At 37.9% G+C, this 144,179-nt stretch overlaps 3 protein-coding genes across 4 annotated transcripts; all 3 read right to left on the reverse strand.

Moving 5' to 3' along the window:
* Positions 1-14,984: 14,984 nt before the first annotated feature.
* IRAK2 (interleukin 1 receptor associated kinase 2) lies at positions 14,985-94,594 on the reverse strand. Its single transcript, XM_053720773.1, has 14 exons — positions 94,518-94,594; positions 81,315-81,460; positions 70,725-70,904; positions 68,622-68,750; positions 68,441-68,544; positions 64,467-64,655; positions 64,310-64,374; positions 48,563-48,674; positions 47,148-47,257; positions 44,372-44,564; positions 30,419-30,481; positions 27,246-27,461; positions 23,106-23,496; positions 14,985-16,390 (listed from the first exon to the last, which is right to left on the reverse strand). Exons 2-14 carry the CDS (start codon positions 81,421-81,423, stop codon positions 16,272-16,274), a joined length of 1,980 nt encoding a protein of 659 aa, XP_053576748.1. The 5' UTR covers positions 81,424-81,460; positions 94,518-94,594; the 3' UTR covers positions 14,985-16,271.
* A 10,115-nt stretch (positions 94,595-104,709) lies between these two features.
* On the reverse strand, positions 104,710-109,262 carry VHL (von Hippel-Lindau tumor suppressor). Its single transcript, XM_053688965.1, has 3 exons — positions 108,989-109,262; positions 108,274-108,396; positions 104,710-107,170 (listed from the first exon to the last, which is right to left on the reverse strand). Exons 1-3 carry the CDS (start codon positions 109,179-109,181, stop codon positions 106,989-106,991), a joined length of 498 nt encoding a protein of 165 aa, XP_053544940.1. The 5' UTR covers positions 109,182-109,262; the 3' UTR covers positions 104,710-106,988.
* Positions 109,263-122,044: 12,782 nt separating this feature from the next.
* On the reverse strand, positions 122,045-141,303 carry THUMPD3 (THUMP domain containing 3). 2 transcript variants are annotated; one of them, XM_053720774.1, is made up of 10 exons: positions 141,171-141,303; positions 138,578-138,854; positions 134,932-135,009; positions 134,205-134,840; positions 132,085-132,215; positions 131,272-131,341; positions 128,700-128,815; positions 124,662-124,769; positions 123,651-123,774; positions 122,045-123,062 (listed from the first exon to the last, which is right to left on the reverse strand). In XM_053720774.1, exons 2-10 carry the CDS (start codon positions 138,815-138,817, stop codon positions 122,889-122,891), a joined length of 1,677 nt encoding a protein of 558 aa, XP_053576749.1. In that variant the 5' UTR covers positions 138,818-138,854; positions 141,171-141,303; the 3' UTR covers positions 122,045-122,888. The 2 variants fall into 2 exon arrangements, with proteins under 2 accessions (XP_053576749.1, XP_053576750.1); XM_053720775.1 differs by having other exon boundaries at positions 141,152-141,282.
* Between the last annotated feature and the right edge of the window lie 2,876 nt (positions 141,304-144,179).

Below are 144,179 nucleotides of genomic sequence, written 5' to 3' on the forward strand. Positions count from 1 at the left end.
ATGCAGTTATATGAAAATTGGTGTATACAGTCCCTTTATTAGTTTTTTTTTGTCAATTAACAAAATGAAAAGTCAGTGAATAGAAGAAAAATCAATATTTGCTGTGACCTCCCTTTGCCTTCAGAACAGCACCAATTCTTCTAGGTACAAAACAATCATACCAAACAGGTGCTAACGATCATTAATTTAATATGTAAGTTAAAACACAATCATTAAAGTAATGGTAAATCGTAGCGTTTCAAAAACGCTACGATTTACCATCAGTAAAAATAAAGGCCACCTTCATTCATCAGTTTAAAAAAAAAAAGCTGATGAAAAGGTGCCTTTATTTCACCATGGCTTTACTGCTTAATAAAGCGTCTCTAATGGCCCACTGCAATGCTCATTTTTCAAGGACGTGAGGTTTCCACATCTTAGCCAATAGCAGTGCAGGCCTACAGGATAATGCCGTTCACTTTGGCAATTTCAGTGCTTCCATGAGAGCCAATGGGCTTTGTACCTATATGCCTATCAAGTAAGAGCTCTTTTAAAGGGACACTGAACCCAAAATTTTTCTTTTGTGATTCAAATAGAGCAGCAATTTTAATCAACTTTATAATTTACTCCTATTATCAAATTTTCTTCATTCTCTTGGTATCTTTATTTGAAAAGCAAGAATGTAAGTTTAGATGCCGGTGTTCTAAAATTAGTCTCGGAATGTGGGACCTGCATCACTTCCGGTGATGTGACATCAGCTGTTGGAGGTGTGTGGCGCAAGTGGCCCAGTCTCTCAAAATCAGCTGTTTCGGTAGCAGCAAAGGGTCGAGTAGTTATATAGAGATTAGCCTTTATTGCGCATGCGCTCCCGACACACTGCATGCTTGCGCACGCATCAGAGGGTCCAGGATTTATACAGGCGAGTTGGCTTCAGTTCGCATGCACGCGGTGACGTACAATGGGGGTGGGGGAAAAAAAACATACAATTTAAAATAATATTAAAAAATATGTGAATCCCAAATGATCAACACTTAAAGTATAGGGCGAATTCCATTAAAAAAAATTAATGTACAGTGTCACGTGGCCCCACAAAATCTAACGGTTGTGTCTGCATAGAGTGATCGGATCTAAGGTTTATGGAATGAACCATTTACAGATTTAAATAAATTAATGTATTTGCAAAAGTATGTCTTGGAAGAACACAGTTTTGCTCCTGCCAACTCCAACATTCTTATTTAATATATAGGTTTTTTAGAACACCGGCCCATTTTTGGTGAACAACCTGGGTTGTTCTTGCTGATTGGTGGATAAATTCACCCACCAATAAAAAAGTGCTGTCCAGAGGTCTGAATCAAAAATTGGCTGGCAACTTAGCTTAGATGCCTTCTTTTTCAAATAAAGATAGCAAGAAAATGAAGAAAAATTGATAATAGGACTAAATTAGAAGGTTGCTTTAAATTGCATGCTTTATTTGAATCACAAAAGAAAAAAAATTTGGGTTCAGTGTCCCTTTTTTTTAAATTCTTTTTTTTTTATTGGAGGATAGAAAGCTTACACAAAAGAGGAAAACACAAAACTCAAGAATTATACATGTATTATCATACATAACTTTTGTGTACAGTGTCCATATTTCAGAGCTTCTAATATTTGAGTGTTCTCTATAGCTTTACATTAATCTCACTTATATATTTCCAGAGTTATTACATGGACAAAGACATTATCGAACTTATATTGCATTTGATATATACCAACAAAATTTCTAAAATGTTCTCTAAATATCATTTTTCTATCCTCACTATAGTTTGAATAGATTAACATATATTGTTATGCTGCTATACAATAGGATGCAATCTAACTTTAATTATTATGCCTTAGAAGTCTGTTAACATAATTAGAGTTTGTGAAGGGGTTAAGGAATTGTGCTTGGGTATTTTTCTCATAAGTTTTAATCAGGCTGAACCATTTCTTACCATATTTCCTAAGATCTTCTTAGAGCATAATGTAGCGTCAAACTGTTCTATTATTGCCTGCTTTTGTAACAGATTAATACGGTTATGAATAGAGGGTTCTTTATAATTCTTCCAATTCTTAAGAATAAGAGATCTCCCACCCAGAATAGTAGTGTTAATAAAAATGGTATTGACCTGACTATTAGTAGGGGGTTCATATAGCAAAAAAAAAAAAGATGTTTTTCAAGCTTAAATTTGTAAGACAAGATCTTACTTAGCCAGAAACTTACATATGACCAAAACTTCTGGATCTTTGGGCAATTCCAGAACATATGCATCAAATCAGCATTCGGGCCGTACAGTGAGGACATACATTCTGAGTGTTAGAGTACCATTTGTGAATGACAGCTGGTGTAATGTAGGTTTGATTTATTAATTTAAAATGACTTTCTCGCCAGGCTGCAGACAGAGTAGCTTATTCTACCCTGTGTATACTACGGATAAGTGTCCGATTATCTATGTCTATTAGATTAGGGCACCATTTTAAAGTTAGACAATGTATATTTTGCTCTCCAGAGTAGCTAAGTATTAGTTTGTACCAATAATTGATGGAATGGTTGCCAGATTTAAACAGGGAGAGCCCCATCTAAATCTTTGAATGTCTCCACGAGAAGTCAAAACCTCTAGTAAGCTAAAAAAAATAATGACGTACCTGAAGATATGCGTTGAAATCAGAATTTGGGAGATTAAACTCAGATGTTAGGGCTTCAAAACTTAAGACTCTTGTTGACCCTATTTCATTTAATTGGCTAATATATTTGAGCCCTTTATCTGCCCATAATCTGAATAGCTTATTATGTAAACCTTCTGTAAAGCAAGGATTCCCTTCAATTGGTAAGCGGTTAGAGATATATGGTTTACTTTCTAAAGTAGAACAGATAAATTGCCATGCCTTATTAACTTGGTAAAAAGTAGGGAGTCTCTTCACTTTGGCCGGCATGTCCTTCTTGGAACAATGGATTAAAGTGATAATGGATAAACCATTCTTTCTTCTGCCTCCCAAAAGGCAATACAGTTCCCTTCTGTCAACCAGTCCAGAGCAATTTTCCCCAGGCAACTGTTATTGTAGATCTGAAGAGATGGAAATGAGAGACCACCATTTTGTTTGAGCTGAACTAATTTATTCAAGGCTATAGCTTTCCTGCCTAAGCCCCAAAGGAAAGATCTAAAAGCACTGTTTAACGTAGCAATATCTTTCTTAGGCATAATGAAAGGTATATTATGCATTAGGTATAGAAATTTAGGGAATAGGATAATTTTAATTTAATTAGTCTTGGCCGACAGAGAGGTAGGCGTAACCAATTATTAATATCTTGTTTAACTTTTGATATTAGTGGGGAATAATTATTTCAATAGCATTCTGACCTGTTCTACAGACTTCACTATTATTGCCTCCTCTTATGAGGAGCTGTTTTCTGGGCAACGCAGATTCCACCCACTGTTCCTGTTCTGCCTGCACCTGATTCCCATGTGGGATTGTTCAGACTGATATCCTTATCCTTTACTTAATTTTTGTTTTTATGCACTATTCTCTTTATTGTTGATATTCTTGGGGGGTTTCAGATGTGCTGTCCAAGCCCTTTTGAAGAAGCACAAAGAAATCAGAAACGCTGAGGACTGTAAACGCAGTGGTCAGCCAAGAAAACTTATTGGAGCAGATAAGACACATCATGCTTACTACCCTTCTCAATCAGATGTTCAACAGTGCAATCAGTCTGTCCTAAAGTGGCCAAAAAGTCATACCTCAAACAAAGAAACAAGGCCAAGCGACTCAACTATGCATGCTCCAGCAACGTGCTCCTGCATGTGGATTGCCGAAGCCCGACTTTTGTGCTTGTTGTGCTAATTTAAAGGGGCAATGCCTAATTTTAGGAACTCCCACATAAATGGGCATGTGTAGCCACCAATCAGCAAGCGTTACCCTGGTGCTAAACCATGGTAACCTATGCTTATATTCCTGCTTTTTCAAATAAAAATAACAAGAGAACGAAGAAAATGTATAATAGGTGTAAATAAGAAAGTTGCTTAAAAATCTGATTCATTAAAGAAATAAAAAATGGGTTTTGTGTCCCTTTAAGATTGTGACCCCTTGTTTTGGCATGTTTTTTTTGTGAAAAATGCTTTCAGCTTCCACTTTATTAAGTCCTTTCATATATTTGAAGGTTTCTATTATTTATTTTTTTCATTTTTCCTGTAATTTAAATCTCACAGATGGAATTTCAAAGTCGTAGAGCCCAGTATACATCCCAGTCGATATAACTACATTCTTTGTTAGCGCCTCTCATTTACCTGGTTGTCTCCAATATGTCAGGTTTTTGTGTGTAATTTTCAGACCTTTATAATTACTGTAAAATTACATGAAACACTTTGAGATTGTAATATTAAATGTATAATAGCTCCCTTTTGCTGTAATTTTTTTTCTGAAAATTGAGTTTTCCAATACTGGAAAATGGAAGTGCACACTACAGACTTCAAAGGCCGGACAACTGCTACATATCTGTCCCTAAATGACCTAAGCCTTAAGGTGATAAGATACTGCAAAACAATACATGTTTTGCTAAAAAACAAAAGGGCAGTGGAAACTCTTGCCTACCACGGTAACAAATCTGGATTGGCTCCTCCGATTAAGACAAGCAGCAAAAAAAGGTGTTAATGAATTCAGTGGCGTGTTCGGAAACAGAAGTTATGAAGCAGTGGTCTAAAGACCGCTGCTCCATAACCTGTCCGTCTGCTCTGAGGTGGCGGACAGAAATCAACCTGATCGCATACGATTGGGTTGATTGACACCCTCTGATAGCGGCTGATTGGCTGCAAATTTGCAGGGGCGGCATTGCACCAGCAGTTCACAAGAACTACTGGTGCAATGATAAATGCCGACAGCGTATGCTGTCGGCATTTATCGATGTGCAGCGGACATGATACGCTACATCATATCATGTCCGCTCGCACTTTAATAAATTGACCCCAGAAGGTTTTCCCACTCTTCTGATATGTTTTTTTTTTTTTTTTAATGTAAGAAAAGTAATGTAATGTGTTTTTAAATATGTTAATATGCTGGTGGCTTGCCTAGTGGGTTTAACTTACCTGTTGTCACACTCCTCTTCAGGCCATCCCAGTTTATTAATGACCCCACTATTTAAAGTAATGGTAAACTTTCCCATTTGTATAAACAGATCCGGAATGTTAGTGGTATTTTAGATGGCAATTAATTAATCAGTTGTAATGAAGATATGCTATAACTTATTTTAATGTATGCTAAAATTCAAATACCCTGTGAGTAGTATAACTATGAAGGTTATGTCAAACTCATTTTGACAGGTGGGCACGCCACGCCCCTTTCTCCTCCCACTTTTACACCCCTTTTTGATATGAATTTCATATAAAATTTATATAAAAAGGGATTTTGATACAAGTTTAAAATATAAAATTGATATAATAAGTGATTTTGATACAAATTTTATATAATTTGATCTAAAAAAAGATATAACAAATGTTTATAGCCCTTGAGTGTTAATTTTACTTTAGAACAAACCTTGTTACACTAAGAATACAAAGTAGTGTTATGCAATCATTATAAACACATTCCTATTCATCATCCCACTTTCGACATGAGAGGTACCCCAAGCCATTAATACAGTGCCAAATTTTTTATTTCTACTGTTTAAATATTGAAATATTCTTCCTCTCCCTCCCTCTTTACCCCCTCCTGTTTAACCACATATTTGAAAACCTTTGACATATTATAAACTAAAACTGTTGTTTATTTTACAACTTGTATTTGTATAACTTAAAGGGACACAACACAAATTTTTTCTTTCGTGATTCAGATAGAGCATGCAATTTTAAGCAACTTTATAATTTACTCCTATTATCAAATTCTCTTGGCATCTTTATTTAAAATGCAAGAATGTAAGTTTAGATTCCGGCCCATTTTTGGTGAACACACTGTGTTGTTCTTGCTGATTGGTGGATAAATTCACCCACCAATAAACAAGTGCTTTCCATGGTTCTGAACCAAAAAAACATAATTTATGCTTACCTGATGAATTTATTTCTCATGTGATGTATCGAGTCCATGGATTCATCCATACTTGTGGGATATTCTCCTTCCCTACAGGAAGTGGCAAAGAGAGCACCCACAGCAGAGCTGTCTATATAGCTCCTCCCTTAGCTCCACCCCCCAGTCATTCGACCGAAGGCTAGGAAGAAAAAGGAGAAACTATAGGGTGCAGTGGTGACTGAAGTTTTTTTAAATAAAAATATATTGCCTGTCTTAATAAACAGGGCGGGCCATGGACTCGATACATCACAAGAGAAATAAATTTATCAGGTAAGCATAAATTATGTTTTCTCTTGTAAGATGTATCGAGTCCACGGATTCATCCATACTTGTGGGATACCAATACCAAAGCTTTAGGACACGGATGAAGGGAGGGACAAGACAGGGACCTTAAACGGAAGGCACCACTGCTTGTAGAACCTTTCTCCCAAAAATAGCATCCGAAGAAGCAAAAGTATAGAATTTGTATAATTTGGAAAAAGTATGAAGCGAAGACCAAGTCGCCGCCTTACAAATCTGTTCAACAGAAGCCTCATTTTTAAAAGCCAATGTGGAAGCCACTGCTCTAGTAGAATGAGCAGTAATTCTTTCAGGAGGCTGCTGTCCAGCAGTCTCATAAGCCAAAAGGAAAGAGAGGTAGCTGTAGCCTTTTGACCTCTCTGTTTACCAGAATAAACAACAAACAATGAAGATGTTTGACGGAAATCTTTAGTTGCTTGTAAGTAGAACTTTAAAGCACGAACCACATCAAGATTGTGCAACAGACGTTCCTTCTTTGAGGAAGGATTAGGACACAGTGAAGGAACAACAATCTCCTGATTGATATTCCTATTAGAAAAAACCTTAGGAAGAAACCCAGGTTTGGTACGCAAAACCACCTTATCTGCATGGAAAACAAGGTAAGGTGAATCACACTGTAAAGCAGATAACTCAGAAACTCTTCGAGCCGAAGAGATAGCTACTAAAAACAAAACTTTCCAAGATAGAAGCTTAATATCTATGGAATGCATAGGTTCAAACGGAACCCCTTGAAAATTTTAAGAACTAAGTTTAGGCTCCATGGTGGAGCAACAGGTTTAAATACAGGCTTGATCCTGACCAAGGCCTGACTAAATGCTTGAACGTCTCGAACATCTGCCAGACGTTTGTGTAAAAGAATAGACAAAGCAGATATTTGTCCTTTTAACGAACTAGCTGATAATCCCTTCTCCAATCCTTCTTGGAGAAAAGACAATATTCTAGGAATCCTAATCTTACTCCATGAGTAACCCTTGGATTCACACCAATAAAAATATTTGCGCCAAATCTTATGATAAATCTTCCTGGTGACAGGCTTTCTAGCTTGAATCAGGGTATCAATGACCGACTCAGAGAAACCACGCTTTGATAGAATCAGGCGTTCAATCTCCAAGCAGTCAGACGCAGAGAAATTAGATTTGGATGTGTGAATGGACCTTGGATTAGAAGGTCCTGCCTCATTGGCAGAGACCACGGTGGAACTGATGACATGTCCACTAGGTCTGCATACCAAGTCCTGCGTGGCCACGCAGGTGCTATCAGAATCACTAAAGCCCTCTCCTGCTTGATTCTGGAAACCAGACGTGGAAGGAGAGGAAATGGTGGAAATACATAGGCCAGATTGAAGGACCAGGGCACTACTATAGCATCTATCAGTACCGCCTGGGGATCCCGGGACCTGGACCGTAACGAGGAAGTTTGGCATTCTGTCGGACGCCATCAGATCCAATTCTGGTGTGCCCCATAGCTGAGTCAGCTGGGAAAATACCTCCAGATGGAGCTCCCACTCCCCCGGATGAAAAGTCTGACGACTTAGGAAATCCGCCTCCCAGTTCTCTACTCCTGGAATATGGATTGCTAAGAGATGGCAAGAGTGATCCTCCGCCCATTGGATTATTTTGGTTACCTCCATCATCGCTAGAGAATTCCGTGTTCCTCCTTGATGATTGATATAAGCTACAGTCGTGATGTTGTCCGCAAGCTGAGGCCACGCCTGAAGCGCATTGAATATCACTCTCAGTTCTAGAATGTTTATCAGGAGGAGAGTTTCCTCCTGAGACCATAAGCCCTGTGCTTTCAGGGAGTTCCAGACTGCACCCCAGCCTAGTAGGCTGGCATCTGTCGTTACTATGAGCCACTCTGGCCTGCGGAAACACATTCCCTGAGACAGGTGGTTCTGAGACAACCACCAGAGAAGAGAATATCTGGTCTCCTGGTCCAGATTTATTTGAGGAGATAAATCTGCATAATCCCCATTTCACTTTTTGAGCATGCATAGTTGCAGTGGTCTGAGGTGTAGGCGGGCAAAAGGAACTATGTCCATTGCCGCTACCATGAGTCCGATTACCTCCATGCACTGAGCCACTGATGGCCGAGGAATGGAATGAAGAGCTTGGCAAGTGGTTAAGAGTTTTGATTTTCTGACCTCCGTCAGAAATATTTTCATTTCTACCGAGTCTATAAGAGTCCCTAGGAAGGAAACTCTTGTGAGAGGGAAGAGAGAACTCTTTTTTATGTTCACCTTCCACCCGTGAGATCTCAGAAAAGCCAACACGATGTCCGTGTGAGACTTGGCTAGTTGGAAAGTCGACGCCTGAATTAAGATGTCTAGATAAGGCGCCACTGCTATGCCCTGCGGCCTTAGCACCGCCAAAAGGGACCCTAGCACTTTTGTGAAAATTCTGGGAGCTGTGGTCAACCCGAAGGGAAGGGCCACGAACTGGAAATGCCTGTCCAGAAAGGCAAATCTGAGGAATTGATGATGATCTCTGTGAATAGGGATGTGTAGATATTCATCCTGTAAGTCCACGGTAGTCATATATTGACCCTCCTGGATCATTGGTAGAATGGTCCGAATAGTCTCCATCTTGAATGATGGTACTCTTAGGAATTTGTTTAGAATTTTGAGATCCAAGATTGGTCTGAAAGTTCCCTCTTTTTTGGAAACCACAAACAGGTTTGAGTAAAACCCTAGCCCTTGTTCCTCTTTTGGAACTGGGCGGATCACTCTCATGGTATGTAGGTCTTCTACACAGCGTAGGAACGCCTCTCTCTTTGTCTGGTTTGCAGACAATTGAGAAATGTGAAATCTCCCCCTTGGGGGGGGGAGTCTTTGAAGTACAGAAGATATCCCTGGGACACAATTTCTAAAGTGCAGGAATCGTGAACATCTCTTGCCCAAGCCTGAGTGAAGAGAGAGAGTCTGCCCCCTACTAGATCCGGTCCCGGATCGGGGGCTACCCATTCATGCTGTCTTAGAGGCAGCTGCAGGCTTCTTGGCCTGTTTACCCTTGTTCCAAGCCTGGTTAGGTCTCCAGACTGACTTGGATTGGGCAAAATTCCCCTCTTGCTTTGCAGCAGAAGAAGCTGAAGCGGGACCACCCTTGAAGTTCCGAAAGGAACAAAAATTATTTTGTTTGGTCCTCATTTTATTTGGCATGGCCTTTCCCTCCAGTGATGTCTGAAATAATCTCTTTCAGTTCAGGCCCGAATAGGGTCTTTCCTTTGAAAGGGATGTTCAAAAGTTTCGATTTTGATGACACATCCGCAGACCAGGACTTAAGCCATAACGCTCTGCGTGCTAAAATGGCAAAACCTGAATTCTTTGCCGCTAATTTAGCCAGTTGGAAAGCAGCATCTGTAATGAAACAATTAGCCAATTTAAGAGCCTTAATTCTGTCCATAATCTCCTCTAATGGAGTCTCCATCTGAAGAGCCTCTTCTAGAGCCTCAAACCAGAAAGCAGCTGCAGTAGTTACAGGAACAATGCACGCAATAGGTTGAAGAAGAAAACCTTGATGAACAAAAATTTTCTTCAGGAGACCCTCTAATTTTTTATCCATAGTATCTTTGAAAGCACAACTGTCTTTGATAGGTATAGTTGTATGCTTAGCCAGAGTAGAAATAGCTCCCTCCACCTTAGGAACTGTCTGCCACGAGTCCTGCATGGTGTCAGATATGGGAAACATTTTCTAAAAAACAGGAGGGGGAGCGAACGGAATACCTGGTCTATTCCACTCCTTAGTAACAATATTCACAATCCTCTTAGGGACTGGAAAAACATCAGTGTAAACAGGAACCTCTAAGTATTTGTCCATTTTACACAATTTCTCTGTGACCACTATAGGGTCACTATCATCTAGAGTCGCTAATACTTCCCTGAGCAATAAGCGGAGGCGTTCAAGCTTAAATTTAAAGGCCGTCATATCAGAATCTGTCTGAGGGAGCGTCTTTCCTGAATCAGAAATTTCTCCCTCAGATAACAAATCACTTAAGGCTGTGACACACTGCAAGCGATGCGGCGCGATGCAAAGCAGCTGCTTTGCTCCGCGTCGCATTGCTTCTGAAGTTCAAATATTTAATCTCTGAGCGCTTAGCTACGTGACCTGATGCAGCAGAGTGCTCAGAGATGAAAAGGCAAGACACACTGAGCGCGCACAGCTGCATCTACACGCTGCGCGTCGCTCTGCTTGCAGTGTGTCACAGCCTTAATCCCTACCTCAAAACATTGTGAGGGTATATCAGATACAGCTACTAAAGCGTCAGATGGCTCAGCATTTGTTCTTAACCCAGAGCTGTCACGCTTTCCTTGCAAACCAGGCAGTTTAGATAAAACCTCAGTGAGGGTTGTATTCATAACTGTGGCCATGTCTTGAACTGTAAATTAATTTGACGCACTAGAGATACTTAGCGTCACTTGTGCGGGCGTTACTGGTTGTGACACTTGGGGAGAGCTAGATGGCAAACCCTCATTCCCTTCTGTCTGAGAATCATCTATGGCATTATTTTTAAGTGCTAAAATATTTTCTTTATAATTTATAGACATATCGGTGCAAGTGGGACACATTCTAAGAGGGGGTTCCACAATGGCTTCTAAACACATTGAACAAGGATTTTCCTTTTTTCCTTGATGTCAGACATGTTAAACAGGCTAGTAATGCAACAAGCAAGCTTGGAGAACACTTTATTCCATGAAAAACAACGGTACTGTGCCTTTAAGAGAAAAAAAACATGTACACTTTCTGCAAAACTGCTTAAAAATGTCACAAATCTTACAAATGTTTTACAGCATATGTAGTAATTCTTAGTAAGGTTGCACCACTAGTAAGAATGAGATTAACCCCTTAGTTACCAAACCGGATTGACAAAAGTCTAAAAATCCAGAAATATACAGTCAGCACCTTGCCACAGCTCTGCTGTGGCGCCTACCTGCCCTTAGGGGTTGAAATTGGGGGAATAAAGCTTTGTTTTGGCTCCAAAACTGCTTCGGGACCTTCCTGTGTTGAAGCTTGCTATCCAGAAGTAAAAACAAATGCGCAACTAAGGCGCGAAATTAGGCCCAGCCCACCTCATACACGATGTCTGAGGGACCTTAAATTAACACCTCAAGTGTTAAAAACATAGCCATGTGGTATAAAAACCTTCCAATATAAGCCAAATGAACCCCTAAATAAAAGTCCCAAAAAAACGTCAAAAACGTCTGTTTTAAACATATAAGTGTCAACCAGCAGTAACTTAGCCCTTATGCAAGCTTATAATACTACCATAAGTGTTTGATTAAAGCTTACCCTTCCCCTCATGGGGATAATGTCAGCCCTTTTCTTGAACTATCCTGTCTTTCTAGAAAAATTGACTGAACATACCAGTAGAGACTGCAAAACTGTTCCTCAGCTGAAGTTTCCTGTACTGTTTCTGCTTGAGAGTAAATAGTACACACCAGTACCATTTAAAATAACAAACTCTTGCTTGAAGAAATAAAAACTAATATTTTGTCACCACAATCTCTTTACCCTTCCATCTTGTTAGAGAATGACTGAGGGGTGGAGCTAAGGGAGGAGCTATATAGACAGCTCTGCTGTGGGTGCACTCTTTGCCACTTCCTGTAGGGAAGGAGAATATCCCACGAGTATGGATGAATCCGTGGACTCGATACATGTTACAAGAGAAATAGCTTAGGTGCCTTCTTTTTCAAATAAAGAAAGCAAGAGAACAAAGAAAAATTGATAATAGGAGTAAATTAGAAAGTTGCTTAAATTTGCATGCTCTATCTGCATCACAAAAGAAAAAATGTGGGTTCAGTGTCCATTTAAGCATTTAATAAAGTTTTGACTTTTAAAAAAAAAAAAGTGTTTTTCTAATTAAAGCAAATTCTCACTTATGTTTTTAAAAACACACACAGGACTTTCTTCTCTTCTAAAGAAAAAGTAAAAAATAAACATTTAGGGCTAGATTACAAGTGGAGTGCTAAATATCGCTTGCATGCAAGTGATGTCAGTGCTCCACTTTGTAATACTAGCGCACGATAATGTGCGCTGGTATTACAAGTTAATCGCAATGCGAAAGTGAGCTCGCGTTCGCATTGCTAGGAAGCATTGCGCTCACAAGAGCACGCTTCCATAGGCTCCTATGGAAGCCTCATTCTGATGCCGTCACAGACGACATCAGAAACACACGCAGCGAAGGAGGTATGCAGCGCAGCGATGGGCAGCATTTTGAAATATATATGAATTTGAATATATACATATATATTTATGTCTTAATATGTATATATACACTTATTAACACATAAATATATGTATATATATATATTCATATATTTACATTGCCGTCTATGGGAACACACAGTTCCTATAGACCGCAATGTAAAGGCACTTTTTTTTTCAAAACAACCCACTCCCACCAACTATAAAGCCCCAAAACTGCCTATTGCAGTTTTTTTTTTTATCAGAAACTACAATGCCCTATTTTGAGGGCATTTGGGGCACTTTTAGGAAATTAACTAGAGATCTAATCGGTTTCAGAGCTCTAATTGCTACCACGAGGTCACGGTAGCAGTAACCATTCACTTGTAAGCGGCAGCGCTGTGGAATCTGTTGGCGCTCTACAAATACCTGATGATAATAATAATAATAATAATAACTTGTAATGGCTGGTTAATTATTGCGCTCCCGCAAACGGGCAACTTTGCCTGTTTGCGGGAGCGCAATAATTTAGTGCTCCACTTGTAATCTAGCCCTTATAAATCACATTTGTATTGTAAACACAGCATTGTTACCACCCTAATCTTACAGATAGCAAGCATAGCATATGATGCAAACACATCTTAATAAAATTATTAACTCCGCATTCAATTCAAGTATATTGCTTACAAATAGATACGCCGCCTCTTATAGAAATTATTTTCTTACCCACCAGAGATGTGAGATTCTGTAACAACTTATTTCCATAACTTCTCATTTTAAACACACGCAGATAATAAAAAAAAAAAAAAAATATATATATATATATATATATATATATATATATATATATATATATATATATACAGGGAGTGCAGAATTATTAGGCAAGTTGTATTTTTTAGGATTAATTCATTAATATCAAAGCTGAATAGTTTTGGAAGTAGTTTTTAGTTTGTTTTTAGTTATAGCTATTTTAGGGGGATATCTGTGTGTGCAGGTGACTATTACTGTGCAAAATTATTAGGCAACTTAACAAAAAACAAATATATACCCATTTCAATTATTTATTTTTACCAGTGAAACCAATATAACATCTCAACATTCACAAATATACATTTCTGACATTCAAAAACAAAACAAAAACAAATCAGTGACCAAATCAGTGGCCACCTTTCTTTGCAAGGACACTCAAAAGCCTGCCATCCATGGATTCTGTCAGTGTTTTGATCTGTTCACCATCAACATTGCGTGCAGCAGCAACCACAGCCTCCCAGACACTGTTCAGAGAGGTGTACTGTTTCCCTCCTTGTAAATCTCACATTTGATGATGGACCACAGGTTCTCAATGGGGTTCAGATCAGGTGAACAAGGAGGCCATGTCATTAGATTTTCTTCTTTTATACCCTTTCTTGCCAGCCACGCTGTGGAGTACTTGGACGCGTGTGATGGAGCATTGTCCTGCATGAAAATCATGTTTTTTTTGAAGGATGCAGACTTCTTCCTGTACCACTGCTTGAAGAAGGTGTCTTCCAGAAACTGGCAGTAGGACTGGGAGTTGAGCTTGACTCCATCCTCAACCCGAAAAGGCCCCACAAGCTCATCTTTGATGATACCAGCCCAAACCAGTACTCCACCTCCACCTTGCTGGCGTCTGAGTCGGACTGGAGCTGTCTGCCCTTTACCAATCCAGCCACGGGCCCATCCATCTGGCCCATCAAGACTCACTCTCATTTCATCAGTCCATAAAACCTTAGAAAAATCAGTCTTGAGATATTTCTTGGCCCAGTCTTGACGTTTCAGCTTGTGTGTCTTGTTCAGTGGTGGTCGTCTTTCAGCGTTTCTTACCTTGGCCATGTCTCTGAGTATTGCACACCTTGTGCTTTTGGGCACTCCAGTGATGTTGCAGCTCTGAAATATGGCCAAACTGGTGGCAAGTGGCATCTTGGCAGCTGCACGCTTGACTTTTCTCAGTTCATGGGCAGTTATTTTGCGCCTTGGTTTTTCCACACGCTTCTTGCGACCCTGTTGACTATTTTGAATGAAACGCTTGATTGTTCGATGATCACGCTTCAGAAGCTTTGCAATTTTAAGAGTGCTGCATCCCTCTGCAAGATATCTCACTATTTTTGACTTTTCTGAGCCTGTCAAGTCCTTCTTTTGCCCCATTTTGCCAAAGGAAAGGAAGTTGCCTAATAATTATGCACACCTGATATAGGGTGTTGATGTCATTAGACCACACCCCTTCTCATTACAGAGATGCACATCACCTAATATGCTTAATTGGTAGTAGGCTTTCGAGCCTATACAGCTTGGAGTAAGACAACATGCATAAAGAGGATGATGTGGTCAAAATACTCATTTGCCTAATAATTCTGCACTCCCTGTATATATATATCTGTTATATATATCTGTACACAGCTGATGAAGCAATTAAATACACATACAGATGCACAAATACAATATTTTTAAAACATTGCATTTACTATCTCTGCCCACATTTCATTTTGTGACAACAAAATATTTTCATAACATCTTATACATGTTATATATATTTTTTAATTTTCTATTCTATACTTTAAAAAAAAACTTCAAATTTTACCACCCCTACTGGTATGACAATACGTGTAACAACAACTCTTTTGTATTATTTAATTCTAGAATAAGGAATGAATGTTAATTTAGATTAAATAAAAATGAGGAAGTATTGGTAGCTAGAGCTCTGATTGGAGAATAGTTCAAACCAAATATTTATAAATTTATAAATGCCTGTCTTATGTGACTTGCTTCATGTGACCAAGGCCTCCTTGAGGGGCCAAAACGTTATGTTTTCTTAACAATTAAATGGTGATATTTGTAATCTCTTGTGCTGGCTGTCATTATTTGGGATGTTGAGGATTGACACTGGATCCTGTCCTACAATACTGTCTACTGTATGTATGTATGTATATATATATAGTCTAAATGTGGGAGGGCAATCGCAGGACTTGTATTGAAACTAAGAACAGTATAATTTTATTTCCAAGTAAATTTCACATTAATTGTAGATGTCGACGTTTCGACCCATTTGTGGGCCTTCTTCAAGACAATATATAATTATTGTAATGCAGCATGCATTACTCTTAGACAAACTCCCAACAGAGCAGATTTCTTAGATAATCTCAACAGAGCAGAGAGGTTTAAATGATCAAGTCCTTAGAAAAAGCACCAGAGAAGGACACGCTAAAGTAAAGATGACAGATAGGAGAACCAACCAATTCAATTAAAAGACTTAAAAATGGATAGAGCAGAGAACGTTAGAGTATCAAAAGCAAGTGAGAAGTCCAGCATAGGAACTAAACAGGTTTGTCTATTAGACTTGGCTGCAAGATGGTCATTGTAAGGGATTGTAGAGACTTGAAGTCAGACTGGAATTATTCATATATTTCAATTACAATTACAGACAAATCTCACAAGCAGCTTGGAGGTGTATATGACAAGAAAAGGGGGATAGTATTTGGAAGAAGAAGCACAGTCAAGTGAGTATTTCTTTAGAACAGGTGTGTTTAAATCATGTTTAGAAGAGGGAGTATATCTAAAGAAATGACAAAACAATGATGAGAGAAAACAAGAGGGTATTGAAGCAGATGGATTAGAAGATGACAGAAATGTATATAAAAACAAACAAATGTGTACACTCTGGGGAAAAAAGAGTCACATGAGGTAGTGTGCACTATATAGATTTTCTGCCAGGTGAAATTTGTATCTCTGTCAGGTAGAATCAAACAAGACAGAACTATCCAGCTTCTCGTCTTCATACAGAGAAATATTCAGCATCAGCTGACGCTTTTGTTCATTCACTTGAATTCCCCATGAAACTGATTCACTGTCTGCAAAAAGGAAACAGTAATTAGTAATAATTCTGTATCAGATATGTGGTTCTTATTAACAAATGTTATATTTGTAAGACACATAAATACTGCAGATTCAGAATCTATTAAAGTGATAGTAAACGTTCCTCTTTATCTAAAGGGATCTGGAATGTTAGCGATATTTTAGAGGGAGTTTAAATGACCACTAATGAAAAATAATTTTGCAATGAAAACTGCAGCTTAATTTTATCAAATGAGTATATTGTTTTATGTTTGTTAATTTCACTGATTTCACTGTCCCCCAGAACAAAATAATTCTTGCTATCCAACTACAAACTAATATTCAGATATAGCACAAACTGTATGCTCATGTGCAGTTGAGGGAGACTGGAGAAGCCTGCCCTTATCATTTCCCTTAAAGGGACAGTTTACTCAAAATGTTTCTCCCCTATAATTTGTTCCCAATTATCCACTTTATCTGCTGGAGTTTATTAAATTGGTTACAAGTATTTCCTTGACATTTATATTGGCATTTGAAATAGTTGATTTAGCCTGTGGTATCCCTGCCTATTCTGAAAGTTTCTGGCCTTAGGTCCAAGCTATAGATAAGATGTGTAAACACAACCAGCAGAAAAAATGACACTCCCAGTGGGGTATAGAAGAGATAAGTGAATAAAATGTTAATTTTCCATTGTTATCTCCAAAGTATTACTCTTTGGTTTATGGACAGATATAAGATAAAGAAGCATGCATATGTACAAAATGTGATAAAGTAATGAGATCTGATTATACCTACAAGCTCAATCCATTTTATTAGGTTGTGGCTTCAAAACACAAAACCAGCTAATTCATATAAACAAATAAACCTTAAAAAGCAAATTCTCATACATTTTAATATTATGCAATTGATAAAAGAGTACTGTAATTGAAACGCATTAAGTGAAAAACAATTTTACAGTATACTGTCCCTTTAAGGGGGTTTAGCAGTGATTCAACTTAGTTACTATTGCAAAGAATTCTTCCCCTATTATAATGATGCAAAACTGATATTCCACCTTTTACAAATGTGACTGCTGTGAATCTTAGGGGGGTATGTGAAGAAAACAAAAGCTTACATTAATTGCCTAAAAAGTATTTAACCCAAACCTCCCTGGGAGAAAGTAAAGCAAGCACAATTTTTAGATGCATTTTACAAGCAAAATAAATAATGAATGTATATTGCAATAATGTTTTACTTACAATAATGAAACAGTTTACACATTGTTAAAATGTCAAGTTTAATGGTCCTTTAAGTATCCCTAACAGGCCAGATTTTCATGATATCTTAACTAGAGCACATGTGTAGTAATCGACTAAGCAGTAACCGTGGTTATTAACCCCCTTTCACCCATCAGCTGATTATTTCACCTGTGCTCTAGTTAAGATATCATGAAAACCTGGACTGTTAGGAGTACTTGAATTAAATTAAAGGGACAGTCTAGTCTAAAATAAACTTTCATGATTCAGATAGAGAATGTCATTTTAAACAACTGTCTAAGGCCTAGATTTAGAGTTCGGCGGTAGCCGTCAAAACCAGCGTTAGAGGCTCCTAACGCTGGTTTTGGCCGCCCGCTGGTATTTGGAGTCAGTGATTAAAGGGTCTAACGCTCACTTTACAGCCGCGACTTTTCCATACCGCAGATCCCCCTACGCCATTTGCGTAGCCTATCTTTTCAATGGGATCTTTCTAACGCTGGTATTTAGAGTCGTTTCTGCAGTGAGCGTTAGAGCTCTAACGACAAGATTCCAGCCGCCTGAAAAAAGCAGGAGTTAAGAGCTTTCTGGCTAACGCCGGTTCATAAAGCTCTTAACTACTGTACCCTAAACTACACTAACACCCATAAACTACCTATGTACCCCTAAACCGAGGTCCCCCCACATCGCCGCCACTCGATTAAAATTTTTAACCCCTAATCTGCCGACCGCCACCTACGTTATACTTATGTACCCCTAATCTGCTGCCCCTAACCCCGCCGACCCCTATATTATATTTATTAACCCCTAACTTGCCCCACACAACGTCGCCGCAAGCTACTTAAAATAATTAACCCCTAATCTTCCGACCGCAAATCGCCGCCACCTACGTTATCCCTATGTACCCCTAATCTTCTGCCCCTAACATCGCCGACCCCTATGTTATATTTATTAACCCCTAACCTGCCCCCCACAACGTCGCCGACACCTACCTACACTTATTAACCCCTAATCTGCCGAGCGGACCTGAGCGCTACTATAATAAAGTTATTAACCCCTAATCCGCCTCACTAACCCTATCATAAATAGTATTAACCCCTAATCTGCCCTCCCTAACATCGCCGACACCTAACTTCAATTATTAACCCCTAATCTGCCGACCGGAGCTCACCGCTATTCTAATAAATGTATTAACCCCTAAAGCTAAGTCTAACCCTAACACTAACACCCCCCTAAGTTAAATATAATTTTTATCTAACGAAATAAATTAACTCTTATTAAATAAATGATTCCTATTTAAAGCTAAATACTTACCTGTAAAATAAATCCTAATATAGCTACAATATAAATTACATTTATATTATAGCTATTTTAGGATTAATATTTATTTTACAGGTAACTTTGTATTTATTTTAACCAGGTACAATAGCTATTAAATAGTTAAGAACTATTTAATAGTTACCTAGTTAAAATAATTACAAATTTACCTGTAAAATAAATCCTAACCTAAGATATAATTAAACCTAACACTACCCTATCAATAAAATAATTAAATAAACTACCTACAATTACCTACAATTAACCTAACACTACACTATCAATAAATTAATTAAACACAATTGCTACAAATAAATACAATTAAATAAACTATCTAAAGTACAAAAAATAAAAAAGAACTAAGTTACAGAAAATAAAAAAATATTTACAAACATAAGAAAAATATTACAACAATTTTAAACTAATTACACCTACTCTAAGCCCCCTAATAAAATAACAAAGACCCCCAAAATAAAAAATTCCCTACCCTATTCTAAATTTAAAAAGTTACAAGCTCTTTTACCTTACCAGCCCTGAACAGGGCCCTTTGCGGGGCATGCCCCAAGAAGTTCAGCTCTTTTGCCTGTAAAAGAAAACATACAATACCCCCCCCCCAACATTACAACCCACCACCCACATACCCCTAATCTAACCCAAACCCCCCTTAAATAAACCTAACACTAAGCCCCTGATGATCTTCCTACCTTGTCTTCACCATGCCAGGTTCACCGATCCGTCCTGGCTCCAAGATCTTCATCCAACCCAAGCGGGGGTTGGCGATCCATAATCCGGTGCTCCAAAGTCTTCCTCCTATCCGGCAAGAAGAGGACATCCGGACCGGCAAACATCTTCTCCAAGCGGCATCTTCTATGTTCTTCCATCCGATGACGACCGGCTCCATCTTGAAGACCTCCAGCGCAGATCCATCCTCTTCTTCCGACGACTAGACGACGAATGACGGTTCCTTTAAGGGACGTCATCCAAGATGGCGTCCCTCGAATTCCGATTGGCTGATAGGATTCTATCAGCCAATCGGAATTAAGGTAGGAATTTTCTGATTGGCTGATGGAATCAGCCAATCAGAATCAAGTTCAATCCGATTGGCTGATCCAATCAGCCAATCAGATTGAGCTCGCATTCTATTGGCTGTTCCGATCAGCCAATAGAATGCGAGCTCAATCTGATTGGCTGATTGGATCAGCCAATCGGATTGAACTTGATTCTGATTGGCTGATTCCATCAGCCAATCAGAAAATTCCTACCTTAATTCCGATTGGCTGATAGAATCCTATCAGCCAATCGGAATTCGAGGGACGCCATCTTGGATGACGTCCCTTAAAGGAACCGTCATTCGTCGTCTAGTCGTCGGAAGAAGAGGATGGATCCGCGCTGGAGGTCTTCAAGATGGAGCCGGTCGTCATCGGATGGAAGAACATAGAAGATGCCGCTTGGAGAAGATGTTTGCCGGTCCGGATGTCCTCTTCTTGCCGGATAGGAGGAAGACTTTGGAGCACCGGATTATGGATCGCCAACCCCCGCTTGGGTTGGATGAAGATCTTGGAGCCAGGACGGATCGGTGAACCTGGCATGGTGAAGACAAGGTAGGAAGATCATCAGGGGCTTAGTGTTAGGTTTATTTAAGGGGGGTTTGGGTTAGATTAGGGGTATGTGGGTGGTGGGTTGTAATGTTGGGGGGGGGGGTATTGTATGTTTTCTTTTACAGGCAAAAGAGCTGAACTTCTTGGGGCATGCCCCGCAAAGGGCCCTGTTCAGGGCTGGTAAGGTAAAAGAGCTTGTAACTTTTTAAATTTAGAATAGGGTAGGGAATTTTTTATTTTGGGGGTCTTTGTTATTTTATTAGGGGGCTTAGAGTAGGTGTAATTAGTTTAAAATTGTTGTAATATTTTTCTTATGTTTGTAAATATTTTTTTATTTTCTGTAACTTAGTTCTTTTTTATTTTTTGTACTTTAGATAGTTTATTTAATTGTATTTATTTGTAGCAATTGTGTTTAATTAATTTATTGATAGTGTAGTGTTAGGTTAATTGTAGGTAATTGTAGGTAGTTTATTTAATTATTTTATTGATAGGGTAGTGTTAGGTTTAATTATATCTTAGGTTAGGATTTATTTTACAGGTAAATTTGTAATTATTTTAACTAGGTAACTATTAAATAGTTCTTAACTATTTAATAGCTATTGTACCTGGTTAAAATAAATACAAAGTTACCTGTAAAATAAATATTAATCCTAAAATAGCTATAATATAAATGTAATTTATATTGTAGCTATATTAGGATTTATTTTACAGGTAAGTATTTAGCTTTAAATAGGAATCATTTATTTAATAAGAGTTAATTTATTTCGTTAGATAAAAATTATATTTAACTTAGGGGGGTGTTAGTGTTAGGGTTAGACTTAGCTTTAGGGGTTAATACATTTATTAGAATAGCGGTGAGCTCCAGTCGGCAGATTAGGGGTTAATGTTTGAAGGTAGGTGTCGGCGATGTTAGGGAGGGCAGATTAGGGGTTAATACTATTTATGATAGGGTTAGTGAGGCGGATTAGGGGTTAATAACTTTATTATAGTAGCGCTCAGGTCCGGTCGGCAGATTAGGGGTTAATAAGTGTAGGCAGGTGTCGGCGACGTTGTGGGGGGCAGATTAGGGGTTAATAAATATAACATAGGGGTCGGCGATGTTAGGGCAGCAGATTAGGGGTACATAGGGATAACGTAGGTGGCGGCGGTTTACGGAGCGGCAGATTAGGGGTTAAAAGTGTAATGCAGGGGTCAGCGATAGCGGGGGCGGCAGATTAGGGGTTAATAAGTGTAAGGCTAGGGGTGTTTAGACTCGGGGTACATGTTAGAGTGTTAGGTGCAGACGTAGGAAGTGTTTCCCCATAGGAAACAATGGGGCTGCGTTAGGAGCTGAACGCTGCTTTTTTGCAGGTGTTAGGTTTTTTTTCAGCTCAAACAGCCCCATTGTTTCCTATGGGAGAATCGTGCACGAGCACGTTTTTGAGGCCGGCCGCGTCCGTAAGCAACTCTGGTATCGAGAGTTGTATTTGCGGTAAAAATGCTCTACGCTCCTTTTTTGGAGCCTAACGCAGCATTTGTTTGAACTCTCGATACCAGAGTTAAATTTATGGTGCGGCCAGAAAAAAACCCGCGGATCGTTAACAGCCCTTTTACCGCCAAACTCTAAATCTAGCCGTAATTTACTTCTATCACCAATTTTGCTTTGTTCTCTTGGTATTCTTAGTTGAAAGCTAAACCTAGGAGCTTCATATGCTAATTTCTAAGCCCTTGAAGGCCGCCTCTTCTCTCAGGGCATTTTGACTATGTTTAACCACTAGAGGGTGTTAGTTCATGTGTGTCATATAGATAACACTGTGCTCATGCACGTGGAGTTTCAGTGAGCCAGCTCTGATTGGCTAAATCGGATGTCTGTCAAAAGCACTGAAATAAGGGGGCAGTTTACTTAGGCTTAGATACAAGGTAATCACAGAGGTAAAAAGTGTATTTATATAACTGTGTTGGTTGTGCAAAACTAGGGAATGGGTACTAAAGGGATTATCTATCTTTTTAAACAATAACAATTCTGGTGTAGACTGTCCCTTTAAGGCTGTGGTTTCTGATTTACTGTCCAGTGATCCTCATCAAATCTTTGGTAAACATCAGTTTTCTAAATTTACAACCAAATTTTGACTACAGTATACGTCTCACATGCAAGTACTATTTTTAACTCTATACAAGTTATCGAAAGGAGTTTGAACAAGAGATACCAAGGGAAAGAGGTAAATTTAACCCCTTAACAACTCAGATGTACCCTTTGAGTGTCTTTCAGTGGTTTTGGGCCTGTAATAGCATGAGTGTCACCAAAAGCACAGAGACACACTATTACAACATGCCTCCCTCCTGAAGGCATCGGGCTATAGCGTGGCTTTGCCACTACCAGCGAGACCTGTGCTATTTAACTCCTTCAAAGATAAAGTGTTTAGAGGTTAACAGTAGAGTTAAACTGCAACATAAAATTGTACACTCTATATGAATCATGAAAGTTTAATTTTAACCTCCTGGCCCCATTTTGCTACCAAATAAAAGTTTTAATATTTTGTGGGCTTTTTAATTTGCAGTTTCTCAGTAGGTATAACATGTATTTCATTGATTTCCTTGTTGTTTACCTGTATCAGGAGTGGAATTCTCAGAATTCTCACAAGCCTTGTGCTGTTCATGATGCTGTTGGTTTTTGATACCTCTGTTTGCTTGATCCCATGTAGCCTGTGCTTCATGGACATAGCAACTTCCAAATTCACATGGAATAGATTCTGGGTCTCTGCAGGCTGCCTCGGTATTCCTGACCTTTGGAATAACAGAATGTTTGAATTGAGATTCATCAGAAACACTGGCGGGCACGTTTGAAATGGCTCCTTCTGTACAAATAGAAAATGATGAACCGTCATCACTTTCTTCTGGGACATTTGTAGATAACTCCTTCTGGAACCCTTTATGTTGTTCTCGTCCCTCACGCCACTCTCTGTAATGGTGATTGGCTCGCTCTATCATTCTACACACCTAGAAATGAGACACATTGTAACATTTTTCTTATCTGCATAAAAAAGACAATACATAGAATACATATACTGTACACAAACAAGCAATAGTGGTGTCACTGCCTGACATACCAAAGGCAATCACAAGCATTAATACATGTTGTTAAAGGGACAGGGAAGTCAAACCTTTATACTTTAAACAGAACATTCAATTTTAAACAACTTTATTATTTACTAGCTTTGGTATCTTGGTATCCGTTGTTGAAAAGCAAACATAGGTAGGCTCAGGAGTAGCTGTGCACTACTGGGAGCTAGGTGGTGATTGGTGACTGCATTTGCTAACCAGATGTGTTCAGCTAGCTCCAAGTAAAGCATTCCTGCTCCTGAGCCTACCTCAAAGGATACTAAGAGAAAGAAGCAAATGTGATAATAGAAGTAAATTGGAAACATTTTAAAATTGCATGTGCTATCTGAATCATTCACATTTTATGTTGACTTTATTTCCCCCCTTAAAGGGACATGAAGCCCCAAATTTTCTTTCATGATAAAGATAGAGCATACATTTTAAACAACTTTACAATTTTGCTTAATTCTCTTAGTATCCTTTGTTAAAAGAGCAGCAATGCACTAATGGGAACTAGCTGAAAGAGCCATATGTCTCCAGCCACCAATCAGCATCTAGCTCCCAGCTCATGAACCTACCTAGTGGTAAATTGTAAAATTGTTTAAAATTGTATACTCTTTCTGAATCATGAAGGGAAATAATTTGAGTATCATATAATATATGGACATGATGTATCAGCAAATGAGCAATATATTGAAAAGGAGTTGCATACAAAATACATTTTTAATTTTGTTAGCACAAGTTTAATTTGTTTTGGCTTAAAGGGACAGTAAGGTCCAAATTACAGTTTTTCACAGCTATTTACAGTTATTTAAGAGTCAGCATTAAAGGGATATTAAACCCATATTTTTTCTTTCATGGTTTAGAAAGAGCATGCAATTTTCAACAACTATCTAATTTACTTCTATAATCTAATATGCTTCATTCTCTTGATATCCTTGGCTGAAAAGCATATCCAGATAGGCACAGTAGCTGTTGATTGGTGGCTGCACATAGATGCCTCGTGTGATTGGCTCACCCATGTGGATTGATATTTCTTCAACAAAGTATATCTGAAAAATGAAGCAAATTAGATAATAGAAGTAAATTTTAAAGTTGTTTAAAATTGTATTTTCTATCTGAATCATGAAAGAAAAATTTTGGGTTTAATGTCCCTTTAATTGCCTGAAATGCAAGTCTGTCAAAAGATCTGAGATAAGGAGGCCGTCTGCAGAGGCTTAAATACAAGGTAATTACAGAGGTAAAAAGTATATTTCTATAACAGTGTTGGTTGTGTAAAACTGGGGAATGGTAAATAAAAGGATTATATATCTTTTTAAACAATAACATTTTTGGTGTTTAATGTCCCTTTAAAGGGACACTGAACCCATTTTTTTTTCTTTCATGATTCAGATAGAGCATGAAATTTTAAGCAACTTTCTAATTTACTCCTATTATCAAATTTCTTTTTTCTCTTGCTATCTTTAATTTAAAAGCAGGAATGTAAATATTAGCAGCCAGCCCATTTTAGGTTCAGCACCATGGATAGTGCTTGCTTATTGGAGGCTGACATTTACCCACCAATAAGCAAGCATAACCCAGGTTCTCAACCAAAAATGGGCCGGCTCCTATGCATCACATTCCTGCTTTTTAAATAAAGATAGCAAGAGAACTCAGAAAAATTGATAATAGGAGTAAATTAGAAAGTTGCTTAAAATTGCTGCTTTATATGAATTATGGGGAAAAAAAATGGGTTTAGTGTCCCTTTAAGTATTTTGATCTTTTAGAGTATTTTTCCAGCCAGACCAAATGCTGTTGCCAGTTAGAGACAGACACTCTGGCACATATTTAAAAACAAAAACAAAACACAAGTTAATTTACAGAGAAAGCTGGTAAAATAAAGAATGAGTGTACATTCCAAACTATTTGTTTACTATTCTGATTGGAGTTGCAGCCATTTAAAAGCTATACCACCCACCCCACAAAGAAACGGCAGGGGGCATTCCTGCATCTCTGCTTTAGAAGTATGTATGTGACAGGATGAGCAATAGTTCCAGAGCTTGCTTTGCTGTCCCTTTATTTGGTGATAAGTTTGTTTCCACCTCCTGCCCACAAGAAAAAAAAAAAGGAATGGGCAGGAGTAACCAAGCACCGAAAGTTGTGCTTAAGGTGTATTTATAGATTAATGAGCATTTAGATGGGAACACGCTATGAAATTTGATTAAAGGGACAGGAAAAAATATAATTCATGATTCGGATAGATCATACAATTTTAAACAACTTTCAAATTTACTTTTGTTATTAAATATGTTTCACTATCTTTGCTGAAGGAGCAGCATTACACTACTGGCAGCTTGCTGAACACATCTAGTTAGCCACTCACAAGAGACAAATGTGTGCAGGCACCAATCACCAGCTAGCTCCCACTAGAGTAGGATATGTGCGTTTTCTTTTCCAACAAGGGATACTAAAGGAACAAAGCACATTTGAACGTTCAAAATAAACTTTCATGATTCAGATGAGGCATATCATTTTAAACAACTTTCCAATTTACTTTTATCATCAATTTTACTTTGTTCTCTTGGTATTCTTAGTTGAAAGCTAAACCTAGGAGGTTCATATGCCAATTTCTTAAACCTTGAAGTCAGCCTCTTATCTGAATGCATTTTGACAGTTTTTTTTACCACTAAAGGGCATTAGTTCATGTGTGTCATATAGATAACATTGTGCTCACGCACATGGAGCTACTTAGGAGTCAGCAGTGATTGGTTAAAATGCAAGTCTGTCAAAAGAACTGAAATAAGGGGGCAGTCTACAGAGGCGTAGCTAAAAGGTAATCACAGAGGTAAAAAGTATATTAAAGTGAAGGTAAAGTTAGCTTGTGTTGATGCTTGCAAATGTAAATAGCATTAAAAATAATGGTAGTTTAAGTCATCAATTTTCGTATTTCTCAATATTTACCTATTTATCCGCTTTTCTAATCTTGAAAATATTCGTTGTGTAATCTGCCCGTTTTTTTTTTTTTTTTTCGGAGCCAGGTCACGTTTTTCTAGTACCCAATCATATGTCTGGCCGTTAGGCGGCCGTCATTTGACGTCACTGCATTAGTATAAATTGTGCGCATGCGTTAGTTTCACTTCCTATGTCTTGTGAGCCGTGCTCGTTCCAGCTTAGCGCATGCGCAAATCGCAGTCAATCAAGCTACTCGCCTGAACGCAGTGTGTTTACACACATTTGGCAACAGTGCGCATGCGCAAACATTCAGAGAATCGAGAACGCTCAAAGACAGTACGTATAGAGCGGGTGGTAACGCTCTATACGTAATACAGAAGAAAAACCAGGAACTAGATGGAGGGAGGAGCTATAAGCAGCCGAACAAGGAGAAAAAAAGTATTTATTTTATATTGATATGTATACAAAAATGAGTTAAAAAATTAGCGATCTTGGTATATATCAACTAATTAACAAACTACTGCTTTCACTTGCGCTAAACTTTACCTTCACTTTAATATAACTGTGTTGGTTGTGCAAAACTAGGGAATGGGTAATAAAAGGATTATCTATCTTTTTAAATAACAAACATTCTGGTGTTGACTGTCCCTTTAAATCTTGATATTAAACACAGGCTAAAAGTTGCTTCTTGAGTTATTAATTAAATGTACAATTACCTCTAATAGCAATGGCTTTTTCTTAGTCAAACACAAATTGACAGCAGTGGCAAAACAAAACGCAGCGTTTTCTGGAATTTTGCCAGCTCTATGATCTAAGTATTTCTGGCTTAATCTCTGTACACATTGGAGTTCTTTGTTTTTTTCTTCAGACCATTTCTCACTGCATTCTACAGCACTTTTCCCCATCTCAGATTCTTCCATAATTAAATCTTTCTGTTGAGGAGAAATAGGGACATAAACAATTTGCTTTTGTGTTACAAGATAAAGAAATTAATAAAAACATTATATAAAAAACTTCAGAGTAAGTATTTTTTTTTTTTTAAATATATGTTTTATTTTTCAAATTTGAAAGGTGAAGAGAGAATAGCACTAAAACAACTGCAGGATGACACTGAACTTGTCATCAAGAATGCGGACAAGGGGGGTCAGTAGTAGTCTTGGACAGGGATGTCTATGTGAAAGAGGCATTGAGACAATTAAGCAATGAAAGAAACTACATCACACTGCTAAGGGACCCCACTGAGACCTTTAAGAGAGAATTACGCCACTTATTGGACGATGGGATGGAACAGGGGTGCATTGATTTGAAAACCATGGAATTCTTAATGGTAGATAACCTAAGAATACCCCTGGTCCATCACCTACCTAAAGTCCATAAGTCGCTTAATGATATACAAGGTCGTCCCATAGTAAGTGGAATAGGGTCTCTTTTAGAACACCTTTCCCAGTGGTTAGACACTATACTTCAACCTTTTGTCAAATCACTTCCATCATATATTAAGGACACAAAGCATGTTCTCAGCATGATGGAAACACAAATTTGGGATCATGACTATCATTGGATAACAGTAGATACTGTGTCCCTATACTCCTCGATCCCTCATGAGGAAGGCCTACGGGCTATAAAATTCTTTCTTAGAAATTATTCAGAGTTTTCAAGAGAATTTCAGGACTTTGTATTGAAAGTGACCAGGTATCTTTTGACCCACAATTTCTTCCAGTTTCAAGACGTTTTCTATCTCCAAAGATGTGGAACAGCGATGGGGGCCAAGTTTGCCCCATCTTACGCCAACCTATTTTTAGGTTGGTGGGAATTTTTCCACATCTTTGGAGATAGAAACGTCTATAAGAATCGAATCGTCATGTATGGGAGGTATATTGACGATCTCCTGTTTATCTGGAAAGGGGATCCCATAGACATCGTGGGTTTTGTGGAAAGCCTAAATGACAATGATGTGGGTATGAGTTTCACTTATGAACACAATCCCACAACGATCAACTATTTGGATCTAGTATTGATGGGCACTAGAGAAAATAAGGTCACCACTAAAGTATACAGAAAGCCTATTAGTGGCAACAAACTACTACATGGCATACGGCAGTAGCAAAGGGCGAATTTATTCGCCTTAAGAGGAATTGCTCAAATGATGGAGATTACCATCAGGAGGCAGCTGCCTTGGAACATAGACTGAAAGAGAGAGTTTACTCTCATAAAGTAATTAGAAAAGCCCGAATGCAGGTAGAGCCCAGGACGAGAGAGAATTTCCTTGGAGGGAGACGGAAACAAAAAGAGGACTATAAAGGAGTGACATTTGTCACAAGTTATAGCGCTCAGTTTCCACAGGTTACAAGTATAATACGGGAAACATTTACCCATTTTGGCCGCTGACGATAAACTTATCAAGGTGGTCAAGAGGGGTGTAAGGTGTAGCTCGAGGAAGTGTCCCACGTTGGGGTCACTATTATCACCTACAAAACTAAAGTCACAGACCAAAACACAAAGCACTTGGATGACCAGCAGGGGTATGTACAACTGCGGTCACAAAAAATGCAAACCATGTGAGTACCTGGATAAAACCAAGTCATTTAAGTCCCAGGTGACAGGAGAGGTTTTTCAGATTAAAACTTGTATGAACTGCACGACTATGAGTGTGATATATATGCTCACATGTCATGTGTGCAAAGTGCAATACATAGGTCTTACCTCAAGGGACATTAAGACACAGATAAGGGAGCATATATCCACCATCACGAGAGGCAAATCACAAACACCCCTAGTGCGGCACTTTACTGAAAACCAAAATGGTGAAATCGGTACACTTAAATGGTGTGCCATTGAGGAAGTAAAGTTTCCCAAAAGGGGAGGTGATTTAGATAAACTCTTGGCGAGAAGGGAGATGTTCTGGATACTAGAGTCCCAGAAGGTCTGAATTCCAGATACGATATTATAAACTATTGGGAATAAGATAATTCCACCTCCATACATCTAATACACGCATGGATGTATGTATATTGTGTACATACGTGTGCACGTTAGCATACATACATGTACGTTATAGGTGTGTACAGATGTTTGTGTATACACTATAGTCTGAACCTATATTCTCTGTTAGCACTAAATATCATCAATTCTCCCAGAGTCATCCAACTAATTAACTACTAATGTTAAAGGCAGGTATGGGGAACACCAAAAATTGGCCCTTTGCATAACAGTAAGTTCAGCAATAATTCCTAGAAAAACATCCCTAGTCCAGTTAGCTTAACATTTTGAAATTGCACATTTTCGTATCTGGTTTTATATATCCCAAACATTACTAACACAAATATCAAAACTATAGTTATCATGTGTCTCAATTCTCCAAATTTTTATAATAAAACTTGTTCAGGAAAGCATTTTTTACAAACATGTTATATCCTATTATCATGTATATATATACAGGAGATATTGAGTACACAAATGGTTAACTACAAGTTGCAGGTATTCCTAAAGTGCTCTTTATTAGAGGGAGGGATAAGCAAATTTTTTATCCTATCAGCATGGTTTTAGGTGTTCTTAAAGGTAAGGAGGATAGATACACACCAGGCTACGATTACGGCAATCTGCCGAAACGCGTAAGCCCGTGTGCTGCGCTTTCTCTCCATACATGTGGCAGGCTGTCACTATTCTTTGTAACCCAAAGTTTTAACCATTTTTTTAATAAAAGGTGTATTTTATTTTTACGGAGTGTGGTACTGCATTTTTTCTTCCTGATTATTTTTCAAATGAACATACAAAAACAGAAAGTGATAGTCATGACATTGATATATTAGCGTAAATGTGGATACGATGGTACAAAAACAGATCTAAATAAAGTCAAGAGATTCAAACTGCTATTTAAGCACATAGTTACCAGATAAACAGGCGTTCTGCCTTCCTCGCAGGCCCTCAAACCAGTCAGTAACTCTGCTAGGACCTAGGAGAAAGCTACATATTAGGCAGATATAACCACACACTGTATCAGTTAAAGGGACAGTCAAGTTAAAAAAAAACTTTCATGTTTCAAATAGGGCAAGTAATTTTAAACAACTTTCCAATTTACTTTTATCACCAATTTTGCTTTGTTCTTTTGGTATTCTTAGTTGAAAGCTAGACCTAGGAAGGCTCATATGATAATTTCTAAGCCCTTGAAGGCCGCCTCTAATCACATGCTTTTGTATTTGCTTTTCACAGCAGGGGAGAGCTAGTTCAGGTAAACCCTATAGATAACATTGTGAGCACGCCCGTGGATTGTGGCAGATACTGCACTAATTGGCTAAAATGAAAGTCAATAGATAATAAATAAAATGTCATGTGATCAGGGGGCTGTCAGAAGACAGAAGATGATTAGATACAAGGTAATCACAGAGGTAAAAAGTGTATTATTATAACTGTGTTGGTTATGCAAAACTGGGGAATGGGTAATAAAGGGATTATCTAGCTTTTAAAACAACAAAAATTCTGGTGTTGACTGTCCCTTTAATGTAAAGAAAAAACACTATCAGACATCTACAAACTTGGCCGCCCAGAGGTTTTGAAACTACATTTCCCATGATGCTCAGCCAGCTGATATGCTGGCTGAGCATTATGGGAAATGTAGTTCCAAAACCTCTGGAGGGCCATGATTGAGGATGTCTGCACAAACTTATCAGGAATGCAAAGAATCAGAGTAGGATAAGGTTGCCAGGTATCCAATATTAAACAGGACAGTCCAGTATGTCAGCAGGCTTTACAAAAATACTTTATTAAATCTCCATTTTTTTTAAAGGGACATAATACTCATATGCTAAATCTGATGCAGCATAACTGTAAAAAGCTGACAGGAAAATATCACCTGAGCATCTCTATGTAAAAAAGGAAGATATTTTACCTCACAATCTCCTCAGCTCAGCAGAGTAAGTTCTGTGTAAAAAGTTATACTCAGCTGCTCCCAGCTGCAGGTAAAAAATAAAATAAAAATGAAGAAATGAACAGCAGCCAATCAGCATCAGCAGTGCTGAGGTCATGAACTCTTTTACTGTGATCTCATGAGATTTGACTTAACTCTCATGAGATTTCATTGTTACACTGAATAGGGAAATAACATGAGAGTGCATGAGACTCATCCTTTCAGCTGTCCCAGGACAGACATACTAATATGCTGCTTAGAAATCCTTTACAATGGGAAGTGGCTACTGAGGAACTTTTGAGGTAAAATATCTTTCTTTTTTACATAGAGATGTTCAGGTGATATTTTCTAGTCAGCTTTTTACAGCTATGCTGCATCACTTTCAAGTGTTTATACATTTGGGTATTATGGCCCTTTAACTCTCATGAGATTTCATAGTAAACTTCCTTAAACTGAATAGGGAAATAACATGAGTGCACGAGGCTCAATCCCTTAGCTGTCCCCGGGACAGACATACTGATTTGCTGCTTAGAAGTCCTTTACAATAGGATGTGGCTACTGAGAAACTTTTTAGGTAAAATATCTTTCTTTTTTACATAGAGATGTTCAGGTGATATTTTCTAGTCAGCTTTTTACAGCTATGCTGCATCACTTTCAAGTGTTTCAACATTTGGGTATTATGGCCCTTTAAGTCTCCGAAGTGGCAGCTAGATTTTAAAGGCATTCTATGCATAATAAATATAGCCAAAAAGTTATACTGTGCATTTACTGCTCTTTGTATTGTTGGCAGACAAGGAGTTAAACACTGCTATGTGTGTTACATAGAGCAACTGGGGATACATTCTTTTCTCTGTGTTTTTACTGTTTACCATATGGGTGTAAAGCATTGCTCTGTGTGCTCTACTGGTAGTCAAAGGGGGGTCAAATCACTGCTGTGTATGTGTTACTAACAGCCAAAGAGGTAAAATAATTTATATGTGTGTTACTGGCAGCCAAGTGGATATAATAAGTGCTCAATTGTGAAACATATATATGGTGCGTCCTAAAGTAGAGGTTTGGAGTTGGGACATTGTGTGACCACACCTACAACCCATGCCAGTCACCTACAGTTTGTCCAGTATTTTTGTGTAGAACAGCTGGCAACCCTAGTGGGATAGGGAAATTGGTCAAATAAAAAAACGTCCATTAGGAAGAACCTTCATCACAGAAAGAAAAAAAATAAAAGACTATTTTTACAAAAAGAGAGAACAGAAAAGGGACAGAATAGATCAGAGGAAGTAACAGATTTATATAGGGCAATAAATCCCCAATGTTACAAAATAATATAGCAATCACATGCTTAAAGGTTTTAATTTATCCCTTTATATTAATTTGTATACAGTGGGGTCACCAGGGGAGGCACTAACGCCACTAGCATAATGGCTTGCCCCCTATGTGTCTCACAAACTGTGACCCCCCCCCCCCCGGGTTTCCCACATCCACTTTTCCAAGAACCTCCACAGCTCCTATACATTTGCCCACACACTGCCCTGCCCACAACCTGCCTAAACCGCACACAGCATACCTGTCCCCACCCTCCCATTGTGGCCTCCCCCACAAAATGCTATTGGGCTTTCAAGAAGTGCCCCCCCCCCCACACAAGTATTTTCTGGCGAAGGTTTTGGGCTATCTGGCTTGGCGCCGGCTGGCCCGCACGTCAATTTGCTGAGATATGGAAACGTAACCTCTCAGCTAAATAGAGTTCTGCCGTGGGCTGCCTGAGCAGCTCAGTGTGGCGAACGCTTCAGACAAATAAAGGAACTTTGACTTACATTCTAAAGGAAATACACGGGAGAGTTAAGAGGATGAAGGTGGCGTCACAAGCTACAGATACAATTCAAAAAGGAGAAAAGAAGCATCCCCCTAAGCACATAAATGGGGTACTACAGTATATACCCAAGCCACCCACAATTCAGAAAATAAGTGTGTGAGCAAATAAAGGATATGAAACCCAAATTGTTCTTTTTCATGATTCAGATAGAGCAGTAATTTTATACAACTTTCTAATTTACTGCTATTATCAATTTCTCTTCGTTCTCTTGATATCTTTATTTGAAAAAGCAGGAATGTAAGCTAAGGAGCCGGCCCATTTTGGTTCAGCACCCTGGATAGCGCTTGCTGATTGGTGGCTACATTTAGGTGCTGAACCAAAAATGGGCTGGCTCCTAAGTTTACATTCTTGCTTTTTCAAATAAGGATAGCAAGAGAATGAAAACAAATTGATAATAGGAGTAAATTAGAAAGTTGCTTAAAATTACTGGCATAAGAGGAAAGGCCAGAACACACCTACAATTCCCAAGGACACAACAATAAAACATTAATGTCTTGAGAAAAGATTATGCAAAAACAGATATTGTTCTGATGGGGCACACCAAAATCATGCAATGTTAACCCCTTAACGACACGCGTCGTACAGGGTACGTCTTGCACAAACTGGTCTTTAAAGACCAGCGGCGTACCCTGTACGACGTTGGGGTTGAAAGCGGCTGGAAGCGATCCTGATCGCTTCGAACCGCTTTCCGGTTATTGTAGTGATGCCTCAATATCGAGGCATCACTGCAATAACATTTTACCCCATCCGATGCAGAGAGAGCCACTCTGTGGCCCTCTCTGCACCGGACATCGATGCCGCGATGGTTGGTGGGTGGGAGCAGACGTGGGAGGCGGGTTGGCGGCGATCGATGGCTTACCGGTGGGCGGGATCGTGGGCGGGATTGCTGGGGAGGCACGCACGCACGGGCGCGCGCTTGCACACGGGAGACGGGCGGGCGCGTGCACGGTGAGGGAGCGGGTGGGAACCGTTACACTATGGAACAGTGTGGTTTCTTGTAATTAGAGGGAGAGAGGGGGAATAAATATGTTAATCAAAGTGATCTGGGAGGGGGTGGGGGTTTAGTCTTGGGGGGGGGAAGCTACACTACAGAAAAGTGGGGAAAAAATAAAAAAATATACATTTTATTTTTGTAAACTGGGTACTGGCAGACAGCTACCAGTACCCAAGATGGCTCCCAATAATGTAGAGGGGGAGGGTTAGAGAGCTGTTTGGGGGGGATCAGGGAGGTTTGGGGCTAAGAGGGATCCTACACAGCAGCATATGTAAATATGCTAAAAAAAAAAAAGATACCTTTTATTTTAGTACTGGCAGACTTTCTGCCAGTACTTAAGATGGCGGGGACAATTGTGGGGTGGGGGAGGGAAGAGAGCTGTTTGGGAGGGATCAGGGGGTCTGATGTGTAAGGTGGGAGGCTGATCTCTACACTAAAGCTAAAATTAACCCTGCAAGCTCCCTACAAGATCCCTAATTAACCCCTTCACTGCTAGACATAATACAGGTGTGCTGTGCAGCGGCATTTAGCAGCCTTCTAATTACCAAAAAGCATTGCCAAAGCCATATATGTCTGCTATTTCTGAACAAAGGGGATACCAGAGAAGCATTTACAACCATTTGTGCCATAATTGCACAAGCTGTTTGTAAATAATTTCAGTGAGAAACCTAAAATTGCAAAAAAAATTACGTTTTTTTTTAAAATTTGATCGCATTTGGCGGTGAAATGGTGGCATTAAATATACCAAAATGGGCCTAGATCAATACTTTTGGTTGTCTACTACACTACACTAAAGCTAAAATTAACTCTACAAGCTCCCTACATGCTCCCTAATTAACCCCTTCACTGCTGGGCATAAAACACGTGTGGTGCGCAGTGGCATTTAGCAGCCTTCTAATTACCAAAAAGCAACGCCAAAGCCATATAAGTCTGCTATTTCTGAACAAAGGGGATCCCAGAGAAGCACTTACAACCATTTATGCCATAATTGCACAAGTTGTTTGTAAATAATTTCTGTGAGAAAAGTTTGTGAAAAAATTTGTGAAAAAGTGAACTTTTTTTTTTATTTGATCGCATTTGGCGGTGAAATGGTGGCATGAAATATACCAAAATGGGCATAGATCAATACTTTGGGATGTCTTCTAAAAAAAATATATATACATGTCAAGGGATATTTAGGTATTCCTGACAGATATCAGTGTTCCAATGTAACTAGCGCTCATTTTGAAAAAAAGTGGTTTTGAAATAGCAAAGTGCTACTTGTATTTATTGCCCTATAACTTGCAAATAAAGCAAAGAACATGTTAACATTGGGTATTTCTAAACTCAGGACAAATTTTAGAAACTATTTAGCATGGTTGTTTTTTTGGTGGTTGTAGATGTGTAACAGATTTTGGGGGTCAAAGTTAGAAAAAGTGTGTTTTTTTTCCATTTTTTCCTCATATTTTATAATATTTTTAATAGTAAATTATAAGATATGATGAAAATAATGGTATCTTTAGAAAGTCCATTTAGTGGCGAGAAAAACGGTATATAAAATGTGTGGGTACAGTACATGAGTAAGAGGAAAATTACAGCTAAACACAAACACCGCAGAAATGTAAAAATAGCCCTGGTCCTTAAGGGAAAGAAATTGAAAAATGGCATTGGTCCTTAAGGGGTTAAAGGGACATTAAACTTAAAATTATATCCCCTGAAAAATGCTTAAAGGGATATGAAACCCAAAATTTTTCTCTCATGATTCAGATAAAGCATATAATTTTAAACAACTTTCTAATTTACTTATATTATTCATTTACTTCTTTCTCTTGATATTGTTTGTTGAAAAACATAATTTATGTAAGAACTTACCTGATAAATTCATTTCTTTCATATTAGCAAGAGTCCATGAGCTAGTGACGTATGGGATATACATTCCTACCAGGAGGGGCAAAGTTTCCCAAACCTTACATGAAAGAAAGCAGGGACGTTTGCTTAAGAGATCGCCCATTCTTGGAGCACTATGTGACAGCAGTCTGCTTTTTATCTCTAAAATGGATTTGTTCCCTTTAACATACTTTATACCTAAATATTCTGTAGTTTGTCTAACCCTTGCTGCACGCATTGATTACTTAGATTAGTGTAAGAGCTCATTTAAAGGGACAGTATACACCATTTTTCATATAATTGCATGTAAAGAATAATCTGCACAGATACTGATATAAAAACCAGTATAAAACCGTTTTAAAAAACTGTGTTAAAAAGGTAGCTAGAACACCCACTGAAAGTGGGAAATAACAGACACTCCCCCTCCCCCTTCCTCTGCATATGAAAAGACTCTTGTTACAAACAGGAGCAAGCTGGAGTAGGTATACATCAGTATTCTCCTAAAACTGTTGGGCTTGGTTAGGAGTCTGGAAATCAGCAAAATGTTATTTAAAAATAAGAAAAACTATAATTTAACTATTTAGCATGGTTGTTTTTTTGGTGGTTGTAGATGTGTAACAGATTTTGGGGGTCAAAGTTAGAAAAAGTGTGTTTTTTTCCATTTTTTCCTCATATTTTATAATATTTTTAATAGTAAATTATAAGATATGATGAAAATAATGGTATCTTTAGAAAGTCCATTTAGTGGCGAGAAAAAACGGTATATAAAATGTGTGGGTACAGTACATGAGTAAGAGGAAAATTACAGCTAAACACAAACACCACAGAAATGTAAAAATAGCCCTGGTCCTTAAGGGAAAGAAATTGAAAAATGGCATTGGTCCTTAAGGGGTTAAAGGGACATTAAACTTAAAATTATATCCCCTGAAAAATGCTTAAAGGGATATGAAACCCAAAATTTTTCTCTCATGATTCAGATAAAGCATATCATTTTAAAAAACTTTCTAATTTACTTATATTATTCATTTACTTCTTTCTCTTGATATAGTTTGTTGAAAAACATAATTTATGTAAGAACTTACCTGATAAATTCATTTCTTTCATATTAGCAAGAGTCCATGAGCTAGTGACGTATGGGATATACATTCCTACCAGGAGGGGCAAAGTTTCCCAAACCTTACATGAAAGAAAGCAGGGACGTTTGCTTAAGAGATCGCCCATTCTTGGAGCACTATGTGACAGCAGTCTGCTTTTTATCTCTAAAATGGATTTGTTCCCTTTAACATACTTTATACCTAAATATTCTGTAGTTTGTCTAACCCTTGCTGCACGCATTGATTACTTAGATTAGTGTAAGAGCTCATTTAAAGGGACAGTATACACCATTTTTCATATAATTGCATGTAAAGAATAATCTGCACAGATACTGATATAAAAACCAGTATAAAACCGTTTTAAAAAACTGTGTTAAAAAGGTAGCTAGAACACCCACTGAAAGTGGGAAATAACAGACACCCCCCCTCCCCCTTCCTCTGCATATGAAAAGACTCTTGTTACAAACAGGAGCAAGCTGGAGTAGGTATACATCAGTATTCTCCTAAAACTGTTGGGCTTGGTTAGGAGTCTGGAAATCAGCAAAATGTTATTTAAAAATAAGAAAAAATATAATTTAAAAAAAGAAAAAAACCTGTATGGGCTATATAAATGGATCATCTACAAAAGATTTATGCAAAGAAAAATCAAGTGTATAATGTCCCTTTAAATCTGATCTCTAATTGGACACAGCCAAAGGGACCAGGAAAAATATTCAAGAGAGTTTTCAGCAGATGCTCTGGATTTGCAAAACCCTGCACATTTTGCTAACAAAATGACAGAGGTTAAACTTCTGAACACTACTAAATTAGTGGAGTTACTACTAAGCCATTCTCTTATTTTAACACCTTACTGGTGCTTGTTAGTAGAGCTCCATATCTACAAAATGGGCTCTGCCATCTTGGATCTTGCATACTCTTGCAGTATTTGACAGAAGCAGTGCACAATTAAAACCAGTGACACTTGTATATTTGACAACTCAGTTTGGTGTACACAATGCAGAGGTGGAACTGTACATTTTTGCAGTGGTTGTATTTCTCGCTATTATTGCTTTTTTATATTTGTTAAACTGTGTGAAAATGCAAAGAAACTAAATGTATGCCTACCTGATAAATGTATTTATTTCTTGACAAGGTGAGTCCACGGATCATCATCAATTACTGTTGGGAATATCATTCCTGGCCAGCAGGAGGAGGCAAAGAGCACCACAGCAGAGCTGTTAAGTATCACTTCCCTTCCCACAACCCCCAGTCATTCGACCGAAGGAAAAGAGAGATAGGAAATAACACAAGGTGCAGAGGTGCCAGAAGTTTATATAAACAAAAACCTGTCTGAAAAAAACAGGGAGGACCGTGGACTCACCGTGTCAAGAAAGAAAGAAATTTATCAGGTAAGCATAAATTTAGTTTTCTTCTAATGACACAGTGAGTCCACGGATCATCATCAATTACTGTTGGGAATCAATACCCAAGCTAGAGGACACAGATGATACGGGAGGGACAAGACAGGAAACCTAAACAGAAGGCACCAATGCTTGAAGACCCTTTCTCACAAAGAAAAACCTCAGCCGAGGCAAAAGTACAACATTTATAGACTGTAGAAAAAAATTAACAAGGAAGGCCAGTCGCCGCCTTACAAATCTGATCTACAGAGGCCTCTTTCTTGAAGGTCCAAGAAGAAAACACTGCTCTAGAGGAGAGCTGTAATTCTTCCTGGAGGCTGCTGTCCAGAAGGCTCATAAGCCCTACAAATAATACTCCTCAACCAGAAAGAAATAGAAGTAGCGGAAACTTACTGGCCTTTATGTCTATCCAGAATAACAACACACTTAACAGAAGACTGACGAAAGTCCTTTGAAGTCTGAAAATAAAATCTAAATGCCCGCACAAAATCTAAGTTGTGCAACAGATGTTCTTCATGAGAAGAAGAATTAAGACAGAGAGAAGGAACAACAAGGTCCTGATAAAAATCTCTGTCCGACACACCTTAGGAAGAAAAACAAACCTGGTACAAAGAACTGCCTTATCTGCCAGAATCCTAGATAAGGAAAAACATACTGCAAGCTGAGAGTTCGGAAAACCTCAGAGCAGAAGAATAACCCTTCCAATATAACAACTTAAAATCTATGGCATGTATAGGTTAAGACTCCAAGGGAGTACCTGACTTAAACACGGTCCTGACTCAGACCAGGGCCTGATAAAAGGAATGTACATCTAGCACGTCTACCAAACACTAGAGCAGCGGAATGGAAGCACCGAAATCTGACCCTTGAGGATATTAACAGATAAAACCCTTTCTCAAGGACTGCCTGGATAAATAATAAGATCCTTGGGGTCCTGCCATATCTTATAGAAAATCTTTCCATAAGATTTCCATAAGAGATAGGCTCTCGAGCCTGAATCATAGTCTCAATAACCGATTCGAAAAACCCACGTCCTGACTCAGTCTCCAAGCAGTCAGCATCAGAGAAACAATATTTAGATGAAGGAAAGACCCCTGCAGCAGAAGATCCTTCCTCAGCGGAAGTTACCACGGACGTAGAGACGGCATTTCTACTAGATCCACCTACCAGATCCTGCTATACCACATAGGAGCTACCTTAAGTTCCAAGGAACTGGCAGAATATCTATTAGAAAAGCTAGAGGATCTCTTTCACCTCGAACCGAACTAGGTAACTTGAAGTTCTGATGACCCCATCAGTACCAATTCTGGAAACCCCCAGTTGATAGAAAACCTTGAGAACACTTCCGGAAATAGTTCCCACTCCCCGGAATGCGAAGTCTGTCTGCTCAGAAATCTGCTTCCCAGTTGTCCACTCCAAAAATGTGGATGGCAAATAGATAGAAACTGTGAGCAATCGCCCACAGAAAAAAAATTCTGAAACTTCCTTCCTGACTAAGGAGCTCAGAATTCCTACCTGGAGGTAGAAGCCACAGAGGCTACGTTGTCTGACTGGAACCCGATAAACTGGGTTACAGATAGCTGAGGCCAAAACATTAGAGCATTAAAAATGCTCTCAATTCCAAATGATGAAGAGGAGAGCAGACTTCTCCCAGGACCAGAGTCCCTACGCCTTCAACGAATCCCAGACTCCTCCTCAGCCCAGCAGGCTGGAGGCTGCAGTCCCAAACGTCCTGAGACCAAAGAGCCCGATAAGGCCAACATGGCAAGAAACCCTTGTCGACTAAACTAGATTCTCTAAGACAATCCAGACAATCCCCATTCCACTATCTGTGCATGCACAACTGCAGAGCTCTCAAACGGTAACGATCAAGGGAATGATGTCCATGGAAGCCACCATCAGACCAATCAAATCCATACACAGAACTACTGATTGCCTAACAGTAGTGAAAGACAAGAGGAAGGATTATGGCTTTTCTGACCTCCGTCAGACAGATCTTTATCGATAAGGAATCAATATAGTTCCTAAGCACACTATCCTTTTAGATAAGACAAGGGAGCTCTTTTCCAGCTCCACTTAAAATATGTATGGGGTACTTGTAAAGCACGGCTAATCAACCGTAAAGATCTCAAGGCGCTACTAATTTTATCAACCTTGGAAGAATGAAAGGCTGAGCGGACCTCGCCGGGGGTCAAACCAGCAAGCCTTGGGTTAATACAGAGCTCAGCCACAGTGCCTTAGCATGCTGAGCTATCTGTCTGGCTTCCGGGAATTGAACCTGTGACCTTGGATCTTATAAACCATTTACATTTACCAACTGAGCTACCTCACCGGCCATTGCTTGAAGAAAGATGGCGCCTGAACCAATAGGAAGTCCAGGAGGGACGCCCTTGCCAGAACCGAATTGCATCCCAGAATTAGAAAACACTGGGAGCTGAGACAAGGCCATTGTACCTCAAACTGAAGGAGTTTTGCCGGAAAGGCAAAACTCAAACATCTGAGATAAGTGAATGGGAACCTAAGTGTACACATCCTGAACCCAAATGTTTTTCTTTCATGATTCAAATAGAGCATGACATTCTAAGCAACTTTCTCATTTACTCCTATTATCAAATTTTCTTCATTCTCTTGGTATCTTTATTTGAAATTCAAGAATGTAAGTTTAGATGCCGGCCCATTTTTGGTGAACAACCTGGGATGTTCTTGCTGATTGGTGGATAAATTCAATAAAGAGTCCTGAAGCAAAAAAAAAAGCTTAGATGTCTTTTTCAAATAAAGATAGCAAGAGAATGAAGAAAAATGATAATAGGAGTAAATTAGAAAGTTGCTTAAAATTGCATGCATGCTCTATCTAAATCACAAAAGAAAATTTTTGGGTTCAGTGTCCCTTTAAATACTAGGGTCGTTATAAACTGACCCTCTTGTCCAAGGCAGAATCAAACGAATAGTCTCCATCTTGAAGACCGGTTACTCTAAGTAAACTTGGTAAGACATTTTCCGTCTAAATTAGGACAGAAAGATCCTTCTTTTTCACGAAAGCAAGAAAAAGAAAACTGAACCCAAACTGGAACTGGAACATTCACTCCCAAGGTGAAAGATCCTGAACAACCTTCAGAACATCTCTCCTCTTATCTGTTCTACAGATAATCTAGAGAAAGAGGAACCTGTTCCTGAAAGGAAGGAGTTGAATTCCATAAGATATAGTTGCAGTCTTTTTAATTACTTCCCCCTGATCCAAGACTGACTGGGTATCCAAGAGGACTTGAACTGCCCCTGCTTGGGAGACCATGGGGAAGACTTCCTGAAGTTACGAAGGAAGTAACAGAAATAAAAGATTAGCCTAACAGCTTTTCTGTCCTGGATCTCCTCATGGAGACCTCCAATGGAGTTAGACAATGCGCCGCACTAGCAAGATGTTGCACTTGCCCATAAAGGCTTCCATCCTTAAAAGAGCCTCTATCCTTTAATTGGATTGAAGACCTCTTAGCCAGAATAGTAACAGACCTTATTACATTAAGCACCCTGTGCCATGAAAATTAAGAAGACAGCTTATTACTGACAGGAGATGGGAAAAAAGGATACTTGACCTCTCCCATATCCCACACATCTAAATAAGAGCCAAGCAGAACGTCAGCTTAGCTCTGTTCTCAAGCCGGAGAATGGAGCGGAGTAGAATACAAACGCTCAACCCCTCTAAAATGGCGCCACTCAGTCATGTAGAGAAGGAGTAGTGGCCAAAAGTCAGCACGGAAAAAAACTCATCCGTCGACTAATCCTTCTACTATGAGGCATCAGTAGCTAAAATCAGCAATTTAAACCTCTATATCAGGGATCAATCTGAGTGAGAGCTATAACTCACAGCCCAAAAACGTGTAAAACAAAACACTGACAACCTCACACAGCTCCTATAATGTATATTAATCACGGAGCTGGTAAATCACCCATACTGCATATAAGATGGATGACACTATGCAGAACCAAAGAAAGACTGCCAAATACGCTCTCTTAACAGTCCCTGTACCATTCCCCTTATGAACTAGGGAACCTAATAGGGTACTTATTATAACAAAAAATTATATATACTGTCACAGCAACTAAACTTTAGCCCATTGGTAGTTAACTCCTTCCCTTTATGAAGGAGGATAACGATCTCCATGTCTCATGCATACTGTGCCTGTCACTGCCGTATCAGGGCAGCAACATCTCAGAAAAACGCAGCAAAGCCTACTTTAAAAGTTTCTAACTGGTTAAAAGCTACCACAGCCCTACTGAAGAGACTAACGTGGAATACAGCTAAACCCAGCTAGTGATGGAAGATCAGAGCAAGCTTGCTCAGCCTTCAAAACAAAAAAAATCTTGATAGAAGACGTTCTTATGCAGACACCTAATTACTTCACCTCCTTCTTGCATGAGAGGCAAAGAGAATGACTGGGAGTTGTGGGAAGGGAAGTGATACTTAACAGCTCTGCTGTGGTGCTCTTTGCCTCCTCCTGCAGGCCAGGAGTGATATTCGCAACAGTAATTGATGATGATCCGTGGACTCACCGTGTCAGTAGAAAGAAATATAAAGCTTTCTCTCCCTATTATATGAGCTTAAAGTGAAGGTAAACTTTTGTGAATGAAAGCCCATTTTTTAAAAATACTATTAAAAACAGGGGCACTTTCATTCATCAAAGTTTACAAAGCAGCCGTTTTGTTAAAAAAACTTACCTTTTTTTCTTTTCACAGCCAGAGCAGCTTTCCCCTCCTGGAAATCCTCTCTTCACATGTCAGCAATGACTAATCCGGCTTCCTCCAATCAAGGCTTTCCCCCCAGGGTAGTCATTGCCTGAGGCCATGCTGTGATTGGAGGAAGCCGGATTAGTCATTGCTGACGTGTGAAGAGAGGATTTCCAGGTAATGAATAAGGCAGAGTGCTGAAACGCGTTTACCTGTTTGTTCCCCGCAGACATTGCACATCTCAGTATCTTAACCTCGGGGTGCCTATCCCCTCCACGCTATATGTGTATATGACTATTTGTATATTTTTTGTTATTCACTCATGCAGCACTTTATACGCTACCTGTAAATAAATCCACTGTTTATTCACATCATACTCGTGTCTGTGTTGCCTACGTTCTATATTTGGAAGCTGCTCTGGCTGTGAAAAGAAGAAAAGGTAAGTTTTTAATCAAAACGGCTGATTTGTAAACTTTGAAGAATGAAAGTGCCCCTGTTTTTAATAGTATTTTTAAAAAACGGGGTTTTATTCAAGTTTACCTTCACTTTAAAGTGCAAGATGCATCTATCAAAAAGCTGTCAATAGCATTGGTCTCTTAATTCACATTGCTTCTGTCACAGGAGGAGAATGTGATCCAAGATGGTGGCACCCAGTATGATGATCTGAAGCTTCATCAAGCAGCACCTGTAATGGATTAAAATGAGAGAATGGCTTTAAAGAGAGCTACAGGTTTAATGGAATACTGGATTGCTATACAATGACCTGAATGTCAAAGAAATGGCTGCACTCTGGGCTAAAATAATTTTAAAACAAAACTTTATCGAAGCCACATTAAAACATAATATATGGAGAGTGCACCATTGATCTGACGCGTTTCATACTCTTACAAACGCTTAATCTTTTTATACAAGGTAATAAATCTGTGTTACCCTTGATGAAACAGTTTTTCACCTTGCTGGGTGTATACCATACCATTGTTAATGTTTTGTACTTACCACTCCTAAAGAGAAGATATCTGTTTGTCCATCCAGTTGACCAGATCTCAGAAATCGATCAGGCAGGTATGGCTGAAATCTCTGCAGATCCCTGCTCTTTGCTTGTCTATAGCTGGCAAACTTTTCAGGACTGAAACGAAGGCCAGAGTGGCCAAGCCTTGGAGAAAAATTCTCATCCAAGAACACATTAGAACTGCCGAGGAAATATTATAGGAGATAACAACAGTATTCACAGTGCTGTACAATTAGTATCTATTATATTCTACTCTTCTCTCTCTCTCTCTCTCTCTCTCTCTCTCTCTCTCTCTCATATATCTATCTATCTTTCTATCTATCTATCATCTCTGTCTGTCTGTCTATCTATCAATCTATTATCTATCTCTCATATATCTCATATCTCTCTCTCTCATATATCTATCTATCTATCTATCTATCTATCTATCTATCTACTGTAGCTATCATCTATCATCTCTCTCTCCCTCTATCATTTATCTATCTTATTATCTATGGATCTATCATCTATTTATCTATCTATCATTTATCTGTGTCTCTGTCTATCTACCTATCTCTCTCTCTATCATTTATCTATCTATCATTTATATATCTTTCCCATATCTATCTATCTATCTATCTATCTATCTATCTATCTATCTATCTATCTATCTACTGTATCTATCTCTCTATCTATATATCTATCTCTCTCTCTCAATCTCTCTGTCTGTCTATTGTGGCTCATAGAGGAACAATGTAAACACCAAACAAACATGTATAGATCTGAAGCTGAGCAACACATAATTCCAGAAGTGTAGATCTAATACAGATGCTGCATGGTGCTTTGTAACCATCCAGGAAGCTTGCACAATGCGTTTAATTTAGTAACAGATCTAAGTGCACATCCTCTGTATTCTTCCTGGCAATATGCACAGGGTTCTGTATTAATGGGACAATAAAGTCAAAATTAAACTTTTCTAATTCAAACGGAACATGTGATTTTTTTGATTTCCAATGTATTTCTTTTATCTCATTTTCTTTGTTCACTTTGTATCCTTTATTGAAAAACATACCTAGGTAGGATCAAGAGCAGCAATGTATGACTTGGAGATAGCTGTTGATTGTTGGCTGCACATAAATGCCTCTTGTCAATGGCTCACCCAATGTGTTCAGCTAGCTCCCAGTAGTACACTTTTGCTTCTTCATCAAATTATACCAAGAGAATGAAGAAAATATGATAATAAAAGTAGATTTTTTTTAATGATATGCCTTGTGTCAATCCTGTAACAGAACAATATGCAGAGAGTTTTTGTTACTCTCCAGGGGGCTTAAAGGGATAGTTTAGTCAAAATTAAACTTTCATGATTCAGATAGAGCAGCAATTTTAAGCAACTTTCTAATTTACTCCTTTTATCAAGTTTTCTTCGTTCTCTTGGTATCTTTTTTTGAATGTAAGCTTAGGAGCCGGCCATTTTTCGTTCAGCACCTGGGTAGCGCTTGCTGATGTGCTAAAGTGCTACCTAGGTGCTGAACCAAAAATGGGCCGGTTCTCAAGCTTACCTTCTTGCTTTTTCAAATAAAGATAGCAAGAGAACAAAGAAAAAATGATAATAGAAGTAAATCAGAAAGTTGCTGCTCTATCTGAATCCTGAAAGTTTAATTTTGACTAGACTGTTTAAAGGGCCACTAAACCAAAAATCTTTCTTTCATGATTCAGATAGAACATACACATTTAAACAACATTACAATTTATTTCTATTATTTATTTTGCTTCATTTTTTTAGATATCCTTATTTGAAGAAAAAGCAATGTGCATGGGTGAGCCAATCACATGAGGCTTCTATGTGCAGCAACCAATCAGCAGCTACTGAGCATATCTAGATATGCTTTTCAGCAAAGATTATCAAGAGAATAAAACACATTAGATAATAGAAGTAAATTAGAAAGATGTTTAAAATTGCATTCTCTTTCTAAATCATGAAAGAAAAAATGTGGGTTTCATGTCCCTTTAAGGTTCTGCATTCAGTATAAGGACTGTATATACACACTCTGTAATCATCTGGTCAGTATGCATTGTGCCAATCAGAACCAGTGCAGTGTACACAGCACTGTGCAGTAACTATCAGTGCAGCCATCTGTTCGCCTGACCTGTCCCTGTTGAAAAATGTGCATTTTCATAACGTATAATACAAATTCTTGTCACAGAAAGAAAATAATTGTATTACATATTTTTTCTCAAATAATATCTGAATCATTCCATTAAAAAGAGCTTGCAAACTATTACAATATATAGATTCCCATTAACTGTATAATTGAAGGGACTACAAATAGTTTGAGATTATAATATAAAATGTTTCATTATGTGTAGTAAAGAAGATTTGCAATATAATTTTATTTTTTATTTTGCCCCCCCACAAAAATGATTCATTTTCTAATTGTGAAAACTGATGAAGCACATGGCAGGTTTCACAAGCCTAACCCTGCCACATAGCTGTCCCTAATTGGCTTCATCAGAGATGATAAGGAACTGCAATCCCATAGAGAGTTTGCCAACATAATGGCAGTGGCTGGCGTGGTCTACACCACTAACACGTCTAGATTGTGCTTCTCCAACAGATGCAAGTGGTAGACGAAGTTTGGCTTTTTTCAAAACAAGGTGATAATGCATTCTAAAAATTATAAATGTGCCTAGTATGTTAGTTTATTGCAAGACTGCAGAGAAATCTTGTAATTCTGTGTTTACTGTCCCTTTAACTGGGCTTATATTATATCCCATTAGTCTTACCTTTTAATGTTTCCATGAAATATTCCAGCCTCATGTAGGTGACAAATAGCCCGTAGGATGCCGTATGCGATACCCAGACGCCTGTCCCAGCTAAGGAAATGAAAGGTACTCTGCAGAAAGGAGGGTGTGTTTGATTAAAACTCTACATATTACTGAGCAAGACCCACAATATACTGTATTAATCTCTGCATTACACAGGAAAACAATGTACTGACAGCACTGATTGTTACAGCTCTAGCTTCCACTGCTTAGAAGGAAATAAAAGTGTCAAAAGAAAATGCTGTAATCATGTATTAGAGGATTTTATTGTAGACGATTGCTTGCATAGAACTGTGTATTTAACCCCTGCAAAGGAGTCAGTTCCACTACTGGTGAGCCAATGACAAGAGGTGAGCCGATGACAAGAGGCATTTGAGTGTAGCCACCAATCAGCTGCTAACTCCCAGTAATGCATTGCTGCTCTTGAGCATACTTTGAAAAGTCTCTTAAGGACCATTCAATACAGTATAATTACACAAGCAACAAATGCATAATAAATAAAACAATATAATACAACTAAGTCTGAATATCAAGTAAATAGTATTTTTTTCCTGATAAATGTCTTACTTCCATTGTCCCCACCTCCTGTATCATGTGACAGCCATTAGACAACCACAAAATACATATATAAATACACTGTGAATCTTGGACATGCTCAGTAGGAATTGGTGTCTGGTGATAAACCCCTTATCGCTTGCATGCAAACGTAATGTGGCCCTTTATTTCTAGTTGTTCATAGTTACCTATTGCTCTCCAGTCAGGAATGTTTCAGATTTACTCTATAAACTTTTCATAAAATTCTCTAAAATCTTTGTACTCAGACAGCAATATAAAATCAAGGAGCAACAAAGGGCTAGATAACATTTAGAGCGAAACGTTTCAGTGTATATGAATATATATTTATGTATTATATGTGTATATACGTATATTCATAAATATAAACACATAAATATATATGTATACATTCATATACATACAGTATATACTAATATGTAATTGTGATATGGGTTACGCGAGCTGTGGCTGCTAGACTGTCGGCATGAAAACGAGGCTCCATTGAAGTCTATGGGGAAAAACTTAAACCCAGATAGAGCGTGCCTTTCAGCACGAGGATGCGATTGCGAGGGAGCTATATTTGCACTTCCCAACCGTAATCTCGCACTCAGTACTGCACACGGAAATAACAAAACTGCTTGCAGATTACAGGTTCTCGGAAGCGCAAATAGGTGCTCAATTCGTAATCTAGCTCAAATTGTTTTATCTAGTCATTATATGTTCCACGTCCATCCTTTGAGATGCATTTTTACTTTTTTCTTAACGCAAACTGTTCGGTGCATTAAAGAGGTTGTAAGGTGGAATGTGTTAAGAGAGTTCACCTGTTGCAAAGCAGCATCCAGAGATCCATTTGCCATGAATTCATATATAAGGCATTGGCATCTGTCTTCCACACAGAATCCCAGCAACTCAAGAAGGTTCGAGTGTCTGCATCTAGTAAAATAGCGACAACAACACATCATGATGTCTAGAATATCTATAGCCAATCTAATCTAAGGGCAATCCTGTGCAAACAGTAGGCAGGCTTACTATATGAAAGGGGCAGGGTAGTAAGGTGTTAGATGTATTAGCGCATTACTATTATTATAATATTGCAGTAAGCTGAAGGGCAGAAATACACTGATGGGACCTAGCTGAACACATCTGGTGAGCCAATGATAAGAGCATATGCACATAACCACCAATCATGACAAAGGCATATGCACATAACCACCAATAATGACAAGGGCATATGCACATAACCACCAATCATGAAAAAGGCATATGCACATAACCACCAATCATGACAAAGGCATATGCACATAACCACCAATCATGACAAAGGCATATGCACATAACCACCAATCATGACAAGGGCATATGCACATAACCACCAATCATGACAAGGGCATATGCACATAACCACCAATCATGACAAGGGCATATGCACATAACCACCAATCATGACAAGGGCATATGCACATAACCACCAATCATGACAAGGGCATATGCACATAACCACCAATCATGACAAAGTCATATGCACATAACCACCAATCATGACAAGGGCACATAACCACCAACTAGCTACCAGTAGAGCTTTACTTATCATCAGCTAAGGGTATTACAGACACTCTGCAGAAGGAAGTGTGTATTATTTGATTAACACTCAACATATTACTGAGCTAGACCAACAATAAAGTGCATTAAAGGAACAGTCAACACAAAAATAGTTGTAACATATATCTATAAAGTTTCCCTAGATTGTTTTTTCCACCTTTAACATCAGTATTAGACAACAGAGCAATGCACTGACAATTCTGATTGGTACATGTCTGCCTTCCATCACTTAAAGGGACAGTCTACTCCAGAATTTTTATTGTTTGAAAAGAGAGATAATCCCTTTATTATCTATTCCCCAGTTTTGCATAACCAACATGGTTATATAAATAGAGAATATAAAGGAACAGAAGGGCCACATGGCCTAGCACTGTATATACTCTTGTGAGATAGTATATAAGATGGTCACACTCACATTTGATGGAGCACCCCTTTTGGTGCAAGTGAAGCAGGCTGGAATCTAACAGTCACCCAGTAGACTGACCTCCGGTATGGCTCAAACTCCAGCAACACAGGATACGATATCCCAGCAAAAAGTACACCAGAAAGGATGGTATACAGGCAAGAAGTAAGTGCAAAAAACGTACTTTATTAAAACAAGGATAAAACCAAGCAACGCGTTTCTCAGTCAACCAGTGACTGTTTCATCAGGCTTAAAGGGACAGTCTACCGTAGAATTGTTATTGCTTTAAAAGATAGATAATCCCTTTATAACCCATTCCCCAGTTTTGCATAACCAACACAGTTATATTAATATACTTTATACCTCTGTGATTACCTTGGAACCTTCTTCCAGCCCCCTGATCACATGACTGTGACTGTTTATTATCTATTGTCTTAAATTTAGCATTGGTTTGTGCTAGATCTTAAATACCTCCCTGTGCCTGAACACAGTGTTATCTATATGGCCCACGTGTACTTTCTGTCTCTTTGTGTTGAAAAGAGATTTAAAAAGCCTGTGATAAGAGGCAGCCCTCAAAGGCTTAGAAATTAGCATTAGAGTCTGCCTATGTTTAGTTTAAACTAAGAATACCAAGAGAAAAAAAGCAAATTTGATGATAAAAGTAAATTGGAAAGTTGATTAAAATTAAAAGTCATATCTGAATAATGAAAGTTTAATTTATACTAGACTGTCCCTTTAATACAAAAGGTTTAAAACACTCGCCATATATACCATAAAGATAATCCTATGCAAAAAGCCTGAGAGGAGGTGTGTTAATCAATTACATGTGTCATAGCAATCAGCATAAACAGTCCATATACATACTGTTGAGAACAACACATAACATAGGTGAACTATAACATAGTAAAGCTGATCAAGTAATCAACAAAAAATACAATAAAGTGATGTCACTTACATATATAAAAACATAGATTTGCTAACAATAAACTCCTATGGATGATTCCTACATATGTTCAGAGTGGAAGAATCCTCCATATTGTTAGCAAATCTATGTTTTTTATATATGCAAGTGACATCGCTTTATTGTGACATCTTATATACTATCTCACAAGAGTATAAACAGTGCTAAGCCATGTGGCGCTTCTGTTCCTTTTTATTCTCTACAGATTGCTGAATTGGGATCCCGGCCTCGGATCCTACCACAGACAGCTGCCTGGACTTGGATTTACCACTTTTTACAGGGTTGTTTATGTAATACCCTCTCATTTTGAAATATGGGACTTAAACATTATTATTATATTCACTGTTCTGATAACTGTATCTTGTAAAGTCTTTTATCCGTGATTCAGATATATTGTATTGTCAGAGTATATGAATATTGTGATGAATATTACATATGTGTACATATATATGTATATATATATGTATATTTTATACACTGTATATGCTAGATAAGACCTCAGAATTAATTGAACATGAGTTTGTTGAACACAGCTTCTAATACACGTCTATCAGGATTGACGATCAGCAGAGCCTTTTGAAGCACGACCCCTGTAGTGTAAAACACACAAACATTTCTTTTCTAAAGGAAATAGCTCAGTAACCCTATTCATTTGACTATATATGCAGATTTTTATAACTTCAGAACATTTGGTGAGGTGAGAAAAGAATGTGTTCAAGGACCCCTTTGGAATTTGACACGTGGGATACAACAGTTCTATCTCACTGAATCTCTATTTGAAGACGTACTGCAAACCCCCATCTTGGGGGAAGGTGACACAAATAAAATTAAATACATTTTGCAAGGAGAACAATGCCAGTTTTCCATGTATGTTTAGAATGATTCATGATATATATATTGAAATTAAGCACATTGTATTAAATAGATAATTGCTGCAGGGGATATTTATATAGGAAATAAATTCAGATATACATAGAAATGATATATATGTTTTGAAAACATAAAAGATCTTACTTAGCCTCTGTGTTTTTAAATAAATATTTGTGGACCTGGAAAGAAATAATTAATGACACTTATTACTTTATTTCAGATGGAATGCCGGCATGAAATGAAATATCATATCATATGAATGTGCAATAAATGTTTATAACGTTTCAAATACATCTTTTAAAATATAATGCTAGATGTATTTGATGTTTCATATCAAAACGATCAGGAAATTAATCTGATGCCGCTTCACCTATAATTGATATTGGGAGAGACTGGTGCAAGAAATTATGGCAGTTATTATACATTTTAAAGAAAGATGTTTTAATATATAACTGTATTTCTTTGTCATGCTGCATTTATTTGTACTGTCTAATTGTAATGCTGCCACCCGGTGTTATGTTGCGAGAACTACAGCCAGAAGGTTCTTTCTGGCTGTTAAAAATGAAATTTCCAAGGGCCAATCCGATTTAGACTTCCCAGATAACCAATGGGAAGGTCAGCTCCCGCAGGGCCACCCACAATTTACCAATGATGGAAAACCAAATAAAAAGTGAATGCAATAGAGAGAAAAGGGACAGATTTTCTGCTGAAGCTAAAACTTGTAACTGGTTCCTGCTTGGCGTGAGATACCATTTTACTTGAGCGAAGCTAATCTACCTTTCTCATTGATTGCGATATACACTTATTGGTGATCTGAGGTAAAATAATTCCTACCAAGGAATATTGGATATCGACTGCTTTTTACTTTGGTAACGTATTCAAGGTTTTGTAAGATAAGTTATATGCATAGTTAATTTGCATTTAATAGATTTAAAGAAGCAGTGTGTTTTTTTTTTTTCAAGTTAGCATTTCACAGCCTATATATATATATATTGTTTAAATCTGCGTCTGATTGACCAAGTAACTCATCTATGCAAGTTCTGATATTGTCAGTTAATTTTGTATTAGGATAAATTGCAGTTAAATAGCAGAATATATATATTATCCTATTGTTTTATAAACACTGTTTAGAATTGTATTGCTTGGATGTTAAAGGTTTTTAGTCCCATTGTGTTAAATAAATAAAAGGCTGAATTGTGAAGGTATATCTTTCTGGGTTTTGTAAGAAGGATAGCATATCTTAAGAGTTGGTTTCAACGCATATAAATTTTGTTTCATTTCCTTTTATTGCGAATATACTTCAATATGTTTATGGATATTAACTAAATAAAAGAATTCAGATATTTATATTAATTGTATGGTCTAGTAGATGCATGGTTGATTAGGGTTTCAATTTTTAAGGAAAATTATTTTAAGATTGTGTTTATAACCCTGCCATAAACTTATATATTATTTGGATAGCACTACTAAGATTTTCATAAATATACTGACATAATAATTGGAGGCACTTTTCTGAGATTTAAAAATATCCATCAAAATTGATATAATATATTTGTAAGTAAATAGAAATTATTATAAAAGAGAAAAAAAATAAATAAAAAAAAATAAAAAAATTCATATTTCGATATTAATATTTTGAAGATATAATTTTTTTTTGAAAAGTTGAAATATTAATTTTCATATTTCGAGATTGACATTAATATCTTGAAATATTATTAAAGATTAATTTTGAAAAATTAATAAAATATTAATTTTTCATATTTCAAAATTAATCAAAAATATTGATTTTTCATATTTTCAAAGTTAATCAAAAGTATTATTTTTTTATATTTCAGAATATAAATTTTTCATATTTCAAAATTAATAATATATTTTTTTTAAATATAAATTTTTTCTCTCTTTTTATTGGCAAAAATTGTATTAGCGTTTTAGTTTAACTAAGTACTAAACCAATATAATAATGTCTGTAGCCAGAAGTGACTCATTTAATTCTATACATAGCAATGAAATTGGTCCCATAACCATACCTATTACTAAAGGTCAGATCCTTAAGAAAGATATCTTAAGTTACCTTAAAGGGAAGTTTAATATTGCGGGTGAATTAAATGATTTTATGGATACGCTTGAAACTACGGCTAAAAATATTACCTTTAATAATAATATGTGGAATGAAGAGAATGAATTCTTCCAGGAATTATTAATGATTAATCAATGCAAAGCTCCCAAAAAGCGAGACAAACTAATACTAAAATCCTGGCCCCTTTTAATATGCATAATTGACGAAATGTCGTTTTGTGTCACAGACAAACGATTGCAAATACAGGAGCTAGAAAATAGTATTCGTTCCTCGCGCAGACGCGAAGAGGGTTTAAAAATAGCTAAAAATAAAATGGATGAATTTGCCCAAAACCTAGCCGCCTTAGATAAGCATAATATGGACTTAATCGCACAGATACAAAATTTAAATAAACAGCTTGCGCAAAGCCAGAGAGAATTAAGCGATTTAAAAAGGTCATATCGTCATAATGAAAACCCCTATATTAGCAATGAGAATAATACAGATAATGCTAACTCCTTTAGCGAACGCGTCAGGGACGAGGTACGAAAATATATAGAACAACATAGACAAATGACCCCTAACGGGTCAGAAATAGATTTCCCAAATAGACAATCCCCTCAGGATGTAAATCCAGAGGACAGCTGTAGCGCAGCTGATGCGGGGGAGGGAAACTCTAACAGAGAATCCCAAAATAAGTCTGATAAAGTCTATGATTCCCATAAAATAATCACCTTCGTACAACGCGCAGTACCTATATTCTCCAATAAGGGAACAACATCTGTAATTGATCATTTACAGGCTTTTGAAAATGCGTTAGCTATAATGAATGTTACAAGCGAGAAATTGAAAATTGAATTTCTGCCCTGGGTATTTGACAGTAAGCATCACAAATTCTTTGCTTCACTAAAGGATATGAATATTCATTCCTGGAATGGGGTAAAACGACAATGCAGGAAAGAATTCGGGCAATATCGCACTAAAACTGCCGCGAAAATAGCGGTATATGGTTTAAAGTGTCGTGCGAATCAGAGTCCAATCGAATTCCTTTCTGTATTGAAAAATGCGTACAGTATGGCTGAAGATAATCCCAAATTTGACGGCTCAGAATTTGTAAATTTATTTTTTGAAGCCCTGCCTACACCCATCAAAATTAACTTAGCTAGAGATTTTGATGAGGACTGCTCATTGGAATGGCTGATCAAAGAGAGTACAAAATTATACTCTATTCAGCAGTCCAGTGAGCAGGGGGTTAAAAAGGAATCAAAACCCAAAATTGTAGCAGAAACTAGGGTGTCACCTAAACCCCTCAATTTGGAGTCTAAAAACAGAACTTATGCAGAGGTGGCCAGTCAAAACAGGCCATCTCCACAGAAGTTTAATTCCGCCCCTCCCCCTACACAGGTTGAGGAGCAGGGAGACTATAACCAAAGTGGGGGACATAATCAGGTGAATAATTACTCACAAAGAGAATACCCAACAAATAATTGGTATCCGCGCAAGGGTAGATACAATAGACGGCGAAGATATTCTCAGGGTAACCAGACACCCCAGGTATATAATGCTCCCCAAAATACTAATGCTGAACAAGCTGAACCCCAGGGGCAACCACGCCAGAATAGAAATAACGGCCCTGATTCTGAGGGAACCCAATGGTCCAGGAATCAGTACAATGGGGCACCAGGAGATAGGCCCAGGGGTAGAGGTAACTTGTACAATCAGGTAGATATGCTGTTTACCCAGTTAAATCGGTTGAGCGAACAAATCGCTAATATGAGTCAAAAATCTACGGCTCAGCAACCGAACAATACTTTTTTAGGGGTACAGCCAGTGGTCAGCAGTGGACCACAGGCACAGTCATAAATACTGCAGTGTCACCTGAAGGGGAGGGGAGAGATATACAAAATGTAATAATAAATATCAATGATACTAATCATGTTATCTCCCCACAGACCGGAAACGGACGATTTAGCCGTGATGACAAGCAACCTCATCCTGGAAAAGTTAACAAATCTCTTCCCTTGCAGCTCTCTCCTAACCTTATCTCCACAGATGCAGTACAAAAGAATCCAACCGACCCTGTCATAGAGGAAACAGGTAGGTATGAAGGTTCCTCTGCATCGAATGACACGGCGAATTCAGGTAACACGTGGCGAAGCCCACAGATGTATGAGAATGCCAATTTTATGTGTGAAATGGTAGAAAATGCAGGAAGATATTATGTATTAGTTGAGCTGCAAGATTCAGTCTCCAACCCTATCAGGGGATTAATTGACATTGGGTCACAGGCAACTATCTTATCCCACAGGTACTACACACAGCTAAATGAGCTAACACCCCACAAACCTAAAATAAGAGTATTTGACGGTTCTCTAATAGGTGTTGGGGGTGACTCCCTAAAAGTTTACGGTACTGCATGGTTAAAATTTAAATTGGGGAACAGGGTCATAAGACACCCTGTCATTATAGTGGATCTGCCAACTGATCGTTTAATTATTGGTAGTGATCTCCTGAAACGATTAAGCACCATAATTGATTGCATAAATAATGTAATTTGGTCACAAGTTAAACGGCCTATCAATTATGAAAAATCTGGTATATCTCACGCCCGACATAGCTGTCACGTGGTAGAAGAGAAACCAGATGCTGTGGAGATTCATTTCAGGAATAACTCTGTACCTGAAATCACTATTCTACAAATAGATGATCAGACTCCTTTTAGTGGCTCTGATGGTAATACTTTTAAAATTTCGCCTGGAAAGATAGCGAATATTTCCCTAGATGGCGATGTATTAACCATATCACTCCACAAGGGGGATCATAAAATCCCTAAGGGGGGAGGCCACGCTCAATACCTCACAGGGATTGAGAGAGTTAAAGAGGATCTATTTATCCCTATACAAGTGCATGACCTTGGTAAAACCAAGTATGCTAAAATAAACTTAAAACAGGAAGCTAGCTATATAAGCGAAGGTTTATTAGCGCAAATAGCTGAACCTAAAGTGACTAAATATCTTTCTCCCCAAGACCACTGTGTCAACGGCCTGGATGACAGGTCTGAAAGCTATAACATCACAGCTAAGTGCTTATTATCTATCTCTATTGGTAATAAGTCAGTGAAGCACCTGTTTTTAGTTTTAAATACTCCCCATAATCAGATATACATTGGCAATGATATCTTACATAGATATGCCATACAAATAGATTTGATTAACTCTTGCCTTTGGAGCAGGTTAAAGGGGGACCCTGAAGTATTTCAGGATGAAAATGCAGCCCTGAAATCAAACCAGCAATTGCCATATGCTGTGAATATGCAGGTATCTAGCGATGTTATAATTCCTGCTGGGGCTGATAAATTTCTTTTACCCTTACAGGTAAGAGAGGGCAGAAATTAAAAACTTCTGAAACACTGATTTGCCTCTCCCATAGAATACAAAATCTGGGTGTCACAGTAACCTACACTCCTATGGTGAATATTGGAACTGTTCCAATACATATTATTGTGCATAACATGATCCCACAGGATATAACATTATCCAAGGGAACTACCATAGGATATGCACTGGAATCAAGTTATTACACTTTTGGATTCCAGAATAATGTAATTGGGCTAATACCTGAAGGATACCTAACTGAAGAACAATTAATAAAACAATCCTTTGCATCTATGCCAGAGGGTATATTTAATGTTCAATCTATTTATCCCTTCAGCTCAGAGGAAGGCATCTGTAAAATTGAAGAAGCCTCTCTAGTGTTTGATCAGCCAATCAAACAGCACGATTACCCCAATACCCAGAGTCATGGGAGCAATGTAAATTATAATCAAGGGGATCTCACCTCTAGACTGGAAGAAGCCTATGAAATAGGACAGCCTGAAATCTTTCCAGGATTTCAGCAAATAGTCGAAGAGCAAATATCCTTAGCTAATGGCTGTTCCAGCGATGATGAACGCCAACAGCTGCGAGAACTCCTGATGGAGTACAAGGATATTTTTGCTAAGGATTCTTATGACTGTGGTACTACAGACTTGCACATTGCAAGGATACAAACAGACCCTAATGCGCCACCTGTATTTGTCAAACAATACAGACTTCCCTTAGCCTCATATGATTCTCTTGCAGAGATCATAAGGAATTTGGAAGAAAGAGGTATTATCAGACAGGTGCACAGCTCTTATAATAATCCTATTCTAGGTGTCCTTAAGCCCAATGGACAATGGCGTTTGTGTGCTGATTTAAGACAGCTAAACAAACGAGTATACATGTCTGGCTGGCCTGTACCATACATTGACCAGTGCCTAGCACAAATGCAAGGATCCAAAATATTCACTGCCATTGATTGTGCACAGGGATATTGGACCATAAAGGTACATGAAGAGGACCAATATAAGCTAGCATTCTCCTTCCAAAAGGTCCAATATGCATTCCAGAGACTTCCATTTGGATACATAAATTCTGGACATGAATTTGCTGTATTCATGCATAAGGCTATGCCTGACGCACTGGAAAGGGGGACCTTATCTTATGTTGATGATGTTTTAATCAAAAGCACAGACTTTGAAAAACACATCGCAGAGCTTAAACACATCCTCAGCCAACTTAAAAGGGCAGGTGTCAAATTATCCCTACAAAAAGCTCAATGGTGCCGCACTCGTGTAAACTTCTTGGGACATGAAGTTACCTCTGAAGGATTAAATCCCCAAAAGAAAAAGGTGGAAGCTATAGTGAATTCTAAAAACCCAACTAACTTAAAGGAATTGAGATCATTCCTGGGTATGACAAATTATTCTCGCAAATTCATTGATAATTATGCGGAATTAGCTAAACCACTACTGCTTCTTCTGAAGAAAGATGTGAAATGGCACTGGAGTGAGTCTCAAGAGACAGCCATCAGAGAGCTGAAGAGAAAACTCACTCAAGCACCTTGCTTAGCGTACCCTGAAGGTGGTAAACCTTTCTTCTTAAAGACAGGTTACACAGATATAAGCATGAGTGCTGTGTTATACCAAAAGCATGATAATTTGAACAAAGCCATTGCTTATGCGAGCAAAAATCTATCCCCAGTAGAAATAAAATTTAGCGATTGCGAAAAAGCCCTCTTATCTACTGTATGGGCTCTACAAAATTTCCGCAGCTATATACAGGGCGAGAAAATTATTGTGGAAACGGCCCACCAGCCTTTGCTATATTTGCAAAGTGAGAGAATAAGAGATGGGAATTTGTCTAATAGCCGCATAACAGCGTGAACTCTTTCCTTACAAGGCTGGCCCTTAGAAATTCGCTACAAGCAGAATAAAAAGAATCCAGTCGTACAAGGGCTTGCTGAGCTCCACGACTGTACTGCTAGAGATCCTGGGGAAGAATTATCAGAAGATGATTTTCTGGAAGAACAATTGCTTTCCCCATATAAAATGTACAATGAGGACCATTGTCAAACATTACCTTGGGTATATGTTGATGGTTGTTCTTACCATGCCACTATTGATAATGAGCGCAGATTAGTCGCTGGCATTGGTATAACTGGGGCAAATGGATTCTCAAATATATCTATAGGTTTCAACATTGGACCAAGATCCAGTCAGGTTGCAGAACTAACTGCTGTTTTCAAAACCATTGAAATGGCTATTGAACATGGTATTCATGAATTTGTGATCATAACTGACTCAAATTATGTGCGTGACAGTTTTGTTGAATACCTGCCAACTTGGAAAAGAAATGGCATGCAGAAAAGCAATAACAAACCAGTCAAGCATGGCAAGTTGTTCTGCGAGATTGATAATCTGGTAGTATCCAATGATTTAACCATACACTGGAAAAAGACCAAGGGTCATTCCAGAGTTTTAGGTCCTGATAAGGAAGGCAATGACCTTGCGGATTCATTAGCCAAACAAGGAGCCATAACTGGAGAACTCCTTAATATTGACCATTTAATGGGTGCAATTCAGGTAGAAGCCATTACCAGAAACCAGGCAAAACAACAGAGTGAGCCTAACTTGGTACAATGGAGTCAGGATTCTCCTAGTGAGGACCTGATCACTAGTCAAAAAGAAGACCCCATTGTAGGCACCTTCTATAAGCACATAGAAGATCCTGAAAGCAACCCTATCTCAAAAGATGATTGTATTGGCAAAGAAGATCTTAGAATCTTAATAAAATCTAGATCACAATTCAAGTTACAGGATGGTTTGTTACTTAGAACTTCCAAAACTGGCATCCAGCAGTGGGTAGTACCCACCAAATTCAGAGGTCTAATGCTTCAACATGCCCATGATGCTCCCACATCTGGTCATCGTGGTGCCAAACTCACGTATGAAATATTACGTGATTATGCTTTTTGGCCACACATGTTGAAAGATGTTCAAACCTACTGTCAAGGGTGTTTAATCTGCCCACAGTTTCAACCCACTGCACCAACGCATAGAGCGCCATTGCAGAAAAGGGGGATGGTAATGCCATGGTCAGATATACAAATTGATTTTATTGGCCCAGTAACAAGATCATCAAGAGGTAACAAATACATGTTAACCGTGACATGCCTGTTCACTAAATGGGTAGAGTGCATTAGTGCACCTAACAATAGTGCTGAAACATGTGCAGCATTGCTCATCAACCATGTGTTTTCCAGATTTGGTTTGCCCCAAAGAATCGAATCAGATCGGGGGACCCACTTCACTAGCGAAGTGATGACCAAAATGTGGAAAATACTAGGGGTTAAAAGAAAGCTCCATATTGCTTATAGAGCTGCCTCAAGTGGTGGTGTAGAGCGGTACAACCAGTCCATTGTTAAAATCCTCAAAAAGTTTGTGAGTGAAACAGGTAAAGACTGGGATGTAAAACTACCTCTAGTCTTAATGGCATTAAGGGCAACTCCAAGTAGTGCTACCAAAATGTCACCTTTTGAGCTGATGACTGGTAGAAGAATGGTTCTACCTCAGCATCTGCTGTACCGTACATCAGACCAAAACTTGATAAACGCTGCCAATACACATCAATATGTGGAAAACCTAAGAAAACACCTGCAACATGCCTTTGCATTTGCTCAAAGGAATTTAGAAAGAGCCGCAACTGCCACTAAAACCTATTATGATCTCAAAACATCCAAAAAGGAATATGAAATAAATGATAAAGTTTATCTTTATAACTTTGGAAGAGATCAGGTTAGGGAGAAGAAATTTCTTCCCTCATGGAAAGGTCCTTTCGTCATTACTGACAAAATATCTCCAGTGGCCTATAAAATACGGATCCCCAAAAATGAAAGTTTCATAGATAAATGGGTCCATATCAATCAATTGCGAGCGTGTCATCCAAGATCCCAACTACAAGTCATAGAGGAAAAATGAAGTGTCATATCCCCAAATGAACTAAAGACATACTGTAGTTCAAAGATGCCTAGCTGATAAACATGAAGACTCAAAATCGACAGACTATCTACATAGAAGACTGTCTATGAGGTATACGGTTGATCCTCATCAAATACCACTGACTTTAAGCCAATTCAAATACATGTGTCCTACATCTATTTGAAGTTGGAAGGGGGATTTATGTCAGAGTATATGAATATTGTGATGAATATTACATATGTGTACATATATATGTATATATATATATGTATATTTTATACACTGTATATGTTAGATAAGACCTCAGGATTAATTGAACATGAGTTTGTTGAACACAGCTTCTAATACACGTCTATCAGGATTGACAATCAGCAGAGCCTTTTGAAGCACAACCCCTGTAGTGTAAAACACACAAACATTTCTTTTCTAAAGGAAATAGCTCAGTAACCCTATTCATTTGACTATATATGCAGATTTTTATAACTTCAGAACATTTGGTGAGGTGAGAAAAGAATGTGTTCAAGGACCCCTTTGGAATTTGACACGTGTGATACAACAGTTCTATCTCACTGAATCTCTATTTGAAGACGTACTGCAAACCCCCATCTTGGGGGAAGGTGACACAAATAAAATTAAATACATTTTGCAAGGAGAACAATGCCAGTTTTCCATGTATGTTTAGAATGATTCATGATATATATATTGAAATTAAGCACATTGTATTAAATAGATAATTGCTGCAGGGGATATTTATATAGGAAATAAATTCAGATATACATAGAAATGATATATATGTTTTGAAAACATAAAAGATCTTACTTAGCCTCTGTGTTTTTAAATAAATATTTGTGGACCTGGAAAGAAATAATTAATGACACTTATTACTTTATTTCAGATGGAATGCCGGCATGAAATGAAATATCATATCATATGAATGTGCAATAAATGTTTATAACGTTTCAAATACATCTTTTAAAATATAATGCTAGATGTATTTGATGTTTCATATCAAAACGATCAGGAAATTAATCTGATGCCGCTTCACCTATAATTGATATTGGGAGAGACTGGTGCAAGAAATTATGGCAGTTATTATACATTTTAAAGAAAGATGTTTTAATATATAACTGTATTTCTTTGTCATGCTGCATTTATTTGTACTGTCTAATTGTAATGCTGCCACCCGGTGTTATGTTGCGAGAACTACAGCCAGAAGGTTCTTTCTGGCTGTTAAAAATGAAATTTCCAAGGGCCAATCCGATTTAGACTTCCCAGATAACCAATGGGAAGGTCAGCTCCCGCAGGGCCACCCACAATTTACCAATGATGGAAAACCAAATAAAAAGTGAATGCAATAGAGAGAAAAGGGACAGATTTTCTGCTGAAGCTAAAACTTGTAACTGGTTCCTGCTGGGCGTGAGATACCATTTTACTTGAGCGAAGCTAATCTACCTTTCTCATTGATTGCGATATACACTTATTGGTGATCTGAGGTAAAATAATTCCTACCAAGGAATATTGGATATCGACTGCTTTTTACTTTGGTAACGTATTCAAGGTTTTGTAAGATAAGTTATATGCATAGTTAATTTGTATTTAATAGATTTAAAGAAGCAGTGTGTTTTTTTTTCAAGTTAGCATTTCACAGCCTATATATATATTGTTTAAATCTGCGTCTGATTGACCAAGTAACTCATCTATGCAAGTTCTGATATTGTCAGTTAATTTTGTATTAGGATAAATTGCAGTTAAATAGCAGAATATATATATTATCCTATTGTTTTATAAACACTGTTTAGAATTGTATTGCTTGGATGTTAAAGGTTTTTAGTCCCATTGTGTTAAATAAATAAAAGGCTGAATTGTGAAGGTATATCTTTCTGGGTTTTGTAAGAAGGATAGCATATCTTAAGAGTTGGTTTCAACGCATATAAATTTTGTTTCATTTCCTTTTATTGCGAATATACTTCAATATGTTTATGGATATTAACTAAATAAAAGAATTCAGATATTTATATTAATTGTATGGTCTAGTAGATGCATGGTTGATTAGGCTTTCAATTTTTAAGGAAAATTATTTTAAGATTGTGTTTATAACCCTGCCATAAACTTATATATTATTTGGATAGCACTACTAAGATTTTCATAAATATACTGACAGTATCATAGTATATTATATTGTCATATAGTAATATTATTAACAACTATCATTTAAAATACCATATTTTTTGCCCAAGAGCGCCCCCTATATATTTTTCATATGGTTATATAAATATACTTTTTACTTCTGTGATTACCTTGTATCTAAGCCCCTGCAGACTGCCCCTTATCTCAGATCTTTTGACAGACTTGTAATTTAGCCAATCAGTGCTGACTCCTAGGTAACTCTACAGGAGTGAGCACAATGTTTTATTTATATATATATATATATATATATATATATATGAGACACACATGAACTAGCGCTGTCTAGCTGTGAAAAACTGTTAAAATGCACTAAGATTAGAGGCGGGCTTAGAAATTAGCATATCACCTAGGTGATATTAGCTAGGTTTAGCTTTCAACAGAAAATACCCAGAGGACAAAGCAAATTTGATGATAAAAGTAAATTGGAAAGTTGTTTAAAACGGCATGCCCTTTCTGAATCATGAAAGTTTAATTTTGACTAGACTGCCCCTTTAAAAGAAAAACTAAGTGCCAAAACAGAATGTTGTGATGTGTTAGCAGATTTATAATCCCTGTAAAAGGGTCAGCTCCCAAGCAGTAATTCACTCCTGATGCCTAACTGAACACTTGTTGAGCCAATGACAAGAGACATATGTGTGTAGCCACCTAGATCTGAGTAGTGCATTGCTGTTCCTGAGGCTTCCTAGATATGTTTTTCAACAAGGATAGCAAGAAAGCAAAGTCAATTTGATTTCCGCTGTAGTGATCAGGATGTGAGCCTTTGTGCTTTTGACCCTGTCCACCACTGTGAGATCCCTAGTTACTTTAGGCTCTTCCAAGCTGACTGTGTCTTCCCTCTTCTTCCCTCTAACTACCATGGGCTACAGGTTTTCTGCAGGATCCTCACCTCAGTCTAGGAGTACAACACACTGACAACCTATTCCCTACAGATATCCTCAGGTTTCCTACTAGATCCTCTCCAAGACCAATACTGATCACCTCCCTCCAGCTACATAAGAGAAATCCCCAACACCATTAGACTTGGACTCTTATATGCCAGAAACTGAAACAGTCCATCTACTGTATCATAAACAGTTCCAAGGGATACATCAGTGACCATCCTGTGATGTACTTAGCAAAGTGATACGTGAAACAAAGGGATTAGAGATCTTACCGAAAACTGATTTGAGCTTCGGTGTAGAAAAAACACTGCACCCTATTCTGCTGATCGTGTTCCATCTACAACAAAAATAGACAAATAATATCTCTTGTGCTTGTCAGACATAAATAAATGCATTACTCTAGTGCTTAGAACTCAGACATAGGTTCACCTCTTTAAGCCTTTTTATGGCGTACACCTTATTTGCCTTCCGACCTGTGAAGACATCAGCAAATTCCCCTTGGTGTAAAACATTGGCACAGCTGAACCGGTTTGTGGCAGCTTCTACCTCCTCCCTGGTCCACGGCTGACAGGAACCGTTTATAAATGCGTTGCACTCTTGTTGTGGAATACTGAGCGCCTGTGCAACAAAAATAACAAATCAATAATTAAAGGGACACGAAACCCCCAAAAATCTTTCATTACTCAGATAGGGCGTCCAATTTTTCAGAACTCATTTTCATCAGTTGCTGCTCTTAAAGGGACACTAAAGTAAAAATGGCATAGAGTATGTAATTTAAACCACTTGCCTATTATCAAATTAGTTTTATTCTTTTATCCTTTGTTGAAAACCATACCTAGATAGGCTCAAGAGCAAGATTGAACTGGGAGCTAGCTGCTGATTGTTACTGTACATATATTACTGATGTCATTGGCTCCCCATATGTGTTCAGCTAACTCCCAGTAGTGTACTGCTGCTCCTTCAACAAAGGATATCAAAAGAATGAAGAACATTTAATAATAGAAGAAATCTGGAAATGTATTAAAAATTGCAAGCTCTGTCTGAACCAAAAAGAAAAAGATTAAACCTTGATTCTCACTCCCCCTGCCCTTTTGTTTGCTTAAAGGGACATAAAACCCAATTTTTTTTTTCTTTCTTTCATGATTCAGATAAAGAATACAATTTTAAACAATTTTCCAATTTACTTCTATTATTTAATTTGCTTCCTTCTCTTGTTATCCTTTTGGAAAAGTTTATCTAGGAAAGCTCAGAAGCAGCAAATAACCTAGGTTCTAGCTGCTGATTGGTGGCTGCATACTGTATATTTACCGATTGTCATTGGCTCACCCATGTGTTCAGTTAGAAAACAGTAGTGCATTGCTGCTCCTTCAACAAATGATGCCAAGAGAATGAAGCAAATTTCATAATAGAAGTAAACTGGAAAGTTGTTAAAAATGGTTTGTTCTACTTAAATCATGAAAGAAACATTTTTGGGTTTCATGTCCCTTTAACCTTGACTTCTGAATTCTGATGTGATACCTTCCTCTTTTTCTTACTGTGAGTTTCTGCTTAAATTAAAGTCAGATTTTGACATTTTCATGATGCTGATAGAATGTTAAAAAGACTTTCTACTTAAAGTGTAGCTCCTTGCCATGACAGCATAATAGGGCATTATATGACAACAGCGCAACAATGTTTGTAACAATGTTATACATATAGTTCCCAAGGCACCTGCGCACTCCTAGAGAAGCTTTGTGGAAAGGGGTTAAGTTTCAATGAAACAAATATAAAAGTGCAAAGAGAAAATGCTTTAATATGTAACATGTAAGCACATTTTACTATTGCACTAATGCTTGTATAGAACTGTCTATTAGCCCCTACAAAGGGTTAGCGTCAGAGAAGCCGTGCACTTCTAGAAACCAGCTGAACACATATAGTGAGCCACAAGAGATAAATGTGTGCAGTGACCAATCACCACTTAGGGCTAGATTTATTAAGCCCCTACGGCAGCAAGTTCTCTCAAGAACTTGCTCGCCGTCATTTATCAAGCAGCGGTCACCAGACCGCTGCTTCCTTAGCCTCTTCGCCACCTCTAATCTGGCGAAATTCAATCTCCTCGGTCTAGTCAGACCGAGGAGATTGACAGCTCCTGCCCGCGCGTGATTGGCTCTGCGCAGGCAGGGGGCGGGATTGCACGCGAGCGCAAAATTGCGCTCATGTGCAATGCCGAATACCTGCGGGTATTTTCGCCCCGCCACAGGCGAGCTGAGGCGTACAGGGGCGCGTATACGCGCCCCTGTACGCCTCAGCTTTAATAAATCTAGCCCTTAGTAAACGTTCCTACTCCTTAAAAGCTACCACAGGAAAGCAGTAAATTTCATTATAGAATTTAAATGATTTTTTTTTTTTTTTTTTAATTGCATATTCCATGAGGCCGATTTATCAACCCTCTTTCGGACATGATCCGATCAGCTGATCATGTCCGACAGACATCGCTGAATGCGGAGAGCAATACGCTCTCCGCATTCAGCATTGCACCAGCAGCTCTTGTGAACTGCTGGTGCAACGCCGCCCCCTGCAGATTCGCGACCAATCGGCCGCTAGCAGGGGGTGTCAATCAACCCGATCGCATTCGATCGGGTTGCTTTCCGGCGATGTCTGTCCGCCTCCTCAGAGCAGGCGGACAGGTTATGGAGCAGCGGTCTTTAGACCGCAGCTGTCTTTAGACCGCTGCTTCATAACTGGTGTTTCTGGCGAGCCTGAAGGCTTCATAGGGAGATTAATAAATATGCCCCCCATGTCTTTTAGTCTTTCTTCAGTCTTTCAGTTTGCTTCAACTAAATCTATTTCCTTCCTTTACATCTCTAGGTGGGTTCTCAGTTTTGGGTCCTTTTATAAACTCATCTCCATCTTTAAAATCTCATATACGTTTGATATCCTGCAGTATGTCACAAGCTAATTTATATCTTATCACTAACTCCCCTTGTCCTTTGTATGGTTAAACATTATCACATATTGAATATGTATATTTCTTCCCTGCATTTCCTTCTGCTATATAACATGCTACTTGTAAGGACCAGTAAATACAGTAGATTTGCATAATCAACAAATACATGATAAAAAGACAATGCAATAGCACTTAGGGGTGGATTTAACAAGGGCTGAATGGCCCTTTATTCCCCTTGTTTCCGTGTGAGCCTTCAGGCTCGCCGTAAACAGCAGTTATGAAGCAATTGGCCACGAATCTGCAGGGGTGAACTGCTTGTGCAATGATAAATGCCAACAGAGTATGCTGTCGGCATTCAGCGATGTCTATCAGACATGATACGTTGAACTTCAAGGGCTAGATTTATCAAAGCTGAGGCGTACAGGGGCATGTATATGCGCCCCTGTACGCCTCAGCTCGCCTGTGGCAGGGCGAAATTACCCACAGGTAATCAACATTGCACACGAGCGCAATTTTGAGCTCGCGTGCAATCCCGCCCCCTGCCTGCGCACAGCCAATCACGCGCGGGCAGGAGCTGTCAATCTCCTCGGTCGGACTCGACCGCGGAGATTGAATTTCTAAGGTGGCGAAAAGTTTAAGGAAGCGGCGGTCTGCTGCTTGATAAATTATGGCGAGCAAGTTCTTGTGAGAACTTGTAGCCGTAGAGCTTTGGTAAATCGAGCCCCAAATGAGTAGTAGATTTTTTCTGACAATTTTCAAAGTTATGTCTATTTCCACTCCTCCTGTATCATGTGACAACCATCAGCCAATCACAAACGCATATACATATATTCTGTGAATTCTTGCACATGCTCAGTAGGAGCTGGTGACTCAAAAGGTGTAAATATAAAAAGACTGCACATTTTGTTAATTGAAGTACATTGGAAAGTTGTTTAAAATTACTGCTCTATCTGATTCATGAAAGTTTTATTTTGACTTGAGTGTCCCTTTAAACCTCAGTGGTGCATATTCATTTCCCCTTTATAACTATGCCAACATCACATTCAATAACTCAGAACCTTGTCATTTCATTACAAATAATCTGCCTTTTCTCACACAACAAACAAAAAAAACACATTCAGGTTATCATGACTACATTTCTAGACTACCACAACTGACTTCAAATTATCATTAAGCATCATAATTGTCCCCTATCTGTAATAAAAACTCATAATATAAAAAATAAACCTTATATTTTTGTATCCCTATAATAGGAACATATCTCTCTGAGTCAGCTTGCTTTGTTATTATATCCACAGATGCACATTTTAATAAAATACATATCTAACCCCTATTCAAGATCTTCCTTTGTAGTGTTTTACCCAACTTGACTACCCACACTGTACTATTGGAAAAGATACAAATGTCAGAATTGAAATGTGCAGTCAGATTTGTGATGAGTGTCTCCTATGGTGAGTTCTCTAAGGCATGATCTTACCTCTAGTGAGTGGGACACCAGGTTCAGGTCAGAAAATCCATGCAGAGAGTTGAGCAGTGATGAAGGTGGAGAAGATGGCTTTGGCCCTGGATTGCTGGGAAGATCTGTAACAGATAAGAACATGGTAAACCTTCAGAGATTCTTGCACTGATCAAAATGTAATATCGGCAAAATACTACACCTGAAGTTGTGGTGTCTGGAATTTCCATCTCAGTCTTCATTTTACCATTTCTGTTATTCTTATTTACTGCAGGAGAAAGCTGCTCTTTCCTTTTGTCTGATGGAGATGTTTTTGTGGACTGAGGCACCCCTAAACTCAAGTGAAACATTACACGTTACACACACATATATATAAATATGGTACTACACCCACAGACTGGGCTAGTGTACATTCCAGGTCCTGGGCGGAGCTTTCAGAATAAACTGTGTGAATTTACCATAGAAGTAATTTTCCAGCCTCCAGTAAAATTTAAAAGACCTTTATTGTTTCCTTGCAGGGTCCATCATACAAACAACGTTTCAAACCATAACTTGGTTCTTAATCATGTCTCAATTTACCATAACCTGGGCAGCATTCTCAGAGTAAACTGGGTACACATTTTCTGACACTGGCAGTCGAAGAGCAGACTGGGTGCAAAATCTACTAGGGATTAATGGCACTAATTATATTTGTATCAAAAAACACAATTGCTTTTGGGTCTCTGCTAAACCATAGATATGTGCAAGTAAAACCTCAATAAAAGGACATTAGTTTGGTCCATTTTAAACAGAGTGGTGCTGTTGCATTTGTATTTTATTAAAGGACCAGTAAACACAGCAGATTTGCATAATAAACAAATGCAAGATAACAAGAAAATACAATAGCATTTACTCTGAATTTCAAATGAGTAGTAGATTCTTTTCTAACACATTTTAAACTTATGTATATTTCCACTCCCCCTGTACCATGTGATAGCAATCAGCCAATCACAAATGCATATACGTATAGTCTGAGTTCTTGCACATGCTCAGTAGGAGCTGGTGACTCAAAAAAGTGTAAATATAAAAGACTGTGCACATTTTTTTAATGGAACTAAATTGGAAAGTTGTTTAAAATTACATGCTCTATCTGAATCATGAAAATTTAATAAAGCCTGAGTGTCCCTTTAATTATATTTGTTCAAGTTCTATAATTTATATCCACATGGAGGGCAGAAATTAACCAGGTGCAGAGATGAGGATACGTGGGAAATATTAGATGAGTGGTATGGCATAGAGAAGTAGGGTGGTCCATTCTGTGTAATACAAGTGGGAAGCAGGAGATGCTTGGTGTGGGATAGGGAAGCTAGGGGGGGGTTCAAATCTTATTTTACAAACCAACAAATGGTGCTAAGCATAGTATCCAACCAGAGCCATGTATATTCTAGTTTAGCAACCAGTGTCTACTCAGCCTCTATGTCTATTTGATCATTTTCTTCAGCTATATGATGTCTAATTGAGCATTCTATGTGGTATACTTAGCTGTTTACAAGAAATAATATTGTTTGCAGACAGATTCTGATTGGATGTTGTACTCAGATTCTTGCTCTTTTTGGATGTTCCACTCATTTATTCTTGTCTGCAATAAATATTCTTGCAAGTGGGTGGGGGCCCAGCAAATAAAAAGCACTTGAGATCTGCATTGGGATCAATAGGCCTGTGGCCAGGGACTTAAATAAATGTGGTCAAAGCTGAGACTGGGCCCAGTCTTCTAGGGGGCTTACCCATCAAGCCTAAAGATTTTGTGGAATATGGTATCCAGGGCTGGATTTACAATAATGCAGGGTAGGCATGTGCCTACAGGTGCCCTTCATAGAGGAGAACCAGTCTCTGCCTATTATAAATACTGGCCAACTGGCGACCTTAACTAAGATGGCTGTCTCACACGTGCTGCGCTGTTATTTCTCTGCCGACAACCATTTTAGTTAAGGTCACCTGCACAGCGGGGAACTTCAGGTTTTGGTGCCTTCGGGCACCTGAGCTGTAAATCCGGCTCTGATGGTATCTGTAATTAATCTTTTATGGTGGCACAATATAAGTATTAGAAGTTACTGATGCAATGGAAGGAGCTATGGAAGGAGTGCTGTTAATATAAGGGGGGCATTGCCCTGGTGCCCCATACAATCTAATTAGGCACCTGTCTGTGCTTGAAAAATGCTGTAAAGATATACTAAACTTAATTATTTGCAATGACTGCAGAAGAATTGTGAAATGCATATATTTATAAACATCCTGTTAAACTCACATTTATACATAATAAACTCACATTTGTGTAGAATATCCATTGCTCTGTACAGCTGTAGATCCTGAAGTATAGTCAGTAGGTTTTGCACAGTGGCTAGTCTTTGAGCCCAATACCACAAGAGCTCCCGAGTAATGCTGTTCCCTGTCCTTTCCATAAGAGAGATCCTTCTCAGCATGGTTTGATCATCAACAATTCGAGAAGCTGGAATAAAAGAGCAAAAAACATACACACAGGTTATTATTGGCTAAATCCCAGGGGTCTACATGAGAGGTACTGTTTATAAGATTATATTCCATGGGCTTTTAGATGTCTAACAAGGCTCAAAAGTTCCAGTAGCCATTGGCGAGTGGAAATTTAACGGTGGCGAGTGAAAGTTAGTTGGTGAATGTTGAGTCTGAAGTCTGGTGGCATGTTGTAAGTAGCAAAGTTGGCACGTTGTATTAGCAGAATGTACATTCCTATTGCAGCATTGACAAACACACATTTTGGGCCATGAGTTAAAACTATTATCTGAAGGGAAATATTATATATTCATGAAAGTGCAAAGATTTGTTGTTCCTCTAGGGCTGTAGGGACCCCATTAGTACTTAGACTGTTACTTCTGAGAGGTTAAATGGGGCAGAGAGAGAGAGATTGAAGAGGAAAAGTGAAAGTGGAGAATAAGGTGGAGCTTAAAGGGACACTGAACCCAAATTTTTTTCTTTCGTGATTCAGATAGAGCATGAAATGTTAAGCAACTTTCTAATTTACTCCTATTATCAAATTTTCTTCATTCTCTTGGTATGTTTATTTGAAATGCAAGAATGTAAGTTTAGATGCCGGCCCATTTTTGGTGAACAACCTGGGTTGTCCTTGCTGATTGGAGGATAAATTCATCAACCAATAAAAAAGTGCTGTCCAGAGGTCTGAACCAAAAAAAGCTTAGATGCCTTCTTTTTCAAATAAAGATAGAAAGAGAATGACGAAAAATTGATAATAGGAGTAAATTAGAAAGTTGCTTAAAATTGCATACTCCATCTGAATCATGAAAGAAAAAATTTGGGTTCAGTGTCCCTTTAAGAGAGAATGGAGAAGAAAAAGGGATATGAGAAAGGGAAATAAAGAGTGTAATGAGAAGATATGGCCTAAGAGAGAAGGGAGAGGGTAAAGAGAGAGATTGAAGAGAGGAGGGAATAGAGAAAGACAGTTAAAGGGACATTAAACCCAACATTTGTCTTTCATGATTCAGGTAGAGAATACAATTTTAAACAACATTCCAATTGACTTCTGTCATCTAATTTGCTTAAAGGGACATGAAAGAGAGGAGGGAATAGAGAAAGACAGTTAAAGGGACATTAAACCCAATTTTTTTCTTTTATGATTTAGAAAGAGAATGCAATTTTAAACAAATTTTTAATTTACTTCTATTATCTAACTTGCTTTATTCTCTTGATATACTGTGCTGAAAAGCATATCTAGATATGCTCAGTAGCTGCTGATTGGTTATTGTACATAGATGCTTCATATATGATTGGCTCACCCATTTGCATTGCTATTTCTTCAAGAAAGGATAGCTAAATAATGAAGCAAACTAGATAATAGAAGTAAATTGGAATGTTGTTTAAAATTGTATTCTCTACTTGAATCATGAAAGAAAATGTTTGGGTTTAGTGTCCCTTTAATTCTTTAGATATCCTTTGTTGAAGAAATAACAATGCACATGTGTGAGCCAATCACATGAGACATCTATGAGCAGCCACTAAATTAGATAATATAAGTAAATTAGGCAGTTTAAAATCGCATGCTCTATCTGAATTATGAAAGAAATAAATGTGTGGTTTATGTCCCTTTAAGAGAGAGATGATAATTATTTAAAAAAATAAATCTCCAGGTCTGCTATGACCTTCCATGACTGTCAGCACTCTCTGCTTTCTCTCCGTTCAACAACTTTATTTTTTTATCCAGCTGTTGTCTTCCCCAGAACCTCTAAATGATGATTCTAGCTGTTATGGACTTATTTTTTGTTCATTTATTACTGTATGTAGCGTTATTTAATTTGTTATTGTATAAAATAAAAACAACGGCTTAACATATGCAGAGGGGTAAAGTAGTGGTGTGGGTGGGATTAGAAGTAACGAGTAACATTGAGTCCTGGCTAGTAACTTAGGACTTGACATTTTGAGCCCTGTCCTATTAGATGTCATAGTTCAGAATGTGCTTGATACTAAGGTTGCCATTTTTTTTTTTTTTAAGAAAATAAGGAAAACAAAGGAATCGACTAATTTAATGTAGGAAATTGCCAAATGATACAGTAGTTACTAAAAACACACACACTATTTTACAATTTCATACAGTTTGATACAACAACAATTCATCATACAAACTATCTTCATTAATATATTCAACAATTTTCTGCAACTCCGTGAATTATGTTTCTCATTTAAGGCACAGTGGGAGTAAAGACATTAAACTGTCAGGTACATCAAAATGATCAACTATATAAGAGTAGACAAGAACAATATTAAATGTTTGAAATGAAGATTTTAAAAGTTGTAAAAAAATAAGGGTGAAAAATGTTCTATGGGCTCCATTTATAAGACCGCTGCTCCTTAACCTGTCTGCCACCTTTTAGGTGGCGGATTGAAATCATCCCGATCCGATTGGATGAGTGACAGCCCCTGCTAGCAGCCGATTGGCCGCCAGTGAGCAGGGGCGGCATTGCACAAGCATTTCACAAGAAATGCTTGTGCAATGATAAATGCAGGCATTTAGTGATGTCAAGCAGATATGATTCGCTATAGCGAATCATGTCTGCTCGACAATTCATAAATCTACCCCTAAGAGCGAATAAATAAGGGAACCTGGAAGACTGTAAACAAAAAGTTTGAGCTAAATGTAAGAGTGCGAAAATGCAACATAAAAAGATCTGGATTTGTACACATCTTTGTTTTGCTCTTTCACACTGATATATCCAGTGTCAAAAACAAAACAAATGCCGCCACACACAGAAATATTCCGCATTCATTTAGCAAACGGATGCTGAATCGCAAAATTTTGTCTAGTTTGGGTTTCATGTCTAGTTTTTTTTGCACACTGCTACAAGGATAGATCATTGTAATCCTTTAAATGATTGGTCTACTTTAGAAAACTCTAAACCAATCCTGGGGTCGATCCGATAAAAATCGTCGCCCGCAAAAGCCGGCGACGCCAATATTTGCGCTGGTTTGGTATCCTATATACGGCGTAACCTAGAAGTTACGCCCGTATATTTCTGCCATCGCCCGTAGTTTTTTGGGCTATAGGCAGGTATACCAAACCAGCGCAGTTTGGTATCCAATATACAGCGTAAGGACTTAGGTGGCGAAAATGGAGAAATCTTACTCCATTTTCACCTCGCCACAAAAAGCAGCTGTAAGAAGCCTTACGCTGACTATTGGAGCCCAGTAACTCCCTAAACTAGCTAGAAAATAAACCTAACACCTAACGCATGCGCAATGTCTATCTACCTGTCAACCGCGATCCCCCGCCGCAATCCCTAATAAAGTTATTAACCCCTAAACCGCCGCTCCCGTACCCCGCCGCCATCTACATAAACTAACCCCCTAAAACCGCAGCCACCTACCTGATCTATCGCCTAATGTGAACCCCTAAAACCGCCGCCATTTACCGTATCTATCCCCTAATGTGAACCCCTTACACCGCTGCCATCTACCTTAGCTATCCCCTAATCTAACCCCTTACACCGCCGCAACCTATATAAAAATTATTAACCCCTAATCTAATCCCCCTATACCGCCGCCAGCTATATTAATATTATTAACCCCTAATGTAAGCCCCTTACACCGCCGCCATCTCTATTAAAATTATTAACCCCTAATTTAATGTACCTACCCCGCCGCCAGCTATATTATCTATATTAACCCTAAGTATATTATAGTTAATATAGTTATTACATTATATATATTAACTATATTAACCCTAATTATATTAGGGTTAATATAGTTAATATAGTTACTATAGTATTTATATTAACTATATTAACTCTATCTAACCCTAACACCCCTAACTAAATTTTTATTAAATTAATCTAATTCATATTATAAACTAAAATATTCCTATTTAAATCTAAATACTTACCTATAAAATAAACCCTAAGATAGCTTCAATATAATTAATAATTACATTGTAGCTATGTTAGGGTTTATATTTATTTTACAGGTAAATTGTTAATTATTTTAACTAGGTATAATAGCTATTAAATAGTTATTAACTATTTAATATCTACCTAGTTAAAATAATTACCCAATTACCTGTAAAATAAATCCTAACCTAAGTTACAAATACACCTACACTATCAATAAATTAAATAAACTACAAATATCTATCTAAAAATACAATTAAATAAACTAAACTAAATTACAAAAAACAAACAAACACTAAATTACAAAAAATAAAAAAAAGATTAAAAGATTTTTAAGCTAATTACACCTATTCTAAGCCCCCTAATAAAATAATAAAGCCCCCCAAAATAAAAAAAAAATCCCTGCCCTATTCTAAATTAAAAAAAGTTCAAAGCTCTTTACCTTACCAGCCCTTAAAATGGCCTTTTGTGGGGCATGCCCCAAAGAATTCAGCTCTTTTGCATTTAAATACATATACAATACCCCCCCCCCACATTACAACCCACCTCCCACATACCCCTATTCTAAACCCACCCAAACCCCCCTTAAAAAAGCCTAACACTACCCCCCTGAAGATCTCCCTACCTTGTCTTCACCACACCGGGCCGAACTCCTCATCCGATCCGGGCGACGTGTTCCTCCAAGCGGCAAAGCAGAATTCTTCATCCCGGCGACGTCTTCCTCCAAGCGGCAGCAAAGTCTTCTTCCTTCCGGCAGCATCTTCCATCAAGCGGCATCTTCAATCTTCTTTCTTCGCTCCGCCGCCGCGGAGCATCCATCCCGGCCGACGACTGAACGATGAATGAGGTACCTTTAAATGACGTCATCCAAGATGGCGTCCGCCGAATTCCGATTGGCTGATAGGATTCTATCAGCCAATCGGAATTAAGTTAGAAGAAAGAAGATTGAATATGCCGCTTGATGGAAGATGCTGCCGGAAGGAAGAAGACTTTGCTGCCGCTTGGAGGAAGACGTCGCCGGGATGAAGAATTCTTCTTTGCCGCTTGGAGGAAGACATCGCCCGGATCGGATGAGGAGTTCGGCCCAGTGTGGTGAAGACAAGGTAGGGAGATCTTCAGGGGGGTAGTGTTAGGCTTTTTTAAGGGGGGTTTGGGTGGGTTTAGAATAGGGGTATGTGGGTGGTGGGTTGTAATGTGGGGGGGGGGGGTATTGTATATGAATTTAAATGCAAAAGAGCTGAATTCTTTGGGGCATGCCCCAAAAAAGGCCCTTTTAAGGGCTGGTAAGGTAAAGAGCTTAGAACTTTTTTTAATTTAGAATAGGGCAGGGAATTTTTTTTATTTTGGGGGGCTTTATTATTTTATTAGGGGGCTTAGAATAGGTGTAATTAGCTTAAAAATCTTGTAATCTTTTTTTTATTTTTTGTAATTTAGTGTTTTTTTTTTTGTAATTTAGTTTAGTTTATTTAATTGTATTTTTAGATAGATATTTGTAGTTTATTTAATTTAACGAGACGCGGATAGTGTAGGTGTATTTGTAACTTAGGTTAGGATTTATTTTACAGGTAATTGGGTAATTATTTGAATATAGCTGGCGGAGGGGTACGGGAGCGGCGGTTTAGGGGTTAATAACTTGTTTTTATTGTTAGGCTAGTGAGGGGGGATAGCGGATAGAGGGTTAGACGTGTCGGGCTATGTTTAAGAGGCGTGTTAGACAGTGCGGGTGATTTAGACTTTAGTCAGGTTTTGTAGGCGCCGGCAGTTTCTAATGTGGCGCAAGTCACTGGCGACTCCAAAAATCTGTACTTACGCAGATTTCTGGACATCGCTGGTTTGTGAGACTTGCGCCACTTTAGCAACTGACGGCGCTGCATATTGGATAGCTCGAGTTGCAAGCTGAAACTGCGGGCGATGCGGGTTCCCTCGCTTGTGCCGCAAACTGCGCCGTTTATCGGATCGCGCCCCATGTGCCTTGTATTTTTGCACTTATCACTTCACTGAAATTTTGTGCATATGGTGTCTTAATGACCTATAAATGGTTTTGGTGTTAGTTGTCAGTTTATGCCTGAAGAAGCCATCACTCAGACTGTGAAACCCGTTGTATAATGTTTTATTATTAAAAAATATCCCTTTTTTATGACACAGGGATTTTGCCTGATATTTTAGACAGTCTGGTTGGTTGAGTCCTGTTGAATAGGGTTGAATGTCTACAGCCCTTAAAAGTACCAGTATTGATGCAGCTGTTGATCTGACATATTGGATGTAGTGTTTTGCTGGTCTAACTTCAGAATTTCTAGATACATTTGCTATTGCACTACCCACTTACAGAACAGAAGCTGTGAGATTGTCAAGTTAGTTCTGGAATATAGTAAATGGTATAAACTTAACTATGTGACACCCTATTTTGTCTTTTCCAGAAAAACCATAGCAATTTGAATTCCTCCAAATTTAGCAAGTGATGTGTGGTGTTTGGCTATTGAAAAACAATTGAAGAAAACAAAATATGCTAATGCATCACTAAACTCTTCAAATTCATCAAGTATTTAAATTTACTGCAAAACTGAAGAATAAATAGGTTAAGTGTACTGTAAAATAATTTTTCCTTAATTTGTTTCCAGTGACTTGTTATACCAACTGCAGAGTATAAAATGTAAGAGAAATAGCCTGTTTATGTTTATTTTTGTACATTAAATAGCTGTTTTTGTTCTTTAAAACCCCAACACATTAAAATAGGTTGTCCTAGCAGGAAAATAATCAGATCTTATTATTTTATCACTGTCTGTACATACACATATCTCTGTCTGTAAACCAAAGACCAATACTTATAGAAAGAAGAATTGAAAAATACAAAGTTATGACATCTTTCCTAACCCTACTGACTGGCTATGTTTACAGAGGTTTTCTATAGCCAATCCTTAGGTATAAAAATATTTAGTATAGGTAAGGATTTCATAGGCAAAATTCAAAATCAGCTATTTCAAATGTTGAAAAAAGGTAAATGAGCTATTTGTAAACAATTAAATACATTTCAGAAGGTAAAATGGATCACTTGTAACAAACTGGAGACAAATTTAAGGTTCCCTGTCTCTTTAACTATATATCTCTTGGTAACTATTATTTAATGTTACAAATGTGATGATGTCCTTGTGTAATGTATTTCATTTACTACCCCTACTAATTCCTTTTTTCTTATAAAAAAAGGCCAACTATAAATATATTTATTTTACTTTAGCTCTTCCCTTCTATATTTACAATATCGCATGCTTACTTGCCTTGCCTTTTTCTACTTTCTGCTATATGTAGGTATGTATATGTGTGTTTGGGCGTGTATACAAATACACACACAACATATAGAAAGTCTGGCACTCTCTTGCAAGCACACAGCTAGATTAAAAGCAAAATGGTTAGTTACAGCGTTTGGACAAATGGTGATAGGTCCAGGACAATGTCAAAGTCTCTTCCTCATTGGGTCCCTAACATTCAGCCACACAATGCCTTCAACCAATCACACTGAGATACCGAGTGCCAGATTTTCTATATGTTGTCTAAATAATTTTGTTTTGTAATTTCCCCTATGTGCTTTGCACCCAGGCTTCTCTGCGGTTAACTGCCTGAGTCCCTGAAAGCTGTGCAGCTGTCTGTGAGTGCTGGGGAGTACCCGGGGCTGTAAATTTTGCAAGGTCATACGATGCCCAATCTGGTTTGAGAGTGCAGTCCATTTACGTGTTTTATATGTATGTATGTATCTGAAGCTCTCTAACCATTTTAAGCTTACAGGTCTTGCTAATTTAAAGGAACAATAAACACCTTGTTATTAGAAGACATTTTTGTTGTGTTGCTATAGAATAACATAACAGCCAAGTCTTAATGTTTTTAATAATAAATTATGTCTCCTTTTTAGTGCAAATAGTTTTCAAAAACTAGACTCCATCGACCATTTACCTTACTTGAAGGAGCCAATCTGGTCTTTAGTTCACAGACAGCAAGGCTAGACACTATTATTTGGTTAATATAAAATTGATTGTTTTGCAGTTGTTATATGATAAAGCCACTTAGGGACAGATTATGATATATAACAAATTTAGCATTGAGAAGTCAGCACTGTGCATTCCAAGTTATTGGAATTAGAAATAGATACATTTTTAAAGCTAAATTGAATGAAAAGGGGGCAAAATAAATAATGACAATATGTTGCAAAGTTCTTTTATTATGCATAACTAAACATTTTATGTAAAAAATCTCAAGGTGCTTATAGTCCCTTTAACTCGCCAGCTGTATGCAGGTGACGTTTATTCAAAGTTTACATTACACTTATTTGCCTAACAGAAAAGTAATGCTACTAAATGAGAAGCAAATACAAGTTCAATTATAGTAAAAACATTTGTTTAGTTTGTATTTTCTGCAAGCTGAGAATTTATATCAGTTCAAAATTCTCCCCTGTTAATAACCTCACTCTATCCTGTAAGATTCACTATTCCAGAGAGCTTCATTACTTTCTTTGTTGAATCACTTGACATGAAAGTGCTGTAAAAAGCTGACAATAAAAATCTGAGCATGCATCTGATATATGTAGCACAGTCATTTTATTTCCCTCCTCTTTTTAATGAACTTTACTAATAAATCTCATGAGATCACAGTAAAGCACTAATGATTGCTGATTGCAGGCTCCCCCTGCCACAAATCTCAATTATAAGTTAATGTGATTTTTCTGAAAACCATGACTTTTTTTTTCTAGATTAAATAGCTTTAAAATGACTTGAAGAATTGAAAGTTTTATTATAACTATTAATAGTTTTCATAGCTCCAAAACCCCAAATGTCAGCGCAATTAGATTTTTTCTCCAACTTTTAAAAACTGAAATTTAAAGGGCCAGTAAACCCAACAAATAATGTTCTATAATTCTGCAGAATTATATAACATTAGTCTAGCACCAGCTTTCTAAATCAAAGAATTTCATCTATATTTACGTACGAAAACTAATTTTACAGACCGCCGTTCCTTGCTCTACGGAGCGGGTCTGTTTCTTTCCTAAGCGCATCCGGGCACGCTGTTTAGTCACAGCCGGCCCGATTGCGCCATTAAACTAAATGTAGCTCGCTCCCGCTACCAGACCAGAGCGGGAGTAATCTACATTTAGTTTAATGGTGCGATCGGGCCAGCTGTGAATAGACAGCATGCCCAGATGCGCTTAGGAAAGAAACAGGCCCGCTCCGTAGATCAAGGAGCGGCGGTCTGTAAAATTATTTTTCGGAGGTAAATATTAATGAAATACTTTGATTTAGAAAGCAGGCTCTAGGCTAATGTTATATAATTCTGCACTATGTGCAGAATTAGATAACATTATTTAGAGGGTTTACTGGCCCTTTAAACAGAAACTTCGTCCAGACTTCCACTAAAGCTGCCAATAGCTGTTCCTCAGCAGAATGAGGAACTCTTTAAAGGAACATAAAACCCAAAATGTTCTTTCACGAATTAGATAAAGCATACAATTTTAAGCAACTTTTCAATTTACTTCTATTATCACATTTTCTTTGTTTTCTTGTTATTCTTTGTTGAAAAGCAGGAAGGTATGTGAGACCATTGATGTACATTTCATAGACAGGTCAGCTGGTCAGAGATTCATGAAAGCAATAATTTGTTTGTTAATATTTACCTGCAACAACTATTATCACTGATGCCAAGAGTTTATCAGTTTTGTAGTCTATTAATACAGACAGAGGGAATAAGTCCCTGTTCTGCTCTATGTATGTGTATGCAGAGTAGCCAGGGCATGCTCAGCAGTATATGTTTTGTGTGTGTGGTATATGTATGCTATTGTCCCATACAGTAAAGTGATATGAAACCCAAATCTTTTCTTTCATGATTCAGATAGAGTAGCAATTTTAAGCAACTTTCTAATTTACTCCAATAATCAATTTTTCTTTGTTCTTCTTTGTATCTTTATTTGAAAAAGCAGTAATGTAAGCTTAGGATCCAGCCCATTTTTTGGTTCAGTACCCTGGGTAGTGCTTGCTGATTGGTGGCTACAGCCTACATTTAGCCACCAATCAGCAATCACTACCCAGGTGCTGAACCAAGAATCTTACATTCCATTTATCAAATAAAGATAGCAAGAGAAAGAAGAAAATTTGATAGTAGGAGTAAATTATAAAGTTGCTTAAAACTGAATGCTCTATCAGAATCATGAAATAAATAATTTAGGGTTTCCTATACCTTTAAATACATTTTTCTGGAATCACCTACCATTGATGGATGCTTTCTTATATCTAAAATTGAGTCTCTTGTTTTATGAGTTCATGAGTTCATTTCTGAAAGAGCAACCCACCCCCTGCATAATAAACACCATGGTGCCTAGTTACGCTGATGATCACTATTTTCACAGTAATCATCTGCAAGCTAGAGGTTCACTACATGTCTATGACCTTCCAAACAGTGCTGTTCTTGTGAGCAGACCATGCTTCAGACAGTTTGGTTAGAAGAACATAGCTTACCAAAACGCATCCACTCCCACTGACTCAGACAGTCCATACAGCTGCAGAGCTCCTCCAGCACTCGAGGGGGTATATCCTGGATGAGGTAAGTAGCATTAGACCTCTCCATGAGTCCCTTAAGTTCCACTGATCTGAAAATGTAGTAGCTGTGCAGAATACAACAGAAGTATCTTAGTCATATCTATAGAATATAACAGAATAATAGATATAGCTATAGAAGATAAAATATTGCAGATGTACAGAATATAACAGAATAATCTTAGTTATATCTATTGAAGATAAAATATTATAGATGTACAGAATATAACAGAATAATCTTAGTTATATATATTGAAGATAAAATATTGTAGATGCACAGAATATAACAGAATAATCTTAGTTCTATCTATTGAAGATAAAATATTGTATATGTACAGAATATAACAGAATAATCTTAATTCTATCTATAGAAGATAAAATATTGCAGATGTACAGAATATAACAGAATAATCTTAGTTCTATCTATTGAAGATAAAATATTGTAGATGCACAGAATATAACAGAATAATCTTAGTTCTATCTATTGAAGATAAAATATTGTAGATGTACAGAATATAACAGAATAATCTTAGTTCTATCTATAGAAGATAAAATATTGCAGATGTACAGAATATAACAGAATAATCTTAATTCTATCTATAGAAGATAAAATAGTGTAGATGTACAGAATATAACAGAATAATCTTAGTTCTATCTATTGAAGATAAAATATTATAGATGTACAGAATATAACAGAACAATCTTAGTTCTATCTATAGAAGATATATTATGTACATCTACAATATTTTAACAGAATAATCTTAGTTCTATCTATAGAAGATAAAATATTGTAGATGTACAGAATACAACAGAATAATCTTGGTTACATCTCTACATAATAAAATGTAGATGTACATAATACAACAGAATAATCTTGGTTACATCTCTACATAATAAAATGTAGATGTACATAATACAACAGAAAAATCTTGGTTACGTCTATAGATAATAAAATGTAGATTTACAGAATACAACAGAATAATCTTGGTTACATCTATAGATAATAAAATGTAGATTTACAGAATACAACAGAATAATCTTGGTTACATCTATAGATAATAAAATGTAGATGTACATAATACAACAGAATAATCTTGGTTACATCTATAGATAATAAAATGTAGATGTACAGAATACAACAGAATAATCTTGGTTACGTCTATAGATAATAAAATGTAGATGTACATAATACAACAGAATAATCTTGGTTACATCTCTACATAATAAAATGTAGATGTACATAATACAACAGAATAATCTTGGTTACATCTCTACATAATAAAATGTAGATGTACATAATACAACAGAATAATCTTGGTTACATCTCTACATAATAAAATGTAGATGTACATAATACAACAGAAAAATCTTGGTTACGTCTATAGATAATAAAATGTAGATTTACAGAATACAACAGAATAATCTTGGTTACATCTATAGATAATAAAATGTAGATTTACAGAATACAACAGAATAATCTTGGTTACATCTATAGATAATAAAATGTAGATGTACATAATACAACAGAATAATCTTGGTTACATCTATAGATAATAAAATGTAGATGTACAGAATACAACAGAATAATCTTGGTTACGTCTATAGATAATAAAATGTAGATGTACATAATACAACAGAATAATCTTGGTTACATCTATAGATAATAAAATGCAGATGTACAGAATACAACAGAACAATCTTGGTTACGTCTATAGATAATAAAATGTAGATGTACATAATACAACAGAATAATCTTGGTTACATCTATAGATAATAAAATGCAGATGTACAGAATACAACAGAATAATCTTGGTTACGTCTATAGATAATAAAATGTAGATGTACATAATACAACAGAATAATCTTAGTTATATCTATAGATAATAAAATGCAAATGTACAGAATATAACAGAATAATCTTGGTTCTATCTATAGATAATAAAATGCAGATGTGCAGAATACAACAGCATAATCTTGGTTCTATCTATAGATAATAAAATGCAGATGTACAGAATACAACAGAATAATCTTGGTTTCATCTATAGATAATAAAATGTAGTTGTACAGAATACAGATATAGATGATAACATGGTTGGTGCCTGACATCATATTCTTGACCATGTAACCCAGTAAATGACAATATGTCACAAAGTATTATTCTGTACTATTTTGTGTATGCTGCAGTCCTGTATACATATTTTTTTATATATTAATAACAATGAATACTTTAAAGGAAAAGTAAAGTCAAAATTACACTTTCATGATTCAGATAGAGCATGCATTTTTAATCAACTTTCCCTTGGTATCTTTTATTGAAGAGTAAATCTAGGTAGGCTCAGCTCAGGAGTGTGCACGTGGCTTTAGTACTCTATGGCAGCAGTGTTTTGCAATATTATTTGTAGACACGTGCACACTCCTGAGCTCTTATGAGCCTACTTAGTTTTACTCTTCAATAAAATATACCAAGAGAACAAAGCAAATTTGATAACAGAAGTAAATTGGAAAGTTGTTTAAAATTGCATGCTCTATCTGAATCATAAAAGTTTAATTTTGACTTTACTGTCCCTTTAAGAATTTTTTTAATGTTAAGGGAACTAATGAGTCAATGAATAAGAACATTCCTTTGCTTTAACCTCTAAAATACCCCCAATTTAAATTTAATGAACTTGTTTATACATTAATATGTTTTCATTAGTTATGTCAAGTGGAACAGATATATCTATACATAGGTTCACAAATAAATTACAGGGAGTTAAAGAGTTAAGTTGTAATTAAAAAATATATTTTAAAAAGTATCAGATGTTTGTTTTTGTTTATTTCACAATAATGGAAATTCCGAGCTCTGTCCCTGTGCCCCTCTGAGACAACTATATGTTGTCCCTCTTTGCAGAATTCCCCTCATTCCCACCCACAAAATGGTGACGAGCTCGAGCTCCTATCATTAGGGATGTCAAATGTCTGGGAATGACACAGATAGTTTGTCTTTCAGTTTGTGTGTCTGGATTTAAAGCTGAGTCAGGCCTAGACATGCAAATGTCAGGGTTTGGTGGGAAACAGCCACAGCCGAAAACATTGTGCATTTGCAACATATTGCACTGCAGTTATTTCTCTTTTGTGTGTGTGTCTTTGTGTGGGAGTGTGTCTATCTGTGTAAGTGTCTGTGTGTGTGCAAGAGTGTGTGTTTGTCAGTGTCTGTGTGTGAAAGAGTGAGTGTATTTGAGTGTGTGAGTGAGAGTAGGAGTGTGTGTTAGTGTGTGTGATAGAGTGTGTGTGTGTGTGTGTGTTAGTGTCTGAGAGTGTGTGTGTGTGTGTGTGTTAGTGTCTGAGAGTGTGTGTGAGTGTTTGTTAGTGTGTGAGAGTGTGAGCATGTGTGAGGGAATGAGTGTGTGAGATAGTGTGAATGCGAGTTTGTGTATATCTGATATTATTCATAGTGTGTAAAAGTGTTTGTGTAGAGTGTGAGCATGTATGAGGGAATGTGTGTGTGAGATAGTGTGACTATCTATGTGTGCGAGTTTGTGTATATCTGCTATTATACATAGTGTGTAAAAGTTTTCGGGTTTGGCAAATACAAATATCTCCCAAAACATAGAAAGCGCAATCCTGCCAACTTTGAATATCATCATTTGCAGTCATTTTTCATATTCAGTGACATCACAGCAGGAGATGACAAATGAAGTAAAGCAATATGTAACAACTGACTTTTAAAAATGTTAAAGAATTAAAATAATTCCTTTACTTAAACGGGCAGTAAACCAAGAAAATAATGTTATATAATTCTGCACATAGTGCAGAATTATATAACATTATCTTAGCCAAACTTTATTCAACATAATATTGCCGGTAAGATTTTATTAAAAAAAGAGGGTTTTTCAGACCGCCGCTCTTGCTCTACTGTGCGGGTCTGGTTTTCCCCCTGAGCGCATCTGGGCAGCAGTTTAGTCACAGCCCGGCCGGATTGCGCTATTACACTCAATACAGCTCGCTCCTGCTTTCATGATGGGTGGGGATACCACAGGCTAAATAAACTATTTCAAATGCCAATATAAGGGTAATGGAAATAGTTGTAAACAATGTAATACACTCCAGCAGGTAAAGTGGATCATTGGGAACAAATTAAAGGGGAGAACATTTTTGAGTGAACTGTCCCTTTAAGTTCTGGTTACAAAAAACTAAACAAAACAAGAAGGTTTAGATAAACTAATGCTCCTAGTGGGGGACTGTGATAGAGAGGTACTAAAATGTTCATTGCCTATTATTCACTATAAGTATTTGCCTTTGAGTAAACAGTAACAAAGATGATAAAGAGGGCTTTGTGTAAATACAAGACAAATAAGATAATGAGGTATTTTCTCCCTACAAGATCAGCCCATTTTAGTGCTGTACGATATTAAAATAATGTTTTAAAAGGGGAACGCTAAGTTATGGCTTTTATAGGAATCTATTTAATCCGTTTCCATCCGCACCACTGCAAAACCATCTAATTGCATATTTTATGTTATCAGAATGGACAGACTGTACACCATTTTTCTATTGCTATATGGTTGCTTTTTAGCTTGCACAAGTATTTTATTTTTTACAATATATATTTCTATTATTTATTATAGCACCATTTCCATTTCGGCGTGAACTTAAAACAAATTGGCAACTGAGTTTCTTTACAAAATTTATTACTGGATGTTAATATTCCACCTTTGTGACCGGGTTTTTATAGGGGATGCGCAAGCGCACAAGGGTGCCTTTCAAAGTGCCTGCGCATACATTACTGAACTACATTACTGAACTTGTAAATGGGCATTTGTGACCGTGTGTTTAGTAAAGTATACGAAAAATAAAAACACGCCATTTGTAGATTTTGGGGTCCTCAAGTGACTCTTCCTGCAGATCATCTTTAGCAATATAGGATATCATGTACTCAACACATATACATATGTATATAAAGCTGAAAAACAAAGAGGTACACTCACGGGGTCTTCAATCACAATGGGTTTTTAGTCCCTCTTAAGAGGGTATAAATACCCATTGTGATTGAAGACCCCATGAGTGTACCTCTGTTTTTCAACTTGTGTATACAATCTATCAGGACTGCACCCGGGGCATTGGATTACAAGTGTCGTGAGTGCTTGACCCTACTCAGCTACTATACTATGTATATAAAGCTATAGATATGTACATATGTGCCCTGTTCACTGTATGCAGCCTCCCCAATAGCGAAGAATGGAGCTTTAATGATTTGATACCATGCATGTTAATAAACCACTACAATGTCTCCTGTGTTTTGAACATGAGCAAGTTAATAGACTGTTTGACAATAGCCATAAAACAGATTAAAAGATGTCTAAAATGCCTTTTTGAGGACTTATCAAGAGTCTGGAGGTGTCAAATTCAAAAAGTCAAAACTGGGTTTGAACATCTGTTAAATAAAGACCCGAAAAAGTATTGTGATCACCTAGAACTTTTTCGCTCCAGAGGATAAATAGGGCTTTTATCAAAGATCTGTTTGCGAGTGCTGCAATGAGCCGAAAACAAACTATTGTGGTCACGCCAAATCAACAAATAATCTTTTCGGCCTGAAAAAGGCACCGCTGATAGATTGTGATTGAGGCCTTACAGGTCCATTTATCAAGCTCCGTATGGAGCTTGAAGAGCCGTGTTTCTGGCGAGTCTTCAGACTCGCCAGAAACACAACTTATGAAGCAGTGGTCTAAAGACTGCTGCTTCATAACCTTGTCCGCCTGCTCTGAGCAGGCGGACAGGAACCGCCGGAAATAAACCCAATCGAGTACGATCGGGTTGATTGACACCTCCCTGCTGGCGGCCGATTTTATGTCCTTTTAAAGTGATATTAAATAGTAAATATATGCTAAATATAATGCTTAGTCTTAAAATATTATGTAGATGTACAATTGTATTAGTAAAATATAGAAGATACAAGCGTAAAGTTTGTTTCTATAAGGTACTTGGTTTCTATAAAGTAATTGGCAATACTGAGTTTTCTATTGATGTCTCTCTTCTGATGAAGACAATTAGGTACAGATATAAATCAGGCAATGAAAGAGAGATTGCAAACAAGGCTGTGTTAGATGATTACTTTAACCCCTTCACTTTAACTTTGACGTTAAAGAGCTGGGCTTTAAAGGGACAGTCAAGTCCAAAAAAAAAACTTTTATGATTTAAATAGGGCCTGTCATTTTAAACAACTTCCCAATTTACTTTTATCATCAATTTTGCTTTGTTCTCTTGGTATTCTTAGTTGAAAGCTAAACCTTGGAGGATCATATGCTAATTTCTTAGACCTTGAAGACTGCCTCTAATCTGAATGCATTTTGACCACTAGAGGGCATTAGTTCATGTGTTTCATATAGCTAACATTGAGTTCCTGCACGTGAAGTGACCTAGGAGTGAGCACTGATTGGCTAAAATGTAAATCTGTCAAAAGAACTGAAATAAGGGGGCAGTCAGCAGAAGCTTAGATACAAGGTAATTACAGAGATATTATCACTGTGTTGGTTATGCAAAACTTGGGAATGGATAATAAAGGGATTGTCTTTCTTTTTAATCAACAAAAATTCTGGTGTTGACTGTCCCTTTAATGTCGAAGTCCGGCAGAGAAGGTCCTACCTTTTATGGTGTTGTGCAGCCTCCCCCTTCTGCATAAACAAGAATCAGACTGGGGGCTTACCTAGCATGGTAGGCAGTTCCCCATGATCCGATCACGGCCTTGAAATCACACGATCGCATTGAAGATTGCGCGATTTCATTTTTCCAGCAAGTGTTTAAAGGGTCAGTCTACACCTTAGTTATTTTAAAGTATGACCTTAGATTAAGCTGCAAATAGCCTCCTGCATCCCCTTTCTATATCATGCAGCAGGAACGAGGTGCCATTCAAGTGATTAAAAATTAGCATATGATCCTACCTAGGTTTAGCTTTCAACTAAGAATAACAAGAGAACAAAGCAAATTTACTATCCTTTTAAGTTAAGAAAATTGAATATGTATAATTCTGGAATTCTGAAAATGCACCCTGCAGACCTCTTGTAAAGGATAACCGTTTCTTGTCTTTCCCTAATTTACTTTAACAAATAATAACTGCAAAACAATTCACTTTATACTTGTGAATAGCCTTGCTGTTTGCAGACTCAAGCCCAAATTGGCTCTTCCAAATAAGGCAAATTGTGTGTGGAGTTTGACTATTGAAAAATAATGGCAGTAAATAAACTGTTAATTTGCTTTAATAATGTTTAGAGTTGGCTGACATGTTCTATAGTAAGACAGAAATGTCTTGTAATTACAAGGTGTTTACTGTCCCTTTAAGTTATAGTACAAGAAAAGAGGAAAATATAAATAAAGTATACTGCAACCTTTTTTTTTTACCTATACATAAATTAACATTTTATATTACAATCTTGTTCTGTTTAATTGCGGTATACAGGTGAAACTCGAAAAATTTGAATATCGTGCAAAAGTTAATTTATTTCACTAATGCAACTTATAAAGGTGAAACTAATATATAAGATAGACTCATTACATGCAAAGCAAGATAGTTCAAGCCGTGATTTGTCATAATTATGATGAGTATGGTTTACAGCTCATGAAAACCCCAAATCCACAATCTCAGAAAATTAGAATATTACATGCAATCAATAAAACAAGGAGTGTACATAGAACAATATCGGACCTCTAAAAAGTATAAGCATGCATACTGTAGGTACTCAGTACTTGGTTTGGGCCCCTTTTGCAGCAATTACTGCCTCAATGCGGCGTGGCATGGAAGCTATCAGCCTGTGGCACTGCTGAGGTGTTATGGAAGACCAGGATGCTTCAATAGCAGCCTTCAGCTCTTCTGCATTGTTCGGTCTCATGTCTCTCATCTTTCTCTTGGCAATGCCCCATAGATTCTCTATGGGGTTCAGGTCAGGCGAGTTTGCTGGCCAATCAAGCACAGTAATCCCACGGTCATTGAACCAGGTTTTGGTGCTTTTGGCAGTGTGGGCAGGTGCCAAGTACTGCTGGAAAATAAAGTCAGCATCCCCATAGAGCTCGTCTGCGGAAGGACGCATGAAGTGCTCCAAAATCTCCTGGTAGACGGCTGCGTTGACCCTGGACTTAATGAAGCACAGTGGACCAACACCAGCAGATGACATGGCTCCCCAAATCAACACAGGCTATGGAAACTTCACACTGGACTTCAAGCATCTTGCAGTGTGTGCCTCTCCATTCTTCCTCCATACTCTGGGTCCTTGGTTTCCAAATGAGATGAAAAATTTGCTCTCATCAGAAAAAGAGGACTTTGGGCCACTGAGCAACAGACCAGGTCTGTTTTTCTTTAGCCCAGGTAAGACGTTTCTGACATTGTTTGTTGTTCAGGAGTGGCTTGACAAGAGGAATACGACATTTGAAGCCCATGTCCAGGATCCGTCTGTGTTTGGTGGCTCTTGTGAAAGTCCCCAACACTTTTGAATGGCCTTTTCCTGACAATCCTCTCCAGGCTGCTGTCATCCCTGCTGCTTGTACACCTTTTTCTTCCACACTTTTCCCTTCTACATAACTTTCTATTAATGTGCTTTGATACAGCACTTAGGGAACATCCAACTTCTTTTGCAATTACCTTTTGAGGCTTTCCCTCCTTATGGAGGGTGTCAATGATGGTTTTCTGCACAAACAGGTCAGCAGTCTTTCCCATGATTGTGATTCCTACTGAACCAGACTGAGAGACCGTTTAAAGGCTCAGGAACCCTTTGCAGGTGTTATGGCTTAATTGGCTGATTAGAGTGGGACACTTTGAGCCTAGAATATTGCACTTTTTCACAATATTCTAATTCTCTGAGATTGTGGATTTGGGGTTTTCGTGAGCTGTAAGCCATAATCATCACAATTATGACAAATTATGGCTTGAACTATCTTGCTTTGCATGTAATGAGTATATCTCATATATTAGGTTCACCTTTTAAGTTGCATTAGTGAAATAAATTAACTTTTGCACGATATTCTAATTTTTCGAGTTTCACCTGTACTTTCATTATTTATTTTGTTCTCCTTTCCTGTAATTTAATTCTGAATATTGTGGGCTTTCCAATTAAACATGGAAGTGCAGACACAGCTAAATTCCACACAGTCATTGGTTGTACACTCTAGTAAGCCATTTATAACTATTCCTAATTGGCCTCAGCAGAACAGGTAACCTAAGTTACAATATGGCTGCACCCACTGCATTATTAACATTAACTTTACCATTATTTTTTCAATATTTAAACAACTAATATACACCTAGATTATGAGTTTTGCATTAGAGACTGTGCGTTGCTAACGAGCAGTTTTCCCTCACCGCTCACTTACATACAGCGCTGGTATTACAAGTTTTCAGAAACCCGTCGTTAAAAGACAAGAAGTGAGCGTTGAGCAAAATTTTGCTCATTACCGCACTCCAATACCAGCGCTGCTTAAGTCAGCGGTGAGCTGGTGTAACATGCTCGTGCACGATTTCCCCATAGGAATCAACGGGGAGAGCCGGCTGAAAAAAGTCTAACACCTGCCATAAAGCAGCGTAGAACTCCCTAACGCAGCCCCATTGATTCCTATGGGGAAATACAATTTATGTCTACACCTAACACCCTAACATGAACCCCGAGTCTAAACACCCCTAATCTTACACTTATTAACCCCTAATCTGCCGCCCCCGACATCGCCGACACCTGCATTATATTATTAACCCCTAATCTGCCGCTCCGGACACAGCCCCCACCTACATTATAGTTATGAACCCCTAATCTGCTGCCCCCAACATCGCCAACACCTACATTATATTTATTAACCCCTAATCTTCCGCCCCAATGTCGCCGCAACCTACCTACATTTATTAACCCCTAATCTGCCGCCCCCAATGTCGCCGCCACTATATTAAAGTTATTAACCCCTAAACCTAAGTCTAACCCTAAACCTAACACCCACTAACTTAAATATACTTTGAATAAATCTAAATAAATATTCTTATCATTAACTAAATTATTCCTATTTAAAACTAAATACTTACCTATAAAATAAACCCTAAGCTAGCTACAATATTTTTATTTTACAGGCAAGTTTGTATTTTTATTTTAACTAGGTAGAATAGTTATTAAATAGTTATTAACTATTTAATAACTACCTAGCTAAAATAAATAAAAATTTACCTGTAAAATAAAACCTAACCTAAGTTACACTAACACCTAACACTACACTATAATTAAATAAATTAACTAAATTAAAAACAATTACCTAAATTAAATTAGCTAAAGTACAAACTCCCCCCCACACTAAATTACAGAAAATAATAAACAAATTACAGAAATTTAAACTAATTACACCTAATCTAATAAAAATACAAACAACCCCCCCAACAGTAAAAACTACCACCCACACAACCAACCCCCCAAATAAAATACTATCTAAAAAAACCTAAGCTCCCCATTGCCCTGAAAAGGGCATTTGGATGGGCATTGCCCTTAAAAGAACAGTTAGCTCTTTTGCCGCACAAACCCTAATCTAAAAAATAAAACCCACCCAATACACCCTTAAAAAAAACCTAACACTAACCCCTTGAAGATCGACTTACCGGGAGATGTCTTCATCCAAGCCGGGCGAAGTGGTCCTCCAGACGGGCAGAAGTCTTCATCCAAGCCGGGCGAAGTGGTCCTCCAGACGGGCAGAAGTCTTCATCCAAGCCGGGCAGAAGTGGTCCTCCAGACGGGCAGAAGTCTTCATCCAAGCCGGGCAGAAGTCTTCATCCAGACGGCATCTTCTATCTTCATCCATCCGGCACGGAGCGGGTACATCTTCAAGACATCCGACACGTAGCATCCTCTTCTGGCGACGACTAAAACAGAATGAAGGTACCTTTAAGTGATGTCATCCAAGATGGCGTCCCTTAGATTCTGATTGGCTGATAGAATTCTATCAGCCAATCGGAATTAAGGTAGAAAAAATCATATTGGCTGATGCAATCAGCCAATAGGATTGAGCTCGCATTCTATTGGCTGTTCCAATCAGCCAATAGAATGCGAGCTCAATCCTATTGGCTGATTGGATCAGCCAATAGGATTGAACTTCAAGATTGAAGAAGATAGAAGATGCCGTCTGGATGAAGACTTCTGCCCGGCTTGGATGAAGACGTCTCCCGATAAGTCAATCTTCAGGGGGTTAGTGTTAGGTTTTTTTAAGGGTGTATTGGGTGGGTTTTATTTATTAGATTAGGGTTTGTGCGGCAAAAGAGCTAACTGCCCTTTTAAGGGCAATGCCCATCCAAATGCCCTTTTCAGGGTAATGGGGTGCTTAGTTTTTTTTAAGATAGTATTTTATTTGAGGGTTGGTTGTGTGGGTGGTGGGTTTTACTGTTGGGGGGGTTGTTTGTATTTTTTTTACAGGTAAAAGAGCTGATTACTTTGGGGCAATGCCCCGCAAAAGGCCCTTTTAAGGGCTATTGGTAGTTTAGTTTAGGCTAGGGTTTATTTTTATTTTGGGAGTTTTTTTTTATTTAATAGGGCTATTAGATTAGGTGTAATCAGTTTACATTTCTGTAATTTGTTTATTATTTTCTGTAATTTAGTGGGGTTTTTTTTGTAATTTAGCTAATTTAATTTAATTTAGGTAAGTATATTTAATTTAGTTCATTTATTTAATTATAGTGTAGTGTTAGGTGTTAGTGTAACTTAGGTTAGGTTTTATTTTACAGGTACATTTGTATTTATTTTAGCTAGGTAGTTATTAAATAGTTAATAACTATTTAATAACTATTCTACCTAGTTAAAATAAATAAAAACTTGCCTGTAAAATAAAAATAAACCCTAAGCTAGCTACAATGTAACTATTAGTTATATTGTAGCTAGCTTAGGGTTTATTTTATAGGTAAGTATTTAGTTTTAAATAGGAATAATTTAGTTAATGATAGGAATATTTATTTAAATTTATTTAAATTATATTTAAGTTAGTGGGTGTTAGGTTTAGGGTTAGACTTAGGTTTAGTAGTTAATAACTTTAATATAGTGGCTGCGACGTTGGGGGCGGCAGATTAGGGGTTAATAAATGTAGGTAGGTGGCGGCGATGTTAGGGACGGCAGATTAGGGGTTAATATTTCATTATTAATATTTAATAATATTTAACTAATGTTTGCGGCGGTTTAGGGGTTAATATGTTTATTATAGTGGCGGCGACGTTAGGGGCGGCAGATTAGCGGTTAATCAGTGTAGGTAGGTGTCTGCGACTTTGGGGGCAGCAGATTAGGGGTTGATAAATATAATGTAGGTGTCGGCGATGTTGGGGTCAGCAGATTAGTGGTTCATAAATATAATGTAGGTGGCGGCGGTGTCCGGAGCGGCAGATTAGGGGCTAAAATTTTTATTTTAGTATTTGCGATGCGGGAAGGCCTCGGTTTAGGGGTTAATAGGTAGTTTATGGGTGTTAGTGTAGTTTTTAGCACTTTAGTTATGAGTTTTATGCTACGGCGTTGTACCATAAAACTCTTAACTACTGACTTTTAAATGACAGGAGAGGGTGTACCGCTCAGACTCGTAATACCGGCGCTATCGTTTTGCGGTAAGGACAAAGAAGTGTGCGGTACACCTAAACCTTCAAGACTTGTAATACCAGCAGGCGTAAAAAATCAGCATTAGGACCTCTTAACGCTGCTTTTTTACCCTAACAAACAACTCGTAATCTAGCCGATAATTTTTAAAATACATGTACACATTATTCTCAGGCTAATCTTTGCTCTGAATACATAATTCAAGAAATGATTTATTTAGTGTTAATGTCCCTTTGACATGTAGCACAAAATACATATTCAAACACTTTAAATGCCTTCACATACAAACACTGTGTTTCTGGCACATACACTCAGGTTGTCAGTCACTGCATAACTATATATAATTTTACACTAAACGTACCAGTTGTTCCAGCGCACACAAACATACAGGCTGCATGCCACAGGACAATTTGTTACTGACAATGCACAGGGCGGGTGCAAAGCTCTCTGCATGATATCTCTTTCCTGACATATACATGGGCAGTACACACTCTCTCTCTTTCACTCTCTCTCCCTTTATCGCTAAACAATCAATATAAATTCAGTGAGGATATTGCCAATGTCTCACCCAGAGCTGACTTCCTTCAAATTAAAGCTGTGAGTACTCAGAGACTTGAAGTGTCATGAAACCCGTTTATCAGGAAGTAAAATAAAAGATTAACCATCTCAAAGCAGAATAGTCTAAAGCAGGAAGCAAATACATTGAGCAAGTAACAGTTTTCCTTTCATCTTCCTTTTTTTTTTTGAGTGCAGAGAGTTACGTTGATTCTTTTATAGCTTATTTGAGGGATTATTGGTTATATCTTCAACATGCACATTTATTTATATTTGTTTTTCAACATTAGTGTAAGAGCTGTGCTTTTACATAAAACATTTTTTTTTCTCAAACTTACGGTGACAGTTGCATGGGACAATACTGGGAGAGACAACGATTTATTTAAAAGGGACATGAAAACTTGAATTGTACAGGGGATGACAAAAAGGCGAGTGACTGCAGTAAGAAAAGGTTAGCATCCAGTGTATGCATCCCTGAACAGGGAGTCTTTAAGACTAAATGTAGCCACCAATCAGCAAGCGCTACCCAGTGTTCTGAATCAAAAATGGGCTGGCTCCTAAGCTTACATTTCTGATTTTCAAATAAAGATACAAAGAGAAAAAAAAATGATAATGGGAGTAAATTAGAAAGTTTCTTAAAATTGCTGCTCTATCTAAATCATGAAAGAAAAAAAAATTGGGGTTCATATCCCTTTAAAAAAGTTAGGAAACAAATGTAAAAACAATTGCAAAAATGTATTCCGTTAGATTCCAGTAGACATGTGCATTCAGAGGTTTCTGATGCCTCCTAATGAGGAAGAAGGCGGCTGCTCGTGGCATTCAGCTCTTTTCAGAGCCAAACTTATTCTTGTGAAAGTGAAACACAATAAGATCTGGATTTGCACAGATCTTGGTGGGTTGAACTTTCACAATAACAAATTTGGCTCTGAAAAGAGTCGAATGCAGCAAGCGGCCGCCTTCTTCCGCACTCGGAGGCATTCAAAACCTCTGAATGCACATACCTAGATTCCAGGTATCCTGGACTTAATCTAGGTATAGGATTTTGTCTGTGTAAATCTTGAAATAAGAGAATAGTTTTACAGTTAACAGAAACCAAATGATAAAATTACTGCAATATTCACACATTCTCTATATCATACAGTTATATATATAGCAACATTTCTTTTGCATAGATAACTAGAAATTAACATTCAAATAAAAGCAATTGCTATATCTTGTCCCATATCCCTGGGTAATACTTACCAGTTACAAACTCCTCTCTGGAGGAGCGTGGGCAGAAAAGACCACTCCCCTAGTTACCTGTACAAATGGTAACTCCCTTTCTGTTTCTCCTCATACTCTTAGTGACGTTCAATGAAGCAGGGGGAGCCTGAAAAATATTACCCAAGATACAGTAATTGCTTTTATTTGGTTGTTAATTTCTAGTTATCTTGCCCCCCCCAAAAAAAAAAAGACAGGCAAACCTCCACTTTGTAGTGAGACATATAAGTATTAGAAGATTTCTTTACAGCCGCTTGACAAATTTCTGTAGAAGTAGCATAAGCCTCAAAAGTCCAAGATGTTGAAACTGCCCAAGTAGAATGAGCTCTGAGCCCCTAGGGAACTTGCTCATTACTTTGGGCTAGATTTATGAAAGGACTCTGTATGTGCTTCGTCTGTAACTGCGCCCCAGCTCGCCTCCGGAGAAGCGCACATGTGCTCCTGAATTCATCAAAAAAATAGACGTAATAGACTAGCTGGGTCGTAATAATGATAAATTACGCCTGTCGGAAAAAGCATTTACTCCCTATTTATCACAGTACATCCCTATAAATATTTACGCCGCCATGTTTTAATTATTAAAAAAGCGTTTTTTAGGTAACTATTTAGCTTATATTTATATTATATGATGTTTCTGTGCTGTTTTTGCCATATGTTGATAATTTAATATCACAAAAATAAATATATCAATATATAAATATAAAACTGTTGGTACCATATGCACCTGTAGAAGCGCAAATTTCTGGCAATAACAGTCTCCTGTTGGCGCTGAGCCTTTGAAAAAATAGTTAAAAGAAGAAAGTACTGCATCACAAGATGTAAAAGCATGTATTATAATGGTGTTCGCCTCAGTCTGTATGGAGAAATATACAACACGCAATTGAAGCCGAAATTTCAGTTCCCTATCGGCGCCAAACAATGATAAATCAGAAACTGTGCATATTTGTAGGTCGGGCTGGTAAATTACGCCTATTACTAATGTATATTCTTGCACTTGGGAGCGCGCCCGTGCGCCTAGGCAAATGAAAGTAGAGTGCAAAGAAGTTTCTTTCAGATTTGCGCAATTATAGGTGCAGAGTGCTTTGCTGAATATGACGATCAGTTCGTATGCGCTATTTTGGACGGAATTATAGGAGAATGGCTTTGATAAATCTAGCCCTAAGTTTGTAAGCTCTTGACATTACTTGAAGAATCCACTTTGAAAAAGTATATTTTCCAGGAGATTGATCTTGGTGTAGTCCTTTTGCAATGACAAAAGAGTTTGTCTGACTTATGGATAGACTGATTTCTTTTGATGTAGACGTGTAAACAATTAATCACATCCAAACGATAAAGAGCTTTCTCATGTGTCTGTTCTCTGCTGGGACAAAAAGATGGCAATACAATATCCTGAGTTCTATGGAAATTCTGGTACAGGATGTAATATCACTTGATCTTGATGAAAGGCAATGTAAGGTTATTTAACAGAATTACTGAATTACTAAAGGATGGTTAGAGAAGCTTTTTACTGGACCATACTAGCAGAAGAGGTTTCCCAAACTTTATAATAAGCCAAATATGTTGACTTTCTTTCTGGCTTGTAAAAAGGTTTTAATAACAGAGTCTGAACTCTGCAATCTGGAGAGCTTGGCAACCATACATTTTAACCACAACCTCTGAAAACCTGGCATTGGACCTTGATGAAGCATGTCCATTGTTAATGGTAGTTTCCAAGGTTGAGCTATTGCCATCTACCTAAGAGGGAACCAATGTCTCCTTTGCAAATAAGGTAGGATCACAACAAAGGTTGCAACCTCCACCTGTATTCTGTGTAGAATGAGTGGAATCAAAGATATTGAAGGGAAAATAATTAATTGAATAGATTGAAGTCCTAAATCTCTGCCAGAGCATCTGTTCCCAGAGCTTTGGGTGTGGGTATCTGCTGTAAGACAATGGAACTTGATGATTGCAACTTGATGCCATAAAATCTTTTTCTTGTACTCCCCATTTTTGCGTGGTCAGAAGAAACCGTTTATTTTTTTATGTTGTTTATAGTTATTCCCCTGTATGTAAATACTACACTATAAGAAGTATTGCTTCTTGTGTGCTTCCCCATTCTTTCTTTTTCTTTGGGTGAAAGCCTAAGTGATAAAGTTTGGTGAGTTGTCAGGGGGTGAGGTTTTTTTTGTCCCACCAAGTTTCAAAATCACTAGTTGAGCATATTGCCCTTGACAAACTATTCCCCAACTAATCTTGCTGCAATATGTCTGAATTATTATGATCTGGGTTCTGACAGGTTTGATTCCTGTATCCACCAGCAAAGATAGTTTCTGATATGCACTGGATACAAAATTCATAATAATAAAAAACAATAAAAAAGAGACTGCAATTAATTTACCTCAATGCTTAAAGTGAATGTAAACTCACCGGTTGTGCTTTACACCATATTATTGATCTCTCCAAATCATGGGGACTTTAATTCATCGTTTTTTAAATTCAAACTTTGAAATGCACAAATATCAATTTTTTTGTTATATTTTGGTCCGTGATTCCACCGCCCGTCATTTTGGTCCCTCTTTCCTCGAATGATTGACAAGAGCTATTGCCAATCCATTGTTCCCTCCTGGGGTGTCCAGCCACTTTCTTGCTACGTCATCAGCTTCTTCTGCGCATGCGTTAGCCGATACTATCCACCTTCTGAAGAGATGCACGTCCACGCTCAGAGTATATGCAAGGGTAACGCATGCGTAGATCGAGTGACAAACGTTAACGCATGCGCAGAGTAATTTAATAGTGTATAGAACGCATGCGCATATTTCAAGGATCACATTGCAACACATGCGTGTAGTAAGAGCCTTATCTGGTGTGCGCATTAGAAATACGTGTAGAGTGGGTGGGACCGCTCTATACGTCACAATGCTCTGAAACAGGATGTTACAAGTAGGAGGAGTCCTGCTGCGAATGTATTGAATGTTGGTAATATAAATCTAAATAAACTATATATTTTTTTTAAATAAAAACTTAGCGGTTTAACTAGTTACTAGTTTACTAATCAGTATAAAATTGACATTCACTTTAAAGGATAAACATCTGAAAAGGTCTAATAAGCCATCTCTCCCATTTGAACAGATAAATTACTGAGGTCCTATGACCGACCATTCTCATACAAACATAGGCTGAGATTTGTTTGGAGTGTTGAAGATCTTTAAAGTAAGCTACTGGAAACTGTAATCACTAAAGAGGCAGATAAACCATTCCCATGTGTGCATCCAACTGATTTCCCAAGAAAACAATCTCTTTTTCTTTTGACATTGATAGACTGATAATTTATCAGCCAACTATGGAATGAAAAAAAAACAACCAAAATGTGTTTTCTGTGAAGACAAGCTTGATTGATTATAGGAATGTCAACAGAATGTCGTACAGATAGTGAATCACAAAATATCCTCTGATTCTTAATTCTGCTACCAGCACTTTTGTGAATACCCTTGAGGCAGTGGAGATGCCAAAGGGGTGGACAGCATAATTGATAGTAATCACTTCCTACGGCAAACCTTTTAAATTTTCTATGCCTAAAAATAGGCATCCTGGAGATATATGGACAACAAATGACCCAAGGTCTGTGTCCTGATTTATTGATTCCAACTTCTATAGATATTTTGGGACCTCAAGCAAGGTAGAAAAGCTTGTTCTTAACTTTTAGTCAAAAACCTGTGGATAGGATACTTAGGCCCAATGAATCTGAAACTGTACTTGACAAGATATCTCTGAACTTTAAGAGTCTAATGGAAATAACTGTTCAGGCGCACCATCATTGGTTTTATCCTGGTTTACTGTGACAGGTTTTCCATGACCTTTACCTCTGAAATTAGACTGCATCTTCTAACTTTGTGTGCTTTGGGAACCAAATGGGTCTCTTTTCCCAGAGGCTTTTTTTAACCTTGAAACTGAGACCTATGACTATAAACATATAAGGGAGACTTACAGTATTTAGGTATTTCTGGGAGAAAACAACTCTTACCTCCTGAGAATTTTAAAAAACATAGTCCCAGCAAATTAACCCCTTTGGTACAGGGAACCTTTCAAAACTATATATTTCTTTTAAGAGGGCAATCTAAGGTATTGATCTAGGCCCATTTTGGTATATTTCATGCCACTGTTGCACCGCCAAATGTAATCATATATAATAAAATGTAGTTTTATTATATATGCTCGTGCAGTCATAACACAAATGGATGTAAAAGCTTCTCTGGAATCACCTTTGTTCAGAAACTGCACACATGCCTGGCTTTGCCATTGCTTTTTGCTAATTAGAAAGCCGCTAATTCCAGCTGCGTACTACAGTTCTGAAATTCTCTGCAGTAGAGGGGTTAATTATTTAGCAGGTAAGGGTAATAGTATTGTAATGAAGTGACTACCCTACCACCTCCCTGATCCCTCCCAAACAGCGATCTTTCAACGCCCCTCCCCCACTCCTACCCACCATCTTACGTACTGGCAGACAGTCTGCCAGTATGTAGTTTAGGGATTTAAAAAATATATATATATTAGCATTATTTCTTTCTGCAGTGTAGGGAATCTTTTTAAAAATAAAAAAATCTGTCGTGTATATTTGTTATGTAAGTTTTAAACTGTGCACAAATGTATCACTTCCACTTCTATTATGTGAGCTAAACTGAAGTGCAAGGTACAGCTCTCAAAAAGCCGGTAACATCACAGACCTGTGAAGTGCACTGCTTTTATCACATGATGCAACAATAAACAAGATGGCGGCGCCCAGTATTAAATGCAGAGCTTTACCTACTTAAAGGGACAGTCAACAGAATTTTTGTTGTTTAAAAAGATAGATAATCCCTTAATTACCCATACCCAGTTTTGCATAACCAACACGTTATAATAATACACTGTGTGCAGAATTATTAGGCAAATGAGTATTTTGACCACATCATCCTCTTTATGCATGTTGTCTTACTCCAAGCTGTATAGGCTCGAAAGCCTACTACCAATTAAGCATATTAGGTGATGTGCATCTCTGTAATGAGAAGGGGTGTGGTCTAATGACATCAACACCCTATATCAGGTGTGCATAATTATTAGGCAACTTCCTTTCCTTTGGCAAAATGGGTCAAAAGAAGGACTTGACAGGCTCAGAAAAGTCAAAAATAGTGAGATATCTTGCAGAGGGATGCAGCACTCTTAAAATTGAAAGCTTCTGAAGCGTGATCATCGAACAATCAAGCGTTTCATTCAAAATAGTCAACAGGGTCGCAAGAAGCGTGTGGAAAAACCAAGGCGCAAAATAACTGCCTATGAACTGAGAAAAGTCAAGCATGCAGCTGCCAAGATGTCACTTGCCACCAGTTTGGCCATATTTCAGAGCTGCAACATCACTGGAGTGCCCAAAAGCACAAGGTGTGCAATACTCAGAGACATGGCCAAGGTAAGAAAGGCTGAAAGACGACCACCACTGAACAAGACACACAAGCTGAAACGTCAAGACTGGGCCAAGAAATATCTCAAGACTGATTTTTCTAAGGTTTTATGGACTGATGAAATGAGAGTAAGTCTTGATGGGCCAGATGGATGGGCCCGTGGCTGGATTGGTAAAGGGCAGAGAGCTCCAGTCCGACTCCCGCCAGCAAGGTGGAGGTGGAGTACTGGTTTGGGCTGGTATCATCAAAGATGAGCTTGTGGGGCCTTTTCGGGTTGAGGATGGAGTCAAGCTCAACTCCCAGTCCTACTGACAGTTTCTGGAAGACACCTTCTTCAAGCAGTTGTACAGGAAGAAGCCTGCATCCTTCAAGAAAAACATGATTTTCATTCAGGACAATGCTCCATCACACGCGTCCAAGTACTCCACAGCGTGGCTGGCAAGAAAGGGTATAAAAGAAGAAAATCTAATGACATGGCCTCCTTGTTCACCTGATCTGAACCCCATTGAGAACCTGTGGTCCATCATCAAATGTGAGATTTACAAGGAGGGAAAACAGTACACCTCTCTGAACAGTGTCTGGGAGGCTGTGGTTGCTGCTGCACGCAATGTTGATGGTGAACAGATCAAAACACTGACAGAATCCATGGATGGCAGGCTTTTGAGTGTCCTTGCAAAGAAAGGTGGCTATATTGGTCACTGATTTGTTTTTGTTTTGTTTTTGAATGTCAGAAATGTATATTTGTGAATGTTGAGATGTTATATTGGTTTCACTGGTAAAAATAAATAATTGAAATGGGTATATATTTGTTTTTTGTTAAGTTGCCTAATAATTATGCACAGTAATAGTCACCTGCACACACAGATATCCCCCTAAAATAGCTAAAACTAAAAACTACTTCCAAAACTATTCAGCTTTGATATTAATGAGTTTTTTGGGTTAATTGAGAACATGGTTGTTGTTCAATAATAAAATTAATCCTCAAAAATACAACTTGCCTAATAATTCTGCACTCCCTGTACACGTTTTACCTCTGTAATTACCTTGCATCTAAGCCTCTGCAGACTGCTCCCTTATTTGTTACTTTGACAGACGTGCATCTTAGCCAATCAGTGCTCACTCCTCTGTAAATTCACGTGCATGAGCTCAATGTTATCTATATTAAACACATGAACTAACGCCCTCTAGTGGTGAAAAACTGTCAAAATGCATTTAGATTAGAAACGGCTTTCAAGGTCTAAGAAATTAGCATATGAACCTCCTAGGTTTAGCTTTCAACTAAGAATACCAAGAGAACAAAGCAAAATTGATGATAAAAGTAAATTGGAAAGTTGTTTAAAATTACATGCCCTATTTGAATCATTTAAGTTTTTTTGGACTTAAATGTCCCTTTAAGTCTATAAAGAGTTAAAACAAGAGAACGGCTTTAAAGGGACACTCAAGTCAAAATTAAACTTTCATTATTCAGATAGATTATGCAATTTTAAACAACTTTCCAATTTACTTACATTAACAAAATGTGCAGTCTTTTTATATTTAAACTTTTTGAGTCACCAGCTCCTATCCTACTGTGCAAAAATTCACAGAATAAACCTGTATGCATTTGTGATTGGCTGATGGCTGTCACATGGTACAGGGGGAGTGGAAATAGACATAACTTTTAAAATTGTCATAAAAAAAATCTACTACTCATTTGAAGTTCAGACTAAAAGTGCTATTGCATTGTCTTGTTATTATACATTTGTTGATTATGCAAATCTACTGTGTTGACTGGTCCTTTAAAAAGAACTGCAGGTACAGGAGGCAAAACAATATCATGGTGAGTAGTACTAACCGTCCTACTGTAGCTGTACCCAGCAGTTTAATGTCTGTTTAAACATCTAGAAAAAGCACTTAAAGGGTCAGTAAACCTTAAAAATAATGTTATATAATTCTGCACATAGTGCAGATTTATATAACATTATATTAGCCAAACTTTGTAAATCATAATATTGCCTTTTTATTTTGTAAAAATACCGCTGTTTTACAGACCCGCTCTCTGTACTCTGCTGAGCGGGTCTGTTGTTTTTACTGAGCGCATCGGGCCAGCTGTATAGTCACAGACCGGCCAGAACGCGCCATTAGACACAGTGCAGCTCGCTCCCGCTCTGTCTGACAGCGGGAGCGAGCTGCACTGTGTCTAATGATTGCTACAAAAAAAAAGTTGATTGACATTAGACATGCCTGCTAAACTGTAGTTAAATTAGAATTGTTGAGAGAGGGCAGGAGAGTTGTAGCAACATCCTAGAGAGAAGTCTTAGACATTAGCAACTGTGAAATCTGTTGCGTGTCCCACTATGAGATGACTCTTACTGTAACTGCACTCCTCTGCCTGCCTACCCTTGTAAGCTGATATTAATGCCTTATTTGAAACCAGAAGATAAGTAATTTGCTTATAGTTTAATCACTGCCTTGCTTAATAAGACGATTAATGATTTATGTTATTGTAATAAGTTCATAATAAATATTTATTATTCTACTGCATTCTCATGTGTGAATTTCCCTTTTCCAGTACAATAGTGAGACCTAGTTTGTGTGTACCCCAGCGCACAGACATAACATTTGGTACCAGAAGTGGGGTGATGAGTAGTGAAAAATGGAAGCTTATGATATTGATTGGTTATTTGGTGGTTTGTTATGGTTTGCAGTATGCCTCGCCTTACTTTTGGTTTGTTTGGGAGAAAGAAAAAAACAAAAACAAAAAAAAAAAGCAGTTGTTGCAGAAAAATAAAAAGTGTCCTAAATTGGCAAGTTGCTATTCCCAGGCTCTGGCATAGCGTTGGGAGGGAGTTGAGCAGACATAGAGCGCCAATTGATCCAACAGTAGGGCAGCCATTAGGAGAAATGGTGAAGCGTTTGGATTTAACAGTATATAATTCTAAATTATTGGCCACACAGGTTGGTTGATTATTACGGGCAGTGTGCAATTTGCAATAGGGGGATGCTCTGCTACCTGAAATTCACAGCTGTAGGGCAGTAAAGTCAGCGAAAAAATACATAAAGAGTAAAGAGCAGAAATATAAAATGAGACCTATCATGCATGCAAATGTTGACGATTTTGTTGAACTTACTGATGATGATGACTGACATTGCTGCATGGCAAGTGCAAGCTTGTCCTTTGACTCAGAGAAAAAAAAAAAGACACCGAATGTAACTGCACTCCTCTACCTGTCTACCCTTGTACACTGATATTAATGCCTTATGCGAAACCTAAAGATAAGTAATACATTTATAGTTTAATCACTGCCTTGCTTTATAAGTGGATTATTGATTTATGTTATTGTAATAATTTCATAATAAACACTAATTTTCTACTGCGTTGTATGAAAATTTTCCATTTTTCAGTACTATAGTGAGACAGTTTGCGTGTGACCCAGCGCCAGGATGTAACACTAACATATGGCAATACATAAACACATTACCATATATAAATTAGACATATAGGTATCCTAATAAAGATAATATACTTAAAAAAAAAGACATAAGTCCTCCGAGTAAGCTGTATAAACTGCATAATTATTATAGTTATTTAAACAAAAAATACAGTTAGTAGTCTCTTGGAGAAAGTTTGGTAAATAAAATATAAACAAACATAAATGTTAAATAAAGTAACATATAAACACTTTTTCTTTTACAAATAAATTATTTGGCACAGACCCTCTAACAAATGAACTAGCAAAAAGTTAGAAATATTGGAAAATAGTAATTCCCATATAAAAGAAAGGTAATACAGTATATATATATATATATATATATATATATATATATATATATATATTATACATACATCTTCAAACAATCTAAAGACAGTCTGCAAATCTACCGTTTTAAAAGGCGGATGTTCAGAAACTTCCAAGTCAAGTAAAATCAAGCACATACTAATTTTTTTTTTTTTAAATGAATTAAGAAAATATAAAAACTATAGATTTCTCGCTTACAAGCCGTTTCATACGAGTATTGGTGAAGCGGAGAATTACAGTTTTAACAAATTAAAGGGACATTATACATAGATTTTTCTTTGCATAAATGTTTTGTAGATGATCCATTTATATAGCCCATATGGGTGTGTTTTTGTAACAATGTATAGTTTTCCTTATTATTAAATAACACTGTGCTGATTTCCAGACTCCTAACCATGACCCAAACTTTTAGATGTATACAGACTTCAGACTGATTCTGTTTGAATAATCGGTCTTTTCACATGCAGGGGAGGAGGGAGGTTCTGCTATTAGCCTATTTCAATGGGTATCCCAGGCTAATCTCATTAACAGTACTAAATTGGGAGCTTCCAAGTACGTTTTTAAAAGGTTTTATACTGCATTTTTACATCAGCATCTGTACAGATTATTTATTGTAGTGTCTATTACATGCAGTTAAATGAAAATTGGTGTGTCCCTTTAAACTTGCTAATTGAACAGAAGTGTGCCTGTCCTTTACAATACATGCCTTGGAAGTTTCTCAACATTAACCATTGCAAGTGGTAATACAGTAATGGAAAAGTCCTTAGAGCTGCAAACTATCCTTGATCGTTTAATAGTCAGCTGAGAAGCTACAAACGAATCTCAGCCTGTTTGAGTTTTATCTTCACTGTCTTCAAAACATTTCCATTTATGGAGTAATGCACTTTTTCTACAAATGCCACATCCTGCTTGACACAAAGAAACAGGTTTAAAATGTATCCATCATTGTAAAGAGAGACTATTGTGGAGAAGTATTCTCTGTTCTAGTGTGAAATAGAATGCAATACTTCTCTTTCCTACAAGAATACCATCTTTCTAGCCATTAGATCACCCTCCATTTGTGGAGACACCATATATATATATATATATATATATATATATATATATATATATATATATATATATATATACACATATATATATATATATATATATATACACACATACACACACTAGTCCTAAAGCCCGTTCACACAGGCCATTTTTTGCAGTACAGCGGTCCCACCCCTTGCTCTTTTTCACCCCCTCTCTTTTGCGTTCTCTCTCGCTCCACCTCTCTGTTGCTCCCTCTCTCCCCCCACTCTCTTTTGCGCTCTCTCTCTCTCTCCCTCATTTGCTCTCTCTCTCTCTCTCCCCCTCTCTCTCTTTTGCTGTCTCTCTCTTTTGCTGTCTCTCTCTTTTGCTGTCTCTCTCCCCCTCCTCTCTTTTGCTCTCTCTACCCCCCCTCTTTAGAGTTCTCTGTCTCTCGGCATCTGGCCCTGCCCACCCGACCACGCCCACTCCGCTACACGACACCAGGTCAGTTGGAAGGCCAGGTGTGTTTATCCTTGCGCGCAGTCTCTACAAACACTCTTGGCCTTTTATTATATAGGATTAAAACCATAATGTTTAGGTTGTATATTCTTCAAAGTTTGTTGATAGTGATAAGGCACTACAGATAAACAAAAAGTCTTCCTACAATGGGAATATCACAAGTCACATAAGTAGAGATTTTCTATAAAAACACAATATAAAACTATGTTATGCTGAAAGTCAAGAGCTTGAGTAACAAAGATATTTATATACCACACTTGCTAATGAGTATAGAGGATTAAATAATGCCCAATATATTCAGTTCCTTTCCTCAAGTGGACATCAAACTGCAGATGCCACTCATCCTGTTTCAAAGAACTTCCAAGCTTCATACTGCATCAGCCACTCATCCTCCTGTTCCAGAGCACATCCAAGCACATTCCTAGAAGTAAGATGGCACAATGCAGTCCAATAGTGGAAATCTCCAGTCACATGAGAATAAACTACAGGCACACTTTAATTTCATGGATTTGATGCTTGGGTCTGTTCCCAGAATCCAACTGCCAACCGGCGCAAATCCTTCAAAATATCTGGACTGTTTTCAAGGTCCTCATATAGAGAAGCAACAATTTCCAGCTTTCTGTAATCTTCTGGCTTCACCAGACGTCTGATGACCTGGAGACATCTCTCTTTCAGACTGAAGACTGAGAAATAGAAACAAAGAGTGTTACCATAAAGAACAACCTGACACAGTGAAATCCAAACCTATTTGTATATATATCTCAAAAAAATGCAAATCTGTAAAAACACTATAGTCCAAAAATAGTGTTAGTAAAACACTAGATTACACACCCACATATTGCACTATAGAGTGATTTGAAAAAATGACATGTAAACATTTAATGTATTAAAAAATATATACAATCTTAAAAAATCATGAATAAAACCAGACACTGGTATCAATATGAAATAATCCAGCTTCCTCTAATCTTTGCATGCCCCATCTGGCATCCAGCTTGTGGGGCACGCAACGATTGGAGGAAGCTGGATTTGTCATCGATCTGCTAAATACAATATGAAATGCAGTCGGAGGAACGTCATGATGTTTAACACTACTCAATGATAAATATTTTAAAAATGAAACATCTTTCAAAATGTTAAAGTGCCCCCATTTTAAAGTTTTATTTTATATACTGGGCTTTAATTGATTAAAAGTTAAAATCACTTTAAAATTTGCTCCCCACCCTGTATCATATGACAGCTATCACAGAGTCATATACACTGAACTCTTGCACATGCTCAGTATGAACTGGTGCCTCCGAAAATGTATACAAAAAAAGAGACAATTTGATATTGTAAGTAAATTGGAAAGTCTCTTAAAACTACTTGCTCTATTTAAATCATAAAAGTTTAATTATAACTTTAGTGTCCCTTTAATTTACATTCAACCTACAGCCAATATGGATGTATTTCACAGGGAAACACATTTGAGCAGAGTGGAAAGCTATTTTGAACAGAATTTTTTTTTTCTAAAAGGTAAACGATCTATTTATATAATTAGCTTAGTATGCATCTGTTTTCTTAAACATAGCTACAACAATGTTTTCATTACTTCTTTGTGTATCTATACTGAAGAATGTAGAACAAGAAATAAACAAATGATTTATCAAACCTTAATCCAAGGACAGTTTGCTTTAATTAAAAGGTACATTTTTAACTATGATTTCCAGGATTGTCCCTGGAAATCGGGGAATGTTGGCAACTATGCAATAGCTATTATCTCAGGAGATATGACTGTAAAACTTACCTGGCAAAGAAATATTAACAATAGCCGGTTGACCATTTACATTAGGAGATGGGACAAACATTTCCTTATTGTTCACCATCAGACCTACGCCTGTATCAACTTCTCGGAAAAGCCAGATGTGTCCTACGCATCAGAAAAAAATACATTTATAAAACAAAAATGCACTGACAACGATGTGTCCTCTTTCATAGGCTTTTTAGATTTCCAATCAAAACAATCACCAATAAACATCATTCTACCTGCCGCATTTATAAACAAACATTTAGTGATTTTCTAAACAGTTACAGACCATATTAAGGGACTTTTTTAACGTGTGCTAATTACTCCTCGGACACCAGCTTAGGGCCACGTTGTAGCTAATTTGTACTAATTACCCCCCTGACAGATATATATTACTGGGTTCTCACATCTAACAATTATCCCTCCAGACCAGGGACATATTTAGATACCTTTATGTGTGTTACCCATCAAGCCATAGAGGCCTCCTCCTACCAACCAATTTTCTTCCAAACCAGGGACATATTTAGGGACCACCCTTGTATATTTACCTCTTATCTAATTTAAGAATATAGTCAGGGACACTCTTGTTTACTATTTGGCCACAAAACAAAGAACGTATTGGGGACAATGCTATATGCAGACCAACCAAATAGGACCCCTAGTGAGTACATCATTTTCACTAGAAGCCCCTTCTCCATATTCTTCAAGACTGTACCTAAATAAGTGACCATCCTGCGGCCTTTGCCTGGGGGCAGCGCGGGATATTGCTGAGGCTCCCCCTGAAAGTTCACCCAATATGGCTGAACGGTACGCGGGCTCCTGTTACAGAATAGTGCATACACAAGCTGACGACTATTAAATGACCGCAGCTGAGGTACGGAGCTCGGCGGAGACACTTCCTGCGGCATTCCAGCGCTTCGACCTGAAAACTAGGCCCGGGCGTGTAACTATGACAACAGTATAGAGAGGAGATCATGCAGAAAACAGCAACGTACTACATCACGTGACAAAAAAAATACACCCGGAAGGCCCATTGCTTGTTTCCAATCCATATTACTACACCCATGACCTGTAACACCTGGTATTTGACGCAAACGTACCGATGCTTCTCGTCATATTGGTACACCCAAAATGTAATACACTGACTGATGAAGGGCTCGTTTTGCCCTGAAACTTCACTAGTTGAAATGAGTAAAATTGTATTTTCCGGTTTGCTTTATTTACAGACTTTGTTATTACAGACACATATGATTATTATCAGCCTTAAAGGGATAGTAAACACCTTGAGATTTGTGTATAAAATGTTTAGCTATACCTAATGACAACTTTGCAATATATTTTCATTACTTATTTTGCCCACTTTTCATGTAATAATATATTTCTGGCTCCTATCCTATGGGTTAAATTAAGACTATATCCTCTTTTTTTTTTTTAAATATTCTAAGTGCCTTTGGAAATATATTTCTGACTTCTGCTAGAGGGGTTAACTTAAAGGGATACTAACCCCAATTTTTTTCTTTCACGATTCAGATACTGCATGCAATTTTAAGCAACTTTCTAATTTACGCCAATTATACATTTTTCTTTGTTCTCTTGGTATCTTTCTTTAAAAAGCAGAAATGTAAAGCTTAGGAGCCAGCCCATTTTTGGTTCAAAACCTGGGTTATGCTTGCTTATTGGTGGCCAATCAGCAAGCACTTCCCAGGGTGATAGACCTGGATAGTGCTTGCTATATATAGCTATATATATATATATATATATATATATATATATATATATATATATATAATATATAAATTTAAAATGGATTTCTTTTATATATCTTTTATCAATCACTTGTCGTGGTGGACAATTAAATATATATACACACACACCCATATATATATATATATATATATATATATATATATATATATATATAAAATGTGTGCAGGACACGCTTTAATCGTCCACCGTGACAAGTGATTGAACAGCACATGCGCACATTTATTGGCCACAGCAAAATCTAACAGGACAACTTTCTTGTAAGAATTTGCTACCTCTCAGTGCGCATGCTGCTGATTACATAATCGCATTCCACACATTCCTTTTTAAGATATGTGGAGTGCGATTACATAATACAGAGCATGCACACTCAGGGGTAGCAGATTCTGATAATTGAGCAAAATCTGATAGAACACCGGCATGGAACGTCCTAATGGCGCAACGCGGTTAATGAACAGCTACAAAAGGAATTTCCATTCATAATAAAAATCTATATTTCAAACTCTGACACAAGATGCAACACATATGCATCTAGTTTTTCTATCAGCCATGGTGGATGTGGTGATATTAAAAAAGTCTCTTAACCCCTTCGCTAACCAGGAATTTTAGAGATAATTTTTAGCATTTTTACTATCACTCTGTTTACACAGAAATTTAATTTACCTATGAAAACTATATATATTTTTAAAGACAACCCAAGGTATTGATCTAGGCCCATCCTATTATATAAAAGACCAAGTGTGTTTGTCCGAAGCTGTCATGCGCAGTGAGGACAAAACACACCTGGCCTTACCTGACAATCCATGCTGGTGTTTGCAGCAAAAGTGGGCGTGACCAGACTGGTGTGTGGGCGTGGGTGTGTGGGCGTGGCCTGGCAAGAGCATGGGCGTGACTGGTCGTGACCTGGCATGGCCGGGTGCGTGGTCGGGCGTGACCGGGACAACAGAGAGGGGAGAGAAATAGAGAGGGGGAGAGACAAAAAGAGATAGGAAAGAGCTAAAGAGGGGGAAGTGCAGAAAAGAGGGGGAAGTGCAGAAGAGAGGGGGGAGAGAGAGCAAAAGAGAGGGGGAGAGAGAGAGAGCAAAAGAGGGGGAGAGAGAGAGCAAAAGAGAGGGGGGAGAGAGAGAGCAAAAGAGAGGGGGGAGAGAGAGAGCAAAAGAGAGGGATGGAGAAAGAAAGCAAAAGAGAGGGATGGAGAAAGAGAGCAAAAGAGAGGGAAGAGAGACAGAACAAAAGAGAGGGGGAGAGAGCAAAAGATAGGTGGGAGAGAGAGAGCAAAAGAGAGGGATGGAGAGAAAGAGCAAAAGAGAGGGATGGAGAGAAAGAGCAAAAGAGAGGGATGGAGAGAAAGAGCAAAAGAGAGGGATGGAGAGAAAGAGCAAAAGAGAGGGGGGAGAGAGAGCGCAAAAGAGAGGGGGAGAGAGAGAGAGCGCAAAAGAGAGGGGGAGAGAGAGAGAGCACAAAAGAGAGGGGGAGAGAGAGAGCGCAAAAGAGAGGGGGAGAGAGAGAGTGCAAAAGAGAGGGGGAGAGAGAGCGCAAAAGAGAGGGGGAAAGAGAGCGCAAAAGAAAGGGGGGGAGAGAGGGAGCGCAAAAGAGAGGGGGAGAGAGCAAAAGAGAGGGAGAGAGAAAGCAAAAGAGAGGGGGGAGAGAGAGAGCAAGAGAAAGGTGGAGCGAGAAAAAGCGCAAAAGAGAGGGGGAGAGAAAGAGCAAAAGAGAGGGGGAGAGAAAGCGCAAAAGAGAGGGGGAGAGAAAGCGCAAAAGAGAGGGGGAGAGAAAGCGCAAAAGAGAGGGGGAGAGAGCGCAAAAGAGAGGGGGAGAGAGAGCAAAAGAGAGGGGGGAGAGAGAGCAAAAGAGAGGGGGAGAGAGAGCAACAGAGAGGGGGGAGAGAGAGCAAAAGAGAGGGGGGAGAGAGAGCAAAAGAGAGGGGGGAGAGAGAGCAAAAGAGAGGGGGAGAGAGAGCAAAAGAGAGGGGGGAGAGAGCAAAAGAGAGGTGGAGCGAGAGAGAGCGCAAAAGAGAGGGGGAGAGAGCGCAAAAGAGAGGGGGAGAGAGCGCAAAAGAGAGGGGGAGAGAGAGAGCAAGGGGTGGGACCGCTGTACTACAAAAAATGGCCCGTGTGAACGGGCTTTAGGACTAGTTTTAGTATATTTGATACCACTATTTGGCTGCTAGATTGCCATTGCTTTTTGGACATTAGAATGCTGAAAATTGCAACTGAGCACCTTACTTGAAATTCCTGGCAGTGAAGGGGTTAATCAGTTAGCTTGTAAGGTTAATTTTTGATGCAGAGTTTACCCTCATACCTCCCGCTCCCTCCCAAAATAGCTTTCTTCCCTCCCTCACCTCCATCTTACGTACAGGCAGACAGTCTACCAGAATGCAGTTTAGGGCTTTTTATTATTATTATTTTTTTTACCTGCAGTGTAGCAATCCCTCCTCAACCTTCCCACCTTCCTTGCCCCCTCAAACAGCTCTTTAACAAAGAAAGACAAAATTCTTTGTTTAACCAAAACATTTTGAAGATATTGTATGCTACAGGAACACTCTTTATTCTTAGAGGAAAAAAACTTTCATACAAACACAGAAATATATTATGTTGTTAAAATACTGGCTAGTAAATATTTACATTTTTCTTGGCTGGGAAAATTATTTTAGTTATTTTTAAGAATACCACTGTTACAGAAAAACTTCTTGGCTGCTCCAAGTACCTCGATTTCCCTCACACCGGGCCTTCCCCAAACTATTGCAACAAACTTGGAAGCACTCATTTGTCTAAAATATCTTTGTATCCTGTAGCATTAAGATGATCCTTCACTGGAGGGGTCTAGCCTAAATCCTGTAAAATAGCCTCAGACCACTAGAACTCTTCCACCAAACTTTACAGTAGGCATTAAGCATTCTTGTAGGTAGAGTTCCCCTGGATACTGATACTAGAAGAAGAAAGAATACACTAGGGAAGCACTCCCAGGTCTCAAATAAACAATTAAAGTATACTAAGATTAATAATGCGATCCAAGGATGGAGTATGGGGAGACACAAACTTGACTAAGGTTAAAATATAACTTTTATTGGGGTTTACAATTAAAAATAGGAAAAATCTAAATTTAAAAACACACTCAAGCACTGACTGTAGTCAACTAAGCTTGGCGTGGCAATTTCAAGTTAGACAGAGATACCTCCAAGAGATACTCTTAGGTTCGATTGTCTTACAATTGATTTACCTGCCACTCAACAAGAATCAGTGAGTGAAAATATTCACATTAATACTTGATATAGGGTCCGTGCAGGTATATAGCAACCTGTATCTCTGATAAAAAGTCGCTAGTATAGACCACTCAGAAATTAAAGAGTAATACAGATCTATATATAGAGTAAATAATGCCCAACTTACATTAGGTAAGTGAGTTACCCAGGTACCATTAAGTAACTACGTGTGTGTATTTGCACTGATGATAATGGCAGCTATGAGTCACTTCTAAAGTATGCCAATAATAGTTCAGTAATGTGGAGTATCTAATCCAGTATGCCTGGTCATATATGTTGTCTTAGATAATAATGGTATACGTTGTAGGTCAATACTATATTCCACTACTACTGATGCTCTCTTGAAAGGTGACGCTTAGTACATTTAGTTGGAATAACATGGATTGGGTTGCTTACAGAAATGCAAGTGTGTTTGCAAGTCTAGGTATGTACCTTTAATTCGAAGTAACTGAATGTAACTTCCTTAATTGCAACCAAACTATTGTGGTTATATAACTAAAAAAGTGTCGCCACAATTATTATATGCAGCACCAGTTTTGGGAATTATCAGTGTATCCGTGTAATTATGTAGCCACAGGTGAAATGTATACTGTGTGCTTTGGTTATACACTGGATGATCTCCACAAAATATCTAGGTATTCAATATGTTACCTTTTCTAAAACTAAATGGCAGGCTTGTAAAGCGCAAATTCCTTGTATGTAAGTCTCCAATAAAGCAGCAGCGACAGGCAAACTACCCTTTGTGTGCTAGTAACTGTGAGTAGTCATTTGATACATATGGTACTTCTCAACAGAACTCTGGTAACAGTGTATCCATTTGATTATGTAAAAGCAACCAGCTGATCCTTATTAAACATGTGCTCACCCCAGTATGAGTTAGACTGAATGTCTTAAAGTGGATGTAAATTTTTAACATATTGACCTTCCAAATCTGTTCTTATGCACTCTTTTATTAATACCGCATACTTTTTTTCTTTAAATGTAGAAAAAATAAGTTAATATTTACGTTTGTAACTCGTCTCCGTTTTCAGGCAGAGCTCCTCCCATCCATAATTTCCCTTCTTTTCAGCGCATAACGTCTGGAGCGGTCCCACCCGCTCTCTGACGTATTACCCTTGCGCGTTCACGATGGCTCCTTTTTGTGCGCATGCGCTTCTAATTTAGTGCCGAATATGCGCATGCGTGTACTCTAGACTTCCTGAATTGCGCATGCGTTTCTAAACTCGCGATCGTGACTTCAAATCTTTGTGCGCATGCGTTGCTAGCGGGTATGTTATCAAAGCTTCGAAAGCCAGCTGAAGTTGTTTTACGCATGCGCTTATAAAAGACACATGCGCATAAATTCACAATGACGTTAAGAAAAAGGGGCTGGACGCCACGGGTACGCCAAATTATTAGTTTAGGCAAATGTCAATCACTGTAAGAAAAGCGGAACAAAATGGCGGGCGGAGGGAGAAAGCAAGACGTTTTTAGTTATAGAGGTATATATATCGATATAATATTATGTTTTTACAAAATTGATGACTTAAACTTATGCTATTTTTGGATGATAAAGCAGTTGTGACTGTCGACTATCAGTGAGTTTACATCCACTTTAACTATTGCAAATAAAGCTGTATACTTTGGTTTAAGTAAACATTTAGATACCTTGACCGTTATTATATGTAGATACGGTAATTGTGAGTCGCTGACTTGGTAAACTAAATTTAATGTAAATACCTGTGTAGCATAGAGCACCGTATGGTACCTTTGATTGAATGTAACTAAGTACCGCTTGCTTGATATACAAAGGGCTTATGTAGCGGATTTAATAAAGAAACACCACCACGGTTAATATCTAAAAACCGCAATATCACAGATTGTCAGTATTCACAAATAATTGTACATCCGTAAGTGAACCGTGTGTCCATACTATCATTAGTCGGTTCTGTGATCTCCACCAAGTATAAATATATATTAAGTATTGCCTAAACGATTGACAGTGTAAATCTAAATTTTACAGTAACACCAGGCTAGCGACTGTATGTTAATATTGGCCACTAGATATGACCCGTTAATGTAACCGGGGCTCTGCAGTGGAACTCCGTTATCGGTATAGCCACTTGGTTAAAAACAAGCAGAGTACTAATTACTGGTTATACGTTTGCTCTAGTACAATGTTCTATGCAAATGAAATGCATCAAACTCAGCTTACTTGTTAAGTTGAATAAAGAGCTGGATATCTTATTGTAACATATGTTAATACTGTGCCTTTGTACAACAGCTTAAATACTTGTATTTACTTATTTTATTTGTGACTTAACAAATAAGATATGTGCGGTTGATTCGCTTACACAATTGCCAAACGAGTTGTAGGTGTAACACTTGCTCGCTTGCTCCCCTACATAAAAGGTTATAAATATCTGTATTAGGCTACAAGTGCGTGCCAGTAAACCGAAAAAATTAGCAGTTGTGAATTATCTCAAATGCGCTGTTGTGTAGCGATAATTAACACAATGATGAATGCATTGTCATATAACGAAAATTCACTGCTTTCAGTGTGTTTGGTACTGTTATGCACCTGAGTCTAATTAAACTATTTTGTATGAAGTTGGGTATAATAACTGATATGGTCTGTGATTGCCTATAAAAGAGATGATCCCTCTAGCATTCTCTGTCACTCAGTTAAGTTAAAGTAGATATTGCCGATAGCTGTACAATTGCCAGACATAGTTATTACTTGGTCATTAGCAAACATAAGTGAAGTCTGGGTTTGTACGTTAGAAGACTACAGTAATAGAATCGGAAGCTTAAGGCGTACTAAAAACACAGGAGCTCCTAGGACTCCTCACCATTGCGTTAGGTGAGGAGTCCTATTACTGTAGTCTTCTAACGTACAAACCCAGACTTCACTTATGTTTGCTAATGACCAAGTAATAACTATGTCTGGCAATTGTACAGCTATCGGCAATATCTACTTTAACTTAACTGAGTGACAGAGAATGCTAGAGGGCTCATCTCTTTTATAGGCAATCACAGACCATATCAGTTATTATACCCAACTTCATACAAAATAGTTTAATTAGACTCAGGTGCATAACAGTACCAAACACACTGAAAGCAGTGAATTTTCGTTATATGACAATGCATTCATCATTGTGTTAATTATCGCTACACAACAGCGCATTTGAGATAATTCACAACTGCTAATTATTCGGTTTACTGGCACGCACTTGTAGCCTAATACAGATATTTATAACCTTTTATGTAGGGGAGCAAGTGTTACACCTACAACTCGTTTGGCAATTGTGTAAGCGAATCAACCGCACATATCTTATTTGTTAAAGGGACACTGTACCCAATTTTTTTCTTTTGTGATTCAGATAGAGCATGCAATTTTAAGCAACTTTCTAATTTACTTCTATTATCAATTTTTCTTCGTTCTCTTGATATCTTTATTTGAAAAAGAAGGCATCTAAGCTGAGGAGCCAGCAAATTTGTGGTTCAGAACCATGGACAGCAATTGTTTATTGGTGCTGCCCAATCAGCAAGGACAACCCAGGTTGTTCACCAAAAATGGGCCGGCATCTAAACTTAAATTCTTGCTTTTCAAATAAATATACCAAGAGAATGAAGAAAATGTGATAATAGGAGTACATTAGAAAGTTGCTTCAAATTGCATGCTCTATCTGAATCACAAAAGAAAAAATTTGGGTACAGTGTCCCTTTAAGTCACAAATAAAATAAGTAAATACAAGTATTTAAGCTGTTGTACAAAGGCACAGTATTAACATATGTTACAATAAGATATCCAGCTCTTTATTCAACTCAACAAGTAAGCTGAGTTTGATGCATTTCATTTGCATAGAACATTGTACTAGAGCAAACGTATAACCAGTAATTAGTACTCTGCTTGTTTTTAACCAAGTGGCTATACCGATAACGGAGTTCCACTGCAGAGCCCCGGTTACATTAACGGGTCATATCTAGTGGCCAATATTAACATACAGTCGCTAGCCTGGTGTTACTGTAAAATTTAGATTTACACTGTCAATCGTTTAGGCAATACTTAATATATATTTATACTTGGTGGAGATCACAGAACCGACTAATGATAGTATGGACACACGGTTCACTTACGGATGTACAATTATTTGTGAATACTGACAATCTGTGATATTGCGGTTTTTAGATATTAACCGTGGTGGTGTTTCTTTATTAAATCCGCTACATAAGCCCTTTGTATATCAAGCAAGCGGTACTTAGTTACATTCAATCAAAGGTACCATACGGTGCTCTATGCTACACAGGTATTTACATTAAATTTAGTTTACCAAGTCAGCGACTCACAATTGCCATTTAGTTTTAGAAAAGGTAACATATTGAATACCTAGATATTTTGTGGAGATCATCCAGTGTATAACCAAAGCACACAGTATACATTTCACCTGTGGCTACATAATTACACGGATACACTGATAATTCCCAAAACTGGTGCTGCATATAATAATTGTGGCGACACTTTTTTAGTTATATAACCACAATAGTTTGGTTGCAATTAAGGAAGTTACATTCAGTTACTTCGAATTAAAGGTACATACCTAGACTTGCAAACACACTTGCATTTCTGTAAGCAACCCAATCCATGTTATTCCAACTAAATGTACTAAGCGTCACCTTTCAAGAGAGCATCAGTAGTAGTGGAATATAGTATTGACCTACAACGTATACCATTATTATCTAAGACAACATATATGACCAGGCATACTGGATTAGATACTCCACATTACTGAACTATTATTGGCATACTTTAGCAGTGACTCATAGCTGCCATTATCATCAGTGCAAATACACACACGTAGTTACTTAATGGTACCTGGGTAACTCACCTAATGTAAGTTGGGCATTATTTACTCTATATATAGATCTGTATTACCCTTTAATTTCTGAGTGGTCTATACTAGCGACTTTTTATCAGAGATACAGGTTGCTATATACCTGCACGGACCCTATATCAAGTATTAATGCAAATATTTTCACTCACTGATTCTTGTTGAGTGGCAGGTAAATCAATTGTAAGACAATCGAACCTAAGAGTATCTCTTGGAGGTATCTCTGTCTAACTTGAAATTGCCACGCCAAGCTTAGTTGACTACAGTCAGTGCTTGAGTGTGTTTTTAAATTTAGATTTTTCCTATTTTTAATTGTAAACCCCAATAAAAGTTATATTTTAACCTTAGTCAAGTTTGTGTCTCCCCATACTCCATCCTTGGATCGCATTATTAATCTTAGTATACTTTAATTGTTTATTTGAGACCTGGGAGTGCTTCCCTAGTGTATTCTTTCTTCTTCTAGTATCAGTAGCCAGGGGAACTCTACCTACAAGAATGCTTAATACCTACTGTAAAGTTTGGTGGAAGAGTTCTAGTGGTCTGAGGCTATTTTACAGGATTTAGGCTAGACCCCTCCAGTGAAGGATCATCTTAATGCTACAGGATACAAAGATATTTTAGACAAATGAGTGCTTCCAAGTTTGTAGCAATAGTTTGGGGAAGGCCCGGTGTGAGGGAAATCGAGGTACTTGGAGCAGCCAAGAAGTTTTTCTGTAACAGTGGTATTCTTAAAAATAACTAAAATAATTTTCCCAGCCAAGAAAATTTTAAATATTTACTAGCCAGTATTTTAACAACATAATATATTTCTGTGTTTGTATGAAAGTTTTTTTCCTCTAAGAATAAAGAGTGTTCCTGTAGCATACAATATCTTCAAAATGTTTTGGTTAAACAAAGAATTTTGTCTTCCTTTGTTAAAGAGCTGTTTGAGGGGGCAAGGAAGGTGGGAAGGTTGAGGAGGGATTGCTACACTGCAGGTAAAAAAATTAATAATAAAAAGCCCTAAACTGCATTCTGGTAGACTGTCTGCCTGTACGTAAGATGGAGGTGATGGAGGGAAGAAAGCTATTTTGGGAGGGAGCGGGAGGTATGAGGGTAAACTCTGCTCTGCATCAACTCATACTCCATCCTTGGATCGCATTATTAATCTTAGTATACTTTAATTGTTTATTTGAGACCTGGGAGTGCTTCCCTAGTGTATTCTTTCTTCTTCTAGTATCAGTAATCAAGGATATACACATAGCACCAATACCTAGCCATATCAGTTGGCTACCAATATATAAGGCCATACTAGTCGGCCAGATATATAATAAGTCAGGTCTTTCACATACCAGTAGTGCCATTGGTAATCTCTCTTAGTTATAGAGTTCCCCTGGCATCTGCCACACCCAGATTCTTCCATAAGGCTGCTATATAGTAAAATGTGATACATTACTCCATATAATTTTTTTACTGCTCCAGAGTACAATGGTGGCATGTTTTTCATCACTCCATCTAATGCTTGTGTATAGCTGCTTAACCATGGAAGTCCATATCATGAAGCGCCCAACATATAGTTTTTGTGCTGATGTTGCTGCCTAAGGCAGTTTGGAAATCTGTAGTGAGAAATGTAACAGATGATAGCTGATTTTGCGCACTTCGGCACTGAATGCTTTCAATGTAACATGAGTAACATGCTAAACATATGGGGCTCGATTTATCAAGCTACGGTGAACAGGGGCGTACATATGCGCCCCTGTCCGCCACAGCTCGCCTCTGGCGGACTGAATTCCGCTGGCAAAATTCAGCACTGCACAAGAATGCTATTTTACACTCTAGTGCAACGCTGCCCCCTGCTAGCGCACAGCCAATCACGCTCGGGCAGGAGCTATCAATCTCCCCGGTCAGACAAGACCGGGGAGATTGAAATTTTCAACCTAAGAGGTGGAGAATAATTAGGGAAGCAGTGGTCTGATGACCGCTGTTTGATAAATACTGACTGCAGGTTCTCTTGTGTCTGATGACAGCTGCTTGATAAATACTGACTGCAGGTTCTCTTGTGTCTGATGACCGCTTCTTGATAAATACTGACTGCAGGTTCTCTTGTGTCTGATGATCGCTGCTTGATAAATACTGACTGCAGGTTCTCTTGTGTCTGATGACTGCTGCTTGATAAATACTGACTGCAGGTTCTCTTGTGTCTGATGACCGCTGCTTGATAAATACTGACTGCAGGTTCTCTTGTGTCTGATGACCGCTGCTTGATAAATACTGACTGCAGGTTCTCTTGTGTCTGATGACCGCTGCTTGATAATTACTGACTGCAGGTTCTCTTGTGTCTGATGACAGCTGCTTGATAAATACTGACTGCAGGTTCTCTTGTGTCTGATGACAGCTGCTTGATAAATACTGACTGCAGGTTCTCTTGTGTCTGATGACCGCTTCTTGATAAATACTGACTGCAGGTTCTCTTGTGTCTGATGACCGCTGCTTGATAATTACTGACTGCAGGTTCTCTTGTGTCTGATGACAGCTGCTTGATAAATACTGACTGCAGGTTCACTTGTGTCTGATGACAGCTGCTTGATAAATACTGACTGCAGGTTCTCTTGTGTCTGATGACCGCTGCTTGATAAATACTGACTGAAGGTTCTCTTGTGTCTGATAACCGCTGCTTGATAAATACTGACTGCAGGTTCACTTGTGTCTGATGACAGCTGCTTGATAAATACTGACTGCAGGTTTTCTTGTGACTGATGACAGCTGCTTGGTAAATACTGACTGCAGGTTCTCTTGTGTCTGATGACCGCTGCTTGATACTGACTGCAGGTTCTCTTTTGTCTGATGACCGCTGCTTGATAAATACTGACTGCAGGTTCTCTTGTGTCTGATGACCGCAGCTTGTGAAATACTGACTGCAGGTTCTCTTGTGTCTGATGACCGCTGCTTGATAAATACTGACTGCAGGTTCTCTTGTGTCTGATGACCGCTGCTTGATAAATACTGACTGCAGGTTCTCTTGTGTCTGATGACCGCTGCTTGATAAATACTGACTGCAGGTTCTCGTGTCTGATGACTGCTGCTTGATAAATACTGACTGCAGGTTCTCTTGTGTCTGATAACCGCTGCTTGTGAAATACTGACTGCAGGTTCTCTTGTGTCTGATGACCGCTGCTTGATAAATACTGACTGCAGGTTCTCTTGTGTCTGATGACCGCTGCTTTATAAATACTGACTGCAGGTTCTCTTGTGTCTGATGACCGCTGCTTGATAAATACTGACTGCAGGTTCTCTTGTGTCTGATGACTGCTGCTTGATAAATACTGACTGCAGGTTCTCGTGTCTGATGACTGCTGCTTGATAAATACTGACTGCAGGTTCTCTTGTGTCTGATAACCGCTGCTTGATAAATACTGACTGCAGGTTCTCTTGTGTCTGATGACCGCTGCTTGATAAATACTGACTGCAGGTTCTCTTGTGTCTGATGACAGCTGCTTGATAAATACTGACTGCAGGTTCTCTTGTGTCTGATGACCGCTGCTTGATAAATACTGACTGCAGATTCTCTTGTGTCTGATGATCGCTGCTTGATAAATACTGACTGCAGGTTCTCTTGTGAGAAACTGCAGTCATATGCAGGCAAAACTTTTGATAAATCGACCCCATAGTGTGGGCTTCGGAAGACTCAGGGACCACAAACACAGCTCTGTTAATGATACTAGATGCCTACCACTGTTCTATAGAGGAACCAAAGGGTTAAAGAAAATGGTTATATTACAGTAATTATAGAATTAATTTTATAGAGAAGCAAATGTGCAATAAGAACATTGCATTATTGATCTTTTATGCCCCTTTACTAAGGAATCCCCTAAATAACCAGAGTAGGACAATCATGATTGGTTAATAACTTTATTGCATTAGTCTCCTATATCAACATTCAGAACCGAATAACTCTTGTGTACAACAGGATTCTGTTTTTTTTTAAAGCATCCTGCTGCTGCCTTGTTGAAAACAGAAGAGACAAAACACATTAACTTAAAAGAGATATTATACCTACATTTTTTCTTTCATGATTCATATAGAGCAGCAATTTTAAGCAACTTTTTAATTTACTCCCATTATCAATTTTCCTTTGTTCCCTTGGTATCTTTATTTGAAAAAGCAGAAATGTAAGCTTAAGAGCAGGCCCATTTTTGGTTCAGAACCCTGGGTAGCGCTTGCTGTTTGGTGGCTACATTTAGCCACCAATCAGCAAGCGCTACCCAGGTGCTGAACCAAAAATGTGCCAGCTTGTAAGCTTACATTCCTGCTTTTCAAATAAAGATACCAAGATAAAGAAGAGAAATTGATAATAGGAGTAAATTAGAAAGTTGCTTTATCTGAATCATGAAAAAAAAATTCATATCCCTGTTTTTTTCTGTCTTTACAAAGAAGGACAGAACGTATCTGCTCTACAATGCGAATAAAGTAACAGTATAAGTTGTAACTTTTAAATAGAATGTTTAATTCAATAAATAACGTGATACTCTGCACCCACAGGAACTGACCCACTCAAGAAATATGACAACTGCAGCATCAATCTGTTTAATAAACTGCTTCAAGTAAACAAAAAGAAGAAAACTAGAGAATTAACCAGGGTAGATAAATCAACACCACCCCCAGATGGTATTGTGTAGAACTGCAGCGTGCTGGAGCCGTCTGATTGTTGTTGTATTAGGCCGGAACATCTGACACCCCCCTTATTTCTCATCTGGGGGCAGGTCAGGATTCACAGGCACAGTTTCCTCCTGCAAACCCCTGGAACCCTCATCAAGAAAGGTCCGTCTGAGAAGGTAAACACCAGCATGAAGACCACCGATGTTCACCCAGACAGTGTGCATTTTCCTCCACAAATGTCCCGCTTTTGCCAGTGCCTGAATGGTAACACAAAAAAGTGCAAGAAAAACCAGTGAGGATGAGTCACAAGAAAGCAAATTCATTTTATATCACCATGTTAAAGGGACACTTTTATGATTCAGATTAGCAGCAGTTTTAAGACACTTTCCAGTTTACTTCCATTATCAAATTTTGCACAGTATTTTTATATTCACACTTTTTGGGAAACAAGATCGTACTGAGCATGTGCAGAAGCTCACAGGGTATAGGTATACTAGTCTGCGATTGGCTGATGTCTGTTACATGATACAAGGGGACGGAAAATGGGAGAAAGAAAAATTAATTTGTCAGAAAAAAAATCTACTGCTTATTTGAAATTCCGAGTGTTGTTGCATTGTCTCTTTATTATGCACTTGTTAATTATGTAATTCTACTGCATTGAGTGGTCCTTTGAGAGATTAGTACATCAGAGAATCTGGGGCTCTATCCACTTTATTTCATAGATCGGTTATCTTTATATAACATAATAGTTTTACAATATATTTTATGAACAGGATGTACTGGGCTGGGGATAGATTATCTGTGATTTAGAAGTTTCTACAGCACAGTATATAGACCCAGCAAACCTTGATGAAGCATTTCCTGTCATGTGTAAGCAGCACAGCTCTTCCCGTTCCTGGCCGACAAACACGGCTCATCTCTCTTAGGCAGGCGGGGTACAGGTCCCAATTCTTTTTCCGTGAACCAATTCTAAGGAAAATAAAAAAGGTTTATAAAAACAATACTCCATAGAAAGAACAAACATAGAACTGTGAATATGTGAGAAAGTGTTGGTCCTGTTTGTTAGGGTTTTATTTATAATAAAACAAACAAACAAAAAAAACTTGATTCTTTCAATGTATTGTTTGGCTCCAATGGGATAAATTGTGGACAAACATTTATTACCTTTTATTTTCAAAATCAATTGTAACAGGTTTTAAATTTCTTTTTTTTTCCAGGGAACAAATTATTATTAACATCTCCAAATGCCAATAGAAAATTATACATTTGAGAAATTAAGTATATTCAAAAGCTATATATATATATATATATATATATATATATATATATATATATATATATATATATATATATATATATATATATATATATATATACCATGCTCTAACTGAATAATGCAAGTTTAATTTTGATCAACTAATGCATAATAAAAATGACAGGGCTATAGCAATTACTCTTAATTTCAAATGAGCAATACAATACAGCTGTGTAAGCCGATACGCGTAGGCCATCCAGTGCTACGCTAGCGTGTTTGTGTGCATGTTCAGCAGTTTGTTGCAGTACTCCATTGTACTGTTTTTAGTCGTTATTAAATAAAGGGACTTTATTTTACAAAGTTTGGCGAATATTCCTTTTGTTGATTTGACAGCCATGGATATACATATTTACTATGACATTTTGCACATGCCCAGTAAATGCTGGTGCTTTAGAAAGAACGTATAAAAAGTCTGTGCCCAATTTGATAATGGAAATAATTTTGCGTTATTTTTTTTAAATTGCATGTTCTAACTGAATCATGTCAGTTTAATTTTGACTTTAGTGTTCCTTTAACTGAAGAGAAGTTTTAAATTACCAACCTCTTCCCAAATGGCATGTCTGTAATGATGACATCCACCGATCCGTTCCTCAGGGGCAGTCTTGAAATATCCCAGTGAACAGTGTCTATTGGAAGTCCCTGGGGACTGCTGCAAAGGAGGGATAAGAATCATTCATTTAAAAAAAACCAAAACCACAACTACCCAGAATTCTGACAACATCACAAGACTGGGTCATCAGATGACATATTAATTGTTTATAGCTAAAATAAATAAATGCACATACAATTCTCCTCTCTGTAAAGAGGGTATCAAGAGAAATTTTAATGAAAAAGTTAACCTTTTTCTGTAACGTATTAAATGCATTTTAGTATTTACAGCTAAAAGCGACACTGCAGCCTTTCTGAAAACCTTTTTACAGGGTCTATTTGTACCCCATCAGCTGATTGGCTGTAACATCTGTCTGTCCTAAAATATACAAAAAAAAAAAAAAACACTACAGGAAGTCTGGCACTGAACAAAAAAAATAAATAAACAACAACACTTGCCAGGGTATAAATTATAAAGTTAACAAGATTTCAAAAAGTCTGCAGACAAACTTTTTAGCTATAAGAGTGACAATGGTCTCGATTACGAGTCTTGCGTTAGCCTTAAAAAGCAGCATTGAGAGGTCCCAATGCTGCTTTTTAACGCCCGCTGGTATTACGAGTCTGGCAGGTACAGGTGTACTGCTCACTTTTTTTCCGCGACTCGAGCATACCGAGTTGCGGATCCTATCTTTTTAATGGGATTTGCCTAACGCCGGTATTACGACTCTTGGAAAAAGTGAGCGGTACACCCTCTCCTGTCAAGACTGGTACCGCATTTAAAAGTAAGTAGTTAAGAGTTTTATGGGCTAACGCAGTAACATAAAACTCTTAACTAAAGTGCTAAAAAGTACACTAACACCCATAAACTACCTATTAACCCCTAAACCGAGGCCCCCCCGCACATCTCAAACACTTTGATACATTTTTTAACCCCTAATCTGCTGATCGGACATCGCCGCCCCTGTAATAAATATATTAACCCCTAAACCTCCGCACTCCTGCCTTGCAAACACTAGTTACATTTTATTAACCCCTAATCTGCCGTCCCTAACATCGCCAACACCTACCTACATTTATTAACCCCTATTCTGCCGCCCCAACGTCGCCGCCACTATATTAAATGTATTAACCCCTAAACCTAAGTCTAACCCTAACCCCCGCCCCTAATTTAAATATAATTTAAAATAATCTGAAAAAAATTACTACAATTAAATAAATTATTCCTATTTAAAACTAAATACATACCTATAAAATAAACCCTAAAATAGCTACAATATAACTAATAATTACATTGTAGCTATATCAGGGTTTATTTTTATTTTACAGGCAAGTTTGTATTTATTTTAACTAGGTACAATAGTTATTAAATAGTTATTAACTATTTAATAACTTCCTAGTTAAAATAAGTAACTACACTACAAATAAATTAATTACCTAAATTAAATTAAAACAAATTACAATTCAATAAAATAAACTAAAGTACAAAAAAAACCAAAACACTAAATTAAAGAAAATAAAATAATTATAAGAATTTTAAAATAATTTAAAATAATTACACCTACTCTAATCCCCCTAATAAAATAAAAAGCACCCCAAAATAAAAAAAGCCCTACCCTACTCTAAATTCCAAATAGCCCTTAAAAGGGCCTTTTGCGGGGCATTGCCCCAAAGTAATCAGCTCTATTACCAGTAAAAAAATTACAATACCCCCCCCCCAACATTACAACCCACCACCCACACACCCAACCCTACTCTAAAACCCACCCAATACCCCCTTAATAAAACCTAACACTAACCCCTTGAAGATCACCCTACCTTGAGACGTCTTCACCCAACCGGGCAGAAGTGGACCTCCAGACGGGCAGAAGTCTTCATCCGATCCGGGCAGAAGAGGACCTCCAGCCGGCCAGAAGTCTTCATCCAGGCGGCATCTTCTATCTTCATCCATCCGGAGCAGGTCCATCTTCAAGCCAGCCGACGCGGAGCATCCACTTCCAACAACATCCAACTGAAGAATGAAGGTTCCTTTTAATGACGTCATCCAAGATGGCATCCCTTGAATTAAGGTAGGAAAAATCCTATTGGCTGATACAATCAGCCAATAGGATTGAAGTTGCATCAGCCAATAGGATTTTTCCAACCTTAATTCCGATTGGCTGATAGAAAGGAACCTTCATTCTTCAGTTGGATGTCATTGGAAGAGGATGCTCCGCGTCGGCTGGCTTGAAGATGGACCCGCTCCGCTCCTGATGGATGAAGATAGAAGATGCCGCCTGGATGAAGACTTCTGGCCATCTGGAGGACCTCTTCTGCCCGAATCGGATGAAGACTTCTGCCCGTCTGGAGGTCCACTTCTGCCCAGTTGGGTGAAGACGTCTCAAGGTAGGGTGATCTTCAAGGGGTTAGTGTTAGGTTTTATTAAGGGGGTATTGGGTGGATTTTAGAGTAGGTTTGGGTGTGTGGGTTGTAATGTTGGGTGGGGTATTGTAATTTTTTTTACAGGTAATAGAGCTGATTACTTTGGGGCAATGACCCGCAAAAGGCCCTTTAAAGGGCTATTTGTAATTTAGTATAGGGTAGGGCTTTTCTTTATTTTGGGGGGCTTTTTTATTTTATTAGGGGGATTAGAGTAGGTGTAATTAGTTTAAAAATCGTGTAATTATTTTATTATTTTTGTAACTTAGTGTTTGTTTTTTTGTACTTTAGTTTATTTTATTTTATTTAATTGTAATTAGTTTAATATAATTTAGGTAATTTATTTATAGTGTAGTGCAATTGTAACTTAGGTTAGGGTTTATTTTACAGGTAAATTTGTTATTATTTTAGCTAGGTAGTTATCAAATAGTTAATAACTATTTAATAACTATTGTACCTAGTTAAAATAAATACAAGGTTGCCTGTAAAATAAAAATAAACCCTAAGCTAGCTACAATGTAATTATTATTTATATTGTAGCTAGCTTAGGGTTTATTTTATAGGTAAGTATTTAGTTTTAAATAGGACTAATTTAGTTAATTGTAGTTATTTTATTTCGATTTATTTAAATTATATTTCAGTTAGGGGGGGTTAGGTTTAGGGTTAGACTTAGATTTAGGGGTTAATAACTTTATTATAGTTGTGGCGACGTTGGGGGCGGCAGATTAGGGGTTAAGAAGTGTAGGTAGGTTGCGGGGACATTGTGTGTGGCAGATTAGGGGTTAATAAATATAATGTAGGTATCAGCGAGGTTGCGGCGGTGTACGGAGTGGCAGATTAGTGGTTAATAATATAATGCAGGTTTCAGCGATGTCGGGGGGGCAGATTAGGGGTTAATAAGTGTAAGATTAAGGGTGTTTAGACTCGGGGTTCATGTTAGGGTGTTAGGTGTAAACATAAAATGTATTTTCCCATAGGAAACAATGGGGCCGCGTTAGGAGATGAACGCTGCTTTTTTGCAGGTTTTAGTTTTTTTTTCAGCCGGCTCACTCCCATTGTTTCCTATGGGGAAATCGTGCACAAGCACGTTTAGCCAGCTTACCGCTATCGTAAACAGCGCTGGTATTGAGGTGAGATGTGGAGCTAAATTTTGCTCAACGCTCACTTTTCTGCGGCTAACGCCGGGTTTGTTCAGCGTTGTCTCAAGTGAGCGGTGAGAAAAAAAGGCTCGTTAACACTGCACACCATTACCGACAAAAACTCGTAATCTCGCCGAATGTGTTTTAATAATTGCAGAAAACAATTACTGTCCTTTTAAAGAATATAAGGACTTTTGTAGATTAATTTTGTGACAAGCTTTTCATCTACACCATAGCTATAATTACTTGTGCATGACTAAATACAGATGCTATTTTATTTATTCTACATATTTGTCTGGAACTATTGTGTAACTATGAATTATTTCTTCACAGACCTGTCTCATCACTTTACATTCTGCCTCTCCCTAATCCAATCACTACTGTGCTCCAGCTCTCTCTAAACCTCTAATTCTTGCTCTCCATTCACAGCTCCTTACCTATTTGGGCTCTGCTGTCTCCGAAGTAAAGACCCAATGTTGCCGGCAGCTCTGTTTACAGCCTGCAAGTTGTTGTCTCCAGCAAGGAAGAAAGATCTGGGCCATTCATTTACTCCCTGCAAAAGGAAATAAAACATGAAAAGGCTACAGAATCTGGACCAGGCAGGGAGGCTCACCTTGTGCAATTAATCTACACCTCACTGATATGAGTTTCACTTAGTAAATGCTAAAAAAAAACAATGTCTACAGATTATTAGATGAAATACTCATTTACTGAAAGTTTGGGAATACAAGGCATTCACTCGCAGCAGAACTGGCCTAATGAACATCGATCATATTCACAGAACAAATATGTTTGTTTTTTTAAGTGAAAAGTACAATTCCTTTCTGTGATATTCTCTTTTTATGTGTTTGCTATAGGGTTATAACAGCTCAAGATTAAATATGCTGTATGGACCAGCTTTCAGACACAGTGTATAGGGGAGGCAATTACGTCACTGCCAACATGGTACAATCCACCACTGACTCTCTGTAGGTGTGGTGTTTGAATGCTGATCCTCTCCATTGCCTCTGTCTGTTGGTTACCTCAAGGCTCTGTTCTAGGCCCTCTACTCTTCTCTATTTATACTTCCTCACTGGGTAAACTTATTAGTAGCTATGGCTTCAACTATCACCTCTATGCTGATGATACTCAGATCTACCTATCCACCCCTGCACTCTCTCCTTCTGTCCTTTCCCACATCAGCGACTGCTTATCTGGCATTTCTTCCTTGATGGCCTCTCACCACCTAAAAATCAACATGTCCAAGACTGAGCTTCTTCTAATCCCCCCAACTAATTCTACTCCAGTTTCTAACTTTACTATCACTGTCGGTGACACCACTATCTCCCCATCACCCCAAGTCCGCTGCCTAGGAGTTACACTCGACTCCAATCTGTCCTTCATACCCCACATCCAATCGCTCTCTTCATCCTGTCGCAACCACCTACGCAATATCTCCAAAATTCGTCCTTTTCTGAGTGCTGTAACTACTAAACAGCTAATCCATTCCCTAGTAATTTCCCGGCTTGACTACTGTAACAACCTACTAACTGGCCTTCCTCTCTCCCGCCTCTCCCCACTTCAATCCATCCTAAATGCCTCTGCTAGGCTAATCCACCTCTCCCGACGCTCTGTATCTGCCGCACCCCTCTGTGAGTCCCTTCACTGGCTCCCCATTCACAGCAGAATTAAATTCAAAATTCTCACTCTGACCTACAAAGCACTTACCAATGCAGCCCCCCCATACCTGTCCTCACTAATCAACAAATATACTCCAGCCCGTCCCCTAAGATCCAACAACGATCTACTCCTTGCCTCTTCTACCATCACCTCCTCTCATGCTAGACTACAGGATTTCTCTCGTGTGGCACCAACCCTCTGGAACGCACTTCCTCGAGCTGTCAGACTTTCCCCTAACCTCTCCTCCTTTAAACGCTCCCTAAATACCTTCTTGCTCAGGGAAGCCTATAACCAAATCAGTAACTAATGAATTCCACTTGCCTAATAGTTGCCCTCATCTAACTTCACACTAACATCATTCCCACCTTTGCAGTCCCCACCTCCTGTTTCTCACCCTCCTACCCATTTAGATTGTAAGTTCCCATGGGAACAGGGCTCCAATTCCTCCTGTATTTGTTTGTTAAATTTTGTCTGGTGTCTTATATTGTACTGTCCTTTTATCTTTGTTACCTATGAACAGCGCTGCGGAATCTGTTGGCGCTTTATAAATAAAGAATAATAATAATAATGAAGCATATCTAAATATGATATGCAAGCCTGTGCAGAATAAAACCTATTAAATCATAACTTTTACTAGAAAATATTTTACTACTACACGTGCATTTCAATGCATGAAATGATTTTTGCATGTGCAAGTCACTTTTTTCTTTATAGAATCTCAATTACATTTTAAAATGTATTGCTTTTTTTATTTGTAAAACAAAGTTTTTCTGGACTGAAAAACAACACTTTTTGTTTTTATGCGTGCAAAGTGTGTGCTCACCAATGGAACTGTGGGAAATTTTCTACAGCCAGTGAGCTTTTAGCCCACGGCCAGTTGTGTACAAAACATGCAGTCCTTGTTACTTTCAGTATCAATATCACTTTAACCAGCTTTAAAGCAATCTCAAAATAAAATAATATAATTAAAGGGACATTAAACCCCATTTTTGTCTTTCATGATTCAGATAGAAAATACAATTTTAAACAACATTTCAATTTACTTCTATTATCTAATTATCTTCATTCTTTAGATATCTTTTGTTGAAGAAATAGCAATGCACATGGGTGAGCCAATCACACAAGGCATCTGTGTGCAGCCACCAATCAGCAGCTACTAAGCATATTTAGATATGTTTTCCAGCAAATGATATCAAGAGAATTAAGCAAATTAGATAATAGAAGTAAATGAGAAAGTTGTTTAATATTGCATGCTCTTTCTAAATCGTGAAAGAAAAATTTTGGGTTTCATGTCCCTTTAATACACTCATGTGTGACCTTCTAGACTAGAGCAAGTCATTTCCATATTACCTCTATTGGGATGGCTCCGGTGCCACACATAGGATCAATAACAATATCAGAGGGCTGCAAATTGCAAAGCCTGTGGGACAGAAAAAGATTCAAGAACTGAGTTTAGCTTTTGTATTAGTGAGCTCTTTTGAAATGCAAAAAGAGAAGCTTTCTTGCCTTTATCTGAAAGCACTGCATGCATGAATGGTTTAAAGAAACAGAATACTCATATGCTAAATCACTTAAAAGTAATGCAGCATAACTGTAAAAATATGACAAGAAAATATCACCTGAACATCTCTATGTAAAAAAGGAAGATATTTTCAATAGCAAGAGCTTTGTTAACAGTTACACTTCAGTTACTGTCAGCTGCATGTTGAAAAAAAATAAAAAAAAATAGGCAGTTTCAACAGTGCTCAATTTTGTTATACTGTAATCTCATGAAATCCTGTGAGATTACATTGTAAGCTTCCTTAAACTGCATAGAGAAATAACATGACTGTGCCTGTGCATACCAGAAGCACGCTGCTCGCTAGCAAGTCCCATGACTAGCATCCTGATTGGCTGCTTAAAGTCCCTTTACAATGGGATGTGGCTATTGAGGACATTTTGAGGTAATATCTTCCTTTTTTAAATAGAGATGTTCAGGTGATATTTTCTACTCAGCTTTTTAAAGCTATGCTGCATCATTTTCAAGTGCTTCACCATTTGGGTATCATGTCTCTTTGAGACCTAGCTAGGGACAGACATGATAACATCTACTGGCTATAAAGAATAGTCTCTGGCTATGAAGAATCATCAGGGAGTCATCTATTATAAGCCTTTTAACATCACCTGAGCATGCCATATGCCAATGTTGAGCGCAAAGTTGTGGGTCCAAAGTGTGTGATGTTCCTGCGATGAAGACTCTCTTCAGTCAGGGCAATTCCTACCAGCATCTCATTGTAACTGATATTCAGTAATACCTGTGATTAAACCATATTTACATCAACACAGCAAATCATGACACCTGCAATAAATAAGATTACTAATGTCAAGAATACCCCATAAGGGATGTGGGAATGTTTCATTGATAAAGTGACAAACGTTGAGTGTTTTAGTTCAATTCAACTAAATGTTTTTTTTTTTTCTCTCTGTAAAAAATGAATATTGAACGTAGATAGAAACCTATTAACCTCCATCTGGACGTATATATAAGTCACCTTATCCATCACAGATCTTTCAAAGATTTCTCACAGCCCAGGTCATAGTGCATGAGCAAAGAATTGTCCCCAAGCTTCATTCCCAAAAGCATTTTACGTTAGTATTATTATCAGCCCTAACAATAAATTTGGTCGTTGACATACAAAATACCTCTTGTTGTTGAAGAGTTAACAATTAAAAGTTGATTTTGATAAACTTCAATAAAAGTCTATTGGAATCAATACACAAATGTTATCTTCAAATGTTACATTCCACAATAGCATAAATCAGCAGCCACTTGATATTAACAGACACATGTCAATATTTTATTGTGAGGTTTCAAATCGAAATCCCTCCTTATCATTACCTGGTCTGAAGAAGAGACAATTAGTTTTGAAATGTCACTTTGCTATTAAAAACCCAGTGATAGTCCGGGTAATATGCTGCGCTCTATCGAGGCATGGGAGAGGGAGTTGGGGGTAATTATCACACCCCAAACAGCAACTAACATCTTCCACAATACGAAATCTGCCTCCTCTTCGGCTTCTATTAGAGAAATTAACTACAAAATACTACATTGTTGGTACTTAACCCCCAGGAGGCTTCACAAACTATTTCCTAAAACTAACAACCGCTGCTGGCGTTGTGGACACGTGGGTAGTGGCATGGGACACATGTGGTGGTGGTGCTCTCAGATAAATAATATGTGGTGAAATATAATTGAAGAAATAGAGGATATTTTTCAGACCGTGCTTCCAATGGACCCTTTAGTATGGCTGTTAAATAAGACAATCAGACTACCACAGACTCATTTTGGGCCATTGTTAAAAATTATGATAAATAGCATAAAGGTTCTAGTGGTTCAAAATTGGAGGTCGAACGAGATTCCTTCACTTAGGCTATGGCGAAAAATGGTTACAGATTTGATAGAATTAGAAGAGTATGGATCTTATATGTCAGGTAACAGAGAACATTTTATCGAGTTACAAAACACTTGGGAACAACATATTAAAAATCTGTTTTAACAGGGGTCCCCTTGACTAAAGACCAATGAACTAACCTTAATTATAACTTATTTCTTAGATTTTGTCCATTTGTATATCAGTAGATATTCTATCTAAATTTGCAGGCATCATTTAAATAGTAATAGTAAATATAGACATTGAGACTTTTGCGTTATCGTTTCATTTATATGTATAAAAGTAGAAACTAGAATCCATGTGTACATGACTATTAATATTCAGATGTCTGTTTTCTTTTTTTTAATGTAAATTGAAAAGTGAATGTGATTAATAACATGTGTGATAATGTGTAACCTTTTTGTTTGACAGATTCTTAATAAAAAGAATTTGGAAAAAAAAAACCCAGTGATAGCAGATTTATGCTAATGTTGGATTTCCTTTATCTAGCACCCTGGTAGTTGTAACTTTGTGGATCTTGGTGAGAATGCAGATTCCATTGAACTATTGCCAAATGTTACATTCAGTATTCTAATTGTATTGTTTGTTCTGCAGAAACAATTGAAAAGCAGAATAAATATCAAGAGGCACATTCATTCTACCATTTAAATGTTAAAATACCAAAAACATTTTACCATCCCTAACTTATAATAGCTTTCAAATAATGACCCTTTAACAAACAAGAACACGAGATCTGTGTATGCCATTTGCATTAATTCCCGGCACTATATTAATTAGAATACTGGAGAAGGATTTTAGATTTTCTTTTGTATTCACTACAGTTGTACAGCATACAGTTACTGTCCTACCCACCTCGATATCAAAGTTTGTCATGTCTGCTTTCCACTGGAAATGATCCTGCACAGCTCCACCAAAATCCCTGGCTGCGTCATTAGAGGTGAAGCTGTGTTTGTCTCCAGCTCGGTTGCAAGTGACACGGAATTTCAAAGTGCTGCTGGTGTCTGGCGTCACAACTTCTTTGGCTTCTGGGTCAATCTCTGAACTCGACTGAGATCCCACATCAATAGCCTGCGCCTTCTCTGGTGCAAGAGCCTGGGAATTAGGGCACGTATGCACCGTTTCCGCACCGTCTGGCTGTCCACTCTCTTCTGATGAAGGATTTGTGAGCTGAACCATTGCACCTTTATTTTTGGCATCGTCCTCATCTCCTGGAGTATCCAATCTGAATAAAGCTGCCTGTGAGTTCTCAGGGATCTTTTCATTTCTTGGTGTCTCCTGATCAGCATTCTGTATTTCTGTGATCTTTTCTTCAGAAGTCTCCAGCTCTGATGCCACAATAACTGATGTTTTTTTCTCTTTACCACAGTTGCCTGCTGGTTTCTTGCGCTTCTTTTTCTTCTTTAAGTTATTGTTCAGTTCCCATGTGCTCAGGGCTTTCTCCCAACGCAGCTTTGCAGCTAAATCCTGGAAATCCTTCAATGCTTCTTCCTAAAAAGGAACATGTGGTTAATGTATTAGTCGAAACGAAACCAGTTAAAAGAAATGTTTAGGTTGGTTTATAATCTATTGGTGCTATCACCTTTATGTCCTTAAAAGGGAAATCGGTGAACTCCTGAACGATAACAAAGAGATTGTCCACCGACTTCAAATGATGAACCTGATGAAAAAAGAAAAGAAAAGATTATTATGTAGAAGATATTTAAATGGCAACGCCTGGCTATGGCCCTCGCATCAATTCAATAATACCAGCCTTAAAGGGACACTAAAGTCAAAATTAAACTTTCACAAATCAGATAGAGCATGCAATTTTAAGCAACTTTCTAGTTTACTCCTATTATCAATTGTTCTTGGTTCTCAATAAACAAGCGCAACCCAGGTTCTGAACCAAAAATGGGCCGGCTCCTAAGCTTAGATTCCCACTTTTTCAAATTAAGATACCAAGAGAACGAAGAAACATTGATAATAGGAGTTAATTAGAAAGTTGCAATCTCTGTCTGAATCATGAAAGAAACAATTTGAGTTTAATATCCCTTTAACTTAAACCAAAGCATTTTTATCAGACAAGGACAGAAAACTCTAAAATGTTAACATGCTACAATTATTTTTGAGGAAAAGAAAAAGCTGTTTCTTTGGAAGGGAACGAGAAGAGCCCCTAGGTCTTTGGACCTGATTGTTCATTCGCTGATAAGCAGATTTCCCACTACTTTATTGATGGTCAGTGCAACACCTCAATTTTTCCCTCAGTACTGGAACACTGGAAATAATACATTTTAAAATGCCCTCTTTTAGAAGCAACAAAAGACAAAAAAGACTTTTATTCCTTTCCTGAAAGTATCCAAATCAAACGGCATGGGAGAAAGTTTTGGGATTCTGCATTCGTTTGTTAAACAAATGCTTAATTTGGCTGTAGGCAGCGAGCGTATCAGTGTAAAAGAGCAATGCACAAGGATTTGTGCAAATCCAGATGTTTGTGTGCTGCAATTTCACATGGATAGATCTGGCACTGAAGTGAGCCAACTGCCACTGCCTGCAGCCATATCCAGCATTCATTTAGCAAAATTTGCACATGCCTAATAGGCACACAAACAACTCCACCAGCCTCCAATCCTTATATAACAACACCTAAGCCAGACTATCCTCCTCTTTCTAATGCCCTGATGATTTTCCTGCTTGGAGATATATTGTAGTGCAGACTTCACAGGGGCTGAACTCACTGAATGCTAAAAGAAAAAGGGTGGAACTCTTCAGAACACCAAGATCTCTGACAAGATTTTAAACAGGCAGATTTTGCTATACTTCTCTAAAGGGTGTTCTCTGCATTTCTGAATGTAAGAGACAAGCCCACTACAATATAGCACTGTATGATATGAGAGTTTTGTTACACTTACATTTGTTCTTTATGTTTTATATCACTTTAAACTTCTGATTGGGTCCTTTCAGTATTATTACAATTAAGCATTGCACCTTCTATTTTATATTTTAATACATTTATATTTAGACCCAGCAGTGATTTTACAATTTAGGATCATACTTTGTATATTTCTGTGTATATTTTACAAATTACATTGCATTTTGTATTTTCTCTATTGTAAAATAAAACAGAGCATCAGAAAGTGGGAGAGACAGGGGAGTTCCCTGAGCTGTACAGGGGAGTTCCCAGGGTATGTCTGATGAGTGAACAAGCAAACAGTCCCGCAGCTCCTGCACACATACACAGCCTACCAGTGGCGGGAAAGAAAAGCCAAGAACAATTGCTCTTTCATGAATTCACCAGCTAAAAGAACAAACGCCTTACTTGTTATCACCCCAAGGCAATTTACATAGAAAAACTCAGCTCCCGGAGCCGTGGGCTCAAGTCGCCCTGACTCACAGTTCTGTGGGCAAGCAAAGATCTGGGCAGGCTCCGATACCTCCGTCGCCTCTCCTCAGGCGATCAGGACCAACGTCAGCATAACCTCTCCCTTCACGATCCGGCCGTCTCTCTCCACTAACGCGACTTGCGTCCAGTCTCGTGATCACTGCAAAGGGGGTGTGTGTAAGTGGGAACGTCCCAGTGGTCAGGTGCAGGCTTTTCCTCTCTGTGGGGCAAAACAGCCCAATGCCTCTCTCCGTACAGGTTCGTGCTCACTTGATATCCTTCACCCTAGGCACTCAACAAAAATCCACAAAGGAGCACCGGATCCAATCACCAACACTTTATTGATTAAAATGCGACTTCATACAGAACATAAATGTAACACTTAGGAAGGGTATGAGTGTAGTGGGGTATCGTTCGTTACCTGCTGACGTGTTTCGACAACCTGCCGTATTCGTAGCTATGAATACGGCAGTTTGCCAAAATGCGTCAGCGGGTAACAAACGCTACCCCACTACACTTGTGCCTTTCCTGAGTGTTAAATTTATGTTCTGTATGAAGTCGCATTTTAATTAATATAGTGTTGGTGATTGGATCCGGTGCTCCTTTGTGGATTTTTGTTGAGAGCCTAGTATGTCTGAAGCTCTCTCACAATTCTTATGAAATGCTGTAAGTGTTTTACACAAGGAGGTCTCACTGATTTATCTCGCCAGCTGCATACAGGTGAAGTTTGCTCAAAAGTCACAATACACTTATTTAACTGATAGAAAAATAATATACACAAAACTACTGACAAAAAAACAAGTTAAATTGTAGTGAAAACATTTCAGTTAAATTTGTATTTGCTGCAAACTAGGCCTTTATATCAGCCCCAGGTGTTCTCCCGTTAACTTCTCTGTCCGCTGTGAAATTCTGTATCCCAGAGAGCCTCATTACTTTCTATGGAGGGCATCTCTCTGAGACTTAAAGATTCCGTCCTTTATCTTATAGAATTCAGTGAGTTCAGCCCCTGTGAAGTCTGCACTATACTTTCTCTCCAAACTAGAGAACTTTGCTTATTGGGCCCATAGAAAATAATGAAGCTCTCTTTGAAACTGAAGCCGTCAGTTTTTCAGTTTTATTTCAAATAGAAGAAATACAAAGTGCAATGTAATTTGTAAAAGATACACATACATATATAGTATGAGCCTTATTTGTTAAAGTTACACAGAAACTGAAGACAATATCAGAATTTGTAAATTCACAATCCTAAATACACTGCTGTATACAAAATAAAATACAAAATAGAAAGTGCAAAGTTTAAATGTAATAAAACTTAATCTGAAGTGTAAAGTACTATAAAAAAACAAAGCACAAAGTGTAAATGCAGCAGAACTCTCATGTCATGCAGTGCTATATTGTTTGCACTGAGCTTGTCTCTCCTTCACATACAGAAATGCAGGGAATGCCCCTTGGAGAAGTATAGCAAAATCTGCCGTTTTAGAATTTCGCTAGTAATCTTTCAGTGCTGGAGAATCATTTAATAACATCTCATCTGAGTGGAAATGGTTTATATCATCAGGCCCTATGAAACATCCACCACAATCACCTCTACATATACTGTACATCACCCTCTCCTACACACAGACATGCAACTGTTAGCCTCTTCTGTCACACCCCCCCACCACCACCCACCTCCGTTTGCTGCTCACATATACAATCTACACTGCTCATACACCTTCATTAACCTCAATATCTCACACTTGACAACTTGCTCCAGTCTCTCACAATCATGTTAACTTGTGCTAGTCTTTCCACCTTAGTCAGACACCTCCTCTAGCCTCTCCAGCTTACATACTTAATTACACCAGGTTTTCCTCCTCATACACACCTCTGAAAGCTTTTCTTTCTTGATCTGGAAGTATATTTTGCCTCGATCTTTGCTAATCTTGCACTGGCAGCCAAGCTTCTCCTCTACTTCCTCAGCTGCTGTAAATTCAAACCCAGTGGGCACAGTGGCACCAATAGTAACTGGTTCTTCATCTGGACTCTCAACATGACCAGGTACAGGATCTGCTTCGCTTATTGTCACTTCTGTTAAGGCCTCTGACACAATGTCAACTTCTGACATATTGGCACTTCAGGAATGGAACACCTTTGTCTGCAAACTGTAAATATGATAATAGCATCAGTTACCAAGTAAAGCAAGTGCTGAATTATCTACTATAAATTTAAAATGTGCAATAACAGTTTCACACATCATCTTTGGCAGGGGTTTCAAACTCATTTGAGTCGCGGGCCATTTTACATACAAGTGCAAGTCACATGGGCCGCACACAGCTACATATCTTGCCATTGCTAAACAAAGCAGTGGCGTTTGCTATAACTGCATACATTTAAAAAGATTGTGTTCTGTAACTACTAATTAACTTAATTAAATGCATTCTAATGCTTTTAAGAAAGTGACACATACACTCCATCTGGTTGCTCTCTCACATAGTCCGTGCTATTTTTTCTCTAGCAGCCCTATTCCGAGTGTGCTCACAGTTTAGCGTACGCATGCAAATAGTACAACATTTCCTCTGCACTATAAATAGTGGATCCCAATGCTATCGGCATAGTGACCCACTGTTTATATAGTGATAAACATATACCTTTTGTATATAATATAAAATAAATACATATCAAATATATATAATGTGATATAAGTGAAAGAGAAATTTATTGAAAGGAATGGGCAAAAATGATGTGTGAAATCCATACTGCCATAGTAATGAACGCATATAAAGAAGTACTGCATGTGCCAAATAAATCATTATGCACTTATCTGTGTTTGCCTTTTTCTCTTTAAAGTGAAGGTAAACTTTGGTGAATGAAAGCCCGTTTTTTAAAAATACTATTAAAAACAGGGGCACTTTCATTCATCAAAGTTTACAAAGCAGCCGTTTTGTTAAAAAAATTACTTTTTTTTCTTTTCACTGCTACAGCAGCTTCCCTCACGTAGAGATCCTCTATTCACACGTCAGCAATGACTAATCCTGCTTCCTCCAATCACAGCTTTCCCCCCAGGGTAGTCATTGCCTGAGGCCATGCTGTGATTGGAGGAAGCAGGATTAGTCATTGCTGACGTGTGAATAGAGGATCTCTACGTGGGGGAAGCTGCTGTAGCAGTGAAAAGAAAAAAAAGGTAATTTTTTTTAACAAAACGGCTGCTTTATAAACTTTGATGAATGAAAGTGCCCCTGTTTTTAATAGTATTTTTAAAAAACGGGCTTTCATTCACCAAAATTTACCTTCACTTTAATAACAATGTTACTTGTTTAAGACTGAGGGGTATTAATGATCTTGCTACCATCGTGCAGCTTCTGACTATAATACAAGTGAATCGCAATGCCAGAACAAAGGGATACATTCATTATAATGGAGGTTGCACGTATGCGCATCCCTAACAGTAAGCGCACTCGCTCTTTACGTAATAAGCATATTATAAATATTATTTTTCATATTATTTTTTCATGGAGGTGGCGTGGGCCACCAGTTTGACACCCCTGATCTTTGTGATAGATTAGATCTAAATGAATTTACAAGGATATGAAAGTTAATTAAGAATTAAGTGTTCATAATTCAGACTAGGCATACAATTTAAAAAACAAAACAATATAGCTTGTTGAAGCACATCTTGCACACTATATGACAATAGTATTTGCAACAGTGCATAGCTGCCATATCAGTGTGCACATCAATAATAAGAACTATTTTTTTAAAACCTATATGCATTTTTCAACTGTAAAAAACACCAAGGCTCAATAGGAATAAAGTAGGAAGATGTCACTCATATGGAAGAATCTGCTGAACTGATTGTGATTTAAAATAATGTACTGCTAAAAGACGCTTAGTCTCTCTTCTCCAATTATTCAACCTCTAAGGTTTTAAAAAAATATATAAAAAAACAACAATCTTAATTTATGTCAGCATAAAATAAGCCATCTTTGGCAAATGCTGCTACATAGCCCTTTTTGGACTATTTGACAGCTATTATTTTATGCTTATCATGTTAACTGAACATTGTATTTTCCTAAATAAATTATGTACCAATATTACATTATTTAAGTTTTTGTTTTCCCTTCAACTCTTATTTTACTGCCAGATAAAAGAAAACAATGACTCCCCATCATTGAATGTGAGTGACTGAGGGAACTAAACTGAATATGTCAGTTAATCTGCAGCTTTGATAGTATAAGTGATGACGGGACTATCTAGTCCTCACTAGCAAGGAGCGTTAGTGACAATCTTAGCACCGAATGTGTCTAGAAATATTTACGAAACAATCTTTTCCACCACTGATACTCCTCAGTGCTGGAGATTTTACATCACTCACATTTAGGATACAAGTGTTGTGTACATTATCAGACACACAATCTAATGTGGCTACCATATCACGGTGTTGTCAGGAAATATCACTAACCCTTCTATATGACACTCACAAATGAGAGAACTCGTTAACCCTTGTACGCCCAGCTGCTTCCCCCGCAATCAGACAGCATGCTCTCAGGGTATCGCCATGACAGTTCATCTATTATTCGGCACTCGATCTTTAGCCTGGCTAGGTAGTATAGCTGCACAAGACCGCCAGGTGGCGCTGTATGCAAACTAAAAGGAAGTTCCCCTCAGACAGATAACAGTCGTGCGTAAAACCTGCAGATGTTAGGAATCGTGCAGCCATAACTCATCGATGATTTGGTGCTCTGTGTTATCTACTGGTCGGATTTATTTTGTGTCCTCTAGAGGGCGATGTGATCAACTAGGCTCACACCAATTGGACATATTCCAAGGCGTGGAGGAATAACAGTAACTTTATTCTTATAGTTAATGACATGCAAGGAAATGTCTACAGAAGATTATTGGCACGCTACATGGTTTATGTGCTGCTATCACACAATGCCATTCATTAGCGATTCCAGGGGGTGGGGACATCCAGGGGCATCACAGTCCCCAGCCTGGTCATACAATGTGATTGTAGTGGGAAAGCTGTGAAATTATTTAATGCTATTCACTGATTAAAATCATCCTTATTGATTTCTTTTTTTATGTATTATTTTATACTGTTACAGATTATGTACTATTACATACAGGAAAAGAAGCAGTCTGCTAGGAATGAACAACAGCTTGTGGCTTGTTCTGTGGCCCAGTAATCACCAGGGAGTAGCTTCTTTTAGCCCAGTTGTGCTTTTCACAACTTTCCTGAAAGGTCAGTCCAGCCCCAAAATACCAGGCAATTCACTGAACAAGGGAAATGGCAACCCCAGATGATGGTTTCAGCCTCATCAGTGTAGCCATATCCCTCTAAGCACATTGGGCAAGGAGTCTACGTCTTGTTTCCCCATCACTCTTAGGGAGACTTTCCCCAGGTTCATAAAACAAATACATACAGTAGCGCTCAGCCAGGAACAAACAGCAGCTCAATAGCTTGTTCTATGGCCAGGTTACCACCTGGGGGTAGCTTTTTCTAGCCCAAGTGTGCTTTTCACCGAGGAAAACTTTCCTGAAGTATATCAGTCTGGTCCCACCTAGCATGGTCAGTCCATACCCGAAATACCAGCACTTCTCCTCTGAAATAGGGAAATTGCAACCCCAGACAACTGTTTTGGTCTCCGTTGGGCCTCGTTAGTGAGGTGCAGCCATATCCCTCTAAGCACATTGGGCAAGGAGCACATGTCTGATTATGTAATATTGCCATATATATATATTTATTTTATTTCTTTTGTCAACCAATTCTCTGCCATTTAAAATCCCTGTGGTGTCACAGGATTTCAAAAATTTTATTTGTATTTTTGTGGTTTCTAAATAGTGCGCCAAGATTTTATGTTCAGTGTTCGGGTGTCACCCTGGGCATGACAAATTTGTGGTACCCCTCAGCAAACCACCCTTACTACCCTGCCACTTCGAAGGCCCACCACTGTCCCAATATTCAGTGTTTCCTTAGGGTTGCCACTTATGTTGGAACCTAATTATAAACAAATGAGTATTTAAAATCAGTCCCAGCATCTTTAGTTCCTAAGTTATGCTGTATAATTATTTATGCTGAGTATGGCCGGTATATTTTTCAGAAAAGGTGGTAACCCTATGTGTCCTATATAAAGAGTAACACTATATATTATATCTCTTGATACCATAAACACTTCTTTATAAACTAAATACAGGATGCACATTTCACCTTCTCATACCCTCACCCCTGATGACAGTATCAAGATTTTGCTACTATGGTCTAGCTTCATAGACACTGGAAGTTGTCAAGGGGCTACCACCTAGTCAGTATTTTAATTACACAGCCGGTATTTTTAAGGCTCAGGTCAAAGTTAAAAATTAAGCATAAATATAGAAATAAATATGACATCAGGGGGAAACTTCTAATTGTGTTAGAATCTAATTGTAAATCAATGATAATTTAATATAAGTCCTAGCAGCTTTAACCATACAAACAGGATTGGATTTTTTAATGTGCCCAAAGTAGTGCCAGATAATTCTTTAAATGGCGGTGTATCCCAACTCTTAATACTTTAACACATTACTGATGCACTCTGTCAAAGGTTCCTCTGCTTTGGAGAGGGGTCTGACTCAGGACTGCTAAAGTGCCATAGGTGGGTACGTCTGTGTGTATAATGGACAGTTTTGTGTAGCCCAGGTGAAGCAGCGCTTGATAAAGCCTGCGGGCACCGCAGGGCTTTACAACAGGCTTTATATAGTTAATCTATTAGTCTTGAGTGGACATTATTTATAAAATCTGTCAGGGGTTTGGCTATGGCAAGGTAATATAAGAGGGGGCAACATTGCTATAGTATCTCACAGTCTTCTGAGATGCGAGAGCCCACTCTCCGATTAAAGCGATATGAAACCCAAACATTTTCTTTTGTGATTCAGACAACGCACACCATTTTTAAAGAGTTTCCAATTTGCTTTGTTCCCATGATATTCTGTGTTGAAGAGATACCTAGGTATGGATCTGGAGCACTACATGACAGGAAATAGTGCTGCCCTCTAGTGCTCTTGCAAATGGATAACATTCTTGCAGTAGTTCTGCCATATAGTGCTCCAGGAATGGTGCCGGCTCCTAAGCATATGTCCCTGCTTTTCAACAAAAGATAGAGAGAACAAAGAAAAAGTGATAATAGAAGTACATTACAAAGTTTAAATTGCATGGTCTATCTGAATCTTGAGAGAAGTGCTCTACCAGGAACAAACAACAGCTCAGTAGCTTGTTCCATGGTGAGTTACCACCTAGGAGCAACCTATTTTGGCCCAGTTGTGTTTTTTAAAGAGGAAAACTTTCCTGAAGTATATCAGTCTGATCCCGCCAAGTAAGGTCAGTCCAGCCCTGAAATTCCAGGCAATTCACACCTGAACAAAGAACATGACAACCCCAGATGATAGTTTTGGCCTTCTGTGGGCCTCGTCGGTAAGGTGCAGCCATATTCCTCTAAACACACTGGGCAAGG

This window comes from Bombina bombina, chromosome 7, assembly GCF_027579735.1.
Source record: "Bombina bombina isolate aBomBom1 chromosome 7, aBomBom1.pri, whole genome shotgun sequence".
Classification (NCBI taxonomy): Eukaryota; Metazoa; Chordata; class Amphibia; order Anura; family Bombinatoridae; genus Bombina; species Bombina bombina.

Coding starts and splice junctions, on each gene's coding strand:
- THUMPD3 (XM_053720774.1), bottom strand. CDS start 138,817: ATGTCAGAAGTTGACATTGTGTCAGAGGCCTTAACAGAAGTGACAATA. Junction 131,342..132,084: donor TTGGCATATGGCATGCTCAG/GTGATGTTAAAA, acceptor TCTGTCCCACAG/GCTTTGCAATTTGCAGCCCT. Junction 123,063..123,650: donor ACAGGAAATGCTTCATCAAG/GTTTGCTGGGTC, acceptor GTTACCATTCAG/GCACTGGCAAAAGCGGGACA.
- IRAK2 (XM_053720773.1), bottom strand. CDS start 81,423: ATGGAGAGGTCTAATGCTACTTACCTCATCCAGGATATACCCCCTCGA. Junction 64,375..64,466: donor CCATAAAAAGGCTTAAAGAG/GTGAACCTATGT, acceptor TTTTTGTTGTAG/ATGGAACACGATCAGCAGAA. Junction 27,462..30,418: donor GCAGAACGCCTGTTTATCTG/GTAACTATGTGC, acceptor TCTCCTCAACAG/AAAGATTTAATTATGGAAGA.
- VHL (XM_053688965.1), bottom strand. CDS start 109,181: ATGCCGCAGGAAGTGTCTCCGCCGAGCTCCGTACCTCAGCTGCGGTCA. Junction 108,397..108,988: donor CAGGATGGTCACTTATTTAG/GTACAGTCTTGA, acceptor TCTGATGCGTAG/GACACATCTGGCTTTTCCGA. Junction 107,171..108,273: donor TGTTAATATTTCTTTGCCAG/GTAAGTTTTACA, acceptor TCTATTTCTCAG/TCTTCAGTCTGAAAGAGAGA.